Source organism: Drosophila miranda, assembly GCF_003369915.1.
Source record: "Drosophila miranda strain MSH22 chromosome Y unlocalized genomic scaffold, D.miranda_PacBio2.1 Contig_Y2_pilon, whole genome shotgun sequence".
Lineage (NCBI taxonomy): Eukaryota > Metazoa > Arthropoda > Insecta > Diptera > Drosophilidae > Drosophila > Drosophila miranda.
Window position 1 is genome coordinate 35608110 of NW_022881614.1, and position 126375 is coordinate 35734484.

General features: G+C 42.3%; 8 protein-coding genes, 1 long non-coding RNA gene and 3 pseudogenes across 9 annotated transcripts; 7 read left to right on the plus strand and 5 right to left on the minus strand.

Moving 5' to 3' along the window:
• Window positions 1–16980: 16980 nt before the first annotated feature.
• LOC117192170 lies at window positions 16981–17466 on the minus strand. The gene is made up of 2 exons (XR_004474237.1): window positions 17387–17466; window positions 16981–17322 (listed from the first exon to the last, which is right to left on the minus strand). It is a non-coding gene; the product is annotated as an uncharacterized LOC117192170 (long non-coding RNA).
• A 27840-nt stretch (window positions 17467–45306) lies between these two features.
• LOC117193794 (S-phase kinase-associated protein 1-like) lies at window positions 45307–46144 on the plus strand. The gene is made up of 2 exons (XM_033398513.1): window positions 45307–45507; window positions 45567–46144. Exon 2 carries the CDS (start codon window positions 45575–45577, stop codon window positions 46061–46063), a length of 489 nt encoding a protein of 162 aa, XP_033254404.1. The 5' UTR covers window positions 45307–45507; window positions 45567–45574; the 3' UTR covers window positions 46064–46144.
• Window positions 46145–65717: 19573 nt separating this feature from the next.
• On the plus strand, window positions 65718–68347 carry LOC108159137 (SET and MYND domain-containing protein 4). The gene is made up of 3 exons (XM_017292131.2): window positions 65718–66261; window positions 66320–67443; window positions 67510–68347. The coding sequence occupies exons 1-3, from the start codon at window positions 65998–66000 to the stop codon at window positions 67844–67846; spliced, it is 1725 nt and encodes a 574-aa protein (XP_017147620.2). The 5' UTR covers window positions 65718–65997; the 3' UTR covers window positions 67847–68347.
• A 1125-nt stretch (window positions 68348–69472) lies between these two features.
• LOC117193642 (protein OSCP1-like) lies at window positions 69473–70924 on the minus strand. The gene is made up of 3 exons (XM_033398386.1): window positions 70659–70924; window positions 70422–70545; window positions 69473–70360 (listed from the first exon to the last, which is right to left on the minus strand). The coding sequence occupies exons 2-3, from the start codon at window positions 70483–70485 to the stop codon at window positions 69522–69524; spliced, it is 903 nt and encodes a 300-aa protein (XP_033254277.1). The 5' UTR covers window positions 70486–70545; window positions 70659–70924; the 3' UTR covers window positions 69473–69521.
• A 283-nt stretch (window positions 70925–71207) lies between these two features.
• Window positions 71208–72552, plus strand: LOC117193641 (enoyl-[acyl-carrier-protein] reductase, mitochondrial-like). Its single transcript, XM_033398385.1, has 2 exons — window positions 71208–71516; window positions 71584–72552. Exons 1-2 carry the CDS (start codon window positions 71306–71308, stop codon window positions 72441–72443), a joined length of 1071 nt encoding a protein of 356 aa, XP_033254276.1. The 5' UTR covers window positions 71208–71305; the 3' UTR covers window positions 72444–72552.
• Window positions 72546–81213, minus strand: LOC117193971 (annotated as a pseudogene).
• Window positions 81214–81417: 204 nt separating this feature from the next.
• LOC117193391 lies at window positions 81418–83703 on the plus strand (annotated as a pseudogene).
• A 90-nt stretch (window positions 83704–83793) lies between these two features.
• Window positions 83794–100050, plus strand: LOC108158209 (low-density lipoprotein receptor-related protein 2). The gene is given in 4 exon segments (XM_033398620.1): window positions 83794–83879; window positions 99094–99552; window positions 99554–99675; window positions 99738–100050. Coding segments are annotated over 4 exon segments (846 nt in total). The 3' UTR covers window positions 99917–100050.
• Window positions 100051–100825: 775 nt separating this feature from the next.
• Window positions 100826–101913, plus strand: LOC117193972 (enoyl-CoA hydratase, mitochondrial-like). Its single transcript, XM_033398621.1, has 3 exons — window positions 100826–100871; window positions 100930–101672; window positions 101740–101913. Exons 1-3 carry the CDS (start codon window positions 100826–100828, stop codon window positions 101803–101805), a joined length of 855 nt encoding a protein of 284 aa, XP_033254512.1. The 3' UTR covers window positions 101806–101913.
• A 28-nt stretch (window positions 101914–101941) lies between these two features.
• Window positions 101942–102978, minus strand: LOC117193249. The gene is made up of 2 exons (XM_033397992.1): window positions 102474–102978; window positions 101942–102399 (listed from the first exon to the last, which is right to left on the minus strand). Exons 1-2 carry the CDS (start codon window positions 102964–102966, stop codon window positions 102215–102217), a joined length of 678 nt encoding a protein of 225 aa, XP_033253883.1. The 5' UTR covers window positions 102967–102978; the 3' UTR covers window positions 101942–102214.
• A 1795-nt stretch (window positions 102979–104773) lies between these two features.
• On the plus strand, window positions 104774–108533 carry LOC108160770 (synaptogyrin). Its single transcript, XM_017294971.2, has 5 exons — window positions 104774–105315; window positions 105906–106137; window positions 106205–106344; window positions 106412–106583; window positions 106648–108533. Exons 1-5 carry the CDS (start codon window positions 105187–105189, stop codon window positions 106701–106703), a joined length of 729 nt encoding a protein of 242 aa, XP_017150460.2. The 5' UTR covers window positions 104774–105186; the 3' UTR covers window positions 106704–108533.
• A 2258-nt stretch (window positions 108534–110791) lies between these two features.
• LOC117193250 lies at window positions 110792–113961 on the minus strand (annotated as a pseudogene).
• Between the last annotated feature and the right edge of the window lie 12414 nt (window positions 113962–126375).

Here is a 126375-nt window from a genome sequence, read left to right on the forward strand (position 1 = left end):
AGGCACGAAACTGGACCACAAAACAAAGGAGAAATGGGAAGAGAACTTGCCGACGTCAGGATTGCCTCGTTGGTCAAGCATGGCCTCATTTTTGGAAGCGAGATGTCGGATGCTGGAGAATTTGGGATCAGCCATGGCAACAAGTCCTAGTCAACAGATGGGAGAAGACAAACCTGTCACCCTTATCACCTCCAGTAACGACCATCCTAACCCCATATGTAACCATTGCAATTCCTCCGAGCATTACATATCTAGATGTCAGGCATTCCTGAATCTCTCTGCGTTTGAACGATACAAAGAAGCAAAGAAGAGCCGCTTGTGTTTGAACTGCCTCAACAAAGGCCATGAATTGCAGAGGTGCAGGTCAGGACTTTGCAGGCATTGCCAGGCCAAACATCACACGCTACTCCACATTCCATCGGGAACTGGTGCTTCATCTTCCTCTTCACCGGCCGAGGAATCGATCCAGCAAGAGGCCGCGACTGTGCTTCTAGCAAGCGGGTGTTCTAGCCCTCCCCCCTCGATCCAGAAATCTCAGCCTAGCCAGAACGTGTTGCTACCTACTGCCCTCGTCCATGTAACAGATCGTTATGGAGCACTTATCCCATGTCGTGCCATTTTGGATTCTGCATCACAGGCAAACTTTGTAACATCTAGACTTGCTGATCAGTTGCAGTTGGATCATCGCTCGTCTTATGTTCACATCTCCGGAAATGCAGCCTAACTTCGGCGTAGACGCAAAGGATTGGCCAATGCCGAATAATCTAAAACTAGCTGATCCTAATTTCTCCAAGCCCCAACGTATCGATCTGTTGATAGGTTCTGGTTTGTTCTTCGATTTAATGTGCGTCGGACAGATTCGACTATCAGCCCAATTGCCAACATTGCAGGAGACAAAACTTGGTTGGATAGTATCAGGAAGCATTGATAGCTCGGAGAATAAGCGTGCAGCTTTAACCGCTTTTGAAAATTACTCGTGCATCTCTATTGACGATTTTCGACCCACAACGCTGGAGTACCAAAACTTAGAGCAGCAATGCAGGAAGCAGCTGCTCGAGTGCCAGGTGCAAGTGGAAAAACTGCGATCGGAGAATCAGGAACTGCAGCGGGAACTTTTCCATATATTAAAAACCTACATATCCACGCCAAATGAAATTCAACTTTCAACAGTTTCTACATTGCCAAATTTCCTGCCATTCTATGCAATTACAGAGGTTCCCGATGATCAAAACGTAGTCACGACAAGCCGCCTTCGTAAAGAAGCGCCGATTGCTGCGTTCGACGATCATCCCAGCGTAGCCGCCAGCTGCGCCCAAGCAAGCATCTTCAAGAGGGCCGTTGGAAAAATAGCGGTTCTGCCCCTTCAGGATGGATCTGTTGAAAGCCTTTGCCTTCCAACGGGGGGTGAATGTTCGGAGCAGAACCCAGCCGATTAGCTGCTTGCCAAATAGCACCTAATTCTTGGCCCTCAGCCGCTTATTTTGTTTGTTACTTATGTCTATGTCACTCATTTGTTTTATTTAATTCGAAATAATTAGTCGGCCGATTGGGGATAAAAAACATTATCTCCACAGCGGGAACTAAAAGATGTTTTTAAATAGCTCAACTCGCAATGAAATGTCCTCATTTCGAAGTAAAAGTGAACTAACCTATCTCAGTAACTTACAGTTCTTATATAGGAAGTGATCAGCATATAAACAAAAATTCTATGCATTTTTCATGTTGACTGTTATATAAGACCAAAAATGTAAATATAATATTTGAACCAATATACAGCAGTGTATCCATAGTTCATCCCTTATTACTCAACCACCAATCAGACTTAAGACATGTTAAAGTTATTTTATTTGTAAGACAGCAGAAGATTAGTATACAGAATTATATGTGCTTCCGAGTAACATACGCAAGAGACAGACGCCGAAAGAAGAATATCGATATGAGAACATCGATATGAGAACATCGATATGCAGCAGGGCACATGCGCAGTGTTGTTAGAGATCAATATCTAATTATCGTGGCGGTCACTTTGAACACTGCTCCTCAACACAACGCATGTTTACAAACTTTAAATATACTTAACTAATATTCAATAACATGTCAAGCACTTATAAACGATCTTTTAAACCAAATGAGAATACAAATTTATGGTGCTTAACCTTGGCTAAGTTCTTTGTGAGGACATCTGCTATCATCTCATCGGTTGGCAGATACGCAATGTTGACTTCACCTCTCTTGAGAGCCTCTCGAATATGATGTATCTTGACGTCGATGTGCTTTGTACGTGCATGAAACATGGGGTTTCTAGCAAGCTGCTGTGCTCCAATGTTGTCGCCGTACATCTGAATAGCTGACTCCTTGGACATCAGCTTCAAGTCAATCAGTAGGCTGCGAAAGTATATCGCCTCTTTTGCTGCAGATGATAAGGCTATGTACTCTGCCTCCGTGGAACTGAGGGCAACCGTCGATTGCTTTCTTGACTCCCAAGAAACCGCTCCACCTGCCAACATGCATACATAGCCAGTGAATGACTTTCGGTTCGTCATATCACTTGCCCACTCCGCATCAACAAAAAACTCAATTGCCTTTCCTTGCTTTGTGTAGCATATCTCCCAGTCGATAGTTTTTGCCAAATATCGAAGGATGTGCTTGGCTGCCGCTTCATGCTCGGAATGAGGATCCTTGTTACGTTGTGCTAATTTGTTCACCGAATGCGCAATGTCCGGACGAGTCATAACAGCAAGATAAGATAACTCTCCAATTAGCTTTTGGAACGATGTGATGTCGACCCTGCGGCAGTCCTCTTTGTTGCATGCCACTTGGTAACCAGCTTCAAGAGGCGTGGACGACTGTCGAAAATCTTTCAAATTGTACTGTTCGAGCAACTCTCTAATATACTTCCGTTGGCTGATTGAAATCGCACCCGTACTGCCTTCACGTTTCACCTCAATACCTAAAAAGTATTGCATAGGCCCGATGTCAACCACATCAAATTCTACTGCGATCTTTATCTTGATATCAGATATATCATCTAGGTCCTTACACGCCAAAATAATGTCATCTACGTAGACAGCTATTAGACACATATTTTTACCTGGCTTACAATACAGACAGGGTTCGTTGACAGTCGGTATAAAACCACTGCGTCTCAGCATTGCATCCAACGTAGAGTTCCACACTCTTCCTGATTGTTTTAGGCCATATATACTTTTGTGAAGCCTCAAAACGTGATTTGGGTGAACTTCGCTGATGAAGCCCTCAGGTTGTCTCATAAAAACCTCATCTTCCAATTCGCCGTTGAGATACGCCGTGACAACATCCATTTGATGTAGGTGGAGACCATGTTCGACTGCAAGTGCAATTATCAACCTGATAGTTGCGTGGCGTACAACTGGTGCAAATGTTTCCTTGTAGTCGATCCCGTAGCGTTGGCTACAACCTTTCGCCACCAGACGTGATTTGAGCCTGTTCACGCTTCCATCCGGATTGGACTTAACTGCGTAATCCCATCTGCATCCAATGGACTTTTTCCCGCTAGGCAATTTAGTAAGCGACCACGTGCCGTTCTTCACGAGAGATTCGTACTCGTCCTTCATTGATGCTTTCCATATCTCGCCTTCAGTAGACCGTTCAGCTTGTGCGTAGTTTTGTGGAACTTGTACGTCTGCTGCCAGTATCGCATTGAGCATATGATACTGCTTCCTTGGTCGTCCTGGTTTGCCCGTCCGTACTATGGTTGGGCGTCCTGGTCCTCTTATTGGTTCTGGAATTACAAGAATGTCATTACTAGACCTAATCTCCTCCTGATTTTCTGGCTCATTTTCTGGATCTTTAAATTGCTCGCTATCCATTTCGGGTTCAGAGTCCTGCTTTTGTTGAACCTCAATTGATGCCATGTCATTGGAACATGATGCATCTAGTTTGCCCCCTTCAGGTTCTACAAAAATGACATCCCTACTCTCTACGAGTTTCCTGGTTTCTTTACTGACCAAACGGTATGCTTTGGCCGTATCCGAGTAGCCCACCATTATATACTCTAAGCCTTTCTGTGCGAACTTTGATTTCTTTGTTTTATCTAGAGCTATCGCTACTGAGCCAAAAACTCTTAAATGCGATACCACTGGCTTTCTACCTGTCCATATTTCAAAAGGTGTCACCCCGCTCAAGCAGCTGCTTGCCACTCTATTTCGCAAATACGTGGCAGTTCGAATCGCTTCTGCCCAATAGCATTCACTTAACCCAGCATGCAGCAGCATACTTCTTGCCATTTCTACCAATGTTCTGTTGGCCCTTTCTGCAACTCCGTTTTGTTGAGGTGTATATGGCACTGTTAAGTTTCGCTTTATTTCATTTTGGTTTAGGTAATTATCAAAAACGTTTGATATGTATTCTCGGCCATTCTCGCTTCGTAAAACCTTGACTTTTCTCCCATTTTGACACTCAACTTGACTTTTAAATTCTTTAAAAGCCTCGAAAACCTGATCTTTGGTTTTTAGGAAACTTACTGATACATATCTTGAACAATCATCAATAAATGTGGCGATATATCGATTGCCTCCCATTGACTGCTTTTGCATTGGACCGCATACATCAGTATGTATTAAGTCTAGAACGCCCTTTGACCTGTTTGTGCTCGATTGAAATGGTTGCACGCAAATTTTACTTTTTGCGCATGTTGCACACACTTGTTTTGGCTTGTATATGCCCTTGAGACCTATTACCATCTCCTTGTTAACCATTTCCTTTAATGCGTCAAAATGTACATGGCCGAACCTATTGTGCCATTTGAATGCATCTGCCTCAACATTTACAATGTTCATACACTTTTCCTGATTGTCCTGAACCATAAACAATCCATTTTGCAGATGTGCCTTTATAACTATTTTTCCGTTTTCAAAAATCATCGCTTGATTTTTCTCAAACACAACTTTTTTTCCATGTTTTAATAGTTTTGTGACCGATATAAAATTGTACTGCAAATCTGGTACCAAGATAACCTTTTCCAGCGTAAAGGATCTATCACCGAACTTTACTTGAACAGTTCCATGCCCTTCAGCAATAAGTGATTTACCGCCGGCTAAAAATACTTTTTGATTATCTTCCGTGAACGACACAAAGCGTTCCTTGTCACAACATAGATGCGCCGTTGCGCCACTGTCTATGCACCATGCATTTAACATCTGGTCATTTGGCTTAGCTAAACTTAGGATTGGTACATATTTTTCTTGTTCCACTTTGGCATATTCGGTTACGCAAAGCATTGTACCCAATCTTTCCCCGCTTTTACTGCTTGCGCCCTTGTTGTTTGCTCCTTCCTGCTTGCTTTTAGCACGGCATTCCGATTTAAAATGCCCTTCCTTTCCGCACTTAAAACACTTTTTGCCCTTCTTAAAGTTTTTCTTAAAATTGTTGTTGTCATAACTGACGTGTAGTTCCGCGCTACTTGTAATTTCCTTGCTAATGCTATCTTCCTGCCTATTCGCTTCTTCAGAAATTTTTATTTTTAGCATGCTCAAGCTCGGCAAATCATCTCGCGTCTCAATCGCAACAACAAAACTTTCATACGATTTAGGCAAACCATTTAGCAACACAACTGATAAGATCTTTTCATCAACCTTTATGTTGACCTCTGCTAAAGCCTCGTGTACCACCTGGAACTTCCGCAAATATTCCTGTGCACTTATACCATCCGACATTTTTAACGACAACAATTGTTTAATTAAAAGCACTACCCTTGCTGGTCCGCTTGGGCTGTGAATTTTATTTAGCTTTTGCCATGCCTGTGACGACGATACACAATTTTTAATATTGTTTAGTTGGGTCGATTTAACACAAAGTAAAATTGACGCCAACGCCTTTTGATCCTTTAGTTCAAAAGCTGCACGTTGCTCATTTGTTGCACTTTCACTAAGCTCAATTTTACCACTGACGATTGGCCACAAATCATTTTGTATGAGAACACTTCTCATCAAAACTTCCCATGTGCTATAATTGTTTTCGTCCAGTTTCTCAGTATTGAAATTCATATTTCCACTCATTTTTGATACTTATTGTCCCACAGTGCAAAATTTGTAACTGTCGATCGTCTCATGCACTAAGCAACTACGACGACAAAACTGTTGTCCGTGTCTTTCTTTTGTTTTTTCGTTTTATTTTAAGTATCCCTCCGAGTTGCTATTTACACACACACACTCGCGATTTTCTATGCCTTGGTATACACACTTTTGGGTATACACACTCGCGGTTTTGTGCGGCTTTTGAGTCTCCGTTCGCTTTTGTGTTTCTTGATCCGTTGGGACTGCTTTATTTTGGACTTTAAGCCACGGCAACGGTCCGATTCGCTGCAAAAATCGAATCAAAAAAACACAATGCGAATCTCCGTTGAATTAGTTCAACTTGTTCTTTTGCCTTTCTATGTACACACATACACTAATGAGTCTATGCCATTTTTTTAGCACTGCTTTTCACTAATCACCAAACAATGTTTATTGTTTCTCACTGTTTCTGTTTTATACTGTTTCTGGGTGAATTGGTGTCTGGGCCCATAACCTGTTAAAGTTATTTTATTTGTAAGACAGCAGAAGATATGAGAACATCGATATGCAGCAGGGCACATGCGCAGTGTTGTTAGAGATCAATATCTAATTATCGTGGCGGTCACTTTGAACAAGACATCTGGCCATTACAGCTTTAAAACCATTTACTTATTATAACTCAACTACCAATCTGCTCAGATCACATTTGTATAAAATTGAATTAATGAGAGTATAAAAGATCATGCAATCTTTTAAATAATTTAGTATAAAATCGTTAGTAGGTTGAATAGTTTCTATTACTATAATGGTATGTAAGAATATTTAAATCTCTATATAGAAAATGATAAGCACTTAATCAAATATATACCTAGGCTTTCCTAGAATTACTTAACGAGACAAAGCCGTCGGTTGGATACACCAAGGTTGAGGACCTGTGCATAGGATTTGAGTACAAGATCAATGGATGTAAAATCAAAAAAACATCATTTGGAAATAAAGTAGTCCTTTATTTAACTGATAAGGACAACGAACCGCTTTGGATATTTTTACCTAAAAGTTATGTGACCAAATTTTCCACAAAAACACCCTTTAAGATGTTGAAGGAGCATGGAATCTCACATCTTATATATAAAGGAAAAGAGATGAAGAGATATAGCACTGCCCATTTCCAATTTATATGTAAAGAGTAAATAAAGAGATCCCATTATATATATGTAAGAGAAGAAGAGACAACTATACATGTAAAGACAAAAATAAAGAAAAAGGTTAAGAATATACATATGTACATATGTAAGAAAGAGATGGCTAGATATAGTACTTATCATTTCCAATACATGGGTAAAGAAAAATATAAGGGAAACAGAGAAAAGACGTGGATATAAAGAGTCCTGCTCTTTGAAACATTATCAGTAATAGATTCAAGAAGTCAGCTGCAAGATGCATGCCAAACAAATAAAACTTTTTTTAATGCAATTCGAGGAGATGATCTTCGAGGAGCACGTACAAATTTTTGAAAATTTGATGAGCATTTTGGAAGATCTGGAGGAAAAGGAGCTTCAGTACTCCAAGTTTGGCTTTCATTATAAGCTATGCCCCTGGAGTGATGACGATGCAACGGACGGACCTGACACATGCCTGTGTCATACCCTACCAAATAAGAAAGCAGAAGCTATAGACCTAATGTTAAAGTACTATAAATTAAATAAAAGAATGTATCCCAGCTCAAAAATTCAATAAACATCTTAAATGTCTCTGAAATAATATTGTGATTTATTTTAAACGAATTTTCTTAAACATTTGTATTATTAACTTATCATTATAGTTAAAATCATTTTTCTTAAATTGTTTTAAAAAACAATTTAATGTTTTTTTGCTGCTTTTAAATATTCCATATAGGATACAGTAATGACCGCATGTATTTGAAAAATAACCTTTCAGTGGTTGTTTATTAAATGTAAACTTTATGGAATTTTTCCTTAATATTTTTAAAAATTCTTTATTTTGAGGATATTGACCATATGAATCAAAAAATTCGGCTGAATATTTGTTTTCAAAGTAAAAAGCAACCCAATGAGTTCCTGAATGGCTTGAAGAATTGCTATTATTAAAGCAGGATATTTCGAAATTACTTGAGGCAGCTGATCAGAGGGATAAACTCCTTTAAAAATTGTTTTTGTTTTTGAATGCTTGGAAAGCAACTTATCGATTTGCAATGTATTCATTTTTACAATAGAACAATAGCTTTAGATGTTTTATCAGCATTGAAGAAAATATTAAAAATATCTAAACATAAACCTAAAAATATTCAGTCTGATCAAGGAAAGGAGTTTTTTAATGTAGCCTTCGGAGAGTTAATGAAAAAGAATAACATTAACCATTACCATACATATACACACCTTAAGGCATCTATTTGTGAACGTTTTAATAGAACATTAAAAAATCGTATGTGGAAAATCTTTAGTATGCAGGGTAATCATACGTGGATTTATACCTTGCATGACTTACTAAAAGATTATAATAATTCATATCACCGTACTATAAAAATTAGGCCTATAGATGTAAACAAGCAAAATGAAGAGTTTATTTTGAAAACAGCTTATAATATTTGTAAGGTATTTCCTAAACACAAGTTTTCCATTGGTGATCCTGTTAGAATAAGTAAATATAAAGGTTTTTTTACAAAGGGCTATGATCCAAACTGGACAACCGAAGTTTTTAAAAGTGTAAAAGTAAAGTCTACTAATCCTGTAACATATGAACTGGAGGACTATAAGGGGGAAATGATCAAAGGCTCATTTTATGATCAAGAACTCCAAAAAGTTAAAGATGAAAATGCTTTCTTAGTGGAAAAAATACTCAGAAGGAAAAAAGAACAAGTTTTTGTTAAATGGTTAGGTTTCGATGAAACACACAATTAATGGATAGATAAAAAGAGTATATTAAAATAATTAAGCACGCAAAATATTTATCAGATTTAATTTATTTTTGTGTATTTTTTACATTGAAATATAGTTTTAATTATACACAAATTAAAAAATAATAATAATATAATGTTAAATTTACTTATACCATATTTTGTGTATTATTACTAGCACCTAAAATATTTTTAATTTCATAGTGATTATGAGCTAATGTTGAAATATTATCAGGTAATATAAATCTTTTGTCATCCTTATAATTTAGACTTATCTTATTTACAATTTCAGTATAAATTTTATGACCTCTACTTCTAATAACTCTCTGTTGTCCATAATAAGTTTTTTTATGTTTAATGCATTCAATATAATGAGTATGAGTTAATCGTTTCACTACTGACTTTTTTACGCCTTTAACCTTTTTTACGTTATAGTCAGTGTTATCATCTTTAGCAATTAAATATTAGTATGCTCTCGCTTTTAATCCTGCGAACGACGTCATTATTTTTCCTGCATTTTCGTCTTTCATTAATCCAAGCTCTTTGTTATTAGCGAGATTGATACCGAATCTGTTTGAGGCTAGGTAATTGGTTGTATCAAAGCGATTAGGATTGAATTTAATTAAATCATAAAAATCTTCTTCTGATGAATCTGTATCCATATAGAGTATTTTTGATGATAGACATTTTACAGAATGAATATTATAGAAATAGTCATACATTAACCATTTTGAAAGTTCTAGTACACTAACTCCAATGTATATGGGCTTATCATAAAAAATTCGGGACTTAGTTGATTCAATGGCAGCCAAATTATCTCCAAAGATTTCAACACTGTGGAAATTATGTCTTGCTATGCGTTGTCTAAACCCTGCTGAGTTTTTACGTGATCATGTTAAATAAATACTTATAAGATATTTTATTAACATTGAATTGGGAAACAACTTCTGCTATGTTATTAACTGGTCAAGCTAAATAAATACTTATAGGATATTTTATAAACATTGAATTGGAAAAACAAATGTGTGTAGTTTCTGAAATTTACATCCTATAGAAAACATAGGTTGGAAAACTGGGTTTCTAGATGTCCGTATAGAGGGTTGAATGGTAAGAGACCACAAATTAATGGAGATATATATAGGAGCACACAAAGAATAAAATTATAATATGAAGACATACAAATTAATTAAAGCTACTTATAGTAAATATACGGCCGTCCCTTATCCTTACTACTTGGTGGCGCCACCTATCGGTGATAATGTGAACTAACTTCGATCTCAATCCTCCTTCTCAACCATGTAAAATCATTTATATTCTCTCTCCTCCCTCTTACTGTCAATGAACCTGTTTTTACGATTGGTCCCGTGTTGCGATTCAAACAACCCTCAAACAGGTAGGTCATCCCTTTGCAATGAATCTAATGTGATAGTTTAGAGGTATTTTTAAAGTGTTTCCTGAAAAACGGTTTCGATGCCCTTGAACCTTTCTACTTTCTCTATAATTTATATTCCTCCTTTGTGTACCTAACACTGTCCCATAGCAAAGTGCCTATATAATAACTACTCACAGCTAACAGCTAGTACATAAACTAGTAATCTTTCAACAACGATGGATGACCTCGAAATCATTTTTATCGATTCCCAACCGGAATCAACCATAAATCTGGACTCTCAGCCGAGCTCCGTAGACCTGTCCTTGATTTTTGGGATTAAGACCCAAACCTATCTCGAGAGCAACTTGACCTGGTTAAGTGACATTAAATGGGATGATGACGACGATGACCCAAGGAATGCAACGCCTAATAATGATAATCCATCATACATTTTCCCGGATGATGACAACATTTTCGATTTAGTAGGTAATCAGGATGATGATAAAAGATCTCAACTCCAGGAACTACTTCGGGATGAAGATGATGATGACTTAATTGCTGCGGTCAAATTAGCTGAGGCGAAATTTTAATAATACGAATACATATTTATATAATAAGAATATTTTATGTATTTTTCTAAAAATAATATATACATATGTATATAATAAATATAACACATTTAACCACTATTTATTTTAAATGTTTGCTGTTTTACTTTTGATTGGTTGAATTTCACTTCCTCTTATTACAAGAGAATCATAGGATTCGTTTGAAACAGGTTTCTTCCAAGTGAGGATTACACAAAAAGAATAAGTGGATTTCAGGTAGAATACTGATGCTTTTGAATGAATTTATTGAGTCATTTTTACATCATATTATACTTAGTTGGTAAATTTATGTAAAGGTATTTATATTTAAAAAACGCACAGATTATTTCATTTTTGAATATTTATTTTATATTTTTCGCTTTAATTCCATGTTATGCTTAAATAAAATATGCATATTGAAGTCAATTCTCAACCAAAACAGTTCAGTTCCTGGACATAAGTAACATCGATAAAATGATGATTTTGATTTTGAATAACTAAAGTTGTGGATTTTTAAGGTGTGTTTTTTCAGTTCATTGCGGGAACTAAAAGATGTTTTTAAATAGCTCAACTCGCAATGAAATGTCCTCATTTCGAAGTAAAAGTGAACTAACCTATCTCAGTAACTTACAGTTCTTATATAGGAAGTGATCAGCATATAAACAAAAATTCTATGCATTTTGTTCTGTTTTATAATTTTTTCATGTTGACTGTTATATAAGACCAAAAATGTAAATATAATATTTGAACCAATATACAGCAGTGTATCCATAGTTCATCCCTTATTACTCAACCACCAATCAGACTTAAGACATCTGGCCATTACAGCTTTAAAACCATTTACTTATTATCACTCAACTACCAATCTGCTCAGATCACATTAGTATAAAATTGAATTAATGAGAGTATAAAAGATCATGCAATCTTTTAAATAATTTTGTATAAAATCGTTAGTAGGTTGAATAGTTTCTATTACTATAATGGTATGTAAGAATATTTAAATCTCTATATAGAAAATGATAAGCACTTAATCAAATATATACCTAGGCTTTCCTAGAATTACTTAACGAGACAAAGCCGTCGGTTGGATACACCAAGGTTGAGGACCTGTGCATAGGATTTGAGTACAAGATCAATGGATGTAAAATCAAAAAAACATCATTTGGAAATAAAGTAGTCCTTTATTTAACTGATAAGGACAACGAACCGCATTGGATATTTTTACCTAAAAGTTATGTGACCAAATTTTCCACAAAAACACCCTTTAAGATGTTGAAGGAGCATGGAATCTCACATCTTATATATAAAGGAAAAGAGATGAATAGATATAGCACTGCCCATTTCCAATTTATATGTAAAGAGTAAATAAAGAGTTCCAATTATATATATGTAAGAGAAGAAGAGACAACTATACATGTAAAGACAAAAATAAAGAAAAAGGTTAAGAATATACATATGTACATATGTAAGAAAGAGATGGCTAGATATAGTACTTATCATTTCCAATACATGGGTAAAGAAAAATATAAGGGAAACAGAGCAAAGACGTGGATATAAAGAGTCCTGCTCTTTGCAACATTATCAGTAATAGATTCAAGAAGTCAGCTGCAATATGCATGCCAAACAAATAAAACTTTTTTTAATGCAATTCGAGGAGATGATCTTCGAGGAGCACGTACAAATTCTTGAAAATTTGATGAGCATTTTGAAGATCTGGAGGAAAAGGAGCTTCAGTACTCAAAGTTTGGCTTTCATTATAAGCTACGCCCCTGGAGTGATGACGATGCAACGGACGGACCTGACACATGCCTGTGTCATACCCTGAAAGTTCTAGTACACTAACTCCAATGTATATGGGCTTATCATAAAAAATTCGGGACTTAGTTGATTCAATGGCAGCCAAATTATCTCCAAAGATTTCAACACTGTGGAAATTATGTCTTGCTATGCGTTGTCTAAGCCCTGCTGAGTTTTGTCTTGAATCATAATGCTTAACTAATGCAACCTCACGACGTTTTTCTACATTCTCCATTGTTTTACCGTAAACGGCATTAACCATTAATTTGTAAAAGTTTATCTCAAAGTCATTGCTAGCTAATTTTCTAAGAGATGTATTGAGGTCAATATAAGGTTTCAGCCAACAGGACTGATTAAATGATAAAACTCTAGATATTCCCTCTAAAATCATACCTTGCTCTATACATAACTGTAGCTGCTTCAAATGGTTTATATAGTTCTTTTTATCACTTAAGTCGGCTATTAGTTTTGTCTGCTTTCCTCCTGGTGGAATCTTATTTTCGGGGCAAAAAGGTAAACTATTATGCTTATTATGAATATCATCAGGATATCGCATATTTACTTCTAAAATATATCCAACATCACTAGATGCCGATATGCTAAGAACGGTGAAAGATGAAATTTCATCGTTACTTAGAAATTTAAAATTAGAAAATGGAAGGGGTTGACTCATAGCCCATCCATATAAGTTGTTGGCGTCAATATATGAAAGGAAATTTATGGATTCGGTAGGCTTAAATTTATTATTTAAATATTTGTTATTTGCTGTTGCAATCCGTTGAGTACATTGGGTCAACCCTCCACGAACAGCAGTTTTTAAAAAATTATAAATGTCAGGATCACTAACAAGTTCTAATTCTACCCTTGTGTATTTTAACATTGCATCCCATGAAACTGAAGGAGCAGTAACATAATTAATGGGGTCTAACCTGTACACTCGGGAACAAAGACTCCTAAAATTCTCAAATACATCAGCAAGAATTAAAACATCGCTTTCCAAATATAATTTTAAATAATCTCTAATAGATTTGCAATTAAATGCGCTCCAAACCTTCTGAGCAAAGTTGTAGTCTTCAACACTACATTCCTCATCATTCAGTGAATTATAAAAATTATCTCGCGAAGGAAGCAGGGATTCATCAAATTTTTCAAAACTATCCAAATAATCATAGGGAAATACTCCCTTTCGTCGTAGCATATCAAATTTTTCACCTTGATATTTAGTTTTCAAAATTTTAAAATTCGCTATGTTCATATAACTAGCGAGTTTTTCTAAGCTTGAATTTAAAAATCTATTTGAATCTATATATCTAATTTTATATTGATGAAGATAAGGTTCATCGAGCTTACAAATTTGAGTTAACGCAATATATAGCTCTTTATTGCAAGGAATGGGTCTTAGTTCATCTTTTATTGACGTAACAAATAAATGTATATCATAACGAGACAAGTTATGAAAAACTACCGGGAAAAAGGGATCGCTTAATCTAAATGTCTGTTTACACAGCTTATGAATAGGACCTACATATTGTCCTGTAAACTGATCAAAGAATTTTTCTCGATCATCATCAGAAATTTGTTTCTCGCAGGCATAGCAATCACCGTGTTCCTGATAATCCTCATCCCAAATGTTAAACTGATAGATTGGTTTTTTATAGGACTTCCAGTACTTCTCATAAAGTCCATCGGTTTTCATCCTAAGTGCTTGACAATATTTTTGGATACAATCCGGTCCTGAAATAACGAAATCATAATGTTTATGAGTTTATTGCCTTTGCTGGAATGTTAAAATATTTACCTTCGTATGTCCACATCTCATTTAGATGTTCATTGTATTTATGTACAATATAAAATGATGCTGCACATGCTGTATGCCTCTGTGCCATAGTAGTTGATGATTTGATGGATCATTAAGATTTATATGGTAATTTTCCAAAACTGCTTCGATGTCAGCATAAATTACTACTGGTGGAGATAGTTTTTTAGAAAAACTTTTGAATACAGTTTTGGTATTAGGTTCAGGATACAAAGCAGCAACTTTTCCACACTCTTTAGTGTCATGTATAGTATTTGTTGTACTATAAAATTGCAAGCAGTTCTCGCAAAAATATGCAGTATTATGGGATTTACTATGTTGTGAATAACATAATTTTCTCATGCACGTTATATATGCATAATGCATCATTTGCATATTATCACTATTAATTCCAAGCAAGTTTATGTGGTGAGTCCGAATTTTCTTAGTCCTCACTGTGGGTCCCACAACGTTTTTTCCATTCTCATCGACTTCATAAACATTGATGCTAAAATCCTCATTTGCTGATTCGAATCGCTTGATTCCTTTGCTTGTTATTGGAAACTCAATTCCGGAAAAATGTAATCTTAGTCCTTCATAATAAATGATGTCTTGCCGTATGTTTCCGCATCGATAGGATGATGGTATTGTTAACTTATCTCGGGAAATTTTTTTTTTTAATTGCTGCTGTTTGATATATAGTTTTAAGGTGTTTTCTATAGGCTAATGATGCTAAAACACACCACTTGAAACAAAAATCATCGTCATTTTTAACATTTATGAGTGCATTTCGTGACTTAATTTTTTTGGGAGCTTGGATAAACCTGTTTGCAGCGATATGCTCTAGTTTTATCATGGTAAGTTCAAAATATTTAAAACACTTTATTGCCCAACCTGAATCCTTCTCCTGGAATTCACTGCTGAGAGTTATCAAATTTTCTATGGTATCATTTAGATGATCATCAATCAGCGCGTTTTCATATATTGGTTTGTATGGAGTAATGAAATGCTTCATTGTTTCTGTTAAGCTTTCATCATCAGTGTTTTTAACGTATAATCCATATACTTTTAAATTGTATTTTATGGATCTGTATTCACTCATGCAGTGACGCAATAAATTGATAATATCATTTTGCAATCATGAAAAAACTCTTTTAAATCAATCTGTTCACTTTTATTTGAGTGAACACGATATGATTTTAAAGGAAATCGCGACTCCGTTGAAATTAAAATAACGTTTTCATTTTCCTCTAGTGGAGCTGCTCTTGCATTCTTATGTTTGTCCGACATCATATGGCGTCTTTCCCTAGACGAAGGGTAACTTTCACCGCAAATTGAACAGTCAATAATCCTTAGTTCCATCGGAGTATCCAATCGAGGCCGTTTTGAAGCTCCTGACGTTGAAAGACCTTGAAGATCACTTGAATTAGATCCTTTGCTCATAAGAATCTCAAAAGCATTCCTAGGTCCCAAGCATGCTTCATAATGACTATCAAACTCTATTAAGTCGATGGGCTTAGAGCAAAGGTCACACGCCACATTATTACGAGAATCAGAGCATCTCTCATAATGAGATTGAAACTCTGAAAAGTCAACGGACTTATCACACATGTTGCAGTTAACTTTTTATTTTTTTTTTTTTTTTTGTATCGAACTAACCACTTTCACTATTGAAATAGGACTAAGGGTTTCCTTTTTAAATGGTATCTTTTTAGGCCCCCCAAACACCTTCTTAATCTTTTATATCCAAAACAAACAGTAGCTGCACACAAACCTGTTTCAAACGATTCCTACTGGGTCAATCTAATAATATGAGGGAAAGGTTACAACCTCTATTCTACCTGAAATCCACTTATTCCTTTTGTGTAATCCTCACTTGGAAGAAACCTGTTTCAAACGAATCCTATGATTCTCTTGTAATAAGAGGAAGTGAAATTCAACCAATCAAAAGTAAAACAGCAAACATTTAAAATAAATAGTGGTTAAATGTGTTATATTTATTATATACATATGTATATATTATTTTTAGAAAAATACATAAAATATTCTTATTAAATAAATATGTATTCGTATTATTAAAATTTCGCCTCAGCTAATTTTACCACAGCAATTAAGTCATCATCATCTTCATCCCGAAGTAGTTCCTGGAGTTGAGATCTTTTATCATCATCCTGATTATCTACTAAATCGAAAATGTTGTCATCATGTATGTATGATGTATGATGGATTATCATTATTAGGCGTTGCATTCCTTGGGTCATCGTCGTCATCATCCCATTTAATGTCACTTAACCAGGTCAAGTTGCTCTCGAGATAGGTTTGGGTCTTAATCGCAAAAATCAAGGACAGGTCTACGGAGCTCGGCTGAGAGTCCAGAAAAAATCTATTTGAATCTATATATCTAATTTTATATTGATGAAGATAAGATTCATCGAGCTTACAATTTTGAGTTAACGCAATATATAGCTCTTTATTGCAAGGAATGGGTCTTAGTTCATCTTTTATTGACGTAACAAATAAATGTATATCATAACGAGACAAGTTATGAAAAACTACCGGGAAAAAGGGATCGCTTAATCTAAATGTCTGTTTACACAGCTTATGAATAGGACCTACATATTGTCCTGTAAACTGATCAAAGAATTTTTCTCGATCATCATCAGAAATTTGTTTCTCGCAGGCATAGCAATCACCGTGTTCCTGATAATCCTCATCCCAAATGTTAAACTGATAGATTGGTTTTTTATAGGACTTCCAGTACTTCTCATAAAGTCCATCGGTTTTCATCCTAAGTGCTTGACAAAATTTTTGGATACAATCCGGTCCTGAAATAACGAAATCATAATGTTTATGAGTTTATTGCCTTTGCTGGAATGTTAAAATATTTACCTTCGTATGTCCACATCTCATTTAGATGTTCATTGTATTTATGTACAATATAAAATGATGCTGCACATGCTGTATGCCTCTGTGCCATATTAGTTGATGATTTTGATGGATCATTAAGATTTATATGGTAATTTTCCAAAACTGCTTCGATGTCAGCATAAATTACTACTGGTGGAGATAGTTTTTTAGAAAAACTTTTGAATACAGTTTTGGTATTAGGTTCAGGATACAAAGCAGCAACTTTTCCACACTCTTTAGTGTCATGTATAGTATTTGTTGTACTATAAAATTGCAAGCAGTTCTCGCAAAAATATGCAGTATTATGGGATTTACTATGTTGTGAATAACATAATTTTCTCATGCACGTTATATATGCATAATGCATCATTTGCATATTATCACTATTAATTCCAAGCAAGTTTATGTGGTGAGTCCGAATTTTCTTAGTCCTCACTGTGGGTCCCACAACGTTTTTTCCATTCTCATCGACTTCATAAACATTGATGCTAAAATCCTCATTTGCTGATTCGAATCGCTTGATTCCTTTGCTTGTTATTGGAAACTCAATTCCGGAAAAATGTAATCTTACTCCTTCATAATAAATGATGTCTTGCCGTATGTTTCCGCATCGATAGGATGATGGTATTGTTAACTTATCTCGGGAAATTTTTTTTATTGCTGCTGTTTGATATATAGTTTTAAGGTGTTTTCTATAGGCTAATGATGCTAAAACACACCACTTGAAACAAAAATCATCGTCATTTTTAACATTTATGAGTGCATTTCGTGACTTAATTTTTTTGGGAGCTTGGATAAACCTGTTTGCAGCGATATGCTCTAGTTTTATCATGGTAAGTTCAAAATATTTAAAACACTTTATTGCCCAACCTGAATCCTTCTCCTGGAATTCACTGCTGAGAGTTATCAAATTTTCTATGGTATCATTTAGATGATCATCAATCAGCGCGTTTTCATATATTGGTTTGTATGGAGTAATGAAATGCTTCATTGTTTCTGTTAAGCTTTCATCATCAGTGTTTTTAACGTATAATCCATATACTTTTAAATTGTATTTTATGGATCTGTACTCACTCATGCAGTGACGCAATAAATTGATAATATCATTTTTGCAATCATGAAAAAACTCTTTTAAATCAATCTGTTCACTTTTATTTGAGTGAACACGATATGTTTTTAAAGGAAAGCGCGACTCCGTTGAAATTAAAATAACGTTTTCATTTTGCAATGCACGCATGTATTGACAGACATATGAGTATGTAGACGTATGTATGAGTGAGAGACGTAACGAAGCGACGTTCTCTTATCTCCCTTTTCGTTCTCCTTTCCGTTCGGTCTCTATCTGCCTGCGAGCAGAGCATTTTTCTCACAAGAGCATTTTTTAGTCACAAATAAACCTTACATATGAATGGTTGCGTTTTTACTTTTCGGTACAAGAACTTCCCTTGCAACGGCAGCGAAATTCTGTCCAACAGGTTATGGGCCCAGGTTCGGATTTTGTAAATTAAAAGTAAAGTGATTGTTTTAGTTACGAACTATTAACATCGGTGTGACTCAGAGACTAAACGATAATCAGCAATGAGCGGGATGTATCAAATAGACAAATTAGAGGAGGGAAATTATGACTCCTGGTGTATTCAAATGCGGTCTGTGTTGGTGCACGCTGAATTGTGGAGTGTGGCATCTGGTGACCTGCTACCAACGAATGTTCCCGAAGGTGTGAATTGGCAGGACAAGGATGAAAAGGCGCTGGCCATGATCACATTGAGTGTGAAAACTTCACAGTTGGGATACATTAAAAATTGCTGTAAGTCGTCCGAAGCATGGAACAAATTAAAGAGTGATCATCAACCAAGTGGACCTGTACGAAAGGTTCAACTGTACAAGAAATTGCTAAGCAAGCGCATGGACCAAAGGCAAAGCATTTCAAGCTACATTAATAAGTTCGTGGATATTCTTGATGGCCTTGGGTCAGTAGGAATCGAGCTAAGTGATGAACTGCGCTCAATTGTTTTGTTGTCAAGCCTTCCAGAACAATTCGAAAATTTCGTTGTCGCCATAGAGACGCGCGACAGTCTGCCGACTTTCGATGTTCTATGCGTAAAACTGAAGGAAGAAGGCGAACGAAAGGGAAACACAGAAGATCAAAAGGAATACGCAAAGGCATATACCGCAGTACATAAGCCGGCCGCGCACAGAGCGCTAAAGAAGAGAAACAATACAATGATATGTTTCAAGTGTGGTGAGCGCGGGCATATGAAGGCTCAGTGTAAGAAGGAGAGCGCAAATGTGGAAAGGGCAGCAAGAGTGGAGAACAAGCAGTGCAGTCTATTAAATGCGTTGGACGCAGATAATTTGAAAAAGAGTATGTGGTGTTTGGATAGTGGTGCCACAAGCCACATGTGTTGTGAGAAACAGTTATTCACAAAGTTCGAGAAACACACAGAAATGATTGGTCTGTCTGACTCCGGTTTCCTAAAAGCTGAAGGAAAAGGGGAAGTAGAGCTGAAGACAGAGATATTCACGCTGCTGTTAAAGAATGTTCTCTATGTGCCCGAAATGAATGGAAATTATTTCTCGGTGAGCAGCGCTGTACAGAATAAATGTTTCGTCACTTTTGGACAAGAATATGCACGAGTTATCCAAAATTGCGAATGCATTGTAAAGGCGAACAGAGTTGGAAACTTGTATATGTTTCGAGGAAAACAAAACAACTGTTTTGCGGCGGTTAAGGCTGATGGTGCCCTGTGGCATAAACGGTACGGCCACTTGAACATCAGTAGTATGAAAGATTTGATCAGCAAAGGAATAGTGCGCGGCATTGAAAATATGGTTTTCCCGGCGAATATGAATTGCAAAACATGTATGGTCAGCAAGATTCATGCGCAACCATTTCATGTTGCAACCACCAGTAAAGCTCAAGATAAATTGGATCTAGTTCATGCAGATGTGTGCGGGCCCTTTGGCACACAGTCGCTTGCTGGATCAAAGTATTTTCTAACCTTCATCGATGACAAATCAAGGCGTATATTTGTATATTTCCTGCGGACAAAGGATGAAGTCTTCCAGAAGTTCGTCGAGTTCAAAACCCTGGTTGAACGGCAAACGGGAAAAAGTCTCAAATGTATCCGGAGCGACAATGGCGGTGAATTTGTCAACAAATCGTTTGATGAATTTCTGAAAACTAATGGGATTGAGAGGCAGCTGAATTTCTGAAAACTAATGGGATTGAGAGGCAGCTGACAGTGGCGTACACTCCACAGCAAAACGGCGTTGCTGAGAGGGCAAACCGCACTCTGGTGGAAATGTCAAGATGTATGCTGGTCCAGTCAGGATTAGGCGAATCCTTGTGGGCTGAGGCAGTCAACGCAGCTGTGTATGTACGGAATCGATCACCGACCAAGGCGCTGACCAGTATGACGCCTATGGAAGCGTGGACTGGTAAGAAACCTTTTGTTGGTCATCTAAAGGTTTTTGGCTCCGTTGCAGTAGCTTTGGACAAGGGTCCAAGAAAGAGTAAACTTCAACCAAAAGGCAAAGAATATCGCATGATTGGATATTCAGTAGCGGCTAAGGGCTATCGACTGTATGACCCTGTGTCTCATCAGGTGATTGAGAGGCGAGATGTTCTCTTTGACGAGATCCAAGACGACAAGGATACAGTCACATTCGAACTTCCGAAGGCAGAAGTTAGCATGCAGTCAGGCGGCGATACTGATGACATTGACAGCAGGACTGGGAGAATCCCAGTAGCAGCGGTACTGATGGGTACGAGAGCGCAACAGAAAAGGTTGAGTCAGATGAGCCAGCTCCTCGCGTTGGACCTGGCAGACCAAGGCTGATTCGGACCGGCAAACCTGGCCGTCCGAGAAAGGAGTACAACATTCTTGGTGCTCTGGTTGCCAGCGACGTAAAGATTCCAGTATCCTACGAGGAGGCGTTGATCAGTATTCATGCATCACATTGGTCCGAAGCGATGCAACGCGAATATGAGGCATTAATGGCAAACGAGACATGGCAGTTGGCAGACTTACCGGCAGGACAACGAGCAGTTGGATGCAAATGGGTATATAGCCTGAAACGCGACAAAGATGGTCAAATCGAACGATTCAAGGCGCGGCTGGTGGCAAAAGGTTGCTCCCAGCAGTACGGTATAAACTATGCGGAAACATTTTCTCCAGTCTGCAGACTGTAGAGCGTGCGATTTATTCTTGCGCTAGCAGCAGAATTGATGTCAACCAAATGGATGTATGTACGGCATACCTCAACAGTGACCTGAGCGATACGGTGTACATGAAGCAAACACAAGGGTACATTGATCGAGCTTATCCAGCGAACGCTATGCTGCTTAAAAAGGCAATATATGGATTGAAGCAGTCAGGAAGGGAATGGAATTCGAAGCTGAATGGCGTCCTGACTAATCTGGGTTTTGTTTCCTGTGACAACGAGCCGTGTCTCTACCAGCAGAGAGGGAAAGGTAACTTATCGTTAATCTTGGTATATGTTGACGATTTACTTATAGCATGCCAGTCCAAAGAGGACATGCTCGGTATCAAATCGGCTGGATTTGGCTGGCATGGAGTTGCACCGTGAAGGTGAGCTTGGGCCTATCACCATAGGCCACTCGCAATACATCAAGGAACTATTGCAAGCTCACGACATGGACAAATGTAGACCAGTGGCTACTCCGTTGGATGCGGGGTTCCAGGTGGATTGTACTAATGAGCAGTGTCAAAAGGTTGATCCTGTCATGTATCAATCCATGATTGGTGAGCTGATGTGGCTGGCACTCACAACCAGACCGGACATTTTGCATTTAGTTGCAAAGTTGGCCCAGAGGAATAAAGATCCGCACGCAGAGCATCTGGCTGGTGTGAAGCACGTTCTGAGGTACTTGGCAGCGACGATGAACTTCAAACTACACTACAAAGGGTGTCACCAGCCACTTACTGGATATGTGGATGCGGATTGGGGCGGCGATCGAACTAACCGGAAGTCGTATACGGGCTATGTTTATTTTTTGGCAGGTGGCCCAATTTCTTGGCGATCTGAGAAACAACGCAGCGTGGCACTTAGCAGCACGGAGGCAGAATACATGGCACTGTCGGCTGCGTGTAAGGAGTCCATATTCTTACGTCGCTTAATCATCGAAATTGGCTGTGGAAATAAAGCTACCTCAACTACCTTATATGGCGATAATCTGAGCGCACAAGAGCTGGCTAGGAACCCAGTGCATCAATCAAGGACCAAGCATATTGATATTAGATATCACTTTGTACGACAGATTGTAGAAGAAGGTCAAGTTAAGTTAAAGTATGCTAGTACAACAGATATGAATGCAGATATCTTGACCAAGAATCTCCCTAAGAGAAAGCATGTCGAATTTACAAAATTGTTAAGTTTAAATTGAGTTAAATGGAAGCATGCAAATTAAATAACTGCGGTAGCGGATTGTGTTTTTAAAAAGTTTTTATTTTACTTCTAACTTCACTGATATAGATTTAAGTAGAGGGTCACAAAGGATTCCGGACAAAGGGTTTGCGCGATCTTAATTTTTAGCTCGACTTTGCGGTGTCGCTTCTGGATCAAGACTGACTTGAACTTTCTGATCTTTGCATCGTTGATCCCTTTCGGGAATAGTTTTTCTATAAACATTTTAATTGATTTCGCCATCCCGAGTATTGGATTTCGTCATCCAAAGAGAGAACTGTAAAATGCCTAAAGTGCAGGATCTGCAGAAAGCCGGGAGTAAGATTGTTTATGAGTAGCCGGGTGTGGGCAAACATTGGTTTTCCATTTAGGCGAGTGTCAAAGATTGGGATTGCGGCGGGACCCCTTAAAATTGTACATCTTAGAAATCAATTATTCATCATCAATCAAGATTGAAATTGTTTTCGTTTTGGAAAGACAAAGATTGTTTACAACTCGTATAAGAGCTCAATAGAATTGGGTACGTTAACTCCCCCCATTCTTAAATGTTTCGTCCCGATACATTTTGAAGTTCTGATAGAGCTCTAATTTCTTCTGACAGTATTTGAATGCTGCTTTCCACTATTTCTTCTGACGGTATTCTTATTGATTTAATAAGTACAAATTTGGTTAGTTTATAGCCGAAGTAAAATAACATTATCAATATCAAAATGATTAAAAATAATGTTGTTAATGGTAAGGCCGTATTACCTAATGTTATAAGGGGATTTAAAATATTAACATTATCAAAAGAAAATTGCTTATCATTCGATTGTATATAATCAACTAATTCAAAATCGCTATATCTATGATGCGAAATATATCTTAGAATTTTACCCTTATCATTTATGTGGGTTATATTATTTATTACAATTGTGTTGTTGAATATAAGGAGATACGAACCTAACAAAGTAGTATTGTCTACGATATTTTTGCCTGAAACTAATATGGCACCATCCTGAATGATGTCTATTTCTTTGTTTTTTTCCCTTTTTTTTAGTGCAGTTGGCTTTAAAGCCATTAAGTAAATTGGTGAAACAGGTCTTCTTTAAATTTATTTGTGCGTAATTGTTAAAAGTTTCACTTTTAAAATGATTCATTAAATAGTATTTCTCCTTACATTCACAAACTTTTTCACTTATAACTAACATTCCATCATTTTGTGAGATGGCTCTTGCATGGTAAAACTTGCAAATATCTTTAATTTGAGGATATTTTATATAAATGATTATTAAATCTGCATTTCGAATTATTTTAACCGTTGCCGTTGCCGTTGTCCAGCAGATCAGACAATTCAACAGGATGTTTTTCATGCTTATAAATGTCCTCTATTTCGTTTTTATTTAAAATTTTTGTATTGAAAATGTTTACTTTTAAGAGGGTTATGGTATCAACTAAATTTAGTAGGTCAAAAGTTATTAATTTTAAACGATGCTTTCTCAGTATCGTTTCTTCATTGAAGATGACATTTTTTAATGAATTTGATAGCAATTCAATTTCTTTCTGCCTGCTATCCATTTCCAAATGGTACCTAATTCATTTATTCCCCTTTCATTCCGTTTTGGAACTAATTCTGAAATCATTAATTTTAATAGACTTAAGTCCATTGATATTTCCCACTAATCGTCTGAATTAATTGATTTGATGACATATTTGGATTCTTTATCAATTATTTCTCTATAAAAACTCAAATTAGTAATATGGAAAAGTTCAGCGTATGTTTCATAAGTGTAAACGTCTCTGTCGTCTTTGAGCAATAGATGGTCACTATGCGTATAGTCAATTACTTCCGAAGTCGTCAATATAACAAAAGCCAGTATTAGTATATTCGCATACATTTTCTGGAAAAAAAAATATTTAATATTGGATGTTATCTTTATGTATAATTCTGTTTCTATTGTTGATTATAATTTTATTCGGTCGATTTTCCTTAACTACCTGCTTTTTGTATCGGGATTGACGTTTATTTCTTTCCCCGAATTTATTTTCATAAACTACTTCTCCTATTTTATAATCTTTTTCTCTTCTATCTTTGTTATGTAGCTTAAGCATTTTGGTCTCAGCTTCCTTAAGTAATATTGGATTATGCTTGTGTTCTATTTTGTTATACAATATGTCATATGGCATTTGATTGGTCGTTGAATGTATCGTCAGGTTATATTTCAGTGCCGCCCTTATTATTATTTCTGAATAATCTGTTAGATTTAGTTCATCCTTGATGCACCGCGCTATTTCTGTTAGTGTGGAATGTACCCTTTCTACCTGACCATTTGAGGTGCTGTGTCTGGGATCAGCATAATAAATAGTTAGGTTACCCTTTGTTAAGTTTCTTTGTATGAATGATCTAAATTGTGCTGAAGTAAAGCTTGGTTCGTTGTCAGTCATTAAAGATGTTGCTAACGGAAAGTGTTGCAAAATTTCCATTACCTTATTTTCAATGTTTAATTTACTTTGAATTTTCTTGACCACCAAGTATTTGGAATAAGAATCTATACAAGTTATGAATGTTAGGTTTTGGGCATAGTATATGTCTAAGTGTAATTGATCTCCTTCTTTTGCTGGAATGGGAGCTTCCCCAATTGGAATTTTTACAGGGTGTCTGTGATATTTGTTTTTGTTACAGATCTCACAATTTTTTATATATTCTTTTAATTTTTTGTGCAGGTTTGGCCAATAATACAGCTTAGTTATTTGTTTGTAATTTTCGTCTAGTCCTCTATGGGCTCTGCAATGTGTTTCTTCTATAATTATAGCTTTATCTTCTGAATTTACTACATCTTGGAGGAACTTTCTCGTGAAGAGAAATTTATTTATGAAGTTTATTTATTTATTATTTATTTATTTTGGATAACGTATAAATCTTCTAAAGTGCAGTGTATTCCTGTGGTTAAGTAAGGCTGAATAAATTCTTTTAAAATGATTAGCAGATTGTCTACCGTATCAAATTCAATAATATGTCGGGTATTTTCATAAACTCTTACTAACTCATGAACTGTGAATCTCCCTTGCGCTAATAGTAGCTGCTGTTTAAATTGGTTTAGAGGCTTGCTAGTCTCTTGAATGAAACTCTCTGCTGAATGCTGAGTATTTATGTCTGATTCTGAATCTGTCTGGTCGACATCACTATCTGTCATATGATTTATTTTAATCCGAGATAAAGCGTCCGCTACTACGTTAGTTGAGCCTGGCTTATAAATGATTTTTGGTGTGAAACTTTCTATGAAGTAATACCAATGTTTCATTTTTTTGCGACATTGCAAAGGAAAAAGGTTGGTGATCTGTATGTATTTCAATTCCACTCACTCCGTATAAATAATTTCGCAAATTTTTTAATGCCCATACAATAGCTAATAATTCCTTTTTATTAGTAGCATATAATTGCTCGGTTTTACTTAAAGTTTTAGAAATAAATGTTATGGGATTCCCATCTTGCGACAAAACTGCACCTATTGCTATGTCCGATGCATCTGTGGTTAATGTGAATTTTTTATTGTAATCTGGTTGTACTAATTCAATATGTGCTATTAAACTGTCCTTTAAATTATTAAATGCTCCCATTGCTGGTTCATCCAGCTGTATTAATGTTTTCTTGGATGCCCTTCGTGAAACTTTCCCGTTTACTCCACTCAGATATTTTGTTAATGGTTTGGCAATTGTAGCATAATTTCGGACAAATTTTCTGTAATACCCTGTTAGTCCTAGGAAGCTACGTAGCTCTCTGATATTTTTAGGAATTGGACAGTTTTGTATTGTGGAGATTTTGTCTGGATCTGTTTTAATGATATTTTGGGAAACAATGTATCCCAGAAATTTGGTTTCCAATTGAAAGAATTTAGACTTTTCTAGGGAAATTTTCATGTTAGCGTTTTGCAATATCTGTATTATATGAATTAGATCTTTATAATGTTGCTCTATAGTTTTTGAAAATATTATTATATCGTCCATATAGACGTGACAAGTTTTCCCAACTTGTTCTCTAAGTATATCGTCCATTGCCCTTTGGAAAATTCTGGGAGCGTTCGTCAATCCCATAGGCATTGTTAGAAATTCATATTTGCCGTTATTTATGGAAAAAGATGTTTTTTCAATATCTGATTCCCTCATTAAAATCTGATAGAAACCTGACTCTAAATCAATGGCCGAGAAATACTTTGCCTTACCTAAATTGGCAAGGATTACTGAAGGATCTTGCATAGGGTATCTATCCGGTATGGTGTTTTCATTAAGTTTCTTAAAGTCTATTACTAATCTATGTTTAGGAGTTCCGTCCTCATTTACTCCCTTCTTTGGTACTACTATTACCGGTGAATTATATGGGCTTTTACTAGGTCTGATTATACCTTCATCTAACATTTTACTTATTTCGTTATTAACGAAATCGTTAACCGAATAGGCGTATGGGTACTGCTTGCCATATACCGGTTTATCATGTTCAGTGTTAATCTCTCCTTTTATATCCGTTCTGAACGGTAACTGTAAATTTATATTGGCATGGTCTTCTTCGATGATAGATACCATTTTCTCTCTGAGATTTTCTAAATTGTCCTCTTTGTAGGTTATTGTGTTATACAATTTCATTTTTTTCAATTCAGAATTTGCATAATTTTGAATGTCGGATATTTCTACGACGGCGCGTTCAGGATTTTGGCATCCCAAACTTTTAAATTGTTCATTGTCGGATAATTCAACGACGGCGTGTTAAGGATTCTTTAATCCAAAACTAATAATAATTCAACGACGGCGTGCTCAGGATATTTTAATCCCAAACTATTGACGGATAATTCTTCGTCGGCGTGCTTACGATTTTTTGATCCCAAGCTATATAAACTTCCTTCTACCTTTACTGAATCACTTTTCATTTCTTTTTCTTCTTCAAAATATTTTTTTATTATATATTCCTTCAACGGAAGGATGGTTTTTCCTTAGTAAATCTGCCTCCATTCCATCTATTTCATAAAACACTTGTTTTGTGTTGAAAATAGTTATATTATGGAAATATTTAATTATTGAAAACCCATTCACTGTAGCAACTTTCTTATAAATTGATAATTCTTTTTTATTTTCGTAAATTCCCTTTTTTATATAACAGGAAGTTGCTCCCGTATCTATCAAAACTTTTAATTCTCTGTTTATTTTTTTATCTACTCTTTTTAAGTAGGGCAGACCTACTTCGGGGGCTGATCTAAAAAATGGTCCTCCTCAATGTTATTTATCCGCATTGCTTTATTAGCCGGTTGTTCCGACATTTCGTTTGGCTTTCGTTTCTGCGCCTGATTTTCGTTAGACTGATTATTCGGTACTACGTTTGCCCTAAAATGCTGGCCTTGGTTATAATTGTTATTATTTCTCCTATAATAACCGTTAGTATTCTCCCGATAATTTCTATTATTATTATTTCCCCTGAATTGATTGCTGTTCTGTCGGTTCTTGATTTGTATCAATTCGTCTACATCCATTGGTTCTGGGGCCTGATTTTGTTGTCTATTACCCAAGAAATAGGGTTGTCCCCATGACATGTTATTCCTCTGAAGATCCCTTTTTTGGTCGAATGGTGAACTATTAGTCCTTGGTTGTCGTTGGTTGAATCTTAATGTATTGTAGTTATTATTCCCTGAATTTCTGGGGCCACTGAATTGGTAGGCAAATTGGGCCCGAATGTTATTTGATTGCAATTCCTGTACCTTTGCCAAGGCATTCGGTAAATCTGGGGGATTCAATGAAAATAGGATTTCTGCAATGCCGCCGTTTAGGCCAGTGACAAAAATGCGTAAGGCATTGTCTCTAATTTTATTATTTGATTCTTTCGTGATTTCACTGTCCTTTCCGTGAGTCATTATTGTCTTATTTATTAACAAGGTCATTTTCTTGTTAACCTCGTTATAGAAATCTATTATTGAAAGGTTCCCTTGTCGGAGAACGCTTAACTCCTGTTCTATTATGTAAATTGGTCTCTTGTCACTGTAAACAAAGTCAAGTCGTGAAAGTATGGCATCAAAATTTAAAACTGTCCCGTGGTTGGTCAGTGCGTCATGTGCTGGTCCTGTTATTTTGTTTCTCAAAATTGTTAAGGCAATATAATATTGCTTACTTCCTTTCTTATATAACTTCACTGCAGTTTCTGCAGCTTCCCTCCATCCTACGTATTGGTTTAATCCACCATTGAAAATTGGTAGGGATTCTATTACCTTTAATGTGGTGTCATCTTTTATTGTCTCGTCTATTGCTTCTGCCTGATAATCTGATACCTGATCGGATTTAGTTTCTATTTGTTGTTTTAAATTTACAATTTGCTCCTGTACTTGTGAAATTTGAAGTGCTATCAATTGTTTGACCAGATCTGCAGTGAGATCGGTCCTTGTTTGTGAGTTAATCATTTTTAGTTTTTCAAAATCAAAAGTTAGTTGATCCACCTTAAATTTTTCTTATATGTTTGTTTTTATAATCTAATATAACCTAATTGAACTTATATATTTATTAATACAACTTTTGCTCACGAACTATCCGGTAGGGGTCGCCCTTCTTAGTTTGGCTGACAGATCTTCGAACGGGTCTTCCTTCTTGATTTGGCTGACAGGTCTTCGAACGGGTCTTCCTTCTGTAAACTTTTAATATCACGGTTTTATTATATGTTCTTCTTTCTTGATCGGCGTATTCGAATGAATGTGTGTTGGCATATCGATACTTGTCGAGGACAAGTATCGATATATCGAGTACATTGGTATTTCTTATAATACTATCGATGAGTAAATCTTAAACTAATATTCAAATCTTATAAACTAATATTCATATCTTTCATTCGGTCAACCTGACTACAGATCGCCCACGATCTACACACTAAGGCATACAGTTGGTTAAACATTTCTTATTCGGTATTGTCTTACTTAACATACTATTTCATCGATTAACAACATGAGACCATGGTTTTATCCTTACACTCTACCCAGGGTTTAAGCCTTGCTGGTTCTAATATACTTCGGAATGGCATTTGCGTCAACTGACAGTCCTCAATGTCGACAACCTCATAACGATCATTATCCAATACTCTATTGATCCTGTACGGTCCTCGATACTTTGGTGCGAACTTCTTATTGATCCCCGGTGTTGTGTCCACATGCCGGACTGCTACATAGTCACCAGGTTCATACTTTAATGGGGCTCTATGTTTATGGGCATACATCTTCTCATTTCTTTTCTGCGACAACCGTATGTTCTCACTTGCTATTTCTCTTATAGTTTCCAACTCTCTAAGTTCTGACGCTAACTTCTCCTCTAGGTATTCGGTTAATTCATCTACAACGGGTCCTTTCTGGGGTATTCCAAATAACAATGTGCTAGGTGTCTTTTTCGTACTGCTGTTAACGGAGTTATTAATGGCGTGCTCTACCTTGCTCATCAACCTATACCAATCGGCTTGCTCAAGGGGCTCTGACAGTTTTCCTAACATAGGAGTAAGAACACGATTCACCCGCTCCACTTGGCCATTCGCCTGCGGTGCACCTGTAGCTACCTTAATGTGCTCTATCCCTCTCTCCTGCAGAAAACTAGAGAACTCTAACGAGGCGAAACAGGTCCCACGATCTGATATTATCCTAGTAGGGCGACTATAGAAATCAAAATATTTACTTAAGGCATCCTTCGCTTCCCGCGTGCTGGTACTATTAACCGGGAACAATTTGACAAACTTAGTGAATGCATCTATTACCACAAGGAGGTGTTTTCGCTTAGATCTAATACTCGGCAACGGACCCAAATGATCAACATGTAGGGTATGAAAAGGAACACACGACTTTGGGATACTATGGTGCGTTCTGTTATTGATTGTTTTAGGCATCGAGTGTAGTATACACGGTAGACAGTTTCTGATGAACCTTGCCACTTTACTTCTCATTGACGGAAACCAGTAGGTCCTCAAAAGGTCACTCACGCACTTCTCTGCGGCCAGATGTCCTAGTTTTTCGTGTGACCGCCTTATCAACTGCTCTTCCATACACATTGGTACATAGAAACATAGTTTGTTTTCACAACCCCACTTGTAAACAATACCATCTATCATTTCAAAATCTACTTCAATTCCATCCTCTAGCATTTTTCGAATCCTAACTACTTCCTTGTCTCGCATCTGTTCTGTTTGCAATATCAAATCAACATTTTCTGGCGTTGCACCTACTACTCCAACTATCAATGATTTTAGTAATCTTTCCTCCTGAAACTCTAACTTGTCCCTCTCTACTGTATCCTCAACACAGTTTTTCTCTATATCTTAATTCCTACTACTAATGTATTTTACTCCCCCCACCACATCGTTAACGCTTCCTCTACATTGGCTCAAATCTCTAATTTCAATCTTCCATCCATCCTTTTCCCTATATTCACTATTCTCTATGTTATCTCTACAATCACCACCAAGGTTCTCTCTATCATCAGACTTCCACCTATTTCCCAATCTACTTCCTACTGCACTTGATTCTCCACACTCAATCGCAGGGTTCTGTACGGTACTACTACGCTCTCTATTGATATTTAATTCTCTACACTTAATCACAGGGTTCTCTACGGTACCTCTATGCTCACTACCAGTGTTGTCTCTACTTACACTATTCCTTGTATATTGCTTTCTACTCTCATCTTTTTCTAAATTAGACTTTTCTAAACCGTATTTGACTCTATAACCATCCTCTAACATATTCGTCACTTGATCTTGTCTGCTCAGCGCATCAACGTGCGCCATACTGGCCCCAGGTCTGTGCATAATGGAGTAATCATAGTTCTCTAACTCTAGGGACCACCGTGCTATCTTAGGACTAATTGACTTTCTGGTTAACGTCTGTACTAACGAATTACAATCCGTGATTATTTTGAAGGACCTATGCTCCAAATATGCTCTAAAACGCCTCAATGCATAAATTATAGCCAATGTCTCTAGTTCGAAACTATGATAACGTGATTCTCTTTCTGTTGTTTTGCCGGAATAATAGGACACAGGGTGCATCTTCCCATCATCTTGTCTTTGCATCAGTATTGCGCCATAACCGTATGAACTTGCGTCTGTATGTAATTCCGTTTCTCTATTTGGGCTAAAAATGGCTAATACCGGAGGATTTGCCAACGCATTCTTAAGAGTTTCAAACGTCTTCACCTGTTCTCTATTCATGGGAAACGGACCACCTTCTTTTAACAACTGCACCAAGGGCTTAGCTGTCGTCGCAAATGACAACATGAAACGTCGAAAATACGAAAAGAATCCCAAGCATGAGTGCAGTGCTTTTACATTTTGAGGGACTGGGTATTTTTTCAAGGCCTCAATATGGGAATCACTAGGAACTATTCCGTTTTGATTAACTTTATACCCCAGGAAATCGATGTTTCTATTGACAAACCTACACTTTTTTAGATTTATCTCTAAATTTTGCTCGCTAAACCGAATGCATAGTCTTTTTAATATATCCATGTGTTCTTCAACTGTTTTAGTCGCTACTAATATATCATCCATGTACAATACAATGCTTTTGTTCCTAATAAAGTCTCTCAAGAGCTCCGAAATAAATCTCTGAAAAATAGCGGATCCATTTTTTAACCCAAAGGGCATTCTCAAGTACTCATACTGTCCTTGCGGTGTCACAAACGATGTATACGGAACTGATTTTTCTTCTACGCCTATTTGATGATACCCACTTTTCAAATCTATAATGGAAAAACAGCACTTGTTTTCTAAAAACTCAAGACAGTCCTCAATAAGGGGCAATGGGAAATTATCTTTAACAATTCGTTTGTTCAGACCACGGTAATCGACACACATTCGAAGTTCTCCTGATTTTTTTTTTACTAGGACCAACGGGGAAGCATAAGGAGACTCACTATGACGGATTACTTTCTTTTCTAACAGATCATCTACTATTTCAGCTACTTTCTCTCTCTCATGGTAGGATAAACGACGCGGAGTACAATGAAATGGTGTTGTTTCTGTTACACGAATCTGCATCTGACACTTTGGTGGTGCTTTAAAGTCAAATTCTTTGTGTAAATAGTATGTCTTAATAACTTCCCTACACTTTTCTGCAAGAGTGAGGCCAAATTCGAAACCTACGTTAATATGTTCCTCTTCATTAATCTCTACCGACGCACAAAAGTTACTGAATTCGTCGCCTTGATTCATATTCTCGATGGCCATTTTGTCATTCCTTGAGTTTTCTTGTGTCTGATTTTTAAATGGATTAGAACGTTTGATTAGCTCGCTTCTTTCTGATTGATTACCATCTAACTTATCATATAGTCTTATGTTAATATTATTCTTACGTTCGGTGAATAAAGACGCGCAGGTTAAACTAATAGCTTTTTGCTTTAACGAACTTAATGATGTGTGTTGCTTCGCATTGATATTTTTCTTATGAACTAATTTTACTTCAATAACTTTAAGGGCATCGCGTCCCAACAATACCGGCAAAGGCAGCATGTTATCATCTACGATGTTTAATAAAACGATATATTTCTTTGTGCAAAATTCAATATGGCACTTAAATTTTCCCCATATGGGAATTGGTTGTCCTCCTAGTCCATAGTATTTCCTAACTTCATTATAGGCTTCAACTATAGCCGACTTCGGTATCAAAGACTTATGAATAAAACTTACAGGGCTACCTGTATCAAATAGACTAAAAATACTGACGCCTCTTTGTTCACCAAACGGAAGTCATAAAGTGATTAACTGGACAGCCGCTAAATCGTCGTTGTTTTTTTCTCCTGGTCGCTCCTCATCTTGAAGCGACGCTACCCTAGTGGCCATCTTTCGTTTCGGGCACTGCGAATATAGGTGGCTGGTACTCCAACAGTTAAAACATGCCCCATCCGGTCTCTTTGGCTGACTGCATTCCTTCATAACGTGCCCAAATTGCCTACAGTTGTAGCAACGCATTGCGCCACCACCTTGCTGCTGCCCAACTGCCATACTCACATTTAGTTTTCCCTTTGTCATACCTTCGCTACGAATTGCTACTACGCCAGGAGCTCTTCTGACCTTATCATAGGTGACCATCTTGTCACGCAACTCGTTGAGTGTGCTGCAATATAGCATGGATGCTGCCATGCCCGTCTTGTCCTGCAGTCCCTCTACGATGAATTTGACCACATCGCTCGTGGCCATGTCTGCTTGCGACGCTATGCTGCACATTGCGACGAAATATTGCAATGCGCTTTCATTATTTGCAATTTTCCGTGCCTCCAGTCGCTTTCCAATGTCCCACGCTGTCACTTTCTGCTCAAAGACGTTGAGCAATTCTGCTCGCATCAATTTTTTTTTTTATTTATTTATTTATTAAATTAACAAATTATCTGTTAATAATGGTGCTTAGTTACTAAAGGCGGAAAAAGATAAGTTAAAAGTTAGCTAAATTTAAATGATTATAAATATTGCATGCAATTAGTTTAAGAGACAGTTCAGTGGATAGGGTTTGACAGAGGGAGTTATAATTATGGCATAAAACCCTAAAAGGTTCATGATCAGCATAATTAGACCTACATATGGGTAGACGGATAGGCCTAAAAGTACGGGTAGGTCTAGATGGAACGGCCAAGTCAATCTGACCCAAGAGAGTTTGGGAGTCCACAGTCCCAAGAAGGAGCTTGTGCACGAACATTACGCCATTGCATATTCTGCGATGGTGCAACGACGGCAGGTCAATAAAATTTAGCCTAGACCGGTAGGGTGGCAAGATTCTACCCGAGTCCCAGTTAAAGTTCCGAAGGGCAAAAATTAAAAATTGCTTTTGCACGGATTCAATAACAGCCTGCTGCTCTTTATACTGCGGGCTCCACACACAAGAACAATACTCCAATATAGGACGTACTAACGAGATGTACAGTTGTTTCGTAACGTACGGGTCGTCAAACTCCTTGGACCAACGCTTGATGAACGCTAAAACACCCTTAGCTTTATTTACAGTTGCAGCTATATGGGTGTTGAAACACATCTTATGATCAAAAAGGACTCCGAGGTCATTTGAACTCGAAATTCGCTCAAGGACATGATTTCCTAGAACATATGAGACAAAATGAGGAGCGCGACGGTAAAATGTCATAAGTTTGCATTTGGAAAGGTTCAGAAAAAGAAGATTAGTTGAACACCACAATAGTAGTTCACTTAGATCAAGTTGAAGGCGTGTGTGCAAATACCAATCAGAGTAAGAAAGACAGATTTTGACATCATCAGCATACATTAGTGTAGTAGAGTATGTTATAACTTGAGGAAGGTCGTTCACAAATAAAATAAACAGAAGCGGGCCCTGATGACTTCCCTGTGGCACACCTGAAGTAACATTAACAGTATTTGACAACACGTTAGAAAACAAAACACGTTGAGTACGGTTAGAGAGATAGGACAAAATCCAATCTAGAAGATTCGTTGGGAACCCTAATAAAGAGAGCTTTTGAATAAGCAGAGCATGGTTCACAGAATCGAATGCCTTGCTGAAGTCCGTAAAAACTACATCCGTCTGCAAACCAATTTGAAAACCACGGTGGATTAGGTTAGAAAACTCAAGAAGGTTAGTGGATGTTGAACGACGTCTGAAAAAACAGTGTTGCGAGGGAGATATCAAGCTGCAACAAAGATGTTGCAGTTGCCGGGTGACCAGGAACTCAAGAAGCTTCGGGATGGCGGAAAGCTTTGCGATACCACGATAGTTTTCAATGTTTGATCTTGAACCTTTTTTGTGAAGCGGAATGATGTAGGACTCATTCCAAATTACTGGGAGACAAGACTGTTCCAAGGAGAGGTTGAAGAGAAAGGTCAAGGGTTTGAAAAGGGACTGGGCAGAGTGCTTTAAGATGCAACTTGGTACCTTATCTGGACCCACAGAAAACGATATGTCCATAGATGACAAACCTTCCAGAACAACGCTTTCCTCGAAAAAGGGCAGAAAAATGCTGTTAGCTTGAGGTAGCTGGTACGGATACGGAGTGGATGCGTTGTAAATATGAGACGAGTACGTTGTTTGGAAAAAGTTAGCGAATAAATTTGCAATACCAACAGCAGAAGCTTCTCTTTTGTTCTGGTAATGAAGGGACGGAGGAAAAACGTTTGACTTGCGCTTAGAGTTAACACTGATTATAACACTGACTATTGACGGCAAGGAACAGAGAGCGAGCGGAGGAGTATAGAGCTAAGGCCGACGTGGAGCCCGACTTCTGGTACTTTTTATAGAGCCGGGATTTATTATTTTTTAAGTATGACAAATACTTGGAGAACCAGGGAGGCTTGGACGATACAGGTACAGTGATATCTGGAACAAACGTATTAAGGGCGGAGTAAATAGAACTATAAAACGAGTTAACAGTTGCGTCTATGTTCGGTAATGAATAAAGAAACGACCAATCAACACGCGAGAGATGTAGATCTAAATCAATAAAGTTTGTTTTGCGAAAACACTTTATGTGACAAGGAGCCATGGAACTGTCAGCACCTCCAGATTGTGTACACTCCAGTGATATCAACAAAGTTGGATGGTAAGGATCTTCAGGGAGAGATATTGGGCTTGCTCTAGATACCGTAGCAAGAGAACCATCATTAACAAAAACGAGGTCAAGAAGTCTGTCCCTAATGTTTTTAACGGCATTAATTTGGACAAGGGAATTATCCGTTAGCCCATTGATAAAGTCATTATGGCAATTGGGAAACAACAGGTTAGCGTCATTACAAGGCAGCCAAGAAAGAAATGGGAGGTTAAAGTCCCCCATGACAATAATTCGATCATTGCACCCTAATGCAGAAACAACATTATTAATTGCTGAGAGGTGGTGTAAGTAAAGCTCAGCATCAGACCTGGGAGGAATGTAAGAGCAGGTTAAATAGAAAAATGCGGAGCCAACACGAACTTTGACTGCAACAAATTCAATTCCATGAATGTTATTGAATGGGAATATCTCAGATGAGAAAACAGATTTAACTGCAATCAGAACCCCACCTGCAAAAGATGGGCGGTCCATTCTATAAATAGTGTAACTATCAATGAAAATTTCATGATCATTTACAGAGGAGTTAAGCCAGGTTTCGGTAAACGCGATGGCATCGAAATCAAAGGACGCGCTATTAGTATGAATTTGACGCAATTTTCCCAGCAAACTGCGAACGTTCTGATAGTGCATGGAAAAATAGTACATCAGTTTTTTGGAGCATGTTCGGTAATTCTTGGATTCGAGTTCGAATCTTTGAGAAGGAACTCATGCACAATTGTATGCTCAGGCCATATTGACGGTTCTAGAGAACAGGATAGTAAAGAATCAGGGAGAAGAATTTTAAAGGATGATATGTTGCGCTTATGTTTAAATGTAAATTTAGTCACAACTATATCAACAGGCGAAGTGTTAAGTTTAGCGGCAAGATGTTGTTTAACATCCTCCGTTGTAGCCTCAGGAATAAGACGAGAAACAAATATTGCTTTCCGAGGGACCACTGCTTTAAGTTGAAGTCCCGAGCGAGATCGAGATGGTGGAGCCACTCCTAAAAGAGATCTCGGTACAAGGGCAGAGGAATTGGCAGCAATGGCTGTAGCAGGAATTGGAGTAGGAATTGGAGCAGGAATTGGAGCAGGAATTGGCAAGACGTCGTCAGCAACCAGCACACCCGCACTAGGAGCACTCACCGCGTCAGAAGTGACGGCCACAGAAACTGCAGGGATGGGATTGATGCTGTTGGGGAGTTGGGCGCTCGAAGGAAGCACATTGCTCGGTGTAAAGAACTCCGGAGCCACCGTTGGCGGATTTACAGACAACGGCGTGGCATGCCTACACGGAAATGCTTCCGATGGATGAAGGTGGGAGGCAGGCGTACCAATCGGATTAGGTTGCAAGAGATTGGTATCATTATGCGGAATTTTCCGTCTAGGCGATTCGCTCAAGAGTTTGAGCCCAAGAATCTGTGATTCAAGGGCAAGAAATTTCTCGTTGAGAGCCACAAATTGTTTCCGGACATCCAGAAACCCAGTTCGAGTCTGTCTCATAAATGTGCGCATTTCGGCCTCAATCTCCCGACAAGCCAGACATGACCAAGACAGGCCCATGCGTTTCGAGATCAGATCATTCAGCCGGCCAAAATTTCCACCACCAGCACATTTTATGTGGGAAAAATTGTCGCACAGCCAGCAGCTAAGAAATGAATCACCAATGATAACACCACCGAATTCACATTTCTTTGCACTACAAACGATTGCCATTATTGACAGCAGTAGAATCACTGTGCACGAATAATAAGAGAACGGAGTGAGATCGCAGGTAAAGTAGGAGAGCAGACAGCAGAGCGAGCCAGACAATCAGCTGCAGCGGCAATAATTCAAAGCAGATGATCCAACGAAGTGCAGAAAACGAGCAGTAAACTGGGCAAAAAACAATAACAAATTGCCTGCACGAGGCCGATGTGTTACGTTGCAATATTGAATTTATATTAAACACTTGTTTACAAACAAAACACTGGTGGTTAACACAAAGTAGAATCAAATTAAAGAGATGCGATAATAAATCAAAACAAAGACACAACAATGTTGTATGATATTTAGGCAAAGGGCGGAGAATGCGGGAGCAAGAAAAAAACACAACCGGCTTAAGCAAGAGCTAGAAGCCAAGTCAAAGGCGCCACATGGTCGATGTACGCCTTCGCCGATCCGCCTAGCAGCCGCTTCGCTAATATCCAGCATTTGGACTCGGATACACCATGGAAATTCATAATGTCCTCAAAGTTACTTATCCAACTGGTTACAGCCTGGTCGTCATCTCCAGAAAATGGACGCATCAACGCCTCAATGTGTGTCAAGTCGATGCAATCTCTCGGCGTTTCCAACTCCATAGCCTCTTTCTCCGTTTTCAATATGCTTAATTTGAGATCAGCTAAGCGCTTGCGAGAAACGTACAATTGTTCCAACTGCTGCAAACGGCGCGATTCTTCTTCGTATTCATCTGATCGCATGGTCAATTTAGAACAAGCGTTGTCTTGTCGCGGCATGAATGCTTCTCGAGCCTTCTGCACATTTTCACCATATTCTTCTGGCGCCGCTTTTACTGCGTGTTGTGCACTACGGTTGTCTCTATCTATCTCGCGCTCAACCGGGACTGCAAAAATGTCTGCCTGCATAGTCTCGTCTGCGCTTGGCGCCGTATTTCCTAGCTCATGCGTGTCTTCCATGATTTTTTTCACTGCTGTACGTAATTGGTGTATGTTGGCATCTTGATCAAAATATACGTTATGTCGCTACGCAATATGTCGCTAAGTTCACTTTTGGTTTTCGCTCTTATGTCTGCATTGTTCATCGCAGTTTTTTTTTTTTATTATATGTTCTTCTTTCTTTTTTTTTTTTTTTTTTTCATGTGGAAAATTTGTATTTTATTGTAAACAAGTTTACTGCTACCTTTCGTGGCAACTTAATCTAGTTTTACATTTAAGGGGAAAAACAATTGATCACAGGAGATACATACTTAAACTTAATGTTACATATATGGAGTAGGTACATACATTATTTAGAATATTTACAAAAAGTTAATGAGATGTTATAGGAGGGATCTAGTAGGGAGATCCAGTAGATGACTCCTTTTGAGTCTTCTTTTCCTTGGCGGGTTAATTAGACGTCTGGCTAGCGCATTAGGGTGACCACCAAGTCGTTGCAAGTACCTTGCTGCATGTAATTGTATAACATCGCCCACTTTGGGAACCTTTAGGTCCCTCTCGATGTCGCTGTTTCGTATGTACCATGGAGCATTGCATATTCGTCGTAGAATTTTTGACTGAGCAACTCTAATTTTATTTAAGTTGGTTTTTGACGCGATGCCGTAAACTTGAAGTGCGTATTTCCATATGGGGCTGAGGATGGACTTGTATATCGTGACTTTGCTGTACAGCGATAGCTTATTTCTTGGTGCAAGTAGCCACGCCATCTTTCCCGCTTTCGCCATCACAGACTGTCGAACCATGGTAGTATGGGTTTTGAAATTTAGTGACCTGTCGAGTACAACACCCAGGTATTTGTACGAGCTCTTGTGCGTAAGTGTGGAGCCCAGCATATTAATGCCTCCGCAAGAAAGTGTTCTCGTAGCAAAAGTAACATTAGCACATTTGCTGCTGTTGATGCCTATGTTCCATTTCTGAGCCCAGACCTCAAAGCTGCTCACATATTGTTGCAGAGCTTCCGTAGCTAGATTTATGCTTGGACTTCTGGTCAGCACTGCAGTGTCATCCGCGTAGGTTGCTATCAACACATCGTCCTCGTCCAACCCAGTTATTACCCTTGAGGAAGGCATATCGGCTGTATATAGGGTATATAACGTTGGTCCAAGAACGCTGCCTTGTGGGACGCCTGCACAGATTGGGCGCTTCGATGATTTTGCTCCATTTACAACAACTCTAAAACTTCTGTCCATTAGAAAGCTACTCAACAGCTGGAATAGCTGCGGCGGCAATATGTTTCTCAGCTTAAAGAGGAGGCCATCATGCCACACCCTGTCAAACGCTTGTTGTATGTCCATAAACACAGCTACCGAATACATTTTTTGCTCCATTGCATCAAGCGCGAAGTTGACCACTCGATGAAGTTGTTCTGGCGTGCCGTGACCTTGTCTAAATCCAAACTGCCACTTTGGAATTCTTTTCTTTACAGGTTCAAGCTGCATGATGCGGTTCAGTATCATTCTTTCCGCCATCTTCCCTAGCGCTGAGAGCAGGCTAATTGGTCTGTAGCCATCGACTTCTGTGTGTTGTTTTTCTGGCTTAGGTACCATGGAGATTAGCGCCATCTTCCAGCAGGTAGGAAAGTGTCCTATCCTAAGAATGCTGTTGAGGAGCAGCACTATAAATAGCAGCGCTTTTTTAGGCAGAAGTTTTATAGTCCTGTTGTCCAGCAGGTCCTCACCAGGGGATTTTTTGGCCTTCAGCTTCTTAATTTGCTGCACCACCTCTTGAAATGTGACTGGGCTTGCTGGCAAGGACATTTGAAATGGCATTTCCAATTGTAGCTCGACGGCCCTTCGTGTAACAGCAGACGTAAGATTAAATGGCTTAAATCTTTGCTCTAAACTGTCTGCGAAGATATCAGCCTTTTGCTGACTGGAGTAGCACCAACCGCCTGCTGGATTTTTAATTGGCGATTTAGGCATGACTACTCTTTTAAATCGGCTTGTAAGCTTCCAGAGAGTATAGTTGAAAGATGCATCGGGGCCAGCTTTTTCTAAAATGTTATCAATGCTCGTCTGCTTGACTTTTGCAAGTACCTTTTGCAAACGGTTTGATAGTCTCAAGTAGATTTGATGAACTCGAGTATCACCCGTTCTCGCATACTCTCTTCTTACTCTTCTTTTCAGGCGCAGGAGAGCTACGGCACTTGGGGAAGAGTATCTTGTCGTCGTTGGCTTGGTGAACATTGGTTTACAGGCGCAGCAGAAGATGCAGCCAATATTACGTTTCTCATAAATATCGAGATTGCATCTTCTATATCATCGGGACTTTTTATTTCCGTGTTGAGGTTGATTCTACTATCTAGTTCGGCTTGAAATACTTCAACGCAAGAGCCTCGAGGGAGAATTTGTTGCTTCATAGTTTTGATTTGAGGAGAATGATGCACTGATGCTACAATTGGCAGGTGATCCGAGGAGAGTTCATATTTAGTTTCGACTGACAGCTTGTTTTGCGCAATCCCGTTGATCTTCTTTCTTGATCGGCGTATTCGAATGAATGTGTGTTGGCACACTTGTCCTCGACAAGTATCGATATATCGAGTACATTGGTATTTCTTATAATACTATCGATGAGTAAATCTTAAACTAATATTCAAATCTTATAAACTAATATTCATATCTTACACTTCTTAAATTTCTTTGTTTAACTGGGTCTTCTGGGGTCTTCCTTCTTTGGTTTAGCTGATAGTTTCACTTTCTTTGTGTTTTGGTTTGGTTGGTTTTGTTTAAAAACTTTGGTTTTTTTGTATTTTTGAATTGTCTTGATTAGCTTTTGTATTTATTTGTATTTTGTATTGTATTTGTATTTGTATTTGTATTGTATATTGTATTTATTTTTGCACACCCTAAGCTCCGGTTTGTTTCCTTTTTATCTCACTTTTTCTTATCTTATATCTCACAGTCACTCCGCGTTTTTATATCTGAAGGATTTATTCCATTAATTAATTGTCCTTCGGGTTTCGGCAAGACGCAACACTTTTATTATTCGGTGCTTTTTATACAACGTCGCCCCACGTTGGGCGCCAATTAAATAACTGCGGTAGCGGATTGTGTTTTTAAAAAGTTTTTATTTTACTTCTAACTTCACTGATATAGATTTAAGTAGAGGGTCACAAAGGATTCCGGACAAAGGGTTTGCGCGATCTTAATTTTTAGCTCGACTTTGCGGTGTCGCTTCTGGATCAAGACTGACTTGAACTTTCTGACCTTTGCATCGTTGATCCCTTTCGGGAATAGTTTTTCTATAAACATTTCAATTGATTTCGCCATCCCGAGTATTGGATTTCGTCATCCAAAGAGAGAACTGTAAAATGCCTAAAGTGCAGGATCTGCAGAAAGCCGGGAGTGAGATTGTTTATGAGAAGCCGGGTGTGGGCAAACATTGGTTTTCCATTTAGGCGAGTGTCAAAGATTGGGATTGCGGCGGGAGGCCCTGAGATTGTACATCTTAGAAATCAATTAGGCGGAGGCCCAAGATTGAAATTGTTTTCGTTTTGGAAAGCCAAAGATTATTTACAACTCGTATAAGAGCTCAATAGAATTGGGTACGTTAACTTGCACGCATTGAGGAAGGGTGTTGAAGAATGACCATCTCTAGCAATGCACGCATGTATTGACAGACATATGAGTATGTAGACGTATGTATGAGTGAGAAACGTAACGAAGCGACGTTCTCTTATCTCCCTTTTTGTTCTCCCTTTCGTTCGGTCTCTATCTGCCTGCGAGCAGAGCATTTATTAGTCACAAATAAACCTTACATATGAATGGTTGCGTTTTTACTTTTCGGTACAAGAACTTCCCTTGCAACGGCAGCGAAATTCTGTCCAACACCAAGCATGCTTCATAATGACTATCAAACTCTATTAAGTCGATGGGCTTAGTGCAAAGGTCACACGCCACATTATTACGAGAATCAAAGCATCTCTCATAATGAGATTGAAACTCTGAAAAGTCAACGGACTTATCACACATGTTGCACTTAACTTTTGATGCCATTTTAAGTTTTATTATTTTTTTTTTTTTTGTATCGAACTAACCACTTTCACTATTGAAATAGGACTAAGGGTTTCCTTTTTTAAATGGTATCTTTTTAGGCCCCCAAACACCTTCTTAATCTTTTATATCCAAAACAAACAGTAGCTGCACACAAACCTGTTTCAAACGATTCCTACTGGGTCAATCTAATAATATGAGGAAAGGTTACAACCTCTATTCTACCTGAAATCCACTTATTCTTTTTGTGTAATCCTCACTTGGAAGAAACCTGTTTCAAACGAATCCTATGATTCTCTTGTAATAAGAGGAAGTGAAATTCAACCAATCAAAAGTAAAACAGCAAACATTTAAAATAAATAGTGGTTAAATGTGTTATATTTATTATATACATATGTATATATCATTTTTAGAAAAATACATAAAATATTCTTATTATATAAATATGTATTCGTATTATTAAAATTTCGCCTCAGCTAATTTGACCGCAGCAATTAAGTCATCATCATCTTCATCCCGAAGTAGTTCCTGCAGTTGAGATCTTTTATCATCATCCTGATTATCTACTAAATCGAAAATGTTGTCATCATCCGGGAAAATGTATGATGGATTATCATTATTAGGCGTTGCATTCCTTGGGTCATCGTCGTCATCATCCCATTTAATGTCACTTAACCAGGTCAAGTTGCTCTCGAGGTAGGTTTGGGTCTTAATCCCAAAAATCAAGGACAGGTCTACGGAGCTCGACTGAGAGTCCAGATTTATGGTTGATTCCGGTTGGGAATCGATAAAAATGATTTCGAGGTCATCCATCGTTGTTGAAAGATTACTAGTTTATGTACTAGCTGTTAGCTGTGAGTAGTTATTATATAGGCACTTTGCTATGGGACAGTGTTAGGTACACAAAGGAGGAATATAAATTATAGAGAAAGTAGAAAGGTTCAATGGCATCGAAACCGTTTTTCAGGAAACACTTAAAAAATACCTCTAAACTATCACATTAGATTCATTGCAAAGGGATGACCTACCTGTTTGAGGGTTGCTTGAATCGCAACACGGGACCAATCGTAAAAACAGGTTCATTGACAGTAAGAGGGAGGAGAGAGAATATAAATGAGTGAAGGATCGATTTGAGAGGATTTTACATGGTTGAGAAGGAGGATTGAGATCGAAGTTAGTTCACATTATCACCGATAGGTGGCGCCACCAAGTAGTAAGGATAAGGGACGGCCGTATATTTACTATAAGTAGCTTTAATTAATTTGTATGTCTTCATATTATAATTTTATTCTTTGTGTGCGTCTATATATATCTCCATTAATTTGTGTTCTCTTACCATTCAACCCTCTATACGGACATCTAGAAACCCAGTTTTCCAACCTATGTTTTCTATAGGATGTAAATTTCAGAAACTACACACATTTGTTTTCCCAATTCAATGTTTATAAAATATCCTATAAGTATTTATTTAGCTTGACCATAGCTAATAACATAGCAGAAATTGTTTCCCAATTCAATGTTAATAAAATATCTTATAAGTATTTATTTAACATGATCACGTAATAACATAGCAATATGATGCACACTTACATTCAACATGCTGCCAAGCTGCACATGCTTAAGCACATGCTGCTGCAACATGCTGCGAATTTGGTAATTCAGTATAAAATGCGAGCGTCCCTTATCATTACTACTCCGCGCGATTCGTGTTTTCGTTGGTCTGGCCTGTTGTTATTGTGGTCCTTGTCGTGCTCACATTCCGCTTCATTGCCACATTTGAAGGCTCGGACTTTATAGACGTGTTTTTCCAGGCCGTAGTTGTGGTTGCAGATATGGTATTGGCAACCTTGGGTAGAACCTTAGAATTTGGCTTAAGTTTTTTAAATTAAAGGTTTAACAGTTAATGTCTACTAATATGTAATTTTTACATTGTAATATATAATAATAATGTAATATAATTAAAGAGTCCACCATACGACACCTTGACTTGGCTAGATTCTGTCTGAACGTTGGCTTGGCATACGGTCACAATTATTTCGGGGGTTGAGTGTGTTAAGGTTCCAAAGCGAAAGGAAGAAGAACAAAAACTACAGCAAAAACAAGGGGAAAGCTAGCGAACTGCAACCCTTTTTCATGACGCTTCATTTTAATTCAGTGTCTAAGGTGTGTACACACTTGCAGGTTACTTCCACTTTTTTCACACAACACAAGTTCCGTGACGCCTGAAGTTTCTGCAATATTTCATATTATTGTGACAAATATATTGTAAAATTTTCTAGTTTCACCGTCTAGCAGAAGACAAACCTTGCAGCACCTCTTTGGTTCAAGTTGAAGGCGACGGAATATTATTTTTAGCCAGTAGGCCATAGCTAAGGTGTCGGCAGTGTCTGGTGCTCTTTCATATATTTTTGGCGGCTAAAAAGTACACTTACATATATGTAAGAAAATGGGAGAAAATTTTGAGATTAAAATTCGAATAACATTGTTTATATTGCAGCTATCACAATGCCCATCATTCGGCTGGAATCATCTGATAAAGGAATTTTCGACACGGACCAGGAGATCGCCAAATGCTCGGAGACCATCAAGACTGCTCTCGAAGATCTGGGCGATGAGAGTGACAATAGCATTCTTCCCTTGCCGAATGTCAACTCGCAAATTTTGAAGAAGGTGCTCCATTGGGCCACCTACCACAAGGACGACGCCGAATTGGCCGAAGAAGATGAAAAAAAAGAGAAGCGCACCGATGACATTTCGTCTTGGGATGCCGACTTTTTGAAAGTGGACCAGGGTACCTTGTTCGAGTTGATTTTGGCTGCCAATTATCTGAACATTCAGGGATTGCTGGATGTGACGTGCAAAACAGTCGCCAATATGATCAACGGGGGAAAGTCTCCCCAAGACATCCGGGACACATTTGGTATAATGAACGACTTCTCGCCATCTGAGGAGGAGCAGGTGCGTAAAGAGAACGAGTGGTGCGAGGATAAGTGAAGCCAACGCAATCCGGAGCCATTGGCATGCCCAAATATGGTAACGTAATGTTTATTGTTGATAATTAAATAGTTTACCGCTCATAAAAAAGTATGGCAATGTTGTTGTTGATATCGATAGTGTTCCAGACATTTCTGGCGCAGAGATGAGTAGATTTCGATTATGACCAGAGATCGATTAATCCAATGTCGTGCAGGGGGGTGTTTATATTGTTATGATCCGCCTCTTTGCCACCCTGACCTATCGTTCCCAGCTAGCTCACGGGGAAGTCAGGGGTGTTTCCGACCCGATAAGCCAGGGGACGGATTGAACAAAACAAAAACAAAAACAAAACATACCAAAAAAACAAATCTAATTTATAGGACAGACTTGTCCTCGTTGGCACTTTTGTCAGCGGGGATAGTTGGTTTCGTTATCTTTAGCAGGGTCCCACCCTTCCATGAGCGCCACCTTTTGAATTCGCTCCCTTTTCATATTCAGGGTATTCCCGGTATCATATTCCCGCTCTTCTTCTCGCTCTCGTCCCACCCAACTACCGTTTTCTATTCACTCATGACTCTTTTCAACTTTTCATTTTATATCCATTATATTTTCTTATTTATCTTGAACATTATTAATTAATAATCTAGGTTTATATAAAGGAAACAAATACTAACACAAAAACACTAACAAATACACACAGAAACGTGTCTCCAGTCGGTGCTCCGCTGACGGTTCCTTGGTGCCGGTGCTCCGCTGACGGTTCTCGCACCAGTTTTCCGGCCTGGCCAGTACCGGGATGCTGCTGCTGATGTCCGCCGCTTCTGCTGATGTTGATGCCTGCCGCTGATGTCTTGGTGGGATCGTCGTCTCCACGATCACCAATTTTGTTTCCTTTTTTTCTTTCAGGGCACGTGCGGCCTCCACCATTCTCCACCGGAAACTTCTTTATTTTCTTCCTCGCCCCGTTTCCTTTCCTCCCACGCAACTCTGCCACTGCTTCCCAGGATCCACTATAGATGCCGCTGTCTCTTTCTTCTCCAGCCCTGATACCTATCGGCTCTCTCCACAACCACCCATAACACCACACTACCGTTTCCAGGATTACTCCGCCGAAACGGGAGTGCCAAGCAGGCGGGCTTTTTCAATTAAGGGGCCCCAAACGTAGGCCATCGCCCACACCCTGAGATTGAGAGTCTCTGGCTCCATCGACTGAGATGCCCGGGCTACTGCTTCAGATCCTTTGCGTGAAACACCCCAATACGTGAGCCTTGCAACATCTCCAGCTCGTACAGACTGTTGCCCATACTCCGGATCACTCGGCACTTGACGTATTTTCGGCTGAACTTCGCGTTGATGTTGTTTTTAAATTTGCTCAACACGAAATTCCGCTTATATATCTCCTGCCCCGGTGAGTACCTAATTTCTCGAGCTTTTCGATTATACCTGTTTCCTCGAACCTCATCTCGGACTATTTCCATCTTGTCACTCCTCGCCAAGGGGGACATTTGTGCATCATTTAGGGCGCCCAGTCTGCGTGCCAATTTATAATCTCGGCCGCTAGTAAACATGTGCTGCCCAAACAACACAAAGTATGGCGACGTCCCGATACCCGTGTGTATAGCGCTCCTAGCCACAGACTGGATCTCCGTCAGCTTCTCGTCCCAGCGCGTGTGATCGCGCGTGCAAGAATCGGATCACGGCCGATGACGTCGCCTTAGGCAAAGCCTTCAACCAGACATATCTGGACATGTGATCGAGGACTATTAGTATGACCACATTGCCACTTCGAGTCCTCGGATATGGACCCAGGAAATCCAGGTACAGTTTTTGAATCGGCCTCTCGGTTCTGGTTTCGGCCCCCATGAGTGGACGGTGAACCTGTGTTGAATGTTTTGTTTCCTTGCAGGTGTTACAATCAGCCACATATGCCTTCACCTGCACGGTCATCCGGGGCCAATAATAGAACTGTCGCAGCCGTCCCAGTGTCCTCGCGATTCCTCCATGCATTGCCACATCGCTGTCGTGAGCCTGTTGGATCAGTGTGCTCGTCAGGGCTTCCGGGATCCATAGCTTCCACGAAAACTCCTCTAATTCCGGCCGGCCAAATTGTGTGCGCTTAAACAGCAGTCCTTCCTCCACCTTCAGGTCGGGAATTCATCCTCATCGCTCTGGACCGAGTCAATTTTTCTTCGGTATTCTTCATCCTCGAAGGCTGTGGTGTCGAACTCCAGGAAGTCGATAGCGTCCACGTCAAAGGGACGTGACAGCATATCGGCGACGATATTTTCCTTTCCTTTGCGGTGCTCGATTTCGAAGTCATAAGCCTGGAGAGCCAACGACCACCTGGCTAGCCTCCCATCCAGTGCTTTGAATCGCATGAGCCACTGCAAACTCGCGTGATCTGTTATCACCGTGAATGGCATCAGTTCTACGTATGTACGGAACTTCTCTATGGCTCTTACCGCCGCCAGACACTCCTTCTCTGGCACGCTATAGTTGAGCTGTGCCCCTCTTAGCTTCGCAGAAAAGAATGCGAACGGGTGCTCTGCTCCTTCATCATCCCTCTGGAAGAGAACTGCTCCAATCCCCACGTGGCTCGCATCACACTGGATGAAGAAGTGCTTCTTAAAGTCTGGGTGATGTAGCACGGGGGCACTGGTAAGTGCTTTTTTGAGCTCCTCGAACGATTTTCCTGCCTCCTCCGTCAGCTTAAATTGCCCTTTTCCTTTCAGACAGTCTGTCAGAGGAGCCGAGAGTGCCGAAAAAATTTCGGATAAACCGCCGATACCAGCCAGCTGTCCCCAAAAATCTCCGGATTTTTCTCACGTTCCTTGGCATTGGTATTTGGGTGATCGCCTGTACTTTCTCCGGATCTGTCCTAAGTGCGCCGTCGCCTACGATGTACCCTAAATACTTTAAATATTTATAGCCGAATTTCGATTTTTTTCTTCCAATTGTCAGGTTTGCCTCCTTGAGACACTTGGCCACTTCCTCTAACAGGTGTATATGCTCCTCAAACGTCCGGGAAATAACTAGTAGATCGTCTAAGTATACAAAGACATGGCTTCGGAGTCGTTGTGGAATTACTCGATCCATCAACCGACACAGCCGTTGGGCTGCATTGCACAACCCGAAGGGCATCGATTTAAATTGATAGAGTGGTCTGCCCGGCACCGTGAATGCTGTGTACGTCCGACTTTCAGGCTCCAGCTCTATCTGCTTTAAATCGATGCTGCTGATGTACACCGTATCCTCTACGCGGCTCAGAATTGACTCGATGCTCTGCAGCGGGTAAGCATCCTTCACGGTTAATTTGTTTAGTTTCCGCGCATCCAGACACAATCGGTTTTTTCCCGGCTTACGTACCAGCGTCACGCGGTTGCTCCACGGGCTCTCGCTGGTTTCGATGACTCCGAGGCGCAACATTTCGTCCACCTCGGCAAACAACAGCTCTTGCACCGCGGGAGACACCGGGTAGAATCGCTCCTTTACGGGTACGGCTCCCTCGATTAATTGAATTTCGTGCCTTTCGAGCGTCGTTCTTCCCAAACCATGTGTGTCGAATGCCCTGAAGTTGTTCTTCACCTGGTCCAGACGTGTCTGCTGCGTGTGCGTCAATTCGTGCGGTTCCGTTGGTCTACTCCTAGTCAGCACCTCAGCATCAATTTCGGCTAATTCCTTGTGTCGTTCTAGGCCTACTATATGCGGAGCCAGACCAAACTTCCGCCAGAAATCGACCCCTAGGTACAGCGGTTGTTTCAGCGAGGGACACAGGAACAACTCCATAGTCTGCTTCTGGCCTCCATACGTCATTACTGTCGACACATGTCCCAGTATTTTATGAGGAGTGCCGCCCGCTGTTTGTACTGAGAATTTCTTTATGTCTTGAAGTTTCAGCTCCAATTCTCCTATCAGTTCCAGGCCACCTTTCCCCAGAAGGCTCACCGATGCCCCTGTATCCAGTAGTCCCATCAGCGTCCTCGGGCCCAACTTCACTCGTGCGCGTGGCCTGTCATCCTGACGAATTGCCGAGTGGACTGCAGCACACACCTGGAGCCGCCTTCTCTTTCGCCCCTGAAACCTGTCCCGAGCCCGCTGTGCTCTGACTGCTCCCGTTCGGATACTCTCATCGAGTTCGTCCCCCATTATCCGATTCCTGGCCTGTTCGTACTGCCGCTGTCTTTCCTTTATCGGCTTGCGCTCGGACCATCTAGCTTCGGGTAATACCGCTTGGTTAACCTTATATATGGTAGTGTAAATATTCTTATTGCTACTTCTTTCCTTAGGGGTATCTAATTTAACGTTGGAGGGCCTATCTATTGGCTGCTTCGCGGCGACGTGGAACTCGACTCCTCCAATTGCGTCGTGCTCCTTTTCGCGTTTCCCGGCCGACATTTAGGGCATTTAGGGAGGATGACCCCGGCCAGCCCGCACTTGTAGCAGAACAGGTTACGCACGGCCGACTCACACTCAAAACAGGTGTGACCCGGCTGAGCGCAATTCCAGCACTTTAGCTGGGTGCGGTCGCCTCCGGATTCCCTCGTCCTATGGACAGCATCCAATGCCTCGGTCTGTTCCTCCGGGTCGTGAGTGTTCGCATCCAATTCATGTACTTTGTGAGCTTCCCTGCGCCTACTACCCCCATGGTCTGGACCGCTCCTTGTCCATCGCGTCGCCAGCAGTTTCTCGGCGTCCGCACACTCTTCTCGCAGCTTCTGGAGATTTGGTATCTGCATTGGATAAATCACCCTCGAAATTGCATCCCTAATATTGATCTTTATGATCTTTATTAGATCATAATCCGAGAACGGATTCAGCAATCTCGACCTCAACACCAACATCTCCTGGATGTACTGGTCCGCCGACTCCCCGTGGCGTTGGCGGCGTTCCCTGAGCTCTTGCTCTCGCTCGAACTCTGTCCGACGAACTTGAAACTGCTGCTGGAGACCATATCTCAGATTCGGCCAGTCCGGCATTCCTACCGTCCGCACATGCATCCAGTACCAATCCCTTGCGTGGCCACTGACCAATGTGTGAAAGGCTTTCAACACCTCCGCCCACGGTACCTGGTACGACGTCTGTAGATGGAATATGAATTCCGCCACGGGCATCCCCTTTGGATCGCCGTCGAAGCTAAGTCCCCATCTTCGTATCTGCACTTGCTCCTCCCTAGCCTCTCCGAAACTCGGTCGATTCCTGTTAGGGTTTGCTCCTGCGCCCATCCCGTTGAACAGCCACTCCTCCATGGGTCTCTGATCGGCTTGGGTCCTCTGATCGGCCTCCAATGTTCGGTTGACCACGAACAAGTGCGTTGGATGTGCTTGCTGGTTCCCGGGTGCTTCCTGTTGACCTCCTCCCAGACTGGTTGCATTTGATCCCCGATTCCTTCCATTCGCATCACTCGCCGTTCGCTCCGCTTTTAACGAGCCCACCACGTTGATCTCTCGCATGAACTCTAGCATGTCCGCTTGCATTGACGATCTCAGCGCTTCCATTTGCTGCCCGAACGACGCTCGGTAGGTCTCCTGTGCTTGGGCTAAGGCTGCGTTCACGGCTGAGCTTAACTCGGACGGTAACACCAGGTCCTTACGGGTTCGCTGTTGACCTCATTCCGCTCCGGCCTCTGAGTCCTCCTGGTACAACCCCGCATGTACGTTTTCCGCCACTTGCGACGGCCCTTCCGGCCTACTGCGGGCTTTACCGTCCTGGGACCGAGTCGTCGGCATGTTGTACGGCTGGTACCTGCGCTGTGCCTCTGGGCTACGCCTTGTCTTTCCCGACCCTTTACAAATCTCCGGGTCACTCATCAACCAATTTTCCTAACGTACTCCTTTCCCTCGTCTATTCCCTATTTACTTAACTATCTTGGTGATAAGTAAATTGGATTGTTTATTATCTGACTACCCTACTCCACTAAACACCTAGTTCCTGGCTAATTAATCCTCAATACCTTCAATCGTAACGAGAAAACAAATAAATAAATAGTGCAATAAATAAATAAGCGAATAATTAATTCCATGGTTAGATAACCAAATAAATAAATTTAAATACATAAATCGGTTAATTTAAATCAATAAATTGATAAATCTAAATATCCAAACTGATTCAATCAAATAAATAAACTCCTACATCTACAATTAATCGCCTAATTAAATGCAACACTAAATAACTAAATACTTACTCTCCCAAACAAAAACTCTTTTTCCGATAACTTGCCTAATGCCTACTTCTCAAATTGCTTCCAAACAATGCTAGCGAGGATCGTCAGTCATAAAAAAAACGAGGGGGAACGTTGTGAGTTGCTGCGGAGACCGCAACTCTACAGTTATACCCGATACTAAGTCAGTATGGCTCTCCTCCGGCAGACGCCGCTAATATTAAACGACACGACAAGGAGTGCGTGCGAGAGAGACAGAAAATCAGTCTGAGCGTGACGTCGGGGGCTGCGTAGCCAGTGCAAATTGATTTGTTCCTTTTGGCTATAAAAATGATCTGATCTGATCCAGATACAGCAATCTGATAGATATGGTCATTATCTATTATTCTGGGTTTTTAGTTTTCTCGAATGTGCAATATTGTGGATGCAACAGATTTTCGTCCTTTGTGGGGGCGGAAAGGGGTGCGGCGAAATTCTGAGATATACGTTTTATAGTGAGATCTAACAGAAGTGCGGATACCAAATTTGGTTACTCTAGCCTTAATAGTCTCTGAGATTTGTGGATGCCCCAGATTTTCGTCCTTTGCGGGGGCGGAAGGGGGTGTGGCGAAATTTGGACACGAAACGGTCAAGGTCCGATATCACAGGAGTGTGGATACCAAATTTGGTTGCTCTGGCTCTTATAGGTTCTGAGATCCTTGAACTCATATTTTGCAATTGGCAAAACCGACCATGAAACCTGTGTGTTAGAGAGAGACAGAGCGAGAAAGAATGAAATTGTTTTCTTGATTCTGGCTATAATAATTATACGATCTGGTTGAGATTTTACACTCTAAAACATATAGTCATCCTCTACGATTCTGCTTTTTTGGTTTTATCGTATCTTTAAAAATGTGGATGCCACAGATGTTCGTTCTTTGTGGGGGCGGAAGTGGGCGGGGCAAAGTTTTGAAATATTTTTGTAGCAGTGACATATCACAGAAGTCTGGATCCAAAACATCGTTGCTCTAGCTCTTATAGTCTTTGAGCACTAGGCGCTGAAGGGGACGGACGGACGGACGGACAGACGGACAGACAGACAGGGCTCAATCGACTCGGCTATTGATGCTGATCAAGAATATATATACTTTATGGGGTCGGAAACGATTCCTTCTGGACGTTACACACATCCACTTTTACCACAAATCTAATATACCCCAATACTCATTTTGAGTATCAGGTATAAAAATGATTTCCCTTTGGGTTTTCTTGCTTCGGCTTTCCAATAGTCTGCTAAATCACTAACAAAAAATACATATAATTCCCAAACAGCTTCAGACAAAAATTCACCTTTAATTTGTTTGGTGGGACGAGAGACAACTGCATTAATTGTTTTGCAGGTGAGCGGACCCCCTTCTTTTCCCCTTGCTATTTACCATCGCTTACTTTTTCTGAGTGCCAACTCCCTTTGCTGTTTCCTCCCTCAGATCACCTGCGGATAAATAACATTGAGGAGGACCATTTTTTAGATCAGCCCCCGAAGTAGGTCGCCCTACTTAAAAGAGTAGATAAAAAAATAAACAGAGAATTAAAAGTTTTGATAGATACGGGAGCAACTTCCTGTTATATAAAAAAGGGAATTTACGAAAATAAAAAAGAATTATCAATTTATAAGAAAGTTGCTACAGTTAATGGGTTTTCAATAATTAAATATTTCCATAATATAACTATTTTCAACACAAAACAAGTGTTTTATGAAATAGATGGAATGGAGGCAGATTTACTAATAGGATTTAACCTATTAAAGAAAATCGGAGCTGTTATTGATACAGGAAAGGGGACTTTAAGTTATAAAGACAATAAGGAGAAACTAATATATGACGAGGTCCTTTCTTTAAACAAATTAACCTTTATAGAAGGAAAAACCATCCTTCCCTTGAAGGAATATATAATAAAAAAATATTTTGAAGAAGAAAAAGAAATGAAAAGTGATTCAGTAAAGGTAGAAGGAAGTTTATATAGCTTGGGATCAAAAAATCCTGAGCACGCCGACGAAGAATTATCCGTCAATAGTTTGGGATTTAAATATCCTGAACCCGCCGTCGTTGCATTATCCGACATCCAAAGTTTTAATAGTTTGGGATTAAAATATCCTGAGCACGCCGTCGTAGAATTATCCGACACTAAAAGTTCGAATAGTTTGGGATTAAAGAATCCTGTACACGCCGTCGTTGAATTATCCGACAATGAACAATTTAAAAGTTTGGGATGCAAAAATCCTGAACGCGCCGTCGTAGAAATATCCGACATTCAAAATTATGCAAATTCTGAATTGAAAAAATGAAATTGTATAACACAATAACCTACAAAGAGGACAATTTAGAAAATCTCAGAGAGAAAATGGTATCTATCATCGAAGAAGACCATGCCAATATAAATTTACAGTTACCGTTCAGAACTGATATAAAAGGAGAGATTAACACTGAACATGATAGACCGGTATATGGCAAGCAGTATCCATACGCTTATTCGGTTAACGATTTCGTTAATAACGAAATAAGTAAAATGTTAGATGAAGGTATAATCAGACCTAGTAAAAGCCCATATAATTCACCGGTAATAGTAGTACCAAAGAAGGGAGTAAATGAGGACGGAACTCCTAAACATAGATTAGTAATAGACTTTAAGAAACTTAATGAAAACACCATACCGGATAGATACCCTATGCAAGATCCTTCAGTAATCCTTGCCAATTTAGGTAAGGCAAAGTATTTCTCGGCCATTGATTTAGAGTCAGGTTTCTATCAGATTTTAATGAGGGAATCAGATATTGAAAAAACATCTTTTTCCATAAATAACGGCAAATATGAATTTCTAACAATGCCTATGGGATTGACGAACGCTCCCAGAATTTTCCAAAGGGCAATGGACGATATACTTAGAGAACAAGTTGGGAAAACTTGTCACGTCTATATGGACGATATAATAATATTTTCAAAAACTATAGAACAACATTATAAAGATCTAATTCATATAATACAGATATTGCAAAACGCTAACATGAAAATTTCCCTAGAAAAGTCTAAATTCTTTCAATTGGAAACCAAATTTCTGGGATACATTGTTTCCCAAAATATCATTAAAACAGATCCAGACAAAATCTCCACAATACAAAACTATCCAATTCCTAAAAATATCAGAGAGCTACGTAGCTTCTTAGGACTAACAGGGTATTACAGAAAATTTGTCCGAAATTATGCTACAATTGCCAAACCATTAACAAAATATCTGAGTGGAGTAAATGGGAAAGTTTCACGAAGGGCATCCAAGAAAACATTAATACAGCTGGATGAACCAGCAATGGGAGCATTTAATAATTTAAAGGACAGTTTAATAGCACATATTGAATTAGTACAACCAGATTACAATAAAAAATTCACATTAACCACAGATGCATCGGACATAGCAATAGGTGCAGTTTTGTCGCAAGATGGGAATCCCATAACATTTATTTCTAAAACTTTAAGTAAAACCGAGCAATTATATGCTACTAATAAAAAGGAATTATTAGCTATTGTATGGGCATTAAAAAATTTGCGAAATTATTTATACGGAGTGAGTGGAATTGAAATACATACAGATCACCAACCTTTGTCCTTTGCAATGTCGCAAAAAAATCCAAATGTTGAAATGAAACGTTGGTATTACTTCATAGAAAGTTACACAACAAAAATCATTTATAAGCCAGGCTCAACTAACGTAGTAGCGGACGCTTTATCTCGGATTAAAATAAATCATATGACAGATAGTGATGTCGACCAGACAGATTCAGAATCAGACATAAATACTCAGCATTCAGCAGAGAGTAGTTTTGAAAACGTCATTCAAGAGACTAGCAAGCCTCTAAACCAATTTAAACAGCAGCTACTATTAGCGCAAGGGAGATTCACAGTTCATGAGTTAGTAAGAGTTTATGAAAATACCCGACATATTATTGAATTTGATACGGTAGACAATCTGCTAATCATTTTAAAAGAATTTATTCAGCCTTACTTAACCACAGGAATACACTGCACTTTAGAAGATTTATACCTTATCCAAAATAAATAAATAATAAATAAATAAACTTCATAAATAAATTTCTCTTCACGAGAAAGTTCCTCCAAGATGTAGTAAATTCAGAAGATAAAGCTATAATTATAGAAGAAACACATTGCAGAGCCCATAGAGGACTAGACGAAAATTACAAACAAATAACTAAGCTGTATTATTGGCCAAACCTGCACAAAAAATTAAAAGAATATATAAAAAATTGTGAGATCTGTAACAAAAACAAATATCACAGACACCCTGTAAAAATTCCAATTGGGGAAGCTCCCATTCCAGCAAAAGAAGGAGATCAATTACACTTAGACATATACTATGCCCAAAACCTAACATTCATAACTTGTATAGATTCTTATTCCAAATACTTGGTGGTCAAGAAAATTCAAAGTAAATTAAACATTGAAAATAAGGTAATGGAAATTTTGCAACACTTTCCGTTAGCAACATCTTTAATGACTGACAACGAACCAAGCTTTACTTCAGCACAATTTAGATCATTCATACAAAGAAACTTAACAAAGGGTAACCTAACTATTTATTATGCTGATCCCAGACACAGCACCTCAAATGGTCAGGTAGAAAGGGTACATTCCACACTAACAGAAATAGCGCGGTGCATCAAGGATGAACTAAATCTAACAGATTATTCAGAAATAATAATAAGGGCGGCACTGAAATATAACCTGACGATACATTCAACGACCAATCAAATGCCATATGACATATTGTATAACAAAATAGAACACAAGCATAATCCAATATTACTTAAGGAAGCTCAGACCAAAATGCTTAAGCTACATAACAAAGATAGAAGAGAAAAAGATTATAAAATAGGAGAAGTAGTTTATGAAAAGAAATTCGGGGAAAGAAATAAACTTCAATCCCGATAAAAAGCAGGTAGTTAAGGAAAATCGACCGAATAAAATTATAATCAACAATAGAAACAGAATTATACATAAAGATAACATCAAATATTAAATATTTTCATGATGACTTTTTGAAAATACAAAATAAAGTAAATGAATTGACTGAAAATAATAATAAACAATTTGTAATAAATTCCAAATTTTTCAAAGAAATTGAATTGCTATCAAATTCATTAAAAAATGTCATCTTCAATGAAGAAACGATACTGAGAAAGCATCGTTTAAAATTAATAACTTTTGACCTACTAAATTTAGTTGATACCATAACCCTCTTAAAAGTAAACATTTTCAATACAAAAATTTTAAATAAAAACGAAATAGAGGACATTTATAAGCATGAAAAACATCCTGTTGAACTGTCTGATCTGCTGGACATTGCAACGGTTAAAATAATTCGAAATGCTGATTTAATAATCATTTACATAAAATATCCTCAAATTAAAGATATTTGCAAGTTTTACCATGCAAGAGCCATCTCACAAAATTATGGAATGTTAGTTATAAGTGAAAAAGTTTGTGAATGTAAGGAGAAATACTATTTAATGAATAATTTTAAAAGTGAAACTTTTAACAATTACGCACAAATAAATTTAAAGAAGACCTGTTTCACCAATTTACTTAATGGCTTTAAAGCCAACTGCACTAAAAAAAGGGAAAAAAACAAAGAAATAGACATCATTCAGGATGGTGCCATATTAGTTTCAGGCAAAAATATCGTAAACAATACTACTTTGTTAGGATCGTATCTCCTTATATTCAACAACACAATTGTAATAAATAATATAACCCACATAAATGATAAGGGTAAAATTCTAAGATATATATCGCATCATAGATGTAAAGGACAGTGTATCAAGCAGTTAGCACTATCCCATCTAAATTAACATTTGAACTTAAGATACCATCGATAAGACCTAACCGATATAACCAGACTTAACCGATGTTTAAAAGACCTAACCGATAAGGGGTTATCGATACGGGAGTCGGTTGTTGGAAGTAGAAGCAGAAAGTTGAACAAAAAGTCGGAAGAACAGACTCATTAATTGCACATCTTAAATCATACACTTTGTACTCTTTTTCGAAAAACACTATTAATAAACGATACATTATTATTAATCTTACATTTGGGGGCTCGTCCGCGTCGAATACAGAGCTCGGAGTGTGTGAAAAAGAAAAACAGAAGAAAGCAGAAGCTAAAGTAAAGCTGTAAAGTTGTTGTTGGTGGCTATAAACATTAAGTTGAACAATCCAAATTCTGTGAGCCTAACAGTAGACACGGAGTTTAATAAAAGATCGGTCGTTTAATTCGGTTGGAAAATTGTGAAATTCATTGTCGCGCCGCAGCGTCGCCTTGTCCGTGCGCAGTACGTACAAAAGCAGAAAAAACACGCACAGACACGTTGTGTGTGATACACACTTATAAACAGAAAAGACAAGCACTCGTCGGGTACACAGACACAAGTCGAAAAGAGCCGCAAAATGATGCAAACACCGCCGCCGTTGCACTGGAAAGAGAGAGAGAAGGAAGAAGCTGTACCAGAAACGTCGCGCCCGAGTGCAAACGAGATGGAAGATTTAGAAAATGCAGAAAACAATAGTGATGACAAGATTGATCAAATGATCAAGTTTGAAACTGCTAGGTTTGAAACTGCTTTGCGATGAGCAACGAGAAATGAAGATCGCTCCAGATAATTTTACAAAAGTTGTGAGCGATTGTGATGGAAAATCGGTTCCCATAGAAAAATGGTTTGAGATATTCGAAAAAAATGCCGACGCATATGAGCTTACTGAAAAGCAAAAGTATGTGCAGGCCAGAGGAAAAATGACCGGTGCAGCTAAGCTTTTCCTTGAAGCTGAATGCGTGTGCACCTATGAGGAACTCAAGAACGTATTATTGGATGAATTCACATGTAGCTATAACAGTGCAGACATTCATAAGCTGCTGCAAGAAAGAAAGAGGAAGAGTAGTGAGTCGATGCACGAGTACTTGCTGCAGATGAGAAAAATAGCAGCAGTCGGACATGTTGAACACGCGGCTGTTATAAGCCATATTGTGAACGGTCTGGACATAAGAAACGAGTATAAGTATGCCATGTATCGCTGTAAGACCTTCAGGGCCTTGAAAGAAGAGTTCGATATCTATGATCGTTTGAACATATCGGAGAAGAAGGGCAATAACGAATAGCATAAAACGAGTTTCAAGCAGCAAAGTGGGCAAAGCGGTAAAAAAGAATATTGCTATAACTGTGGATCAGGAGAACACAAACGCAAAGACTGCAAAGCCGAAACGAAGTGTTTTAAGTGCAATCAGAATGGTCACATTTCGCGTAACTGTCCTTATGAAGCTGATAAAGTTGATAAAGTTCGCGTCATTTTGGATCGCAGTCGCATGAAAAAAATTCAAATAAACGGCATTGTTGTTGACTGTCTTGTGGATACAGGGTCAGATGTAACCCTAATCAAAGAGAGTATGTTGAAGACCATGAAACGTTAAACTTTTGAAGTGCACAACTATGTTGCGCGGTCTGGGTCAGATATCAACAAAGCCTGTTGGATACTTTAATGCAGAAGTTACCGTGGATAAGTTGCAGACCACACAGAAGTTTTTAGTAGTCCCCAGTAGCCAGATTGATTTCGACGCACTTTTGGGGCATGATTTCATTAAAAAGTTCTGTTTCGTCGCTGATATGCAAGGATACACGTTTTTGAAGCATGTCGCAGATCCTGTGCCAATAGATGAGCATGCTCTTATATATAATGTAACTGAAGAGTCATCCTTTGTAGCTCCGCCGCAATATCGAAAAGACGTTGAACAGATGATAAGAAACAGTTACCAAATGCCCACAGAAGTTGCAAAGCAGTCTGCAAAGCAGCATGGTATTGCTGGACTGCTTCCCAGTCCCGATCATGGAGGAAGTCTTGGAAAAGCTGCAGTCGGCTAAGTGGTTTACCATAATGGACCTTGAAAACGGATTTTTCCATGTGCCTATGGAAGAGCAAAGCAAGTCGTATACGGCCTTTGTTACAAAGGAGGGATTATTCGAGTTTAATAAAGCACCTTTCGGATTCAAGAACTCGCCAGCTGCGTTCATTCGGTTCGTAAGCTATATTTTTCAAGAATTAATCAACTCTGACATTATGCAGCTTTATATGGACGACATAATTGTTTACGCCGCGTCGCCCGAGGTATGCATGAGGAAGACAAAGTTGGTCCTGGAGACAGCTGCGCAGTTTGGCCTAAAGATCAAGTGGAAGAAATGTAGCTTCATGCAGCCACGCATTAGCTTTCTGGGCCATATCATTGAGGACGGGAGAATCTGGCCCGGCAAAGAGAAGACAGCAGCTGTCAGTCGGTTTGCTACGCCCAAAGACATTAAAGCAGTTCAAGCATTTCTGGGACTCACAGGCTTTTTCAGAAAGTTCATCCCTGGCTATGCACAAGTTGCCCGGCCGCTCACGAATCTACTCAGGAAGGAAGCAGTTTTCAACATTGGCGAAGCAGAGCAACAATCGCTAAAAAAATTAAAGAATCTGCTTGTAATCGCACCTGTATTACATTTATACTCACGAGAAGCGCCAACGGAACTCCACACGGATGCATCCAAAGAAGGTTTCGGAGCAGTTTTGTTGCAGCAGCTTGATGGCAATTTCCACCCGATTTACTATTGGAGTAAAAAGACTACACAAGCCGAGTCCAAACGTCACAGTTACTATTTGGAGGTCAAAGCTGCATACCTCGCACTCAAGAAGTTTCGTCACTACCTGTTGGGGATCAAATTTGATCTTGCCACTGACTGTGCGGCGTTTAAGCAGACAACAACGAAAGTAGATATACCCAGAGAAGTTTCCCAGTGGATTCTGTATATGGAGGACTTTACATTCAAAGCAGTACACCGCCCAGGGGACAGAATGAGACACGTGGACTGTCTCAGTCGTTTTCCGCAGACATGCATGTTCGTGACGGCGGAGCTAACAGCTCGGATAAAGAAAGCACAGCAGGATGACGATTTCATCAAAGCCACAGTTGAGATCCTGAAGCAGCACCCATATCAAGACTACAAGCTTAAAGGAGGCCTTCTCTTCAAATCTGTAAATGGCAATGACGTTTTGGTGGTTCCAAGGCTGATGGAAAGGGAAATCATTCAAGGATCGCATGAAGTTGGTCATTTCTCCACAGCGAAGACAATGCACTCAGTTCAGCAGCAATACTGGATTCCGCACCTTGAACGGAAAGTAAATAAGTTGATTACTAATTGTATCAGTTGTATAATTTTCAGCAAAAAGTTGGGCAAACAAGAAGGCTATCTTCATTGCATTGACAAGGGTGACACACCACTATACACGCTGCACGTTGATCATTTGGGACCAATGGATGCGACAGCCAAGCAATACAAGTACATTTTTGCTGTGGTAGATGCATTCTCCAAGTTTGTGTGGCTTTTCCCAACTAAGTCAACAGGTCACGAAGAAGTTGTGAAGAGGCTGAGAGATTGGTCATTTGTGTTTGGTTTTCCCAAGCGACAGAGGAGCAGCGTTTACATCCAACGCATTCAGCGAGTTTCTTAACGAGAACAAAGTCGAACATGTGTGTACAACGACAGGTGTGGCGAGAGGCAACGGTCAGATTGAGCGGGTGAACCGTTCAATTTTGGGTATCATCGCAAAGCTCTCAGCTCAGGAGTCAACGAAGTGGTACAAGCATGTGCCACAGGTCCTGATGGCGATTAATTCGCATGTGCATTCTACGTTGAAGTCGTCGCCATTCGAGGTCATGTTTGGGACAAAGATGCACAGACAAGCTGAAAGTCGACTATTGGAGGTGCTCAACGAGGAGTTGGTTACGCAGTTTAACAACGAGCGCCAAGAACTGCGTGACCAAGCGAAACAAAACATTCAGAAGGCGCAAGAGGTGTACAAGCGCTATTATGATAAAAAACGACGACCTGAGCACGGCTACAGACTAGGAGACATGGTCGCGATCAAGAGGACGCAGTTCGTCGCAGGACGCAAGTTGGCCAGCGAGTATCTAGGCCCATATGAAGTCACCAAGGTAAAGCGGAACGGTCGCTACGACGTCAGAAAGGTTGCTCAGGTCGAGGGGCCAAATATCACAGCAACGAGCAGTGACAATATGAAGCTATGGCGTTTTGTCTCAGAGAACGATGATATATTATCATCTGGGACAGATGAAGATGAGCAGGAGGGCCGAATGTAAAGGACAGTGTATCAAGCAGTTAGCACTATCCCATCTAAATTAACATTTGAACTTAAGATACCATCGATAAGACCTAACCGATATAACCAGACTTAACCGATGTTTAAAAGACCTAACCGATAAGGGGTTATCGATACGGGAGTCGGTTGTTGGAAGTAGAAGCAGAAAGTTGAACAAAAAGTCGGAAGAACAGACTCATTAATTGCACATCTTAAATCATACACTTTGTACTCTTTTTCGAAAAACACTATTAATAAACGATACATTATTATTAATCTTACATAGATATAGCGATTTTGAATTAGTTGATTATATACAATCGAATGATAAGCAATTTTCTTTTGATAATGTTAATATTTTAAATCCCCTTATAACATTAGGTAATACGGCCTTACCATTAACAACATTATTCTTAATCATTTTGATATTGATAATGTTATTTTACTTCGGCTATAAATTAACCAAATTTGTACTTATTAAATCAATAAGAATACCGTCAGAAGAAATAGTGGAAAGCAACATTCAAATACTGTCAGAAGAAATTAGAGCTCTATCAGAACTTCAAAATGTATCGGGACGAAACATTTAAGAATGGGGGGAGTTAACGTACCCAATTCTATTGAGCTCTTATACGAGTTGTAAACAATCTTTGGCTTTCCAAAACGAAAACAATTTCAATCTTGGGCCTCCGCCTAATTGATTTCTAAGATGTACAATCTCAAGGGCTCCCGCCGCAATCCCAATCTTTGACACTCGCCTAAATGGAAAACCAATGTTTGCCCACACCCGGCTTCTCATAAACAATCTCACTCCCGGCTTTCTGCAGATCCTGCACTTTAGGCATTTTACAGTTCTCTCTTTGGATGACGAAATCCAATACTCGGGATGGCGAAATCAATTGAAATGTTTATAGAACAACTATTCCCGGAAGGGATCAACGATGCAAAGATCAGAAAGTTCAAGTCAGTCTTGATCCAGAAGCGACACCGCAAAGTCGAGCTAAAAATTAAGATCGCGCAAACCCTTTGTCCGGAATCCTTTGTGACCCTCTACTTAAATCTATATCAGTGAAGTTAGAAGTAAAATAAAAACTTTTTAAAAACACAATCCGCTACCGCAGTTATTTAATTTGCATGCGAATTCGAAACTAAATTGGGCGCCATTTGTTACACTTGGCTTGTTTCCCAGAGGACAATGCCGGCTAGCTGTCGACCCCAGGGCTGGGTAGTTCCCCTTGCCCGCCAAATGTAGACAAAAAAGGAGACATACTACTTCTCGGGACATCAAAACTGACAACAACCTAACAACAACAAAGAAAATCATAAACAGACGGCTATCAAGTGGGTGAAGCTTGGGTGTTATCACTTCGCGCGCCCGCCCTACCGTTGACCAAACACAACGTTCATTTTGGCCACCCTCTGCTGGAACGGTAACGGCTGGCCTAATCCATGGCTTACGCCACGCGTCCTCCCTCTATTTTAAATTTAATGCATCATGCTTCAATATATATCCAAGCTTTAATAATCGTAAATTGACAATTTCATCTTTCTCATTAATAAATAGCTATACTCAAAATTATCACTAACCACTAAGAAACACCAAAACGTTCGACACAAAGGCAAACAAGGAAATAACTGCTGAAATTTCGTTCAACCAACAGGGATACCCTCACCCATACGTAATGGAATATGTGTAGTTGAGTGGATCCAGTTTTACGGGAGTTAATTTAACTCGGGCCCCTACGGAGACTTAACATACCAAGAGCTCTTGTTAAGGGTCCCCGGGACATAAACAATAAACAATATTTTTCCACAAATCGCTCGACCAAATACGGTGGACTGATGGGACCCCCGCGTCACCCACTAAGAGTTAATCTTCTGGCACTGAACAGCTGATCGCAGATTTAGGTTCGTGAAAGGTGTTGGTGTTTTTACATATTTTTTTTCAATGGCCAAGATTTGACGTTAAACGGTTTAAGCTAATACTAATTACTAAATAAAGGACAACACACGGAACAAAATAACATTTAATGTGGAACGGTGTTTGGAGTGCGGATTATGTTTTTTTTCTTTAAGTTCAAACGACGTGGGCGATCGCTGGCCGTTGCCGGTCAGCCCTAAATTTATATATAGTTCCGTGTATACGTGTGCGCGTGTGTGTGTGTGTGAATAGGGTTTCGGGGTTATTACTTGGTGAATGAGACCAAACGTGTGGAACGCACTGGAAGGCGATGCAACGATCGTGCGGTGTGGCTAGAATCGCCCTGGCAGCTAAATCGTCCTCTTTCACCCTCCCCCTTCACACGTCCCGCGCTACTTGGCTCACACACGCGCAACTGGAACGAACTCACTCAGGTTCCGTTGGGCAGTCTTCTTCTCTGCAGTCGACTTTCTCGAACTCCAGTGTCCCTCTCCAGGAAACCTTCTGGCCCGGTTCTGGTGGCTATATTCCTTGCCGGCTGTTAGTAAAATTTTCTGCACTACAACCTATTTTATCGCCCGCCTTTTCTGTACTCACTTCAAACTTTCTGTTTTAAGCACAAAATTTCAAATTTCGACGTTACTCCGTCCACGCTCCACGATTTCCATAATCCAATCCACGTTTTCTAATATTTTCACTCCTATTTATCCCCTTTTCCCTTACTAATACCTATAACTAATCCTATTCTCTTCCTTATATCCCCAGTAACGGCTCCAGCTCCCCCCGATGTCACAATACACCATCGAGCCTCCCTGGACTTCCGCTAGATGGCGCGTCGCCCTCAGCCCTGGCCACCTATCGTTCAGGTGGGACTGGAACACACTCATGACTCTTTTCAACTTTTCATTTTATATCCATTATGCTGCTGTCTTGGTGGGATCGTCGTCTCCACGATCACCAATTTTGTTTCCTTTTTTTCTTTCAGGGCACGTGCGGCCGCCACCATTCTCCACCGGAAACTTCTTTTTTTTTCTTCCTCGCCCCGTTTCCTTTCCTCCCACGCAACTCTGCCACTGCTTCCCAGGATCCACTATAGATGCCGCTGTCTCTTTCTTCTCCAGCCCTGATACCTATCGGCTCTCTCCACAACCGCCCATAACAATATATTTCCGCAAAAATAATGAAACTGAAAGAATTTTAGCGCAGTTGATGTGAAAGATATCGTAGCGAAGCGTTTTTTACACGTAAAGAGAAATGTGAGTTGCGCATCTGTTTAATTAAAAAGGGGGTTGGGTGGGTTAAGTTCGTTTTATTCTTCGGTATATTTTGAGAATGAGATGGTATATTTCGGTATATTCGTAGTGTCGGGCGGTCACTGCTAGCAAAGATTGGCCAAAAAAAAAATTTAAAAAAAACAAAAAAAAATGCGAATTGCATCCAATTGCAATATTTGAAAATCTAAATCATCTGTGAAATTGCAAATTAACGGTCCACACGTGCGCCACAAGAATTGCGTGGCATCTGGTGAGGGGAGAATAAACCGATTTTGTGGCTGAAAAAACAGGCGGCGGCGTCAACACGCGGAAGGAAGGAAGGAGCCGGGAGCTGGTATATGTGCATAGCGTCTGGGGATAAATAATAAAGAGCAATGGACGTGTACGACGTGAGCGACGACCTGGTCAAGAAGCTCAACGACTGGAAGCTGATTGGCATAATTTCGGGAAAGTTCAACGAGTTGAAGGAGAACTACTCAAAAGTGAACTTTGTCGAGCACGCTCTGATCGACTTTAAGTACATGGAGAAGATCTTCCTGAACGTGACCCTGCGAGAGGACAAGTGCAACAAGAAGAGTGTCGAATTCCGCATGCTTGGAAACGAGCAGTTCTCCCTAAAGAACAGGAAATACTTTCAGGTGAGTCAATCCTCATCCCAAATCTAGTTGAACTAACCTCCTGCCTCTTGCATTTCAGGCCTTGGAGTTGTACAACAAAAGCATTTGCTTTGCCGAACCCAACTCAGAGCATCTCTCCATAGGCTATGCCAATCGGTCGGCAGTTCTCTTCGAATGGAAGCGCTATAGGGACTGCCTGGCCAATATTGAGCTGGCCCGGAAGGCGAATTACCCGGCGAGACTAAGCCACAAGTTGGACAAGCGAGAACGTGACTGCCAGCAGCTTTTAGAGCAGCAGGCCCCCGATGTGGTTCCTCACGAGTTCAAGCTGAGCTTCGATTCCCATGCCCAGGTCCCGTATATTGCTGACTGCCTGGAGCTGAGGGAATCGTCCGACGAGGGGCGCTTCGTTGTGACCAACCGGGATCTGGTGGTTGGCGATCTGATTGCTGTCGAGCAGCCGTTCTGCTCGACTCTGTTGCCCCCGATGCGGTATATTCGGTGTGCCACCTGCAAGCGGGAGAACTACCTGACCCTCATTCCCTGCGATAGCTGTTGCTCCGTCATGTTCTGCTCCGAGGAGTGCAAGCTTCGGGCCATATCCAGTTTTCATCGCTTCGAGTGTCGAATCATCGATTTCTTGCACCGCATGTTCAACAAGATCCACGGCATCGCCCTGCGGACCACCATGGCTGCCTTGGACCTGTATCCCAGTGTCGAGGAGCTGATGGCTTTCTGTGAGCAGCCGCAGAACCAGCACAAGTGCGCCTTCGACTTGGATTACAACCAACTGTCTGCCCAGGAGCATTACCGGGCTATCCACGGACTTGTCACCAACCAGCATCTGCGATCCGTCTCTGATCTCTTCCAGCGCTCGGTTGTCTGTGCCGTGCTGAAGCACTTCATCATCGAGTATACGCCGCTCAAGGACTTCCTGGGCGGCGAGGATGGGAGGAACTTCTTTACGGACCTACTCTTCAGGCATCTGCAAACATCACCCTCGAATATGCATGGCATCGATCTTGTGGAACAGGTGAACGAGACCAAGGACGATCAAACGCACTCATCGGGTGCCTACGCCTTCCTTTCGCTGCTGAATCACTCTTGTGCGCCCAACACCCTCCGAATTTACGAAGGAACCAAGGCATACCTGTTCGTGCTTAGGCCTATCAAGGCGGGGAATGTTCTCTACGACAACTATGGGTGAGTGATTAACCACAAAACCTCTCATTGGCACGACTAAGCTTTAACTCGTCTTCTCAAATGCAGCGCCCACTTTGCGGTCTTCAGTAAGCAGCAGCGGCTAGACACTCTCTCCATGCAGTACAGATTCGATTGCAAGTGCGAGGGCTGCGAACTGGACTACCCGACCTTCGGTCGAATGCCGCACAAGGCGACAGTTCCTTCGGTCACCGACGACACGGACATGAAGTCGCTGGGTGCCTACAACTATGACTTTGCGACGAGCAATTACACAAAGTACTGTGAATTCCTTACGCAATACGGCGCCGCCTATCCCTGCGAGCAGATCAGCTCGGCCGAGGAGTGCCTCAAAATGGCCCTGCATATCATGGTGGATGCAGTCCCGCTCAAGGCAAAAATGTAATCTGACTAGACATCAACTTAACTCCCACTTCCTCCTGTATCCTGTGTCCTGCGTCCTATATCCTGCATCCTGTATCCTGCATCCTGTATCCTGCATCCTGCATCCTCCTTCCGCATCCCCCACATACGGACGAACTCTTTCGGAGCTGATTGATTGAAAGAAGCGTATTAAAAACAAAAGCAAACAAGTAATTAATTACGATACATTTTGTTGCTATAAGTCTAGACTCTAGGGAAAAGGCAACGCCAGCAACCACCAGGAGTACACTTAACTTTTATTGTAATTTGTAATTGTACATTTCGACCGATATCCTTAGTTCTATTTTACTTTGCACCACAACACAGCAACAGCACACCAGACCAGACACCACACATTTCACAGTTGTTGCAAGCTCAAAATTTCAAATGATGATTTATTTTGTCCACGTCTTTGAATATCTTCGAAGAAAACATTTATTCGAAGCATGCTAAAAGAGATACAAAACAGAATCCATAAAACCGACACATGTTTTTATAATTATTTTACAAAACACCCACTATATGAGAAATACAATATTTTTTTTATACCCGATACTCAAAATGAGTATTGGGGTATATTAGATTTGTGGTAAAAGTGGATGTGTGTAACGTCCAGAAGGAATCGTTTCTGACCCCATAAAGTATATATATTCTTGATCAGCATCAATAGCCGAGTCGATTGGGCCCTGTCTGTCCGTCTGTCCGTCCCCTTCAGCGCCTAGTGCTCAAAGACTATAAGAGCTAGAGCAACGATGTTTTGGATCCAGACTTCTGTGATATGTCACTGCTACAAAAATATTTCAAAACTTCGCCCCGCCCACTTCCGCCCCCACAAAGGACGAAAATCTGTGGCATCCACAATTTTAAAGATATGAGAAATCCAAAAACGTAGAATTGTAGAGAATGACCATATCCTTAAGACTGCGGAAGCTGAATTGGATCGTATTATTATTATAGCCAGCATCAAGAAAACAATTTCATTTTTTCTCGCCCTGTCTCTCTCTAACACACACGTAGCATAGACGGCTTTGCTTAGAGTAAAACATTAGCGCCTAGATCTCAGAGACTATAAAAGCTAGAGCAACCAAATTTGGTATCCACACTCCTAATATATCGGACCGAGACGAGTTTGTTTCAAAATTTCACCACACCCCCTTCCGCCACGCAAAGGACGAAAATCTGGGGATATTCAAAAATCTCAGAGACTATTAAGGCTAGAGTAACCAAATTTGGTATCCGCACTTCTGTTAGATCTTACTATAAAACGTGGTATCTCAAAATTTCGCCCCACCCCTGTCCGCCCACACAAAGGACGAAAATCTGTTGCATCCACAATATTGCACATTCGAAAAAACTAAAAACGCAGAATCATAGATAATGACCATATCTATCAGATTGCTGAATCTGGATCAGATAAGATAATTTTTATAGCCAATAGGAACAAATCAATTTGCAGTGGCTACGCAGCGCCCGACGTCACGCTCAGACTGATTTTCTGTCTCTCTCGCACGCACTCTTTGTCGTGTCGTTCAATATTAGCGGCGTCTGCCGGAGGAGAGCCATACTGACTAAGTATCGGGTATAACTGTAGAGTTGCGGTGTCCGCAGCAACTCACAACGTTCCCCCTCGTTTTTAATTGTAAATATCTCCTTAATTTCTAAGCCATCTTGCTGTACAAGTCGATGAGATTCTGATTGAGTATGGACTCCCTCCTGCTGTGGGGGGCTTCCGTGTTTGCCCTAGCAGCTGTCTGGAGCTGCACAAACTCGCAACCTGTTGAGGTGGAGGAATGGCCCTCATCGAACAGAACATTGCCAAACGCCTGCTCAAACTGCTCCTGGAACTGGCGGGCATTTATCGGCTGCAGGTCCTCGCCTGCAGGCAGTGGACTGATGTTCAGCTGGGCAGCCAGTTGGTCCATGCTGTTGGGCTCTCGCGCGCTCTGCTGATGCGCCTCCTCACTCTTCACGTACATGTTGTCACCAATGGTCTGAACATTGTCGCCGAAGTACTCCTGATCTACGTCCTTTAAAAAGCTGCCGTCCATGGCCTGGAAACCTAGCCGAATCAGCAGCGATATTTTCATATTGAAGCACTCCAACCAGGCCTTGTTGGTACTGTAAATGGACAGCTGCGCCTCCTCCCCACTGGCGTTCCAAAAGTCCAGCAGAGTGTTCTTGGTAAAGTCAATCAGCATGTGGCGCTTGGAGTCCGGATACATCTTGTTGATGGCCTCCAGGTGTCGGAAGGTTATCTCGAGCAAATGGTGTTGGTGCCGGGAAACAAACAGCTGCCATTTGTATAGCATGGTCATCAGGTTCCACAGTTTGCCCATGGACTGCTCATCGATGCGCATCACGGAGCAGGTGGCTATATCGTTCAGCATGAATTTGCAGTGCTCGACTGTCAGGAGCTGGGCATTGTTGTGCTTGGAGCCGTTCAGTAGGGAGTCGATGAACTTGGGATCCAGCAGTACTGCAGTCACATCGTGGATAACTGCCAGAAGCGGTTACGTAGGCTTGGGATCAAACGCATTGAAGGAGGGCCACCCACTCACCTTGAACCGACTTGTCCTTGGCGATTTGTTGCGCCTTCAGCCGCTGATCAATCACATAGAGCATCTCGCAGCCAAGGTTGACCAAAATAAAGCACGGGGACTCAGCTGCTGGTGCTGCTTCGGACTGAAATTGGACATTGTTTAAAGGCTACTGCCAGGCACAAGGGTCGAATCTAAACTAAACTTAGCCAAGACGGCGACGACGGCACGCAAGCCTCAAAAAGTATTCACACATACATTTAGTTTATTGGATTTTTCGTTTCCGTGCAGAGAGGTCCCCGTGTCCTGCCATGTTTGACGGCTTTATGAGAGCCCCGGCAACGACTTTCACTACAAACAAAAACAACGACGCCGACGACAGACGACGTGTATAATTATGACCACAGTGTGGGTAGTGCGGCGGCCTCCAACTGGGGAGTGGGGTTTGGACTCCATTGCATGGAGAGTTATTGATTAGTATATCTCAATGGCAAACGCAATGAAATTATTATGGAAATTATGGCAGCAGGCTAAAAAGTTAAGACGTTTTCGCGTTCGTGTCATTAGTAGGGGGAATTATCTAGCTACTCGTATTTTAGAACGAGCGTAACATATGGCAGGTTCCCTGGAATACACTTCAATGCTAATTTGACGGCTTCCTATGTGGCTTCCCATTTGTGAATTAAGCACCTCCAGTGAAGGGCAGCAGCAGGAAGTACACGTCGGAAGTTTCGTGCATGCAGTCCTAGCGAATTCCAGAAGTTGGGGCGAATTGATTTTGAAAGAGCTCACAAGCGCCAAAACAGAATTCTAGTGTGCAACAGGCGCCGTATCGTTCCAAGCAAGAATTATCCAGCACTGTTCTGAAATTTTAAGGAAAATTTCATTTTTTTTTGTTATAAATAATGTTGCGTCAAACGCTTCGTCCTGGTCACGCAGCCCATTGGTGCCGGCAAATGTCCGTGGTGGCCAAGTCCTTGAAGTACACCCAACACGGAGAGCCACAAGATGTCTTGAAGCTGGTCGAGGACCAGCTGGCCGATCCGCAGGATAAGCAAGTGCTGGTGAGGATTTTGGCGGCTCCCATCAACCCAGCGGACATTAATACCATTCAGGGTGAGCCAAAACACACATACAGCGTATGCTGGTGGACAGATTATAGTTAAATTACTCTATTCGCTAGGCAAATATCCCGTCAAACCAAAATTTCCAGCCGTGGCCGGCAATGAATTCGTAGGCGAGGTTATCTGTGTCGGGGAGAATGTCAAGGGCCGGCAAGCGGGGGAGCACGTTATACCTCTGGCTACAGGTCTGGGGACATGGACCACGTATGGCCTCTACAATCAAGATCAGCTTATGACCGTGCCCAAAAAAGTTGGCTTGGCAGAGGCGGCCACCGTTACTGTCAATCCGTGCACTGCGTATCGCATGCTAAAGGACTTTGTAAAGCTGTCACCGGGCGACACTGTCATACAAAATGGAGCCGACAGCGCTGTTGGACAGGCTGTCCACCAACTGTGCCGCGCCTGGGGCATCAATAGCATTGGCATTGTCCGCGACCGCCCGGAGATTTGTGAGCTGAAGCAACTGCTGGAGTGCCTGGATGCCACGGCGGTGCTAACAGAGGCAGAGGTTCGCACCAGTGACATCTTTAAAACCGGGAAGGTCAAGCGCCCAAAGCTGGCGTTCAACTGTGTGGGCGGCAAAAGCGCAACGGAAGTGTCGCGCCATCTGGATGACCGCGGCGTTATGGTTACCTACGGGGGCATGTCCCGGGAGCCAGTTACGGTGGCTACTGGACCACTAATTTTCAAAGACATTGCATTTAGAGGCTTCTGGATGACTCGCTGGTCCAAGGAGAACTACGATACACCCGAACGCAAGCAAATGTTCAAGGAACTATTCGAGCTTATGGAACAGGGAAAATTCGTGGCTCCCACCCATGAGATGGTGCCCCTGGAGAAGTTCAAGAACGCCGCAGCAGCAGCTCTCAATTTCAAGGGATTCACAGGCAAGAAGTTCATCCTAAACATGAGCGAATAATTAGATTAATTGAGGCTCTTAGCCTTTGGCTTTATTGTATACCCATGATGTGGTATATATGTATGCGGAACAAATTTGTTGTATCTTGGGATTGAATATGATTCAGTTCATCTCCACCTCGTTTGCTTGATACTTGAGTTGTAGGGTGTGATGGCCTGAGGTAAGCTCAGTCCCGTCCAGGGGTCAATCCACAAGAAATTTGTAGAAACGGATGGAACTTCAAAGGAGACGCCGGGGGTGGCCTATCGTAGAGTAGATGGATCAGGGCTTGGGCGGGCGTTGCTAGCGTTGTGTATCGAATGGTGTATGTGGACGTGGAGTGGGGGGGGAGTCGGTGCCTCGGCTAATTGGAGTGAACTTACGCAATCGGGTGTTTTTACTTCGATAATTTGACACTTTATTGTACGTATTAGTAGTTTAAATGCACTTCTTTTTACTTCGTCGTCGATGTCTTCTCGTGAGTTCCGGGTACCGCGTCTGTACTCCGGACTGGGTCTCTGCGTAAGTTGCTCAGGTACCACGTCCGTACTCTGAGCCGGGTTTTTGCGTAAGTTGCTCTTTGGTTCTCGTCGCCGTCTTTTTATAGGCCCGTATTGCTGGGTCGGCGGGTTTGACAAATGCACTTCCGCGTCGTGGTGCACTTTGCCGTTCTTGTTGATCGTTGCAGATTTTGCCGGCGCCGACTTTCCTCCGTCGATGAACCCGGAAGACTGCACTTGGCCGATGGCTTGGCCTGGAGTGGGGAAAGACCGCGTGACCTGATGTCTTTGGTCATCGTTTTGGAGTTGGCGCGTGTTGATCGGTGGTTGCTTGCGGAGGGGGCGCTGGTTGTGGGGTGCGGTGCGATGCGCTCATTATAGGTCGGTGGACGGATTGTATGGGAACCTTTTAGGTTCGTTACACCCTCCCCTTTCTTCCCCGACGAGAGTTACGAAGACTCGTGCGTCGGGTGCGCGGCGGTGGGTCCTGTACCTTTGTTCGAACCACCAACTGTCGAATAGGGTCCGGCCCCGGGGCTCTAGTCGCCGCCGTACCTCCTGGATTAGAAGCGTCGGCAGGATCCGGTTGACGGTGTTCGTTGCCTTCTTCGTGGATGTCAGCATTCTCGAGTAGGTCAGTGGGTTCTTCGGACTCGTGATCGTGGAACTCTCTCAGGTCGTTGATATTTGCGGTTTTGTGTTTCCGGCTTTCGCAGTGATGCAATTTGGCGATGTTTGGTGATGGAAAACTCTTGACCCGGTAGGGGCCGTCGAACTTCGGGGCTAGCTTTGCCGCAAAGCCCTCGGCGGCGTTTGAGAGGTGGTGTTGGCGTAGTAGTACCAACGATCCGACGGCGGGGCGCCATAGTCGCCGGCGGAGGTTGTAATGTCTCCCTTGCTCTTGACTGGTTCTCTGGATGTTGTTCCGGACGATGGCGAATACTTCTTTCAGCCTCGTCGCTTTGCTGGTGGCCGTCTCTGGCGTACTCCCTGTCCCGGGCGTGACTTCGTCGTAGAGGGCGCCGGCGAGTCGGGGCTCTCTTCCTTGCAGGAGGAAGGCGGGGCTGAATCCGGTCGTCTCGGAGACGGTGGAGTTGATCGCCAATGTCATCTCGGGTAGGAGCTCGTCCCATGTATTCTGGTGGTCGTCGACGAACTGGGCGATCATCGTTTTCACAGTCCGATTGGCTCTCTCCGTCGGGTTTTCCTGGGGGCAATATGGGGCTGTGTGTTGCAGCTCCACGCCTGCGCTTCGCATGAATGTTCTAAACGATCGGCTGGTGAACTGGGTTCCGTTGTCGCTCAGTATTCGTTCTCTGAAGGCTCGTTCGAGGTTCGCTGTTGTCGCTTTCTTGAGGGGTACCAGTTCGACCCACTTGGAGAAAGTGTCGAAGAATACCAGTAAGATGGTGTTCCCGTGCTTGGACCGTGGTAATGGTCCGACGAAGTCGGCACACAGGGTGGCGAAGGGTTCTTCGGCTTTACGTGTGAGCATCCTGCCCACGGCCTTGCGCTGCGTGGCTTTGAACTTCTGACAGCTTACGCAGCCCTGCACGTACCGTCGCACGTCTCTGTGTAGTCCTGGCCAGTAGTATCGTTGTGTTGTCCTCAGGATGGTTTTCCGGACGCCAAGGTGTTTTGCCGTTGGTTCGTCATGGCATTCGCGGAGTACTCTCGTCCGGCCGTTTTTGGTCACGCATAGTTTCCACGGTATGTGGTCGTCGTCGTCGGCTCCGTGTCCTAGATAGCGGTGTAGCTGCCCATTTTCGTTCGTGTAGTCTGGGTACTTCTGGGGTTCGTCTTGGACTTGTTGGATCCCTTGTTTAAGCCAGGTGCATGGTGTGTCGTCTTCCTCAATGCGGGAGAGGGTCTCCAGTGGTTGTCTTGATAGTGCGTCTGCGACTACGTTCTGGCTGCCGGCCCGATAGCGCACGTCGTATTGGTATTGCTGTAGTTCGAGCGCCCATCTTGCTACTCTACCGTAAGGGCTCCCGAGGGTATTCAGCCACTTTAGTGCGAGATGATCGGTTATGACGTCGAATCGGTAGCCTTCGAGATAGCATCGCAGTTTTCGGATCGCCCAGATGACGGCGAGGCATTCCTTGTCGGTGGCCGAGTAGTTTTCTTCTGCCTTGTTGAGGCGTCGACTGACGTATGCGATGACCCGCTCTTTCCCTTCGATCTCTTGGGTGAGGACCGCGCCTACTCCAAGGTTGCTTGCGTCCGTCTGCAGGGAAAATTTGACGTTAAAGTCTGGGCAGGCGAGTACCGGTGCGGTGGTGAGCAGTGTTTTCAGCTCGTCGAAGGCGTCTTGTTATTCTTGCCCCCTTGTCCATGCTTTCCCTTTCTTCAGCAGCAGTGACATTGGTTGGACTACGGTGGCAAAGTTTCTGACAAATCTGCGGTACAACCCGGCCATGCCTACGCATTGTCGTAGCTCCTTCAGGTTGGTCGGCGGCCTCAGCTCCTTTACGGCTGCGATTTTGTCGGGGTCCGTGTGGATACCTTCTTCGCTGATCATGTGGCCCAGGTATTTTATCCGGCGTTGGAAGAAGGCACACTTGTCCGTGTTGACCCGTAGGTTTGCCTTCCGCAGTCGTGCGAAGACTTCTTTCACGTTGTTCAGGTGCTCCTGGAAGCTTTTCCCGACGATGACGATGTCGTCGATATATGCGCACGCGAATGGTTCCATGTCTGCGCCGATAACGGCGTCGAGGGTCCGTTTAAACGTGGCTCCCGCGGAGTGTAAACCGAAAGGCATTACTTTCCATTGGTATAATCCTCGCCCGGGTATCGTGAATGCCGGGGCTTCCCGGCTGCCGCGGGCCATTGGTATCTGCCAATATCCGTTTTTCAGGTCGAGGGTCGTGATGAAGTGGGCATTTCGGAGTCGCTCTAGTATGTAGTTGATCCTGGGTAGCGGGTACGCGTCCGGGATGGAACGCTCGTTTAGCTGCCGATAATCTACATGCGCCATCTCCCGTCCTTTTTGCGGACCAGGACGATTGGCGCGCTGTGGGAGCTCCGGGATGGTTCGATTAGGTCCTCAGCTATCAGTTGGTCGACCTGTTCATCGATGATCCGCCGCATGGCTGGATTTTTCGGGTAGTACCGTTGTTTTATGGGTCGGTTGTCCCTCATGACGATAGTGTGTTCCGTTAGGTCCGTCGTCCCTCGGATGCCGGCGAGTGTTGGCAGTTCCTCGTCTAGGAATTTCCGTATTTTCGGCGCGATGTCGGGAAGCCATGGGTCGGAGATTCGTTCCGAATCGTCCTCGGGTGGGTCGTCGATTCCTGGGTCGCAAGTGTGGTCGGGGTTCTCGGGGAGGATTGTTGTGTCGAATGCGCCTGGTGGTTCGACTGGTTCGCTTATGCTGGCGACGATGGCGGGTGCCTCGATCATGAGTAGGGGGCTCGTGAGTGTCCTGGGGGGTGCTTGCGCGACGTTGTACTCAGCGTGATGTACGAACGTGCGGGTCTCGATGGCGATCGTAGCGTTTGACCGACGGCTAGTTTGGGCGGTGAGGTTCACCGACATGGCTCCAGGCGTGGTGCTGGGCCATATGTCGGCGCCGTACGAGGTGTTGCCCGGGAGGCGTTCCATGATGTCGGGGACGATTGATGGTGCGTCGGCTCCAGGTGCGTCGGGGTTCCGATGGGTGCTTCGTGTGGCAGTGGTCGCCTTTCCCGGTTCCTGCCTGAGAGGACGCGGGAGTAGCGGGTCGGTCGGTGTCGTAGGGGTCGTTTTCGCGTCGAGGGCGGTGTCGACGCGTTCGTGGCCAGGGGGGCGGTCGGAGGTGGTACCTCGAGCGCCTGCCTGCTGCGTGGCGGCTGCCGTTGCTGGGCCGGGTTGTCTTCTGGAGGGGCGTCCTGGGTTCCTTTCCCTTCGTTGGTGGAACCGCGTCGGTGCCCTCGGGAGACCGGCTCGCTTTCTTCGTGGCTTTGCTTAGTTTTGGTTTTCTCGGAGTGGGCCTGGGGCTAGTGTGCTTCGTCATGGCCGTGGGTTTTGTGTTCCTTGTGCTCTTGTCTCGTGTCGTGGCGGGGAATTCATCGGCGGCGGAGGTCTCGAGTTCGTGGCTCCGGGGGCGTGTACTTGGCTAGCGGTGATCGTCGGCGTGTTTGGGATGGGGCGTTGAGAGCCTTGGAGATGGAGGTGAGTGGCGCCACATTGTATTGTGGTTTCAATGGCGCACAGGAAATCCATCCCTATGATGGCTTGCTCTACCATATTGGGGAGTACCAAGAGTGGCATCTGTATCTCTTGTTCGTCTAGTTTGACGCGCGCTAGCAAGATCTGAGTTATCTCGCGAGCTGAGCCGTCGGCTAGGCGTATCGGGACGCAGGCGGCTCGCAGGTCGTTGTCGCGGCCGAGTTTGCGGGCGAGGTCGGCGTTGATGAAGCTTCGGGACGCCCCGGTGTCGACCGTGGCTTCCGCGCGCCGTCCTCCGATGGTCACTCTCGCCATTATCCGGCCGTCGTGTACTTGTAGCGGGTTTCTTAGTTGGTTGTCTCAGGAAGCGTCGTGCCCGGCTGTTCCCGTGTCAGCTGGGGACGCGAGTCGCTTCCCGACGGGTCCCGGCGGCAACAGCCCACGGTGCGCGTTCCGCGCCTACCACATTCCCAACAGAAGAGGATCGATGGGTTGATGCAGTCACGAGAAACATGTCCAGCTTCTCCGCAGCGTCGACAGGCTGCGCGTGGGTTGGCGATGGGGGTGGTGATCATTCGATGTGTCGTTTCCTGTGCTGGAGCGCCGGCCTGGTGCGGCTTCCTTGCGGGTTCCGAGGTGTTCCAGTGACGCTTTCGGAATTGGGCCCGATTCGACCCGCTTTCGTTTTGTTGTGCCGTTGGCCGCGTGTACCTGGGTGGTTGTCGAGGGGGATGAGGGTCGCTGGTACGTTTCGTTCCTGGATACTCTCGAACTCCGTGGCCAACATTGTTAATTGCGTCAGACTTCTCAGCTCGTGTCTTCGCACGTACAGCTGGTACGCCGGGAGGGTGTTGTCATAGATCCTGCTAAGTTCCTTGGCTTCGTCGTACCCGGCGTGGTGCATGAGCAACCGGAGCTCGATGATGAAGACCTTGAACGGTTCGCCCACCGCTTGTTTGCGGTCCCTAATCTGGTCTTCCAATTGCTCGAAGTAGCGGGGAGGCAGGAAAAAGGCTAGGAATTCCTGGCGGAAATCAGCCCAAGACGCGCTCTGAAGTCGGCTGGTGCGGAACCAACGGTTGGCTCGGTCGGTGAGGAGCTCTGCCATGGCTCGCAGCACGTAGTTCATGTCTACCCCGTACGAGAGGGCACGCTCTTCCAGTAGTTCGACGAACGACAGTGGGTCGTTCTGTCCGTCGAACTGGATTCCCCACTTTCGGATCCGTTCCGCCATCTGTGCGGCGTGACTGTAGTAATGACCGTCTGTGGGGCCATTTCCTCCTGCTGTCGGCAAGATCCTTCTCATGGGCGAAGCCCTTGGCTCCGGGGGCGGGGGCTTCGGTAGATCTTCGACGGTTATCGATGTCTGTGAGGTGCTGACTTTGCCCTCCATGACTACTCCTGGAACTTGTAGGCTGAGTTTGGGGTCCGCCTTTCGCTTCTCTGTTAGTGCTGAGATGTCGGGCTGGGGCGATCTGGCTCGTCCTGGCGATCTGGCGTACTGCCGCTCGAGCTCTGCCAGCCTGACCCAGGCGTCGTGTTCGAGGGGCCCGGCGACTAGTTCGGCGAAATTTCTCCGCAAATCTTCCACGTTGCCCTCGCGGCTGAATCCGAATTCCTCCGCGAAGGACTCCAGCTCCTCTCGGCGGCGTTTGTGTATCCAGCCGGTACTCACCCCTGGGTTGGCGACGAATTCTCCAGGGTTATACCCACTGGGCTGTTCCTCTGTATGGGATTCCATCGCTTCGATTGTTACTCGAGTTGGCTGTTTCGCTGGGCTTGCGCTTTTCCTTCACTAGGGCACTGTGTCGAGCTTTGCGGCCGACGCTTCGAATTTCTTCTCGGGGTGACGGCACTGTTCGCGTTTCTCTGTCGCTGTGTCGCGCTTTCGTCTGCTCGTTGCGCAACTCTTGCCGTTGGTATTGTGCGAGGTCGGGGTTTTCTTTGAGTCGTTTTCTTTTGTTCTTCTCTAGTGGCCGTGGGGTTTTATTCCACGAACCCTCGCTGACGTTCCCTTGGGTCCCTGCTCGGGCGCCACTTGTGATGGACCTATTTCAGGCTGAGGTAAGCTCAGTCCCGTCCAGGGGTCAATCCACAAGAAATTTGTAGAAACGGATGGAACTTCAAAGGAGACGCCGGGGGTGGCCTATCGTAGAGTAGATGGATCAGGGCTTGGGCGGGCGTTGCTAGCGTTGTGTATCGAATGGTGTATGTGGACGTGGAGTGGGGGGGGAGTCGGTGCCTCGGCTAATTGGAGTGAACTTACGCAATCGGGTGTTTTTACTTCGATAATTTGACACTTTATTGTACGTATTAGTAGTTTAAATGCACTTCTTTTTACTTCGTCGTCGATGTCTTCTCGTGAGTTCCGGGTACCGCGTCTGTACTCCGGACTGGGTCTCTGCGTAAGTTGCTCAGGTACCACGTCCGTACTCTGAGCCGGGTTTTTGCGTAAGTTGCTCTTTGGTTCTCGTCGCCGTCTTTTTATAGGCCCGTATTGCTGGGTCGGCGGGTTTGACAAATGCACTTCCGCGTCGGGGTGCACTTTGCCGTTCTTGTTGATCGTTGCAGATTTTGGCGGCGCCGACTTTCCTCCGTCGATGAACCCGGAAGACTGCACTTGGCCGATGGCTTGGCCTGGAGTGGGGAAAGACCGCGTGACCTGATGTCTTTGGTCATCGTTTTGGAGTTGGCGCGTGTTGATCGGTGGTTGCTTGCGGAGGGGGCGCTGGTTGTGGGGTGCGGTGCGATGCGCTCATTGTAGGTCGGTGGACGGATTGTATCGAAACCTTTTAGGTTCGTTACAAGGGTCATGGCCGAAGGGGAGGTGGGATCGGTGACCGTCAGCTGCTGTCCATCCTGCAGTCCCAATTCGCCCAGGGATTGTGTAAGGTTTTTCCTGGTGGCCTCCTCAATACTCTTTACTGTGGACATGTAGAGAGTCATCCATCCTTCATCACAGTGGTCAGAGCGGGGCTCTTGAGCTGGAAACGAGGCGATTCGCAGAGTCACTTGATCACGTCATCCAGTGTGGTGGTATTGGGATCCTCGATGGGCAGTTGTGGCTTGTTACTACAAGCCAGGCAGCTCTCAGACTTTTCTGGCTCATAGGTATACGTGTAAATGCCATCCAGATCGTTGAAATTCAGGTGGTTCGACATGCTGTCGTAGCAACTGGTGGCCAATTTGAAAACCTCCATAGCACAGGCAGCAGCAATGACAGCATTGGTGCTGGCTACTGCAGGAGTTATGTGCTTAATGACGCCTTGGACGAGGCGATAAGTGATTCCAGTTATGTTGAATTCGTTGGCCCTCTCCACCGCTCTTTTGTAAATCCAGCCAATGTGCTGGGGATCGTCTCCGTCCAGGGGGACACTGAAGGGATTCTCCTTATTCCATTGTGTCAGCTTTACGTACTCAACGCAATGCTCCGGCAGTCGGGGAGTATTTGCTATGGTACACAGGGGATAATTCACTTGGGGTGGAAATAAATCGAGAGTGCACTCGATCCAGGCTGTGAAGCCTGGCAATATAACACGAGCATTCCCCTTGAAGCCCTCGGTACCACCATCAATCATGGGCACAATTGAGCTGACATCTATGGTGCCGTCATCCTCGTAGCGCAGCATCGATAGCAGCATGCCATTGATTCATCTCCTGGCCACAATTGTGTATAGTCCACAAACAATCAGGTGAAACTGCTGATAGAACGAATCGTCAAAGTCCTGGATTTTCTTGAAATGCGGCGTGACCCGGCAGGTGGGAACTCTTCCGTTGATGAAACGCGCAGCGCATTCCGCCTTCGAGGATCCAATGTCCGTTCGTCGGAACAGAAACTGTCAGTTCAGATTAGACAGTTCAATGGTGTCCATGTCAATCACATGCAAATTACCGAAGCCCATCAGAGCCAAGTCCTTCAACAGCTCACAGCCCAGACCGCCGATGATTAGGACTTTTGATTTCGTTTGCAAGAAATCCAAGTTGTCAGGAGAGGCTGTGAAGTCATCCTTGCAGAATGGTCCCTCGCGCTCCAGTATGTGCCGCAGACCATTCCAGCGATTGCGAGAAGGAACAGACATTTTTGTGCCTAAAATAAATAAATATACGAATCGAACTCAAGCCAAATCTTTTCCCGCAGTACTAGTGCTGTAAGCCGCTACATAGAATCGTCGTTGCCGCCTGTTATCGATAGACAGCTGCATTGAATTGAAAACAACGGCACTTGGAAAAAATTATAGCGTCCCTTGCAGCGTGCCTGGCACTTATTGTAAAAAAAAATACAGATACGAATACAAATTTGTATGAAAATTGTCTAAATCAGTGCGTGAGTAGGACCAGTACAGAGATTTCTTTCTACGGTTAAAAGGAATACACTGAAAATGACGCTTTCGACCTTGGCGTCGTTTGATGATCTGCGGCGTTGCATGGAAGTGCTGACCGACGGGACCGCTGAGGAGGGTGAGTAATTTATTCGAATCTAGTCTGTGTGGAACGAACGCTAGCCATAGGTTAATATTGCAGAGTTTCTACGGTTCCTGCGTATGTTCGAGCAGTACCATGAAAAGCGCGCAGGGTATGCGGCGGAAACCGCGAGGATACAAAATGAGCTGGATAAGTCGCTTACCAAGATGGGTGATCTGGAAGGCAAGCTGTTTCACGCCCGACGCATCATCGATATGGAGATCAAGGCTCGCCGCCAGGCCGATCATGAAAGAGACTCCATGGAAAGCAAGATAATGGCTGTGGCAGATCTGTTGCGGCACGAGCGCAATCTAAACAACGAGACGCGCGATAAGCTGGCCTTTCTTCACACATTGCCGTCATCCCGAAAGCGCAAGTCCCTGAACGCTGTCAGGGAGGACAAATCCTATGGAGATATCAACTCCACAGGCTCGATGCTATCGGACATGTCCATCACACATTCGGAAGACGACTTCCTAGACGTGCGCAGGTCCAAGTCCTGGCGCGAGCATCGACCCTCGTTACCCAAGAACCCGATCCCCAGTGTGGGCAACAGGAGATCGCGGATAAGTACCGGTTTGAATGGCAGAATGTCGACGCACACGCCAACCACGAGTAAGATGCGGCGCTCGGGGGCTGGCATTCGCGTGGAAGAGCATACAGTGAATGTGGGTCAGGGCGCTGAGCGCTTTTGTGCTACCACCAAGGTCACCATACCCCAGGATGGGCAGGGAGTGATCCGTGCAGAGTCAACCATTGAGTCGCTGCCAGTGAATGGAGCCCCTGAGAGGATTGCCGATGGCTTGGTATCGACGCCTCGACGCTAGCCCTTTAAAGAGGCCACAGCTCCACCACTAACTTCGCTGAATGCCATGGCTCCGCATGTGCTAGCCGAATCGGGGACACCCGGTCAGCACCGTTCATTGATGAGGAATCACACCTTCAGCCAGAAGACGTTCTTGCGCGGTGACAATTGTGTGCAGTGCCAGAAGCGGTAGGATAAATATAACCATTTTCCCCATATAAGTTTATATATTCAACATTATTTTTTACAGCATTCGGTTCGGCGCTGTTGGCTTGCGTTGTCGGGACTGCCCAGTGCGCTGTCATATTGACTGCCGGTATCTGCTCACAGTCAGCTGTGTGCCCCAATCGGGAACACCAAAGACAAAGACAATGACGGGCTACCTCAGTGACTTTGCCCCGTCGATTGCGCCCATGATTCCAGCACTGATTGTGCACTGTGGGAATGAGATTGAGGCGCGCGGCCTCACCGAAGTGGGCCTTTATCGCGTGTCCTCGTCGGAGCGGGAGTACAAAGCCCTCAAAGAGCAGTTCTTGCGAGGCAAATCCACCCCACATTTGGGCAACACGGATATCTATGTGCTTTGCTGTTGTGTGAAGGATTTCCTGAGGTCTCTCGTCGAGCCTCTCATCCCCACCGGCCAGTGGAAAGATTTTTCCAACGCTGTTCAAAATCCAGACACTTCAATGTCCCAAGAGATGCTGTACAAGTCTGTAAAGCAGATGCCGCAAGACAATCGGGATACGCTGGCCTTCCTCATTCTGCATTTCCAGCGCATTGCTCAATGCCCTGTGGTACTGATGCCGATCGACAACATCTCTCTTATCTTTGGACCCACCATTGTGGGGTATTCATCGCCGGATCCCGATCAACATGCCATCTACACAGAGGTCTTTACGCAAAAGCAGGTGATAAAAGCATTGCTCGAGCTACCAGTGGCATTTTGGGAGCAGTATGTCATAGACTCACCCCGGGCGCCAGCAACCGTTGTCAAGCGAGTGCCCAGCAGCAACAAGGACTTGTTATCAATTTATGGTGAGTAGATGAATGCCTTAAGCGCACTGCAATGATTAAAATTCTTGTATTTTTACAGCAACTCCCTTCAAAGGGACCATAAAGAAGCGCAAGTTCTACGGGACACCGCCCGTATCTGCCCACAAGAAATGAACATGGGTCTTTCCCCGCCGAAAGTCCTTGACACGTTACTTAAGTTTACTACAAGTATTTCAGTTTTTGTTTCCGGCCATCCATACGAGAGGAGCTCTAGCTATATGTGCACTCCACTACTAACACTGTCTAGAGAAGTTTTTCTTTATAATTAACCATTTCAATTATAAAATTGAAGACTTTATTAACACTAACATATGTAAGTATACTTACTCGCAATACTTACTCCGCCATAATAGCCCAGAATATCAAATCGAATCGGCAGTCTCAACATCGAAAGCCAGCCAGAATGACCACCGCGCATCAGAATCGATCTGTTTTTCTGCTGCTTCTCCTCTGCGTAGTTTTCTCTGGAGCGCACAATACCACCACAACGTGCAAGCATCGCTGCGGTAGCGGCGATAACGCTTAGCTGAACTTGCAGAAGTTGCGCTGGAGTTATTGACTGAGAATCGATTAATTAAAGCGGACGTGTTTACTCGGGAATAAATAAATATATATATATATATATATATATTTAGCCAACAAACAGTTCTGGTATCTACGTCATACCTCTTGAGTTGAGTTTCAATTAAGACCGAGAATCAGGAGATTTACCCAGGAAAGCAGTGTAAAGAAAAACCTAGCTGGTATGTCCGTGATTAGTTTGGAAAGTGTTCGTGGTTATATATATATATATATAAGAATTTGTGTTATAGGACGGCGGCCCGTAGCCACGGTACTGCTCGTTCGATCATCAGTTGCATAGGAGTGCATATACGGTGTGGTCTACGAGAGTTGTGGGGCGGATCGAAAAGACAAGTAGTGAACCCGCGGGAAAACACCGAACAGCAAGACCTGCAGCTTGGTGTTGTCTGTCGAAAGCCTCAACAACCGTGTGGATGCACGGCGAAAACCAAGAGGCGCCTCCGGAACTTTATTTTTGGCATCATTGATGCCACCCGTTATCGAGCCTCCAATGAAAGTGTAGTCCGCAGACCGACGTCGAATCGGATCGGCAACCTGAAGTCAAGCTAAGGAGCTAATGTACCCCATCGTCAACTGATTTAGCTGCGCCAGCGACACCCAATAATGAACTCGAATTGATTGCATTATTGTTGGATTCTTCCGGAGGCGCAGTCCTACTCAGCCTGGCTGACATGTCTCTCGACCACGTCAATAGAGGATCGTAGTTACTCGTTGATGTAACACACGCCCCTTTTTCCTCTAGATTTCATGTGCCAGGCTAAAACCATTCTCTTTCGTCACACGATGTATACAGTTTTATAGTTAGTTATGTAACACAGCCAACATTATGGTTTTTGGAAACTAATGGGTATGAGAGCAACATTAATTTTTCTTGAGATTACAAAGCAGTACACTCTAGTACGCTCACGTGCATATATACTCGTATTAAATATCTTTTCTTTTCCTTAGAAGTATACACCAACGTCATCATTGAGCTCAACGATCACGGATGGAATAAACGTTACTAGGCTACCAAAAGCGCTGTGAGTTTGTAAGAACAAGTACATATATGCACTGAGCTGGGAAGTAACCTGCGTGTTACATATATTTTTCTATTTATATCACCTTTATATATCCGTAACCATAATGTATTGGTACCTCTCACCCCTTTAGAATCTGTTACCCATATATGATGGTCATTTTTAAATCTTTATTTTTTTTTAATATTTCTTCTCAATTCTTTACATATATATTAAGCTATCGAGACACAGCAAAAAAAATGTATTTAATTATAAGTTAAGAAAACCCCCCTCCAAGAATTTAATTATATGATTAGGGATTTATTGAAATATATATAGTGACATATCTATAGTCCATGCTCCGCATACCCTTGTCTATGTCTATTACCCTGCACCCACAATACTATAAACAATACGACACCCTCAGCTTCGAACCCTCATAAACAATCTCACGCTCGAAATGGACCACGCGCAGCCGATTGCAGGCAATGTAAACAAACACCCTAAACTGGAAGTTGAACATAAAACAATAAATGCCGCCCTAGAATCCAGCCGCACTAGAATCCAGCCGCACCAGAATCACGCCACTCTTCAGAGATCAATTACGAATCGATTCTCAAGAATCACACCATCCTAGCTGACCAATCAGAGGCCCTATTCTCAGCCACCCCCAAGTAATGCAACACCGATCATACGCAGCGGAAGCCTTTCATCAAAAGCCGCCTTCCCCACATATCGATCGAGTCACGTACTCCATCTCCGAAGCCGAAGTCGAAGCCAACGCCTCCGAATCCAAATCCGAATCCCAAACCGAGCATCATAATATAAATAGTCTGCATCTAAGAAGCCAACTCAGTTCTGTTCAAGACAAACGTCAATCGCGACACCGTCCGAGAATTCAACCAAAGTTAATTCCGTTCAAGACTTCAGACCTCAGTCATCGTCGGGGAAATAACTAATCAATGTACGCTAAAGTTTAAGTGAAGAATAAAACCTTTTTTAAAACGTAAACTGAAGTGTCGCATATTTAATTGGCGCAGCCGGTAGGATCTCAGTTAAAAGGGAATCCCTTTTTTTAAGACGATCAATTGGCGTAGTGACAGTTACAGTGCGTAATAACCTACAGTGATCAGAGGAAAAGTAGCGCTAATACTAAAGAGATCCGCCAAAGAATCTACACACGAAACTCAATTAATATTAGAAAAAATAAATAAATAAAAAGAAATCAACATGCCGCTAACAGAAATACACCTGAACCAAGCCTTGACGTCACCATACGACGGATGCCAAGAACGCCTAAGCTCGTTCATAAGTAGGATCGAGTACATCTCCGAATTGTACTCAACAGAAGACATCCGGCAACAAAGCATCATGTACGGAGCCATTGAGGGTCAACTGTGCGGACGAGCACAACTTTTATCACAAAGCCTTCAACCCAACACCTGGACCGATCTAAAAGCAGCCCTAATCAGCAAATTCAACAACCACACTCCATACGAGACGCTGCTACAACAATTACACGACACCAAATTCAATGGGAATATTCGTAAGTTCGTAGAAGAACTAGAAATTAAGTCAAATGTTATAGTAAGTAAACTAAATCTGGAGACTAGCCCAGAAAATAAGATAATCTTTAAAAACGCTCTGGCAAATGCCACCAGACATACCATAGAAGATGCTCTACCCAATAAACTATTCATCATTTTAGCAAAAAAAGACATTTCTACTATGGCTAATCTAGAAAAATCAGCTCAAGAGTTAGGAATCTACGAAAATTTCGTAACTGATAACAAGAATCACGAACATTCAAGAAACGGAAATAACAATCGTAGGAATGTTGGAACTTATTACCCTCGCTATAGTAGTAACGATTATAACAATCAAAACCCAAGTACTTCCAGAAATAATCTTGGATCGAATCGAAATAATTCAGGAAATAATGCCGTAAATAATAAAGGGTTATTTAACGAATTTAGAAATTCCTTAAACCAGGGCAGAGTCCAGAATCCCACAAACTATCAAATCAATCAGACACAGGCAGGTAGCAGTGCACCAAATCAGCCAGTCAAACGATCTAGGGAAAGCCAAAGCGGACAAATGAAAATGGATGTAAATTTTCAGCAGAGTGCCTCGGAAGAAATCGAGGAAGACCATATATAGAAATAATCGTAAATAATAAAAAATTAAGAGGTATCGCGGACTCGGGATCGTCAATAAATATAATAAAAGAAAACTATACAGACTCCAAAGTCGATAGCGACAACCTCACCGTCCATACCATCAATGGACCCGTCCGTCTGACTCAGAGCATTACACGCGATGCAACCAAAAACTGTCCGACAAAACAAAAATTTTATATTCATAATTTTTCTGAAAATTATGACATACTCTTAGGCAGAGAATATTTGATGGCCAGCAAAGCCGTCATCGATTACCGAAATGAAACGGTAACGTTAGGAGAAAGGTCATACCCAATCATCCAAAGTGGAGAAGCAATTGCCGTCGGCAAGACCGCACACAAAGGTGTTAAGCCATCTTCAAAGGAAGATATATCTACACCTAAGTGCCTTGACCCATCTCCTGAAGGAGAGCAATACTTCGCTTCCGTATTAGAGAATGAATTAAGGGAATGCAACCAGCTAAGGTTGGAACATTTAAATGACGAAGAAAAGGAGAAACTAAAGAAAGTTCTCTATGAATTTAAGGACGTGCAGTATAAAGAAGGTGACATTTTGACCTTCACTAGTACTATAAAGCACGAAATAAAAACCCATCACGAAGATCCTGTATATCGTCGACCATATAAATATGCTCAAATACACGATCAAGAAGTGACACAACAAATCAAAGATATGATTAGACAGGGAATCATTCGTAAGTCGAACTCTCCCTATTGTGCACCCATCGCTATGATACCAAAGAAAACAGATGCTACAGGAAAGCAGAAATATCGTATGGTAGTAGATTATAGAAGTCTAAACGAGGTGACAATAAAGGATAAATTTCCTACACCCAGAATGGACGAAATACTAGATAAACTAGGTAGGTGCCAATATTTCCCAACAATCGATTTAGCTAAGGGATACCATCAAATTCCTATGGAACCTAGCTCAATCCCAAAAAAAGCTTTCTCCACGAAGCATGGTCATTACGAGTTCACTCGTATGCCCTTTGGGCTAACCACTGCCCCCGCTACCTTCCAAAGATGTATGAACAATCTGCTAGAAGAGTTAATCTTCAAAGATTGCCTCGTATACTTAGACGACATCATTATATTTTCCACTTCATTGGAAGAACACCTGTTGTCACTAAGGAGCTACAAAGCTACAAATGGATAAGTGTGAATTCCTGAAGAAAGAAACGGAATTCCTAGGCCATGAAGTAACAACTAACGGCATAGTTCCTAATCCAAAGAAAATATCTGCCATAATAAACTTCCCAATACCCAATACAACCACAAAAATAAAATCATTCATAGGTTTATGTGGATTCTATAGGAAATTCATTCCCAACTTCGCTAATATAGCAAAACCTATGACACTCAAATTAAAGAAACGAGCAGTCATAGACCCAACAGAGGAAAAATACGTCGAGGCCTTCGAAAAATTGAAAGTACTTATCACCTCAGACACCAACCACGCATTCCCAGATTTCAACAAAATGTTCACGGTAACAACCGATGCAAGTAACATTGCATTAGGAGCAGTGTTGTCGCAAGACCACAAACCAATCTGCTATGCAGGTAGAACCTTAAACGAACACGAAATCAATTATTCAGCAATAGAAAAGGAATTACTAGCTATAGTTTGGGCAACTAAGTATTTCAGATCATACCTGTTTGGTAGAACGTTTGAGATATTAAGTGATCACAAACCCTTGATTTGGTTGAATAACCTCAAGGAACCAAATATGAAGCTACAACGATGGAAGATCAAATTAAATGAATTTGACTTCAAAATAAAATATTTACCCGGAAAGGAGAACCATGTAGCCGATGCGCTATCAAGAGTAAAGATTAACGAAAACCTACTCGGGGAAACCATTAATAGTGATTGTGCAACGGTCCATAGCGCGCAAGAAGATAATACAAATTATATTCCACTTACAGAGAGACCAATCAATTACTATAATAGGCAAATAGAACTGATTAAAGGTAATGAGGATAAGGTAGAAACATCCCACTATTTCCACAAGATACTGATAAAAATCGCATATACCGAAATGACAGAATCATTAGCAAAAGATATAATAAAGGAATATGTGTGTACCAAAAAGAGTGCACTATATTTCCATAACGAAGTAGACTTCCCACTGTTCCAAAGGGCATTCCTGGAGATAATCAGTCCAAATCACTTCACTAAACTGATTAAATCCAGTACCAAACTCATAAATATTCCCAACTACTCCGAATTCAAAGAACAAATATTGAAGAATCATAAAGAGCTACTTCACCCAGGTATCGAAAAGACCACTAATTGGTTTAAAGGAAAATTCTACTACCCCGATTATCAAAAATTAATCCAAAATATTATCAATGAATGTCCTACGTGCAACGTTGCTAAAACTGAGCATCGTAACACCAATCTAACCTTCGAAATCACCCCTGAAATACAAAATATCAGAGAAAAGTATGTCATGGATTTCTATTTGGTAGGCAATCAACAATTCCTATCATGCATTGATGTATATTCTAAATTCGCTACCCTTGTAGAAGTTAAGAGTCGCGACTGGTTAGAAACCAAGAGAGCCATCATAAAAGTCTTTAACGAAATGGGCAAGCCACAGGGAATTAAAGCCGACAAAGATTCAGCCTTTATGTGCGCAGCATTGCAAGCATGGTTGAATGCGGAAAATGTGAAAATCTAAATCACCACCAGTAAAAACGGAGTTTCTGATGTAGAACGACTACATAAAACGATCAATGAAAAATTAAGAATCATTTCAAGTGAGGATAACATAGAAAACAAGCTCACAAAATTCGAGTTAATTCTATACACTTATAACCATAAAACGGTTCATAATACTACAAAAAGATCCCCAGCTGATATCTTCCTGTACGCCGGACTCCCAGATTATAACACTCAACTGAATAAAGTTAGGAAGATCAATCATTTGAATAACGATAGAATCGACTTTGAAGTAGACACACGCTTCAAGAATGCACCCCTAGTTAAAACAAAAACAACCAACCCGTTCAAAAGAACAGGGGAAATTAGGCAGGTAGACGAAAAGCACTTTGAAGAGAAAAATAGAGGGAGGAAAATCACCCACTATAAAACGAAATTCAAAAGAAAGAAAAAATCTAATAAAAGTAAATACGATAATTGCAGAGTACCCGAAGAGAGTACTGGGAATCCGGAGCTACAACATGATTAAGATTATAATCTTACTAATGTTCACCGTCCTACAGTCTTCCGGACAGAATATAGAGATAGATCCCATCAACTCAAGGAATGGATATCTCATATTCAAAACAAATACCATTAACATACCCATTAATTATGAATACCATTATCTAACAATTAATATAACAAGAACAGATGAAACATATCAGAGTTTACTAGAACAGGCAACCCAATTTAATAACGAAATCCAAATTCAATATTTAGTCGAGAAATTGCAACGTGAATTCAACGGCATCAAAATAGCCAAAAGAAACAAAAGAGGCCTTATAAATGCAGTAGGCACAGTATATAAATATCTATTTGGAACATTAGATCAAGATGATAAAGTCGAATTAGAAGGGAAAATAAACAATCTGGCTAGCCACAGTGTTCAAGCTAACGAATTAAACTTAGTAATTCAAGCAGTAAATTCTGGCATAGAAGTTGTCAATAAATTAAACAAGGATAATGATAAAAATAAGCAACTAGAGATATTAATATTTAACCTCCAACATTTTACAGAGTACATAGAGGATATTGAATTAGGCATGCAGCTAACAAGATTAGGGATCTTTAATCCAAAATTATTGAGGCAGGATTACCTGAAACACATCGATTCAGCGAAATTATTAAATATCAAAACATCTACCTGGTTGAAAACAGACACTAACGAAATACTAATAATTTCCAACATCCCACGAGAGATCAGAAATATTCCTATACTTAAAATTGTCCCATATCTAGATGAAGATAATAACATCCTCACTGACCTAACGCAAAACAATTATTACGTTCTAGAAAACGAGGTATATGAAAAAGAATCAAAACGAAAAATAAATGAATGTATTTTAGGAATAGTCAAACAAGTAGAAACAAAATGTCCATACACCAAAGCACACCAAAACTTTCAAATAAGTTTCATAGAACCCAACATATTGTTAACTTGGAAATTACCAAAAACCATATTAAACTAAGATTGCCTAAACCAAGAAATAAAAGTAGAAGGTAACGCATTAATAAAAATACATAATTGCAGTGTACAGTTAAACGAATTCTTAATATCCAACTCCATACCAGAATTTGCACAAAGCATCTACATCAACAATAACGTAACAAAAATTAAACCATTGTCTTATTTGCAAACCAAAGAAATTGTAATAGAAAATACGCGATTAAATAATGTATTACATGTAAGCTTAATACTACTATTTGTCATAATCATAATAGGATTAAGCTACAAATTGTTTAATCTAAGTAAAAGCAATAAGCCTAAAACCGACCCGCACATAGAAACACCTTCAGACGAAGACGAGGAATCCCCAGCAGGCACAGTTTTAGACGCACCCGAACTATATCCAAGGATAATCGCCTGAGGACAGGCTTAAATCTAACAATGGGGGAGTGACATATCTATAGTCCATGCTCCGCATACCCTTGTCTATGTCTATTACCCTGCACCCACAATACTATAAACAATACGACACCCTCAGCTTCGAACCCTCATAAACAATCTCACGCTCGAAATGGACCACGCGCAGCCGATTGCAGGCAATGTAAACAAACACCCTAAACTGGAAGTTGAACATAAAACAATAAATGCCGCCCTAGAATCCAGCCGCACTAGAATCCAGCCGCACCAGAATCACGCCACTCTTCAGAGATCAATTACGAATCGATTCTCAAGAATCACACCATCCTAGCTGACCAATCAGAGGCCCTATTCTCAGCCACCCAAGACTTCAGACCTCAGTCATCGTCGGGGAAATAACTAATCAATGTACGCTAAAGTTTAAGTGAAGAATAAAACCTTTTTTAAAACGTAAACTGAAGTGTCGCATATTTAATTATATATAGTTAAATATCCGCAACTCGAAATTTAGTTTTTAAAAAAGATTTTATTTTATGTCACAAGATTGGTTGAATTCCCCGACTTAACTTTACGTCTGCTTGTCTCAAACGGAACTGATCTCTCTCTGCTGCTGGCTAGTTTCCATGAGCCATTCTCTTGGAACTCCCGACTCTGGCTTCGGGCGTTGCTTTCCTCGGCTGCATCTTCGTGTCGGTGGCGTACGTGCCTGGATCGATATTTGGGGATGCGTCGGCTTTGATGAATGGCATCCACTGCTGGCGATCGGTGTTGCATTACATGACGGAGCTTCCTAATGTGATACTCCTTGGTTTTATGTCTAGCTTTGATTGGTCCTCATGAGTGGCGTGATTCTAAAGAATCGATTTCTCGAGAGTGGCGTGATTCTAATGTTGATGAAACAATGTGGTCCATTGTTTATATTATGTGGGGCCCTAGCTTGGAGTATGGGAAGAAACAGTTATTGATTCTTGAGTGGGGTCCTGTTACTTGTGTGGATGGGGTGGATGAATTGTACATAAACATAATGTGTATGGGATGTGGGGAATTATGGATATGTCCCTCCCCCAACGTTTGTTATTAGCCTGTCCCTAGGCGATTACCCTCGGGTATAGTGACGGGGTGTCAAGTGCGGTGGCTGAGGTTGGTTCCTCTTCTGTTTCTATTATAGGGTTAATACATTTAACCGTGACTCTTTTAGAAGTTTTCTTAAATTTAACAGCTACATAACTTAGTAGTACTAATATAATTATGACAAATGAAATTAGTAGACTTATTTGTAATAGGTTACTATATTTGGTGTATTGCATAATTATTTCATTAGTTTGGACATACGACAGTGGTTTTATTTTAGTTATGTTGTTGTTGACATAAACATTCTGGGCAAAATCTAACATTGTGTTTGATATTGTAAATTCATTTAATTGGATTGAACAGTTGTAGATTTTTATAATGGTATTTCCTTCCGCTATGATTTCTTGGTTTACACAATTCTGGTTTAGCGTTGTTTTTGGAAGATTCCATGTGATTAGTATATTGGGTTCAATAAAGTTTATTTGAAAGTTTTGAAAAGTTTTGGAATATGGACATTTAGTGGGAATTTGCATTAAAATTCCTTTTATACAATTGTCATTGGTTTTCAATCTAGTTTCTTTAACAAATACTTCTTCATTTTTTATGTAGTACTTGTCGTATGTCATATCTGTTAACATGTTATTTAATTCGTCTGGATACGGAACGATTTTATAGATTGGTACTTTTGTAATGTCTTTGGGAATGTTGGAAATTATTAGAATTTCGTTGGTATCGGATTTTAGCCATGTTTTTATATTTAGTATTTTCTCAGAATTTATTTGTTCCAGGTAGTCTTGTTTTAATAATTTTGGATTAAATATACCGAGCCTAGTTAATTGCATACCTAGTTCTATATCTTCGATATATTCTGTGAAATGTTGTAGATTGAATATCAAAATTTCTATTTGTTGATTCCTGTCTTTTTCTTCATTTAGTTTGTTTATAACGTTTATTCCGCTATTAACTGCATCTATTACCAAATTTAGTTAATTCATTTGAATGCTATGGCTGGCTAAATTTTCTATTTTTTGTTCCAAATCGACTTTATCTTCCTGATCTAGTGTTCCAAAGAGATATTTGTAGGCTGTTCCTACTATATTGATTAGGCCTCTTTTATTTCTTTTGGTTATTTTTAGCCCGTTCATTTCTCTTTGCAATTTGTCTACTAGATATTTTATTTGGATTATGTCCTGGAATTTAGTGGCTTGCATTAATAAATTTTGGTATAGTTCTTCGGTTTTAGTTACATTAACAGTTAGATAATGGTATTCGTAATTGATAGGTTTATTAATCGATCCAGTTTTGAATATCATATATCCGTTTTGGGATTTTATAGGATTTATTTCTATGTTTTGGCCCTGTGCCATTACGATGGTAATTATGAGGAAGATGAGGATTTTAATTGTGTTGAAGTTCGCCGATTCCATTAACTTCCTCGGTTTCTCTGGAATTATTATATTTGCTTCTATTAGATTTCTTCTTTTTCTTGAATTTTGATTTATAATGAGTTATTTTCCTACCCCTATTCTTTTCTTCATAATGTTTTTCGTTAAAAACTTTCATGATGGCTCTTTTTGCTTCTAACCAGTCACGACTTTTTACTTCTACAAGAGTGGCAAACTTCGAGTATACGTCAATACATGATAGGAACTGTTGGTTACCAACCATATAGAAATCTATGACGTATTTCTCTCTGATGTTCAGTATTTCCGGTGTAGTTTCAAATGCCAACTTCGTATTTCTATGCTCTGTTTTGGCAATATTAGAAGTAGGACATTCGTTTATGATGTTTTGGATTAGTTTTTGATAATCCGGGTAATAGTATTTTCCCCTAAGCCAATTGACGGTTTTCTCTATCCCTGGATGGAGTAAGCCTTTATGATTCTTTAATATGGTTTCTTTAAATTCAGCGTAATTCTGAATATCTAGGAGTTTCGTGCTTGATTTAATAGCTTTGGTTATATTGTTAGAATTAATGATTTCTAAATAGGCTTTTTGGAATGGAGGAAAATCTATTTCGTTATGGAAATATAATGCGCTCTTTTTGGTGCATAGATATTCCTTTATTATATCCTTCGCTAAGGTGTTAGTCATTTCCTTATACGTGATCTTGATAATTAGCTTGTGAAAATAACGAATTGTTTCTACCTTATCTTCATTGCCTTTTATTAGCTCAATTTGCCGATTGTAATAGTTAATTGGTCTTTCCGTGATAGCAATGTGATTTAGATTGTCTTCCTGTGCGCTATGTACAGTTGCACCAACGCTATTGGAAGCTTCTCCAGGGAGATTTTCATTAATCTTTACCCTTGATAAGGCATCAGCTACATGATTTTCTTTGCCTGGTAGATATTTCATTTTAAAATCAAACTCATTCAGTTTGATTTTCCACCTTTGTAATTTCATATTTGGCTCCTTGAGGTTGTTCAACCAAATCAAGGGTTTATGATCGCTTTGTATCTCGAATGTTCTACCGAACAGGTATGAACGGAAATACTTGGTTGCCCATACGATCGCTAATAATTCCTTTTCGATGGCTGAATAGTTTATTTCATGTTCATTTAGGGTTCTGCTAGCGTAGCAGATCGGTTTGTGTTCTTGTGACAAAACCGCTCCCAATGCTATGTTACTAGCGTCGTTTGTTACCGTGAACATTTTGTCAAAGTCTGGGAACGCAAGGATAGGGTCTGAGGTGATGAGTACTTTTAGTCTCTCAAATGCCTAGACGTACTTTTCTTCCTTGGGGTCTATGACAGCTCCTTTCTTTAGTTTGAGTATCATGGGTTTTGCTATGTTTGCAAAATTAGGAATGAATTTCCTGTAGAACCCGCACAGACCTAAGAATGACTTTATTTGTTTAGTCGTTTCTGGTATTGGAAATTTGACAATGGCAGAGATTTTGCCTGGATTTGGTACTATTCCTTCAGTAGTGACTACATGACCTAGGAATTCAGTTTCCTTTTTCATGAATTCACATTTATCCATTTGTAGCTTCAAGTTGGCGTCTCTCAACTTTCCAAATACTCTCCTTAGTGACAACAAGTGTTCTTCCAATGAAGTGGAAAATATAATGATGTCATCTAAGTATACAAAGCAATCTTTGAAGATTAACTCTTCTAGCAGATTGTTCATACATCTTTGGAAGGTAGCTGGGGCAGTGGTTAGCCCAAAGGGCATACGAGTGAACTCGTAATGTCCATGCTTAGTGGAGAATGCAGTTTTGGGGATTGCTCTAGGTTCCATGAGTATTTGATGGAAACCTTTTGCTAAATCGATTGTCGTAAAATATTGACATTTACCTAGTTTGTCTAGGATTTCATCCATTCGTGGAGTTGGGAATTTGTCCTTAACTGTTATTTCATTTAGACTTCTATAGTCTACTACCATTCGATATTTTTGCTTTCCTGAAGCATCTATCTTCTTCGGAATCATAGATATGGGCGAGCAGTAAGGAGAATTCGACTTTCGAATTATTCCCTGCCTGATCATATCTTTGATTTGCTGGTTTACCTCCTGATCATGTATCTGGGCATATTTGTATGATCGTCTGTAGACCGGGTCTTCATGTTGAGTTTTGATCTCGTGCTTGATTGTACTTGTGAAAGTCAAATTGTAACCTTCTCTGTACTGCACATCCTTAAACTCATATAAGACCTTCTTTAACTCTTCCCTCTCTTCGTCGTTTAAGTCTTCCAATCTTAATTGATTACATTCCCTTAATTCACTGTCTAGAGCGGAAGCGAAGTATTGATCTCCCTCTGGAGATGGGTCAAGGCACTTAGGTGCGATCTTCTCTTCTTTTGTAGAGGGATCAGTGCACTTCTGTGCGGTCTTGCCGGCTTCAATAGCTTCTCCACTCTGAATGATTGGGTACGACCTAGCTCCTAGTGTTACAGTGTCATTTCTGTAATCGATGACGGCTTTACTTGCCATCAAGTATTCTCTTCCTAATAAAATATCATAATTTTCGGAAAAGTTATGTATGTAGAACTTTTGTTCGGACGGACATGTTTTGTTCGCATTCCTCATTATACTCTTAGTTAAACGGACAGGTCCATTGATGGTATGGACCGTAAGGTTATCGTCTTTTATCTCGGAATCTGTATTATTTTCTTTCATGATGTTGATCGATGATCCCGAGTCAGCGATACACCTTAATATTCTTTTATTAATGGTAATGTTTATATAGGGTCCTCCTCGGTTTCTTCCGAGGCGGCTTGATGAAAATTTACGTCCATCTTCGTTTGGCCACTCTGGCTCTCCCCCCTCTTTTAGTAACTAGTATTCTAGTATTATAATTTGGATAATAGTTTCCAACATTCTTTCGATTTGATTGAGACGATTTCGATTGATCTTTGAATCTGTTGTACTAGCTTCGTACAATCCTTCTTCTTGTGCTGCCTTCTTAAGATTAGCCAATGTGGTAATATCTTTTCTTGCTAAGGTCATGAACATTCTGTCAGGAAGTTTTCGAGTAATGACATCTTTAATTGTGTTGTTCAAAGCGTTTTTATAAATGACATTATTTTCTGGTATGTTTTCTAAGTTTAGCTTATTGTTTATTAATAATGCTTTTATCTCTAATTCTTCTATAAACTTACGAAGACTGCCGTTGAATCTGGTGGTGTATAGTTGTCGTAAGATTTCTTCATATGGTGTGTGATTTTTGAACTCGTTGATCAGCGCCGTCTTCAGTTCGAGCCACGTGTTGGGTTGTATCATTTGCGATATGCGTTGTGCCTCTCCTGACAGTTGGATCTCGGTCGCTCCAAATAGGATCCTTTGTTGGCGAAGATCTTCAGTTGGATATAATCCGCACACATATTCGTTTGATAAATGAGCTTAGCTGTCCAGATGAACCGTCATAGGCAGGTATTTGTCTGATCGACAGCAGTGCCTGGTTCAAGTGGATTTCGCTCAATGATAGTGGTGGTAACGCCATGTTGTTGGTGTTGATTGGGTTTTGTTTTGTTTTCAGTAGTTTTTACCTTTATTTTGGTTCACTTGTAAGTTTTTTGATTTTGTATTTAGTGTTTCACTGTTCTTGGTGGATCACTATCTCCGCTTACTTCAGTTCACTTAATTTTAGTTTTGCAAATCGTATGTGCTCGTAACACATAGGTTCTTTGGCGGATTTCACAATTTTATTAACGATTCCGGGATTACATGATCACAGTAATTAGAAATTACACAAGCTGACCATTACCGAAATATAGGAGTTAATTTTAAACGAAATCCTACCGACTGCGCCAGTTAAATATCCGCAACTCGAAATTTAGTTTTTAAAAAAGATTTTATTTTTACTACTTAATTTCTTTATGTCACAAGATTGGTTGAATTCCCCGACTTAACTTTACGTCTGCTTGTCTCAAACGGAACTGATCTCTCTGCTGCTGGCTAGTTTCCATGAGCCCTTCTCTTGGAACTCCCGACTCTGGCTTCGGGCGTTGCTTTCCTCGGCTGCATCTTCGTGTCGGTGGCGTACGTGCCTGGATCGATATTTGGGGATGCGTCGGCTTTGATGAAAGGCATCCACTGCTGGCGATCGGTGTTGATACTCCTTGGTTTTATGTCTAGCTTTGATTGGTCCTCATGAGTGGCGTGATTCTAAAGAATCGATTTCTCGAGAGTGGCGTGGTTCTAATGTTGATGAAAAAATGTGGTCCATTGTTTATATTATGGGGGGCCCTAGCTTGGAGTATGGGAAGAAACAGTTATTGATTCTTGAGTGGGGTCCTGTTACTTGTGTGGATGGGGTGGATGAATTGTACATAAACATAATGTGTATGGGATGTGGGGAATTATGGATATGTCACTATATATATAATGATATTGATTTTGAAGTACAACCATAATATGTTCTAAATTCAGGAGTCCGTCCTCAGAAAGGCATGATCAAGGTGGTGGGATGATAACTGTTTAACGTTATTCAAGGGTCTATACGGTCAGGTTACCTGTATAGCATAGGTTGGGAGGGTAGAGAAGATAGAGATTCTCACTAACACCGGAGTTTCTCATCATTTGAGTAGAGTAATTGATAAGTATGTCCACACTTTCCACAACCAACTTGTTAGTCCCATAACCAATTCCTTGCTCCGGTTAAACCTGGATTCTGTTGTTAGTTTTATGTTTGGTTCTTCTTTTTTTTTTTTTAATTTTTAAATGTGCACCTAAAACATTATTCGAGTGTGTGTCAGTATGTGATAGGAGAGAGTAGAACGAACCCCGACAATCCGGCGAGCTTAGTCAGAGCATAGCTAGAGGTGCACACGAAATCTCTTCATACTAGTATGGGTAAACGACAGCTATCCCACACCTGCACGCTACAAGGTCTGGTGTCCGGGCTATAGTTTCCGCTGCAGTTATGGGGCTTGTGTGGCCAGCACGGTAGTGTGCGATGGCCAGCATGACTGTGTGGATGCATCCGATGAGGAAAGATGGCTGTGCCGGGCACAGATGCAGCAAGCCAACTGCGACAACTGGGAAATGTACTGCCAATCCGGCCAATGCGTACCCTATTCGAAGCTTTGTGATGGAAAAAAAGATTGTCTGGATGGGGATGATGAGCTGGACACCATATGCGAGGGCGTGGCCATAGCCAGCTCCACGATCAACCAAACAACAACTACAGAGAACGACTTAGTATTGATAAAATCGACAATATCAATGGAAGAACTGCCTCCTCGGCAGGAAGACGACAAGTGCGTGGTACCCCAGATAGCCAATCTAATAATAAAATATTCAAACAGTGCAGTCCTACACGAAAGTACCCAATGACACGAGGATTCACTATGACTGCCCAGCAGATCATTCGCTCAAAGGAGATTACGAGAATATCTGCAATGCACCCCAGTGGCTGCATCAGTTTCCATACTGTGAAAGTAAGTGGAAGACAAACCGAAGTTTTATATATATTAATATTATTTAAATCGCTCACTTGCAGGTCCCACAGCATTCGTTTCTAGTCTGTTCATAACAATATTTGCCTTCCTGATCGTCGTCCTGTTGGTGCTTATCTACAAGGTACGAAGAGACGACCGCTATAGGCCGCGTGAAGAGCAAATTTGGCTTGTCGACACTCCAGCCAATCCTCCAAGGCCGTCGGATGTAGCCAAAGTCTAAAAGAAACTCGTTATTGCAATTTAAACTACCATTAAAACTAAAGTATTAAACGCTTACCAAATTTAAAAAGAACGGCAAAAGATTAGTGTTGGGAAGTGCGGCTAGCTTTAGTGCTGTAAGACGTCAGTCAAAAGCATCATGATTATTTCGTTATATCGCAATTTCATCCATCTATTAAATTTTATTTTCAACGTTATATAGAAATCCAATAAAAATAAGTATTTAGAATAGGCCAGTCAAGTAGAAAATTGATTCATTAATCTTATAAAACTATGTGGGCATGGCCAAATGGTTTATTTAGCTGGTAATATTTGATGGAAGATCAAAATCCAGGAATTTGTCTTAATAACTGGTTGACAACAATGATTCCCGGCAGCACTAATTGTCATACCCTAGCGAAAAGGATATTATAGAATTAAGAAAATGTTTGTCATCCCAGGCTCCGTAGGTATCAGCATCGAGATAAATATATAGAATGTACTAATAATATACATGAATATGTCTAAAACAAATCAATTTGAGAAAAGGTCTTTATAAATTACGTTTTATCTTCATATAAAATTAGCGGAATAGGTTATACAAAGGCTAATGCGCGCATCATGTCTTAAAATACCAGCAAAATCACACTGTGCCTATAGCCCCACATTATTGTTCCAGTGCTCCAAGCGTAAGCATCATCATTTGATTTCAAACTTGATCTCTGCGTCATTAGATAACCAATTGCATTTGCAGCCGGCGACAATTTCTTTCAATATGGCCAATTTTGCTAAGATCTTCGCTTCCCGCGCCCAGAACGTGCTCCAGACTGCCGGCAGACAGCCACCAGTGGCCGCCAGATTCAGTTGCAGCGTTTCCTGTAAGTATCAATTGCATGGGATCAAAGTCTACAGCTGTAAAGAACTGCAGCGAATGACCATTCCCAGCTTCACTTTTGAAGGCACTTGCGAATTTTCGGGTTTTTTTCATGGCCGGTCCCAAACGTTCTTCGTTGCGTAATCAGATCACCTCATAAGGCCATCTCTTTCACTCCGCAGAGGCCAGTAACTGGGAGTTCATTAAGACCGTTGTGACGGGGGAGAAGAAAAATGTGGCCGTGATCACACTGAACCGTCCTAAGGCACTGAATGCCCTCTGTAACGGCCTCATGAAGGAAATCTCCACCGCTCTGCAGCAGTTTTCCAAGGACAAGAGCATCGCCGCCATTGTGCTGACTGGCAGTGAGAAGGCCTTCGCCGCCGGCGCTGACGTCAAGGAGATGGTGGGAAACACCTACTCGCAATGCATTCAAGGAAACTTCCTCAATGACTGGGTTGAGGTGGCACGCATCCAGAAGCCCATCATTGCTGCTGTGAATGGCTATGCCCTAGGTGGCGGCTGTGAGCTAGCCATGATGTGTGACATCATCTATGCCGGCGAGAAGGCCAAGTTTGGCCAGCCTGAGATCGCTCTGGGCACCATTCCCGGAGCTGGCGGCACCCAACGCCTCACTCGCGTCGTGGGCAAGTCCAAGGCCATGGAGATGTGCCTCACTGGCAACATGATCAGTGCCCAGGAAGCCGAGAAGCTCGGTCTGGCCAGCAAGGTCGTTCCAGCTGATCAGCTGCTCGCCGAGGCCATCAAACTTGCTGAGAAAATTGGCACCCACTCGAGCCTGATTGTTCAGCTGTGCAAGGAGTCGGTGAACACGGCCTACGAGACCACACTCCAGGAGGGTCTGAAGTTCGAGCGTCGCACCTTCCAAGCCACGTTCTCCACGGTAAGTGGACATCTCTTACTATACACGTATCTATTTTTGTAATCTTATCGTTTCTTTGTTGCCGCAGGCCGATCGCAAGGAGGGCATGACTGCCTTTGCAGAGAAGCGCCCAGCCAATTTCACCAACGAATAAACTCAACTGTTTCTGAAATCGGGAATCTTCCCAGCCAGCATTGCATTTATATCTCTTGTATGTTATTTGTACGCAAATAAAAACGTTTTAACTTGTATTTGTAAAAATTAAATGTACATTCGTTGGATGTCGGAGGCAGACTGGCCATCTGGTTGCCAGCTGAGGTACTAGATATACTCCCACCTGGCAATCACAGCTCCGGTCTGCCTCTGGGCATCCAAACACAGAATTAGTATGAAGGCAACTTAGTCCAAGGCGGAGACGATACGTTCCTTGGAGATGCCACGCGAACAGTCAAGTGGCACAACAGTGCCAAGTTACACAATCTCAGCTTGTGACTGCAGTTCTAAACTCTTCGAAGCTCTTTCTAGATGCTTATTTCGTTCACATTGTAGACACTCCTTCGCTTTTAGAAGCAGTCCGCTTTTTGAGCTGGCAAAGGAGTAGTTCCCTCTGGAAAGGGAGCTACAGGAGTCGCTTGCAGGTTTTTCTGTCGCTCTCGAAGCATCATTAGTCGGTAGTAGGCACGGAGTTCAAGACGTCGTGATTGGGCCTTTAACCTCTTGATCAGTGGAGAGTCTGGCTCGCGTTTATCTAAAGGATAAGAAAATAAATGAGAAGGAAAGACTTGCATTAGCTGAAAGAGAAGAGAGAATATGTATCCGTACTCTTTTCAAGCTGATCGCAGATAGTGCAATGACCTCCATCCGCGGCTGGGCTATCTCCAGCTCCTCGCTCATACGCCGGTTTTGGAGGTGCTTCGAGAGTAACCTCCAGGAATTTAACTACCCATTCGGGAGATGGGAGGCGAAGAGGTTCTGAATAGCGACGTATCTTCACAGGCTTTATCGGCTCCAGCAGGGGATATTTCCACTTTTCGGACTGTAGTTCGGCCTGGAATTTTTGACGTGTCCTCTCAGCGAACGATGGCCCCCTGATGGGCTTGGGCACATGGACTAACTCCATCCTAGTGGGGAACTTGTCCTTCGGCTTCGGCTTGGCCTTGATGTGATCTGGTCTCTTGTTTGGCGGAGGAACATAGGTACGACCAATGGCCTCGGACACAAAATTACGCTTCACCTTGGGTTGAGCGATCTCTCGTATGGCACAGTGCTCCATGAGCTTCTTGATTTTCGCCTCCAGGGCGGCGCGCTCATCCATTGTGTTCTCTGTACGGAGCAAAGAACTGGGTCGCCTGGATGTGGTCACTGAGCGTGTTGGCGAGGGAGCCTAGGACTTCCGATCGTTGTCGCTGAGGAAAGGGTCTGGCATGTTCCTGAACATAAAGTCGAATTCATCGAATTCTACGAACTCTTCATCCTTTTCTTTTTGCACAGGCTCCGTTTTCACTTCCATTATGCTGACCACTGACCTTTTAAAGGATGGAAAACATCGCTTCTCTTGCTCAGCCAACTCGCTCGGCTAATCAGGCTTTTCTTGGGCGACAGGTACCCGATGGAGTGCTTCGAACCCTCTCTTCTCAGTATTTTACGATCTGGTCTTGAGCCTCTGATGTAGTTCGTGAACTTTTGCCATCGCGTTTCTTTCGAAGCAGGATTGTCTGTAAGACTGGACGTTTCACCCACATATAAATGGCCAAACAAAGAAGAGTCTATTCCATTCTGAGTTTTGGCGACGTAGGGTATCAATTCTTCCGGCTTGTAGTCAGCGTTTACTTTATTTCCTAAACGGGGGATATTCTTCCCCGACGATTTGAATTTCGTTCTTATCTTACCAGGTGTTCTGCTCAGAAATCCCCCTCTTGAATTTCGATGGCTCCTTAAAGATCGAGCCGATTGGCTCCATGTAGGAAGGTTCAAGAAGGCTAGCCACATCCGCACTTAGCTTGTTGGGTTCCCTCCGCCTCTTGGGTAAGTGATAGTATGCGCCCATTTTCGCAAAGGTATTTCTCCTGGGTGCGTGAGTGCGTGCGGGTGTTCCTGTAATGATTTTTCCATGTTTCGAGCGATGCGATCGCTTGGGTCCTGGCGGAGTATCATTGACTGTGGGCATTTGGTGGAAGCTCTTCAGGGCCGGATGGAACTCTGGCATGGCTGCAGCTTTTCCTGTTAGCATTTCCCCGAAGGTGCTCGAAAACTTTGGATCTATTACATTGACTTTCTTCCCACGATCAGTAGGTACCTCTTCTGGACGGAGTCGGCTTTCTCTCTTTCCTTGGGGAAAGAATCTATGTTGATGCTGATTTGCGATGCCATCTTTTTTCTGTTCTTGCAGCACGCTGCATAGGCCTCTACTTCGGGAATAATGCCCCCGACGAAGCAGCGCTTTATATCGGTCAAGAACGGTGGACGTCTGTGACAGCCTTTGACTTAGGCCTCCGTTTGGATTTGTCCTTATGACATGGGCACAATGAGTAAGTGCAGCATTTTGGCACCTCTCTAAAGCGGTCCATTTAAAAAAAAGTTTTCTTACTACAAACAATTTTACGGCAAATAAAGAAATATTCAATGATTTTTGATTTTAAATTCACACAACGTGTCGGAGAGTTATTGAAATGATCCCCCTTGTGTATTCCTCCTCCTCGTCCTGTGCCACTTCGTGGCCAAAACGCTTCCTGGTGCGTTGCATAACTCTCTTGCTTTGCTCATGAACATTAGCTGACTACTCAGTCGAGCCTTGACTGTATTCTTTTTGTCTTCTCTCTTCGATCTGCCTCTTTGCAGACATCTCCATCTGCGTCAGACAGGAACTGCCAACTCACAAATGTAGCAAGGATAGCAACGGAGTTCTATTTAAGTTTAATGATGGAACTACTCTTTTGAACTTAGTTAAAAACGGCCACAGCGAAGTTTAAACCAAATTTCCGTTGTTTCTTATCGATATTTATCGATAGGTTGTGCACTTAACAGCACCGCACACTCTGTGAAATGTTACAGACTGTTCCTCCCGGAGTGAAATGTTAATTTGCAAAATGCAGTCTTGCGCGTTGAAAGACCGTTGAGAGGGAAGCAAAATCTAGAAAAAAGTAAAAGTGAAAATCTGGCCCTTGAAATTTGTTCATTAATTATGCATTGATAAAATACAGAGAAACGGATAATTTTGTGTGCGCCCCAAAGGACAGGCTGCGTGCAGAGATTTCAAAGAAAGTGCTTGCATTGGTAGGAAAAAGCGAAGGACATTTTTCAAGTATCTTTTATTGTGGTCCGAATCGGATGTGCTGTAATCCATTATTGCGAGATATACGACAGACACATACACATACATCTCCGTGTATACATACAATCGGCCGAGCCGCCCGCGCTTTGCCCTTGGCTGCATTCGATTTTTCACAACAGGCCGTGAAAAGCGACCAAAGAGCTCGCCACTGAAGAGCCGTCACCGCCATCATCATCATCAGTGGGAAAAGCAAAGGCGGCAAGCATGGACATGCTCAACCAGATACTCAGCATTAATAATGGCGGCGCCTATGGGTGCGGCAAGGCTGGCCGAGCCTTCGATCCACTCACGTTCGCCATGAAGCCCCAAGTTGTCATAAGGGCGCTCTGCTGGGTAAGTGACTAGTGGTGCTGGGAATTGCTGGGATTGCGAGTGTCCCCACACGCGCATTACAGACCGATTGTGTGGATTTGTTTATAGTGTCAGTGGCGTGCTGGCTTACACTTTGAAGGGGGATTATTGGATCAGCTGCAGGATGGTCATAAAAACTCTCACGCCCATAAAAAGTTTATAATTAAATTCCATAAAGGTCCTCCCCCCACGGACTTGATGTACACACGTCACCAGCAACCAGGGCTCGGGGGGAGGGCCAGTGAGTGATAGTTTGCTTTTCTTGTAAGTGTACGTAATATTTGCACACACCCCCAACCCCGTAACGGCACATCGTTCCCCAAGGCCTGCTCCTGGCCAAACAAACTTGACTTGGCCTTCAGGCGAAATTGGGTCACAAACATAGATCCGTCCGTTCTTCTATATGTCCGTTTTTCTGTGTACTTGAACTTTTGGATTTATTGCACCTGCTTAAGGAAATCGATGCCAGAGTGGGAGATGGGAGTGACCCACATATATTAGATGATGATGATGATACTGGGGTAATGGGAGCGGCATGCATCTCTTAACCTCTTGGAATTTCCATTCTGCAGCTCTTCTCAGTTGTGGTCTTTGGCTGCATTTCCTCCGAAGGCTGGACGGAGAAGGAGGGCAAGGAGTACTGTCTCTACAATGGCGATGGCATGGCCTGCAAGTATGGCAACATGGTAGGCGTATTTGGTTTTTTGGCCTCCATAGGCTTTATGGGCGGCGAGTTTCTCTTCGAGCGGATGTCGTCGGTAAAGAGTAGAAAGCGCTACGTGATGGCCGACTTGGGCTTCTCCGGTAAGGGATCCTAATATGGGTCAAAATCCACCATGGAATGCAGTTTTCATTTGAGTATCTTCTCCAGGCTTGTGGGCTTTCATGTACTTCGTGGCGTTCTTGTACTTGTGGTCCCAGTGGAGCTCGTCGCCGCCACCTCCTCTCGGCATTGGAGCCGGCAGCATGCAGACGGCCATTTGGTTCTGCCTCTTCTCGATTGCCACTTGGGTGGGTCCCAGTCCCTAAAATCAATGTATATCGGAGGCGTTATGTAATATTCCTCTCTATTGTCCAGGCCTTGTGCGCTCTGATGGCCTACAAACGATTCCTGATTGGAGCCGGCGATGAATTCACCTCGGCTTTCGAGACAGACCCCGCCAACGTCGTGCACCAGCAGGCCTACGGATATGCCATGGACAATGACAACGATCAATACAGCGCCTCGCCCGTCGGCCAGGGGCAGCAGGGTGAGTCGACTTAATACGATTATTCATAATCATAAATTGATTCTGACTGGTGTCCTATTTACAGGCGGCATGGAGCCACAGCAACAGTCTGGCATGGAGTACCAGCAGCCCACCTATTAAGTCATTTCCACACCTGCTCCTGCTCCTACTCCCACTCCTACTCCGTTGTCCACACACTTGAGAGTACTTGGGTTTTTTTTGTAGCGCGAATGGCAAATGTTTTACACGACTACTAGCAAACACAAAGCGTTGGCTTTTACCAAATACACCGATGACGAACATATAAAACCAGTAACAGAAACAATAACGATACCAAGTAATACAAATTACAACAACAGCAGCAGCAACAGCAGCATTTGCTTTAGCCACAAGAAACTACAAGCATACATACATATGTATATCTGAATAATACGAAAAACTTGAGATTGAGATGATAACTTATAAGCTAGCCGCCTAAGTTGAGTGTGCAGTTTTTTGTAGTGGAAATTTGTTGCTGTATACAGATATACAAATAGCTATTGCCGTATATATCCTAGGGGAATCCTCGGATATGCTTTCAACGTTGTTAGTTATTTAGTGTTTACATGTACTTGTACTCGAATACGGTATTTATTACGACTTTCAGTTGTGCCAGGCCCTGGTCCCCCACAGCCACAGCCCCATATCCTCAGCTAGAGGGAAGGCATGAGGTATTTTAGATACATTTACACACACACACACACACACACACATACATACAAATCGGATCAACAGCAGAGATAGACAGCATCAGAGAGGCAATATACTTACGAGAAGAAGAGGGAAGAGAACTGCTCAAATCACATATCCAATAGCCATCGCGGGTATGTATCTACTCGATTTGTAGTCTTAGGGCCAGGGCACGGCCATCGCTTGGTTAGAAATGCAATAACTATAATATAAGCGCCAAAACAAATGTAAATTCTAAAATAAAAAATGGAGAACCGTTATTTAGAAAGCTGTACCGGAAACATAGCTTGAGACAACTGCAGGAATAAAGCAAAGAATTGTTAGAGCGACTCGCTTTCATCCAGGCTTGTGCCCTAACAAACGATTTGTATAGTAAACCTTAATACATATAATATTGGATAACTAGCTATGACAATTAGTAAACGAATGACAGTACCAAGTTATATTTTTCTTTAAAGATTATTTATGTATTTCTTGATTACTTTTTTACTGCAACACCGGTACCACGTACATTCGATTCGAGATCAGAAAAGAAAGAGGAAGTGGGCACTTCAAGTGTGACCAGACTAACTTTACATAATAATACTTAATATATCGATAGTATTATTTAATGTTATTATTTGAATGTGGGAATAGGCGTATTCCAACACGCCCCCCTCAAAAATAACATTAATCATCAAAATCATAAAAATAAAAAAATAAATGTTTTCATCATTAAATCAAAAAGGTAATGTGTAATCAGATCACTTTAAAATTAGATTACCATAAAATTAAATTACTTTAACAATTCATTGGTTCTTTTGGTTCAAATCAAAAAAAAAAAAATATGAATTAATGTAATAAAATCGTTAATAAAGCTTCATGTTCATGTTTTCATTAAATTGGAATCATTCTTCTTGTAGTAGTCCTAATTTGTTCCGCAGTTCCGCAAATCTTCCAGCAGGTAGTGGCTTCGTGAAGATGTCAGCAAGTTGGTTGTCTGTATTAATATACTCAAGAAAAATCTCATTAGTTTCTATCTGTTCTCTTGAAAAATGATATTTTATATCAATATGCTTTGCTCTTTTATGACATGAGGGATTATTTGCAGTGTCGAGTTTAAGATTAATACTATTTAGAAGAGACTTTAGCCATAAAGCTTCTCTTACAGCTTCAAATAGGGCCATATATTCAGCTTTAGTTGATGAAGCTGCCACTGAATTCTGTCTTTTTGTATTCCAACAAATTAAATTGGAATCGAACTTTTTAAGCAAATAACCCGTTGTACTTTTTCTATCAATCTCATTACTACACCAATCGGAGTCTACATAGCCAACTAATGTATTTTCAAATGATGTATTCTTTTTAAATATAAGCTTCATATCAATAGTTCCCTTTAAATATCTAATAACCCTTTTTAAACATTGCCATAACTCAGCATTGTTCTTGCTACTATATCTACTCAAGATATTTACAGCGGCAGCTAAATCTGGTCGTGTACACAGCATTATGTACATTAAACAGCCAATAAGGTTACGACATGGAGTATTGCAGTCTTCATCTGAGTTAAGTAACTCATAATTTAGTTTATTTAGTAATGGAGTACTGACTAAATTGCAACTATCCATGTTAAATTTATTTAAAATTCTTTTCACATATGCAGCTTGACTCAAATATATTTTGTCTTCAAACATTTCTACTCTGATACCGATAAAATGTTTTATCTCATTTAAGTCAGTCATTCTAAATCTTTCGCTTAAATACTTTTTGAAATTATTCATTCTATCCATATCCCTTGTCGCTATTACTACATCATCAACATATAATAATACATATATGTTTTTCTTTATGTCACCTCTATCAAGAATATATATGCAACGATCCACGGGAGAGTTTACAAAATCGAATTCTTTCAATGCTTGCTCAAATACTTGAAACCAGCATCTAGCTGCTTGTTTGAGCCCATAAATGGCTTTGTTCAGTTTGCATACATGCCCAGCAGCGCATGATACGCCCTGAGGAGGCCGCATATATATCTCCTCACTTAATGTACCATTGAGGAAAGCTGTTTTAACATCCATCTGATGGACTTTCAAATTAAACTGGACTGCCAATTATAGTACGAACCTAAAACTGGCAATTCTAGCAACGGGAGCAAATGTTTCTTCATAGTCTACTTGGTACTTTTGAGTAAATCCTCTTGCAACCAGTCTAGCTTTGTATTTTATTGGGACTCCTAGTTCATTATATTTAATGGAAAATACCCATCTACTGTCTACAATATTTTTGTTTTCTGGCTTCTTTATAATTGTCCAGGTGTTATTAATTTCATGGGCATTTAACTCTGTATTTATTGCCTCCTCCCAATCAGATTTATCATTCCTAAAATTTATTTCGTCAAAAGAATTTGGAACTTCATCAAACATTATATGGGCATTTAATATAAATTTGTTAAAGCTTTTATCATGTTCTTTATAAGACACCTTCGGCTTAGACTTTAACCTCTCACTTTTTCTACTAATTATATTAGTATCCTTATTTTCTTCACGACAATTATCTGGCTGATCAGCTTTTTCACAATCCTTACTCTCATTCGGGATATATAATTCCTTACTATCATTCAGGAAATCAGTTTTTCTTTTCATTCTTTTCTTTCATTCGGAAAATTCAGCTTTTCGCATTCCTTACTTTCATTCAGGATTTCACATTCCGTACTTTCATTCGGGAAATTAAACTGATCACATTCCTTACTCTCATTCAGGATTCCACATTCCGTACTATCATTCGGGAAACAAAACTGATCACATTCCTTACTCTCATTCTGGATTCCACATTCCGTACTATCATTCGGGAAATTAAGCTGATCAGATTCCTTACTCTCATTCAGGAATTCTTGTTGACTTCTTTCCTTACTCTCTTTCGGGAAATCTGTTTCAAATTTTACTTCTCTAGAATAAAGCATATTAGTCTCGTCTAAGACAACATCTCTTGCAACAATAACTTTTCCTTTAATGACATCCCACAATTTGAGTCCATTTTGTTCATACCCTATCAAGATAGCTTTGAATGATTTTTCATCAAATTTACCTTTTTTAATTTTGTTGTGCACATACACGGTTGAACCGAACACTCTTAAAAACTTTAAATTGGGCTTTCTATTGTGCCACAGCTCATATGGGGTCATTTTACAATCACCAAGTGCTTTGCTTGGAATTCTGTTGATTAGATATGTTGCAGTTAGCACAGCTTCACCCCAAAAACTTTTGTCTAATTTTGCACCATTTACCATAGCACGAGCTTTCTCTGTAATGGTTCTTATCATTCGCTCCGAAACACCATTCAACTGAGGTGTATGTGGCACTGTCAAATGATAACTTATTCCTTTATTAACGCAGAACTCACGCATTTCATTCGACAGGTATTCTCTACCGTTGTCAAAGTACAAATTGACAATCTAGAAATTAAAATGAGCCTCGCTCTTTGCTACAAAATCTTTAAATACATTGAATACATCTGATTTATATTTAAACAAATAGGTTACACAATAATGTGTAAATTGATCTACGAAGATCACAAAATAATTTTTATCGTCTAGTGTAACTGGGGCCACATACATCTGGAATGTATTACAAACAAGGGTCGTTTTATATAACTTTTATCTTTAGATTGCTTAAATGGCAACCTAGCCTGCTTCCCATTTAAACATGACTCACAAACTTCATCTGATATTTTTAAAGTAACAAGAAGATTACTGTCATTAAATAAATTATTATTCTTTATTTCAAGCAATTTTGCATTGCTTATATGCCCCAACCGCTCATGCCATAATCGATAATTATTTTTGTTCCTAGCATCTACACTGTATGCTTGGTATTTGACTACAGGTATATCCACAGATCATTGCAAAGCTTGAGTAGCGTTACGTTTAAAATTCCTAAATTTATTGATTGTTTAAGTGACTATCTAGAAAAACGGACTAAATGGGCTTCTACTTATTATAGGATGGGGTAACTGCACTCGCTGGCGATGCCGCAGAAGCCGCCGGCATTGCGCAAGATTCGCATGAAGCCGCCTTCGCCCCAGTTCTGGGAGTACGAGTTCTTGATGATACAGTAATCTTTTCCACCCTCGGATCCATAGCCGACGACGACAACGGAGTGGTTCACCTCGTCCTGGTTGCACTCCTCATCCGCGTAGATGCCGCCTTGGTACTGCTCGAACGAGATGGGAGCAGCGTTCATGGAGCAGGCCAACGGGCCTAGTGTGGCCACCACCTCCTTCATCTTCTGCTCGTCGCCTGGTCTGATGGTGGCGTAGTCGCGGATCTTCACGATGCTCTCCCTGGGGGGCTGGCCAGCCGTCTCGTTCTGCCTGCACTGCATCTCGAACTGTGTGTACGGATACTTGTTGGCCAGAGTGATGCCGTGATCGCGTATGTACTTGAAGCCGTATTCCCGTCACAGCCCATGTTGCCGTAGTCGTCGGCACAGTCCACAAGATTCTGCTGGGACAGCGAGGCCAGCACACCCGTGCGCCAGAAGAGATGCCCCTCGAGGGCGCCCGTCGTGGCGAACGACCAGCAGGAGCCGCAACCCATTCCCTGGAATCCTGGCGGCGTCACTCCCCCCTTCTCGCGCCAGTCAAAGGACTTGGGCAGGTTGCCACTGTCCGGATTGGGAGCAGTCACGTAATTGTTGTGGCCACTGGTGTATTTCCTGAAAGCAATTTGAATAAACTGAATGAGTACCGCTGATGAATGGGTCTGCCTATAAATGGGTCAAGTGCCTGAGCTTTTTATACCCGATACTCAAAATGAGTATTGGGGTATATTAGATTTGTGGTAAAAGTGGATGTGTGTAACGTCCAGAAGGAATCGTTTCCGACCCCATAAAGTATATATATTCTTGATCAGCATCAAAAGCCGAGTCAATTGAGCCCTGTCTGTCTGTCCGTCCGTCCGTCTGGCCGTCCCCTTCAGCGCCTAGTGCTCAAAGACTATAAGAGCTAGAGCAACGATGTTTTGGATCCAGACTTCTGTGATATGTCACTGCTACAAAAATATTTCAAAACTTCGCCCCGCCCACTTCCGCCCCCACAAAGGACCAAAATCTGTGGCATCCACAATTTTAAAGATATGAGAAAACCAAAAACGTAGAGTTGTAGAGAATGACCATATCTTTAAGACTGCGGAATCTGAACTGGATCGTATTATTATTATAGCCAGCATCAAGAAAACATTTTCATTTTTTCTCGCCCTGTCTCTCTCTAACACACACGTAGCATAGGCGGCTTTGCTTAGAGTAAAACATTAGCGCCTAGATCTCAGAGACTACAAAAGCTAGAGCAACCAAATTTGGTATCCACACTCCTAATATATCGGACCGAGACGAGTTTGTTTCAAAATTTCGCCACACCCCCTTCCGCCCCCGCAAAGGACGAAAATCTGGGGATATTCAAAAATCTCAGAGACTATTAAGGCTAGAGTAACCAAATTTGGTATTCGCACTCCTGTTAGATCTTACTATAAAACGTGTATCTCAAAATTTCGCCCCACCCCTTCCGCCCACACAAAGGACGAAAATCTGTTGCATCCACAATATTGCACATTCGAGAAAACTAAAAACGCAGAATCAAAGATAATGACCATATCTATCAGATTGCTGAATCTGGATCAGATCAGATCATTTTTATAGCCAATAGGAACAAATCAATTTGCAGTGGCCACGCAGCGCCCGACGTCACGCTCAGACTGATTTTCTGTCTCTCTCGCACGCACTCTTTGTCGTGTCGTTTAATATTAGCGGCGTCTGCCGGAGGAGAGCCATACTGACTTAATATCGGTTATAACCGTAGAGTTGCGGTGTCCGCAGCAACTCACAACGTTCCCCCTCGTTTCTGAATAAATACTGCACCAAACTTGAACTATGGAATACACTCCAATGGACTGCCAAAATTGAGTACTGGGAAAATGAATATTCAACGAATAAACAATTACTCTGATTCATAGCTAACACCATTATCTTTCAAGCATTGCCAAAATTGTGTAGCTGTTTTGCTCTTGATAAGCGAATGATAAGTGAATGACTCGGAAATACCCAAACAGAATTCATTCAAGAGACCTCCGAACTGGATCTGCAAAAACATAAAGCTGCTCCTCCTTCTGGCCTATGCTAAGGCTAACGCACGGGGAATATGCTCAGAAAACCAGTTCGTTATTTATGAGATGGGTGCTAATTATTCAAGCACTGGTCTACCCCTTTATGGGATTTGATTGCGTCATATATTGTGTGCTACTTACTCGCCACTCTCGGAGACCTTCGATCCAAGAAGCGTGGCAATCTCCTTCTTGGTCAAGTCGGCCAGCGGATTGAGGTACAGGCGGTAGCCGGAGAAGCCACCGTCCGCATTCCTATTGTTCAGGTCGATCAGGGACTTCTTCGCCACAAAGATACTCTCGCGGTATGCCCGCTCGCTTTCGTCCCCGTAAATCTTGCCAGTTTGGGCCAAGAAGTCGTCAAAGTTATTCACGTCGCACAGCTTGGGAAACGACTGGAGGGACTGCAATGCCACTGCGCCCAGGCAGGCCAAGCCCAAGACCAGCTGCAGCCACATCGAAGGGCACTTCAACATCTGCAATGATGGAAAGCAAAAAAAAAAAAGCGCAAGTGTTAAGTATTGGGAAATAAGTTATCCTAGCTCCATAGGCGGTAGACAGGTGAATCTCCATAGTTCATTGACCCTCGGTCGATTCTATCTGGGTTACTTATCGCTGATTTTTTGACCCTCTAATCCACGTAATACACATTTTCAGATATCTGTGACACTCGTAAACCCCTTTAAAATGGGAAGATTTCCAGAAAAATTATGTAACATCTGAAAATCGTTTCAACAGCACACAAACACTCAAGTTTTCACTTTGTGGATGAATATCCGTTCCGTAACTGTACGAACAATCGATTATTCATTCTGCAGATCATCTGCCATGCTCCATCTGTCGCCCAAACAGGTAATTAATGACATTAAAATTCCGTAACATCGACTCTTTCACTTCCCTACCGTCTACCATGATCTATTGGATTTAATTATTAACTGGAGAGCATTCGATGTTTGTTGTTAGCTTTGAGTTCGGCATCCGATTGGCCAATTTCCTGATGGATGATATATCATTAAAGGTTGAATAATCCCATTTGGATATGATTAACATATGGTTTGTGTCTCAGCGAAGCACAAACGTGAACCCTCGAATGCATTTGATTAGCCTGAAATGAGTGTTTTACGACTCTTTGGTTTCTTTTGGTCGTGGCCAAGTATGGATTATAGGCAAACGAAAATTTTACTTTCGATGCTGTGAATATTCAGAGATACACGTACCCTTTTGCAGGCGTTCCATGCTGGGCTCGGGTGAAAGGCATCGATCTATGACCACATGTAAGCCCTAATTGCAACCGTCTGTCCACTTGATTTGTTTGCAATTATGATTCACAGTCGGGCGGCATGTCATCGCACACACACACACACACACACACATAAAGACACAAGATGATTGCGTTTGAGTGTTTTCCAAGTGCGGTTGTGTTTATCACGGCTCCGGCAAAAAAATCCGCGCCACGCAGGAGGGGGAGAGGGGTGAACTCTTGTTTGGCGCCTTCCGCTATACACATTGTTGGTGGTGAAGTAAAACAATTTTCTCACTTAAATTTTTCTTTCTTTTTATACCCGATACTCAAAATGAGTATTGGGGTATATTAGATTTGTGGTAAAAGTGGATGTGTGTAACGTCCAGAAGGAATCGTTTCCGACCCCATAAAGTATATATATTCTTGATCAGCATCAATAGCCGAGTCGATTGAGCCCTGTCTGTCTGTCCGTCCATCTGTCCGTCCCCTTCAGCGCCTAGTGCTCAAAGACTATAAGAGCTAGAGCAACGATGTTTTGTATCCAGACTTCTGTGATATGTCACTGCTACAAAAATATTTCAAAACTTCGCCCCGCCCACTTCGCCCCCACAAAGGACGAAAATCTGTGGCATCCACATTTTTAAAGATACGATAAAGCCAAAAACGCAGAATCGTAGAGGATGACTATATGTTCTAGAGTGTAAAATCGTATAATTATTATAGCCAGAATCAAGAAAACAATTTCATTCTTTCTCGCTCTTTCTCTCTCTAACACACAGGTTTCATGGTCGGCTTTGCCAATTGCAAAATATGAGTTCAAGGATCTCAGAACCTATAAGAGCCAGAGCAACCAAATTCGGTATCCACACTCCTGTGATATCGGGCCTTGACCGTTTCGTGTCCAAATTTCGCCACACCCCTTCCGCCCCCGCAAAGGACGAAAATCTGGGGCATCCACAAATCTCAGAGACTATTAAAGCAAGAGTAGCCAAATTTGGTATCCGCACTTCTGTTAGATCTCACTATAAAACGTATATCTCAGAATTTCGCCCCACCCCATTCCGCCCCCACAAAGGACGAAAATCTGTTGCATCCACAATATTGCACATTCGAGAAAACTAAAAACGCAGAATCATAGATAATGACCATATCATTCAGACTGCTGAATCTGGATCAGATCGGATCATTTTTATACCCAAAAGGAACAAATCAATTTGCACTGGCTACGCAGCGCCCGACGTCACGATCAGACTGATTTTCTGTCTCTCTCGAACGCACTCTTTGTCGTGTCGTTTAATATTAGCGGCGTCTGCCGGAGGAGAGCCATACTGACTAAGTATCGGGTATAACTGTAGAGTTGCGGTGTCCGCAGCAACTCACAACGTTCCCCCTCGTTCTGTTTACGGTTCTCGCCGGGAGCCTCCCACTCAGCAGCTGATCACTGAGCTGCCAGTCAGGTGATCGCGCAGGGTGGCAGCTCGGACGGTGGTGCCGGACAGCCTCGTACGGAACAGGGCTGCCGGAGTGCCGGAGCAGAGTTACGCGCCAAACGAAATTTGAAATTTGAATTTAATATCGACCCAGAATTAACTGGAACATCGAGCAAAGGAATGGAAGAGGACGAAAACCTGGCTTTCATGAAGGGCAGCAAGCTCGCCCGATCGCCAGCAGCTGCGTCAGCTCCAGGAGCAGAGTTACAGAGCATGGACCCGGACGCACGGGAGACCCCTAAGAGGGTACGGGACCCAGCCAGCCCAGAGAGTTTGCAAAGAAAAACGCCGCCTAAGAGAAGTAAGGCCTGCCAGGAGGCAACCTGCCTCGAAAACCTCCAAGAGCTGGGAAATATCTTGGATGAAGTCCATAGCAGAATGATGGATAAGAATACGCGCCACATCAGCATGGCGACGAGAAACATGTTCGTGCGAATGAAGGAGCTTCACACGAGCATCAATGAAGCAAGCCAAGCATCAGCAGCGGGCAGAAGCGCCAGGCACCAAGAGCATGAGCATGGACAAAGAGCAGCAGACAACGACAGTCTGGAAGAAAGATGCCGCGGCGCAAACGGAGCCGTGGCGTAGGCTAAGCAAGCCACTGGTGGATCCGGGCCCCCCCCCCCCCTCCCCCCACGCGCCCAAGGCAGCCAAAAGGCTCCAACGCAACCAGGAGGCCGCAGAAGAAAGCCCCGTTGCCGCCACAAGAAGACGTGGCGACGCCCAGCGTTATGAACAAGACTAAGAGCCCCGAGATTCCGGTCAGCGGATGGAGGGAGGTGGCCAAGAAGACGAGGGCAGCCAAGAAGCCGGCTAGGAAACCTCACCGCCCGGACGCCGTGGTCGTCGAGGCGAAAGGAAAAACCTACAGCGAGGTGCTGGCCCTGGTTACCCGGAGAGAAGACGGTCAGCTTCAGGACCTGAGTACGAGCGTCAAAAAGGTCCGCCGTACCGCAAATGGTAACCTGCTCCTTGAGCTGAACAGAGGCGATAAAGAAAGCGCAACAAGGATAAAGGAGAGCCTCGAATCGGTACTGGATGGAGTAGCGGAGGTACGTGCCCTTTCCGAAGACACGAGGACGAGGGTGCTAGCGATCAGCGACCTGGACCCGCTAGTAACCACGGAGGACCTTGTGAAGGCCTTAGCGGAACAATTTGCCATCGAAGCCAACTCGGTGAATGTGAGAAGCCTACGCCCATCATACCGGGACACCCAGACTGCCGTAATTGGACTGCCGAGCAAGGATGCTCAAGTGGTCCTCGGCAAGGGCAAGGGCAAGGTCAAGGTGGGATGGACGGTATGTAAGATCAAGGAGAAGGACTCGCAGCCTAGATGCTACAAGTGCTTGGAGATTGGGCACATTGCGCCAAACTGCCATAGTGCGGTGGACCGAACTGGGTGCTGCATTCGCTGCGGCGTCAATGGGCACAAGATAGCAGACTGTCCAAACAAGGCAACCTGCTTCGTCTGCGCCGGGAGAGGCCGAGAGGACAGAGGCCATCAATCGGGAAGCCGGCAGTGTCCCTTCTCGAAGTTAGGAGAGGTAGCCGGAACAAGAGGATGGAAGTGATCCAGCTCAATCTGAATCACTTAGGGCCGCACAGGACCTGCTCCTGCAGAGAACTCAAATCGGACCTGGCCATACTCAGCGAGCCGTACAAATCAGGTGACAACGAATCCTGGGCGACCGACAGAACAGCGAAGGCATCCCTGTGGGCATGTGGAGGCGATCCCTGCAAACTCAGCAATGTGCTGGCAGGAGACGGATTTGTGCGCGCGAGAGCTGGCAACCTATGGGTATACAGCTGCTACCTAGCGCCCAGTCTACCCCTCGAGTCCTTCGCCCGAATCATTGAGGATCTAGCTGAAGACGCAAGAAACCGCGGGGCAGTCATAATCGCCGGGGACTTTAACGCGTGGGCACACGAGTGGGGCTGTCAAGTCACCAACGCAAGAGGCCGAATCCTGCTAGAAACTTTAGCATCGCTAGACCTAGCGCTGCTGAACGAGGGCTCCCAGCAAACCTTCTGCAGCGGTAGTGCTGGGTCAATCATTGACCTAACGTTCGCGAGCCCTTCGCAGCTGCGCAATGCAAGGTGGCGAATAGGAGACGTGTACACCGGAAGCGACCACGAAGCCATAGTATGCACCATTGGCGAACGCCCCAGACCCAGCAGATCAAGCGCGAGGAGCAAAGCCTACATCGTGGACACGCTCAACACCAGCGCTCTGGCTAGAAGCCTCGAGACGTGGGAGGCCCTCGGGGACACAAGTGCCAACGAATCGGCCTACCAGCTCGCCTTGCGAATGGAGGAGGCCTGTGACAGGAGCATGAGACAGCGGAAGCCATTCATGCGGCACAACGAGCCAATCGTGTGGTGGAACGCCGACATCGACAGTCTCCGGACAACGTGTCTAAGGGCCAGACGAGCAATGCAGAGAGCGCGACGCACGACTCGGTTCGACACATCGCATGAGGAGTATAGGACCGCCAGGAAGGCTCTGAAGCATGCAATTCGGAGCAGCAAGCGGGAATGCTTTCTCCAGCTCTGCGACACAGCGGAACAAGACCCCTGGGGCAGGGCTTACAACACCGTAATGAAGCGGCTAAGTGCCGGGAGCAAGGCGCCAACGGACCCCAGCACCCTCAAGGACATAGTGCACACCCTGTTCCCCAGCGAGCAACAGAGGCGTCCAGGCCCCTTAGAAAGCGACGCACCGATCACGGGCATCGAAATGATCACGGAAGCGGAGATCCTGGAAGCCGGTAGGAGCCTGCCCAGCAAAAAAGCCCCAGGCCCGGATGCAATCCCAAATAGGGCTTTAAAACTGGCATTGGCACTACAGCCATCCGCCTTCGCCGAGGTCTTCAATAAGTGTCTGCTAGAAGGTACCTTCCCCGATAGGTGGAAGATTCAAAAGCTACTGCTGCTCAACAAGCCAGGGAAACCACCAGGCGAGCCTTCTTCGTACAGACCAATTTGTCTCCTGGACAACGCGGGGAAGGTATGCAAAAAGCTCATTGCACGTCGGCTTAGCCGTGCCATTGAAGATGCCGGCGGCTTGTCGCCCAACCAGTATGGCTTCCGGAAAGGCAGATCAACCCTGGATGCCATTGGCATAGTCACCAACATAGCGGAGAATGCAATAAGTGGGACCCCCTGGAGAGCGGGCCAAAAGCAGTACTGCCTGCTGGTTACCATGGATATTAAAAACGCTTTCAACTCTGCGGACTGGGATAAAACGATGGAAGCCCTACGGAGGCTACGGATCCCGGAATACCTCCTGAGAATAGTGGACAGCTACCTCAGTGAGAGGGTGCTGCTGTACGAGACGAGCGAAGGGATAAGATCGTATATAGTGACTGCTGGAGTCCCGCAGGGGTCGGTGCTGGGGCCGCTCCTGTGGAATACGATGTATGATGGAGTTCTGCGACTGAAGCTTCCCGAGGGCACGACGGTCGTCGGGTTTGCCGATGACGTCGCCATCGTAGTGGTAGCCAAGGACCTTGCAGCAGTTGAAGCAGCTGCAAACGGGGCAATCCGTGCCGTGGAGACGTGGCTCGCCATAGCGGGATTACAGCTGGCGGCCCACAAGACCGAGGCTGTTCTGATTAGCAGCAGGAAGAAGGTGGAGACGGCCCGAGTGTCGGTCGGCGGACACGACATTACTTCGCAAAGGGCTCTTAAATACCTAGGAGTAATGCTGGACACTAGGCTTTCATTTAGAGAGCACTTGGAGTACGCCAACACAAAAGCCGCACAGACTTGCCGAGCACTCTCGCGAATCCTGCTCAACACCAGGGGGCCAAAGCAAGCAAGGAAAAAGCTGATCACCAGCGTCGTCTCCTCTCAGCTCCTGTATGCTGCCGCAGTGTGGTCCAAAGCGACGAAGGTGCCGAGCTATATGCGAGGAGTCGAAGCAACGCACCGCTTATGTGCCATCAGGATCGCCTGCGCATTTAGAACAATATCTGACGACGCAGTACTGGTCATCGCGGGACTAGTCCCAATAGCAGAGCAAGCGAGGGAAAGGGCCGAGGTGTACGAGCTATCTCGCAGGGACACCCACAATCCTCCCACCGGAGTCGAGAGAGAATCACCCAGGCACGAGACCGTCAGGAGGTGGCAGATGAAGTGGGATTCCTCGACTAAAGGACGCTGGACCCACCAGCTGATTCCGGATATCAAGCTGTGGTTGCGGAGAGGGAAAGCAAAGTGTCGTTGGAGTAAGGAGGAACGTCTGTGCGAAGCAATGCTTTGCGGCCGTACCGCATAGCTACGCCCCATTACCCCACCAACAAACCACAGTCCCAGACCCCCACAACTAGTTGCTAACCTTATATAAGAACGAGGGGGAACGTTGTGAGTTGCTGCGTACACCGCAACTCTACAGTTATACCCGATACTAAGTCAGTATGGCTCACCTCCGGCAGACGCCGCTAATATTAAACGACACGACAAAGAGTGCGTGCGAGTGAGACAGAAAATCAGTCTGAGCGTGACGTCGGGCGCTGCGTGGCCACTGCAAATTAATTTCTTGCTTTTGGCTACAAAAATGATCCGATCTGATCCAGATTCAGCAATCTGATAGATATAGTCATTATCTATGATTCTGCGTTTTTAGTTTTCTCGAATGTGCAATATTGTGGATGCAACAGATTTTCGTTCTTTGTGGGGGCGGAAGGGGGTGGGGCGAAATTCTGAGATAAACGTTTTATAGCGAGATCTAACAGAAGTGCGGATACCAAATTTGGTTACTCTAGCCTTAATAGTCTCTGAGATTTGTGGATGCCCCAGATTTTCGTCCTTTGCGGGGGCGGAAGGGGGTGTGGCGAAATTTGGACACGAAACGGTCAAGGTCCGATATATTAGGAGTGTGGATACCAAATTTGGTTGCTCTAGCTTTTGTAGTCTCTGAGATCTAGGCGCTAATGTTTTACTCTAAGCAAAGCCGCCTATGCTACGTGTGTGTTAGAGAGAGACAGGGCGAAAAAAAATGAAATTGTTTTCTTGATTCTGGCTATAATAATTATACGATCTGGTTGAGATTTTACACTCTATAATATATAGTCATCCTCTACGATTCTGCGTTTTTGGCTTTATCGTATCTTTAAAAATGTCAATGCCACAGATTTTCGTCCTTTGTGGGGGCGGAAGTGGGCGGGGCGAAGTTTTGAAATATTTTTGTAACAGTGACATATCACAGAAGTCTGGATACAAAACATCGTTGCTCTAGCTCTTATAGTCTTTGAGCACTAGGCGCTGAAGGGGACGGACAGATGGACGGACGGACAGACGGACAGACGGACAGACAGACAGGGCTCAATCGACTCGGCTATTGATGCTGATCAAGAATATATATACTTTATGGGGTCGGAAACGATTCCTTCTGGACGTTACACACATCCACTTTTACCACAAATCTAATATACCCCAATAGTCATTTTGAGTATCGGGTATAAAAAGAAAGAAAAATTTAAGTGAGAAAATTGTTTTACTTCACCACCAACAATGTGTATAGCGGAAGGCGCCAAACAAGAGTTCACCCCTCTCCCCCTCCTGCGTGGCGCGGATTTTTTTGCCGGAGCTCGTGATAAACACAACCGCACTTGGAAAACACTCAAACGCAATCATCTTGTGTCTTTATGTGTGTGTGTGTGTGTGTGTGTGCGATGACATGCCGCCCGACTGTGAATCATAATTGCAAACAAATCAAGTGGACAGACGGTTGCAATTAGGGCTTACATGTGGTCATAGATCGATGCCTTTCACCCGAGCCCAGCATGGAACGCCTGCAAAAGGGTACGTGTATCTCTGAATATTCACAGCATCGAAAGTGAAATTTTCGTTTGCCTATAATCCATACTTGGCCACGACCAAAAGAAACCAAAGAGTCGTAAAACACTCATTTCAGGCTAATCAAATGCATTCGTGGGTTCACGTTTGTGCTTCGCTGAGACACAAACCATATGTTAATCATATCCAAATGGGATTATTCAACCTTTAATGATATATCATCCATCAGGAAATTGGCCAATCGGATGCCGAACTCAAAGCTAACAACAAACATCGAATGCTCTCCAGTTAATAATTAAATCCAATAGATCATGGTAGACGGTAGGGAAGTGAAAGAGTCGATGTTACGGAATTTTAATGTCATTAATTACCTGTTTGGGCGACAGATGGAGCATGGCAGATGATCTGCAGAATGAATAATCGATTGTTCGTACAGTTACAGAATGGATATTCATCCACAAAGTGAAAACTTGAGTGTTTGTGTGCTGTTGAAACGATTTTCAGATGTTACATAATTTCTCTGGAAATCTTCCCATTTTAAAGGGGTTTACGAGTGTCACAGATATCTGAAAATGTGTATTACGTGGATTAGAGGGTCAAAAAATCAGCGATAAGTAACCCAAATAGAATCGACCGAGGGTCAATGAACTATGGAGATTCACCTGTCTACCGCCTATGGAGCTAGGATAACTTATTTCCCAATACTTAACACTTGCGCTTTTTTTTTTTGCTTTCCATCATTGCAGATGTTGAAGTGCCCTTCGATGTGGCTGCAGCTGGTCTTGGGCTTGGCCTGCCTGGGCGCAGTGGCATTGCAGTCCCTCCAGTCGTTTCCCAAGCTGTGCGACGTGAATAACTTTGACGACTTCTTGGCCCAAACTGGCAAGATTTACGGGGACGAAGGCGAGCGGGCATACCGCGAGAGTATCTTTGTGGCGAAGAAGTCCCTGATCGACCTGAACAATAGGAATGCGGACGGTGGCTTCTCCGGCTACCGCCTGTACCTCAATCCGCTGGCCGACTTGACCAAGAAGGAGATTGCCACGCTTCTTGGATCGAAGGTCTCCGAGAGTGGCGAGTAAGTAGCACACAATATATGACGCAATCAAATCCCATAAAGGGGGAGACCAGTGCTTGAATAATTAGCACCCATCTCATAAATAACGAACTGGTTTTCTGAGCATATTCCCCGTGCGTTAGCCTTAGCATAGGCCAGAAGGAGGAGCAGCTTTATGTTTTTGCGGATCCAGTTCGGAGGTCTCTTGAATTAATTCTGTTTGGGTATTTCCGAGTCATTCACTTATCATTCGCTTATCAAGAGCAAAACAGCTACACAATTTTGGCAATGCTTGAAAGATAATGGTGTTAGCTATGAATCAGAGTATTCGTTTAATATTCATTTTCCCAGTACTCAATTTTGGCAGTCCATTGGAGTGTATTCCATAGTTCAAGTTTGGTGCAGTATTTATTCAGAAACGAGGGGGAACGTTGTGAGTTGCTGCGGACACCGCAACTCTACGGTTATACCCGATATTAAGTCAGTATGGCTCTCCTCCGGCAGACGCCGCTAATATTAAACGACACGACAAAGAGTGCGTGCGAGAGAGACAGAAAATCAGTCTGAGCGTGACGTCGGGCGCTGCGTAGCCACTGCAAATTGATTTGTTCCTATTGGCTATAAAAATGATCTGATCTGATCCAGATTCAGCAATCTGATAGATATGGTCATTATCTTTGATTCTGCGTTCTTAGTTTTCTCGAATGTGCAGTATTGTGGATGCAACAGATTTTCGTCCTTTGTGTGGGCGGAAGGGGGTGGGGCGAAATTTTGAGATACACGTTTTATAGTAAGATCTAACAGGAGTGCGAATACCAAATTTGGTTACCCTAGCCTTAATAGTCTCTGAGATTTTTGAATATCCCCAGATTTTCGTCCTTTGCGGGGGCGGAAGGGGGTGTGGCGAAATTTTGAAACAAACTCGTCTCGGTCCGATATATTAGGAGTGTGGATACCAAATTTGGTTGCTCTAGCTTTTGTAGTCTCTGAGATCTAGGCGCTAATGTTTTACTCTAAGCAAAGCCGCCTATGCTACGTGTGTGTTAGAGAGAGACAGGGCGAAAAAAAATGAAATTGATATCTTGATTCTGGCTATAATAATTATACGATCTGGTTGAGATTTTACACTCTATAATATATAGTCATCCTCTACGATTCTGCGTTTTTGGCCTTATCGTATCTTTAAAAATGTCAATGCCACAGATTTTCGTCCTTTGTGGGGGCGGAAGTGGGCGGGGCGAAGTTTTGAAATATTTTTGTAGCAGTGACATATCACAGAAGTCTGGATCCAAAACATCGTTGCTCTAGCTCTTATAGTCTTTGAGCACTAGGCGCTGAAGGGGACGGACAGACGGACAGACGGACGGACGGACAGACAGACAGGGCTCAACCGACTCGGCTATTGATGCTGATCAAGAATATATATACTTTATGGGGTCGGAAACGATTCCTTCTGGACGTTACACACATCCACTTTTACCACAAATCTAATATACCCCAATACTCATTTTGAGTATCGGGTATAAAAAACGAGGGGGAACGTTGTGAGTTGCTGCGGACACCGCAACTCTACAGTTATACCCGATACTAAGTCAATATGGCTCTCCTCCGGCAGACGCCGCTAATATTAAACGACACGACAAAGAGTGCGTGCGAGAGAGACAGAAAATCAGTCTGAGCGTGACGTCGGGCGCTGCGTGGCCACTGCAAATTGATTTCTTGCTTTTGGCTACAAAAATGATCCGATCTGATCCAGATTCAGCAATCTGATAGATATAGTCATTATCTATGATTCTGCGTTTTTAGTTTTCTCGAATGTGCAATATTGTGGATGCAACAGATTTTCGTCCTTTGTGGGGGTGGAAGGGTGTGGGGCGAAATTCTGAGATATACGTTTTATAGTGAGATCTAACAGAAGTGTGGATACAAAATTTTGTTACTCTAGCCGTAATAGTCTCTGAGATTTGTGGATGCCCCAGATTTTCGTACTTTGCGGGTGCGGAAGGGGGTGGGCGAAATTTGGACACGAAACGGTCAAGGTCCGATATCACAGGAGTGTGGATACCAAATTTGGTTGCTCTGGCTCTTATAGGTTCTGAGATCCTTGAACTCATATTTTGCAATTGGCAAAACCGACCATGAAACCTGTGTGTTAGAGAGAGACAGAGCGAGAAAGAATGAAATTGTTTTCTTGATTCTGGCTATAATAATTATACGATCTGGTTGCGTTTTTGGTTTTATCGTATCTTTAAAAATGTGGATGCCACAGATTTTCGTCTTTTGTGGGGGCGGAAGTGGGCGGGGCGAAAATTTGAAATATTTTTGTAGCAGTGACATATCACAGAAGTCTGGATCCAAAACATCGTTGCTCTAGCTCTTATAGTCTTTGAGCACTATGCGCTGAAGGGGACGGACAGACGGACAGACGGACGGACGGACAGACAGACATGGCTCAATCGACTCGGCTATTGATGCTGATCAAGAATATATATACTTTATGGGGTCGGAAACGATTCCTTCTGGACGTTACACACATCCACTTTTACCACAAATCTAATATACCCCAATACTCATTTTGAGTATCGGGTATAAAAAAACATAAAGACACAAAAACAGCCAATCACCTTTTACAACATATACGTATTCGAGAGATATCTCTTTCGCGTTCACAGATCCAACCGAAGATGCTGCCGACTCGGACTCCGCTCAGGTTATAAGCAAAGCTCGACGATGGGGCTTAGATTTATATAGTTGGTGGTTGGAGGGGACTTCCCCCCGCCATGGACTCTGATACAAACTTGGATTGGGCCAAAACCAGATGTTCACAAATGTGAACATTTTCGAACACGAATCTGGCATGAGGTAAAGATGTGTATTGTGGTTGGTGCCATCGCATGGTTATTTGTAAATGTACATGTATGTATATGGTTTATTTACAATAAAATATACATGTTTTTAATAAATATTAAATGAGAGTGAATTTCCGTCCATTTTTTATCCACGTTCCGTATCTTGGAATATAATAAGTTTACTGAGTAATCTTGTTTCAAATTTAATAGATAGGGAACGCTTTTCATAACAGTATTAGAAAGGGAAAATTGCTCTGAGAATTCTGGGTTCTACACACATCTCATATGTCCCAAAAACGCATCGACTTCTGGGTACACGAATCAACTAATAATTGAGTATATTCGGTAATTCGGTATATGCACTGGATGAATGCTAATTGAATCGACTCAGAATACAGGCCAGACTCATTCATTTAGCCAAATGTATTTATACACACTAGCTTCCTATTGGCCAGGTCTTTTGGTCCATTTACTAAGCGCAGATGCTGAAAAGTTCAACGACTAATGTGGTTA

Excerpts from the sequence above, each read along its gene's own strand:
- LOC117193249 (XM_033397992.1), bottom strand. The coding sequence starts at position 102,966 with ATGGATGAGCGCGCCGCCCTGGAGGCGAAAATCAAGAAGCTCATGGAG. Across the intron at positions 102,400-102,473 it reads CTGCGATCAGCTTGAAAAGA|ATAAACGCGAGCCAGACTCT; the intron begins GTACGGATACAT and ends CTTATCCTTTAG.
- LOC117193641 (XM_033398385.1), top strand. The coding sequence starts at position 71,306 with ATGTTGCGTCAAACGCTTCGTCCTGGTCACGCAGCCCATTGGTGCCGG. Across the intron at positions 71,517-71,583 it reads GGACATTAATACCATTCAGG|GCAAATATCCCGTCAAACCA; the intron begins GTGAGCCAAAAC and ends TCTATTCGCTAG.
- LOC108159137 (XM_017292131.2), top strand. The coding sequence starts at position 65,998 with ATGGACGTGTACGACGTGAGCGACGACCTGGTCAAGAAGCTCAACGAC. Across the intron at positions 66,262-66,319 it reads AGAACAGGAAATACTTTCAG|GCCTTGGAGTTGTACAACAA; the intron begins GTGAGTCAATCC and ends CTTGCATTTCAG. Across the intron at positions 67,444-67,509 it reads GTTCTCTACGACAACTATGG|CGCCCACTTTGCGGTCTTCA; the intron begins GTGAGTGATTAA and ends TCTCAAATGCAG.
- LOC117193794 (XM_033398513.1), top strand. The coding sequence starts at position 45,575 with ATGCCCATCATTCGGCTGGAATCATCTGATAAAGGAATTTTCGACACG.
- LOC108160770 (XM_017294971.2), top strand. The coding sequence starts at position 105,187 with ATGGACATGCTCAACCAGATACTCAGCATTAATAATGGCGGCGCCTAT. Across the intron at positions 106,138-106,204 it reads GGCCGACTTGGGCTTCTCCG|GCTTGTGGGCTTTCATGTAC; the intron begins GTAAGGGATCCT and ends TATCTTCTCCAG. Across the intron at positions 106,584-106,647 it reads CGTCGGCCAGGGGCAGCAGG|GCGGCATGGAGCCACAGCAA; the intron begins GTGAGTCGACTT and ends TCCTATTTACAG.
- LOC117193642 (XM_033398386.1), bottom strand. The coding sequence starts at position 70,485 with ATGCTCTATGTGATTGATCAGCGGCTGAAGGCGCAACAAATCGCCAAG. Across the intron at positions 70,361-70,421 it reads CAAGGACAAGTCGGTTCAAG|TTATCCACGATGTGACTGCA; the intron begins GTGAGTGGGTGG and ends CGCTTCTGGCAG.
- LOC117193972 (XM_033398621.1), top strand. The coding sequence starts at position 100,826 with ATGACCATTCCCAGCTTCACTTTTGAAGGCACTTGCGAATTTTCGG. Across the intron at positions 100,872-100,929 it reads AGGCACTTGCGAATTTTCGG|GCCATCTCTTTCACTCCGCA; the intron begins GTTTTTTTCATG and ends TCACCTCATAAG. Across the intron at positions 101,673-101,739 it reads TCCAAGCCACGTTCTCCACG|GCCGATCGCAAGGAGGGCAT; the intron begins GTAAGTGGACAT and ends TTGTTGCCGCAG.